Source organism: Stegostoma tigrinum, chromosome 2, assembly GCF_030684315.1.
Source record: "Stegostoma tigrinum isolate sSteTig4 chromosome 2, sSteTig4.hap1, whole genome shotgun sequence".
Classification (NCBI taxonomy): Eukaryota; Metazoa; Chordata; class Chondrichthyes; order Orectolobiformes; family Stegostomatidae; genus Stegostoma; species Stegostoma tigrinum.
In genome coordinates this window covers 9,203,956-9,348,134 of record NC_081355.1, presented here as the reverse complement: position 1 = coordinate 9,348,134, position 144,179 = coordinate 9,203,956, and positions in this window count along the sequence as shown.

Genomic DNA, 144,179 nt, shown 5'->3' with positions numbered 1-144,179 from the left:
AACCTTCCATCACCCCCCTCTGTCTCCTACTGTCAAACCAAATCATTTTACTTGTTTCAGCGTCTTCGTCTTAACTCGGCAGGCTCCCAAGCTTAGTTTGTTTTTTCCTGTCTATTCCATGATAACGTTCACTTAATGTAGCATGATTCATGATGGTGCAATTCTCATAGATTTTATTCATGCTCCCCTCAGACAGCCCAGTGCACTGCAGAACTGCACTTTTGTAAATTTAGTTGGAGTGCGATTTGTAGGTTAGACAAGAAGAGCCTGCTGTCTACCCATCCTGCCCTGAACACCGAAATTAGAACACTTGCGGTCTATTTTTTAATTTATGCACGGCTTATGGGCGTAGCTAGCAGGGCCAACATTTTCCCATTGACAAGTGCATTTGAATTCAACAACCTGCCAGGCCATTTCAGAGGGCAATTCAAACTTAACCTCATTGATCTGGAATGGTGTCACATATAGGTATGACCAAGTAAGGATAGCAGATAACAAGGTTGTGGAGCTGGATGAACACAGCAGGCCTAGCAGCATCTTAGGAGCAGGAAAGCTGATGTTTTGGGCCTAGACCCTTCATCATTATTTGAACTTGAGGTTGGGGTGTAAGGTCACCTGGGCCATCTCCAACACATCCCTCACCTTCCTGGACCTCTCAGTCTCCATCTCAGGTAACTGGCTAGAAACTGATGTCCATTTCAAGCCCACCGACTCCCACAGCTACCTAGAATACACCTCTTCCCACCCGCCCTCCTGCAAAAATTCCATCCCCTATTCCCAATTCCTCCACCTCCGCCGCATCTGCTCCCAGGATGAGGCATTCCACTCCTGCACATCCCGGATGTCCACGTTCTTCAAGGACCGCAACTTTCCCCCCCACAGTGGTAGAGAACGCCCTTGACCGCGTCTCCCGTATTTCCCGCAACATGTCTCTCACACCCCGCCCCCACCACAACCACCCCCAGAGGATCCCCCTCGTTCTCACATGCCACCCCACCAACCTCCGCATACAACGCATCATCCTCCGACACTTCCGCCATTTACTAACCGACCCCACCACCCAAGCTATTTTTCCATCCCCACCCTTGTCTGCCTTCCGGAGAGACCACTCTCTCCGCGACTCCCTTGTCCGCTCCACACTCCCCTCCACCCCACCACACCCGGCACCTTCCCCTGCAACCTCAGGAAGTGCTACACTTGCCCCCACACCTCCTCCCTCACCCCTATCCCAGGCCCCAAGATGACTTTCCATATCAAGCAGATGTTCATCTGCACATCTGCCAATGTGTTATACTGTATCCATTGTACCCGGTGTGGCTTCCCCTACATTGGGGAAACCAAGTGGAGGCTTGGGGACTGCTTTGCAGAACACCTCCGCTCAGTTCGCAACAAACTACTGCACCTCCCAGTTGCGAACCATTTTAACTCCCCCTCCCATTCCTCAGACGACATGCCCATCATGGGCCTCCTGCAGTGCCACAGTGATGCCACCCATTGCAGGTCACAGGAACAGCAACTCATTCCGCTTGGGCACCCTGCAGCCCAATGGTATCAATGTGGATTTCACAAGCTTCAAAATCTCCCCTCCCCCCACTGCATCCCAAAACCAGCCCAGCCCGTCTCCACTTCCCTAACCTGTTCTTCCTCTCACCCATCCCTTCCTCCCACCTCAAGCCGCACCTCCATTTCCTACCTACCACCTCATCCTGCCTCCTTGACCTATCCATCTTCCCTGGACTGACCTATCCCCTCCCTACCTCCTCACCTATACTCGCCTCCCTACCTATCTTGTTTTCTCTCTGTCTTCAGTCCACCTCCACCTCACTCCCTATTTATTCCAGTTTCCTCTCCCCATCCCCCTCTCTGAAGAAGGGTCTCGGCCCGAAACGTCAGCTTTTGTGCTCCTGAGATGCTGCTTGGCCTGCTGTGTTCATCCAGCTCCACACTTTGTTATCTTGAATTCTCCAGCATCTGCAGTTCCCATTATCACTAAAAGAAACAAGGGAGTTGTGTTTTAACACTATCATATGTTTGAGAGTTTCGTACTGCAAGATTAATTGTCCCTGATTTATCTAAATACTAAAACAGAAAACAAAGGGATTTCTTAGGCTGCTTAGCTACAGCACTAACTTACCCAGTTATAAATTAATGTGATATGTGTAATTTTTGTTACATTTGTTCAGGTCAGAGAGGAACAAACAAAATGAAATTTATGTAAGTAGTCTTCCAATCAGCAACATTGAACTTTATACAGATAAAAATTAATGTGATGAAAATACCTCTGGTACATGTGTTGTAGTTAATAGAAGACCACTTTTTTCCCTATCTCTCTCTCTCTCTCTCTCTCTCTCTCTCTGTCACTTCGCAGCCATTAAGGTAACATAATGAAAATTCGAAACAATTTCATTTGTGCACGTATGTGTGAACTATTTAGCTTGGCATTTACCATTTTGCAAATGTCTTACAGCTGAACAATCTCAAGATGATTAGTTTACTAGTATATCAGATGTGTTTACCCTGATTGATCACATTTGTCCAATTGTACCAGCTAAAGTTAATACTTAATATTTAAGCTTTGCATTTTTAATTCTAAATTGAAGAGATCTTTTGGAAGAAGACCTTTGAAGAAAAAGAAAGGCATTATTGAAGACAACAGATCTGTCTAATCCTCCAATAAAGTGATTTTATCCTTTATCATGAAAAAGAAATCAATTTAACTTGCTACTTTGAAGTCCGAGGTAAGTGCTATAATCCGGAAAACTAAACTTTAATATGACAAGACTCCCATAAGTCATCGGCGCCCATCTCATACGATGGTGGATTGTTCCTGGGTGGTCATCTCTGAATTAGGCATCACCTGGTTTATCTCAGGGTCCTCTCAGTGGCTAAAGCACTTAAGAACTTGATAAAGTTTCCACATCGCAGTATTATGACCTCCTTGTAAATCCTGAGAAGCTCAACTGAGATTACTTTCTAAAGGTCTGGAATCAGCTTGATTTCCAACTGAACTGAAGCTTGTTTGGAATGGTCAGTTTATTTCCCTTTTCCAGGTGCTGTAAGCTGTGACTTATAATTGATAATTTCAAGACCTTTACAACTTGGGTACCCTGTGCCTCTGTCAAACAAATTAAGAAGCAATTCACAAAGGAGATAGAATTTTTACTTGTAGAGTTATATGTCGATGGTTTATAATGGATTACCTATAGTCAGACTCGATTTTTTACAGCTCAGAAAGAGGCCTTCCAGCCCATCATGTCCATGCCGATCATCAAACAGCCATCTGTCCCAATCCCATTTTCCAGCGCTCTCCCTGCATCCTTGTATTCAAATGCTCAGCTGAATGGTTCTCTAAATGTCTTGTGTGAGTTCTCACCTCTGATATCCCTCCAGTGAGTTCCAGATACCTCTAACCATCTGGGTAAAAACGTTTTCTTCAAATACTCTCTAAGCTGTCTGTTCCTTGCTTTAACATGTGGCCACTGGTTACGGACCCCTCTCTTAAAGGAAAACATATTCTCTCTGTTCAACCTGTCCATGCCCCTCAGAACTTTATACACCTTCACCAGTTCCCCCTCAGCCTTCTCTGCTCTGAAGAAAACAATCCCAGCCTATCTACTCTCTCTTCATTGCTAAATCATTTCAGCCCAGGCAACATCCTGATGAATCTCTTCTGCACCCTGTCCACGGAATTCACATCCTTCCTGCAGAGTGGTAACCAGAACTACACAGACTACTCCAGCTGTGGCCTAACTAACGTTTTACACAACTCGCCTTAACCTCTTTGCTCTTGGATTCAATGCCTTGACTAATAAAGGCAAGTATCCGATATGCATTGTGAACCACCTTATCTTGCTGCCTTCAAAGGCCTATGGACATGTACTCTAAGGTCTGTCTGATCCCCTGGACTTCATGGGATCTTACAATTCATCATGTGCTCTTCTGTCTTGCTTACCCTCAGAGGATGTTACAGCTTAGTGGTACTATCACTGGACTGTTAATCCAGAGAAGCAGATAATGTTCTGGGGACCCAGGTTTGAATCCTATCACGATAGATGGCAGAATTTGAATTCAGTAAATATCTGGAATGGAGTGTCTAATGATGACTATGAATCAATTGTTGGGGAAAAAACCCATTTAGTTCACTAATATCCTTTCAGGAAGGAGACTGTCATCCTTACCTGGTCTGGCCAACATGGGTCTCCAGATCCACAGCAATGTGGTTGACTCTTAACCACCCTATGGGCAATTAGGGATGGGCTACGAATGCTGCCCGGCCAGCAATGCTCTCATCCTGTGAGTGAATAAAGGAAAGTGCATTACTTCACATTTTTCTAGATTAAATTCCATTTGTCAATGAGCAGCCTGCCTATATTATCTTGTAATCTAAGACATTTCTCCTCAGTATTTTAAACACCAACATGAGTGTATTTATTTTGTAATAAATAGTACTTCTCGTTCAGTTCAAAAAACTAGTCCATGTTTTCTATCAATTTGGTTCTGAATGTCAGGCAATTTGGAGACTTTGTGCACTTTTTTAAATCTTAAAATTTGTTGACGATTCTGGAGAAGCTCAACTGTGATTACTTTCTATAGGTCTGGAATCAGCTTGATTTCCAACTCAACTGCAGTAGTGGAGAAAACAAGGTGTAAAGCTGGATGAACACAGCAGGCCAAGCAGTGTCAGGGGGGCAGGAAAACTGACATTTCTGGTCTAGAAGAAGGGTCTAGGCCCAAAACGTCAGCTTTCCTGCTCCTCTGATGCTGCTTGGCCTGCCGTATTCATCCAGCTTTACGCCTTGTTATCTCAGATTCTCCAGCATCAGCAGTTCCCACTATCTCTGAAGTGGCTGAGCTTGATTACCTGTGCAACACCTCAATGGGTGATGACAATACATGGTGTCAATTTTTTTTTCTGTCATTATTATCCAGAATTTGACCCACATCCCCTTTAAATATCAAATTCAGAAGAGGCATTAGGCTTACTATTTAGGACCATCACTCAGGAGATGTTTGCAGGAGTAAAAAATCAGTAGTTCAGAAGATAACTTACAGGAGGTCACTTATTAGCTTGATATTTGGGGATCTTGATTGGCATATAGAGATGCCAATCTCAGGTCTTCCCATAAGTAATTTGCATTAGAAAGACCCACCAGATAGGTAATCCAAGTTGTGTATCGATTTCTGTTGCCTATATTCAAGAATGTTTAAGGTTCACAGGAGAATTTTGGACTTCTGTATTTGGACTCCGAGCACCTCTAGGCAATGGGGTGTAGGCCGGAATTGAGGCATTTCTCTTTCTGCCTGGCCAAAGCTGTGAGTCGCCCCTGTGGAAAAGTACTTCCTCCACATTGATGGCCTAGCCATGAAGGAAAAGCCTTTAAACCTTCCAGACAGGGTACCTCTCCCCTCACAAGGTCTTTCAGCAATATGCAACAGGTAGTGATGAAACAATGATGTTCACTGTCCTTATAAATAATCTCCATCATACACTCAGGCTCCATTATAGAAGGGACTGGGAGGGTAATCCATATTGTTCACACCAGAAGTACAGAGAGACAGTTGACAATAAGATTAGAGTGGAGTCGAGGGCACATCCTCTAAATTGGGTTTTCAGTCTCATATTCCCCTGAGTTAGCATCCAAGACAATAAAGAATTCCAATCTTTGCTGATAGGGTCTTCATGTTCCGAAGACCTAGGATTGATGCCAAGTTTGAGAGAAAAGACAAATAGGCTCACAGCCTAACTCCCACAACAACATGGCACCTCTCTGCTGGGATGGGAGAACATTTTCTTGATGAGCTAACAAGAGTTAAGGCTGCAATGGGTTGACCTGGATGAGATTAATCATGCAAACTGGGGATCAAGGCATCCCTGCTCTATTTGGTACAGGTCTATGGCACACTTACAAAGTGAAAGATTGCAATTTTGTTAAAGAGTGGAATGTCCAAGTAAGTGCCAGCTCTGTTGGTAGCACTCTCATTTCTGCATCATAATGTTCTGGGTTCACTTCCCAATCCCAGACCCTGGGCACAAAAATTAATGGAATGCAGTACTGTGGACCATTAGATATAGGAGCAGAATTGGCCATTTGGCTCACTTAGTCTGTTCCACCACACGATCATGGCTGATAGGTTTTTCAACCCCATTCTCCTGCCTTCTCCCCATATCCCTCAATCCTCTTACTGATCAAAACCTGTCTACATTTGTCTTAAAAACACCCAATTACTTGTCCTCCACAGCCTTCTGCAGCAATGAGTTCCACAGATACGTCACCCACTGGATGAAAGAAATCCTTCCTCATCTAAAGGGTTGACCCTTCATTCTGAGATTGTGCTCTCAGGTCCTAATCTCTCCTGCTGGTGGAAACATCTTCCCCACGTCCACTCTATCCTGACCTCTCTCTCACATTATTCTGTAAGTTTCAATCAGATCCTCCCTCATCCTTCTAAACTCCATCGAGTACAGATCCAGAGTCCTCAACCACTCCTCATACAACAAACCCTTCATCCATGGGATCATTCCCGTAAACTTTCTCTGGATCTCCCAAATGCCTGCACATTTTCATTAGATACAGGACGAAAACTGTTAACAATATTCCGAATGTTGTATGATCAGAGATTTGCACAACCACAGCAGTGTGTCTCTTGACACCAAGGCAGCATTAACTGTGCGTGGTGTCAATGGACTCCAACAAAAAACGAGAGTAAATAGAAATCGGGGAAAACTCTCCATTGATTGGAGTTATACCCGGGCCAAAGGAAGGTGTTTGCGGTTATTGGAGGTGAGACATGCATGTGAGAATGGGCAGTCATTGCACAATTGCCCTCTGTTTTTAAACGCACATCAACGATGTCAGAGGCCTTAACTTGCTCTGTCCATGCGATGGCAGGAGACACATTGTTTTAGAGCAGATAATCATTTGCTTTTCCAAATTCTTTTGGGGCCACCTGCAGGAGAAAGTGAATGGTGTTTACAGCAGTCATTTTAATGAAGCTCCATCTGGTGGATATCAGCTTTATAACCTTGACGTTATAAATCCCCGAGCGCTTTAAAAGAAAATACAAATACTCTGAAGGGTCTTTCTAAAAATAAAATTACAGCCCTCGAATTTAAAGATTTCAAAAATCATTCTCAATTTCAAACTATCTGTCCGAAAATGTCAGTTAACTTGGCAACAGAAGTACAATGTTGCTCATCACATTGACTGGGCTACGTGGCTTACTTTCTTGGCTAAAGACTTAAATTTTAGGGAGAAACAAACAACAAAAGAAACTGGGGATTTTCCCAGAATCACAGAGTTGTTATATAGTATGTAGCTTAGTGCCAATCTCCTGCCTTTTCCCCGTAACCCTCCACATTGCCTCCATTTAATGAATTATGTCATTTCCTCCTGAATGTCTCGGTTGAATCTGCCTCCACAATACTTCCAGGCAGTGCCCTAACTATGCGCTTTGTGAAAAGTAGCTTTTTCTTATCTCTCATTAATTTCCTTTAGAAAACGCTTTTCCTCCTGTTATGAATGTGAATAGTTTCTCCCTGTGTATTCCAAACATGTCCCCAAAATCTTCTATCAGATCTCCCCTTCAGCTTCTCCTCTCTAAGGAAAACGTCCCCAGCGCATGGAATCATAGAGTCATATGGCATGGAAACACGGGCCCTTTGGTCCAACCAGTCCATGCCAAACATAATCCCAAACTCAATTAGTCCCACCTGCCTGCACTTGGCCCACATCACTCTGAACACTTCTTATTCATGTACTTATCTACTAAAAATGAATCAAAATAAAAATCTTGTACCACTGAAATGTAAGAAATCTGGAAGTAAGCCGAGAAATAAGCCTGGTCCACGCTACTGTCCGCCCACCATTTTAGACATACATACATACAATTCCTCCAATATATCCTCATAAACAGAAATTTCTCAATAGGCTGGGAGCAAATCTCACAAACCTGCACCCCCTCCAATGCCTACCTGGCATTAAGCCATCGAGGAAACACATTGGAGGCCTTATAGAGGTATTTAGCATTATATATGTATATTTAAGTTAAATTTGGGACGGTGTAGTTACGGGGCAATTGTTAGATTTGTGAGTTTATGGTGTTATTATGATTTAGGATTACTATTTTTGGCACTAAGTGTAGCGTGAATGAGAAAGTTGTGTGACCTGCTGACTATAAGCCCCGGAGGCTTAATTGTTGGAAAGTAGAAATACACATAGACACAAAGTTAATGTACTTCCCATTGATATAGAAGAGAAGGTAAAGAAAACTACTTTTAGATCAGCATACAGGTTTCTATATAAACCTCAGGCTAACACAGACAGATAGCAGTTGCAATTTCATTTGATGTGGTCAGCAATCATGTAAGAGGGAGAGGAAGCAAAAAGTTAGAAACGGCTAGGTCTGTGGCTTAAACAGAGAAAATTCTGACTTTATGCCAAGTTGCTATAGTCTTACCAAAGCACAGGGCAGCTCTCTCATTAGAGAGAGAGAGACTACTGGCCGTGGTTTAATCTGGGGGCTGCCATACCTCAGGTGAGGGAAGAGGTTGAGAAGGACAGTCCTTCATGGTAACATCAGCCCGTGTGGGAATTTAACCTGTGCTGTCTGCATCTCATTACTTTGCAAACCAACCATGCAGTGACGTTATGTGTACTGTGGGGAATGCATGTTGGAGCTCCAGTATCTCATTGTCCTATATTGAGCAATGACAAGATGCTGGGCTACACTGGGCGCTGGGGAAAGAACAGAGAGTGTAATGAGATGGGACATGGCTAAGGGCAGGTAAGCTGTGCGGTTCAGTGCTTAAACAGCTGCATGGTTGGAGTTTCCATTTTTGGGGAAGACAAAGGTTGAGGCTGCCGATTTTAGATAATCAACAAGAACTAGAAAAAGGAATTCAGACGAAACCTGTCTTTCCACAGAGAGGGCAAACGTGCAATCACAGCCTGTGGCTGACGCAAATATGCACTGAGGTGAAGCCATGAGAGACAAAGGGACGGAGGGATTTTGCGAATGGAGTTCGATAAGGAAGAATAGAAAATGGATTCAGGAGGGCACAAATAGGGTTACAGACTGACTGGGCCTTTTGTTCTGAACTGAGGGGGCAGCAGAGTGGTTAGCGCTATGACCTCACGGTGCCAGAGACCCGTGTTTGATTCCTGCCAACTTCCTCCCACAGGCCAAGGATGTGCAAGTTAGGAGAATTGGCCATGCTAAATGGCCCATAGTGTTCAGGGATGGGCAGGCTAGGTGGGTTAGACATGAGAAATGCAGGGTTATAGTGTAGGGTGGTGGAGTGGGTCTGGGTGGGATGCTCTTCAAGGGGTCAATGTGGACTCAATGGGCTGAATGGCCTGCTTCCACACAGTTGGGATTCTATGATTCCTCTACTGTACATTCTGTACAGTTTTATATTTCTGGATGGGAGGTTAAACCAAAGTCCTGTCTCATTATACAGGTGGATGGAGAATACCCCATAACAAGTATTTACAAATGAAAACAAGAATGCGGTTATCCCCAGAGTTTCAACCCATCTTGATTCCCCTGTCGACATCACCTTGCTGCTTGTGAGAGGTGGTTGAGTACACATTGGCAGTTGTGTTTTTAATATTACGGCAGTAACTACACTTCAGAAGCATTTCATTGGCTGTAATGCATTTCAGCATATAATAAATTCGCAAAAGGACTAAATTAGAGGCCTGGATCAAGGGATAAAGATTTAAAGAAAGGGCCTTTCCATTTAAGACAGAAATAAAGAAAATATTTTCTCTGAGAGAATCGGTGGCACTTTCTTCTCCAGTTGGGGCTGGGTCACATTTCATATTTTAAAGGTTGGGTTGAATGACATTGCGATTGAAAAATGAGTTAGAATGTCAGAGATACAAGGGAAAGTAGAATTGAGGCCACAGTCAGGCCGGATACTATCCTATCAAATGGTGGAGCAGACTTAAGAAGCCAAAAAGCCTACTCCTATTCCAATGTTTGTGTTTTCAATGAAGATGAACAAGGCAGAAGAGACAAACGGAAATCCTATTGAAGAGAAGAGAAGAATTTCTTCCAGTGGGCATTCCTGGAGGAGAATAACAGTGTTATCTCATGAGAATCAGGAAGTAGAAAGCAGCCATGATTTTCACTTTGTGTCAGACCTCATTTGAGGGGAAATGTGGCTTTATCCCATTCAGTTTCTCCCATATTTATATTTTCAAGGGAAATTCCTGCTTTAAATTCCTGAAACCACCTCCCTTAACCCACAAGCCTTCCTTTAATTCTGCTTTTCATTGTCTGAAACTCCACTCCCACTACTGCTTGTAAAAGGGTTTTAGGACCCTGGAGTGGTTATGAAACAGATCTACTCTTCACTGGGCATAAGTAACGCCATGTGGGCGAAATCAATTAGAGAACAGCTATGAGAAAGAGACAGCATGAGGGTAAGTTAGACAGAAAAAGAGATAGAAACATCTGCTGAGAAGGATGTGGAGCAGAATGATTAATATTAGACAGTGTAGCTAACTGCATTCTATGCCAATATTGTAACAGGGACATTAGAGCGTGTATATCTCTGATTACTGTGTATAATAGCATTTCGTATGGATGTGTAATAAAGACTATTATTAAAAACTCAAGACTGAAGACAGTTCTTGATCTTGCCTTCCCCGTGATTAGTCTGTCTGAAACACAAAGCTGATTTGCATATAAGCACACACACCAAAAGATCACCCTTTAATTCGCTGCTGGGATGTGGGTATTTCTGGCTGGGCCACCCTAGTTGCCCCTTGAGAAGGTGGTGGTGAGCTGCCTTCTTGAACCGCTGTTGTACATGTACTGTAGGTAGACCCAAGGTGCTAATAGGGGGGATTTCCAAGATTTTGACCCAGTGACCATGAAGGAACAGCGATATATTTCCAAATCAGGATGTGAGTGGCTTGGAGATGAGCTTGCAGGGGGTGGTGTTCGCATGCATCTGCCGCCCCTATCCTTCTGGGTGGAAGTGTTTGCGAGTTTAGAAGGTGCTGTCTAAGGATCTTTGGTGAATTTCTGCAGTGCATCTTGTAAGGAGTACACACTGCTGCTACTGAGCATCGGTGTCAATGGGAGTGGATGTTTGTGGATGTGATGCCAATTAAACATTTGCTATGTCCTGGATGGTGTAAAGCTGCTTGAGGTCTGTTGGAGATACACTCATCCAAGTAAGTGGGGAGTATTCCATCACACTCTTGACTTGTGCCTTGTAGATGGTGGGCAGGCTTTGAGGAGTCAGGAGGTGAGTTACTTGCCATAACATTCTGAGTCTCTGAGCTGTTCTTGTAGCCACTGCATGTTCGTGGCGAGTCCATTTGAGTTTCTGGTCAATGGTAATCAACAAGATGCTGACGGTAGGGTATTCAGTAATGGTAATGCCATTGAACGCCAGGAGACGGTGGCTAGATTGTCTAATGTTGGAGATGGTCATTGCCTGACGTTTGTGTAGCATGAATAGCACTTGCCACTAATTAGCCCAAGCCTGGATATCGTCCAGGACTTGTTACATTTAAACATGGACTGCTCCAATATCTGAGTTGTGAATGGTGCTGAACATTGTGCAACATCCGCGAACATCCCCACTTCTGACCTCGTGATGGACAGAAGGTCATGGCTGAAGATAGTTGGGTCTGGGACCCTACCCTGAGGAACTCCTGCAGAGATGTCCTGGAACTGAGATAATTTACTTCCAAAAACCACTCTGTCTTCATCTGCCAGACATTCTTTCAAAAAAAACGTTGCTTCTGCAATGTTGAAATTGTACCACTGTGTGTCAGGATTATACAGTTTTTCATCTAAATTATGGAAGAAAGCACTCTGCCTCGGCATGGAAAGAGGATTCAGTGTATTGGCACATTCAATGTGATGTGAATTATAAGTGAGAACAGAGATCTTAAGTTCGAACCATAGAGATTCTCTTGCAGAGGGTAAGAAATGCTTTAATCAATGGAAAAACATTGTGCAGCCTTTTACTCGCTCCCCACAATTTCTACCCACCCCACAACATTTTGGCACCATGATCCCTTCCCCCCTCCTTCCCTCATTGCCACTTTCCCTGTTCCATCACCAATACCAGAACTTCTCTGGCACCATTCCCAGCGACATGGCACTGCCTTTCCCGATCAGCAATGGGACCATGATAGCACTCGCTAACAAAATCAGGATGAAGTTCTGCGTTTCCAGTGAAGTGATCGGAAATGAGAGTTTGGGGAGATGAAAACTTTGTCTGCTGACTCTCTATCACCAGCTTTGCATCCGGCAACAGGCCAATCAATCTCATTGACTGATGCATGCTGAGTTGCTCCCTGTAGTTCTAAGCAGGCAAACACAAGTTCCTTCTTTTAAGACAACAAAATGTGAGGCTGGATGAACACAGCAGGCCAAGCAGCATCTCAGGAGCACAAAAGCTGACGTTTCGGGCCTAGACCCTTCATCAGAGAGGGGGATGGGGTGAGGGTTCTGGAATAAATAGGGAGAGAGGGGGAGGTGGACCGAGGATGGAGAGAAAAGAGGACAGGTGGAGAGAGTATAGGTGGGGAGGTAGGGAGGGGATAGGTCAGTCCAGGGAAGACGGACAGATCAAGGAGGTGGGATGAGGTTAGTAGGTAGCGGCTTGGGGGTGAGAGGAAGAACAGGTTAGGGAGGCAGAGACAGGTTGGACTGGTTTTGGGATGCAGTGGGTGGAGTGGAAGAGCTGGGCTGGTTGTGTGGTGCAGTGGGGGGAGGGGACGAACTGGGCTGGTTTAGGGATGCAGTTGGGGAAGGGGAGATTTTGAAACTGGTGAAGTCCGCATTGATACCATTAGGCTGCAGGGTTCCCAGGTGGAATATGAGTTGCTGTTCCTGCAACCTTCGGGTGGCATCATTGTGGCACTGCAGGAGGCCCATGATGGACATGTCATCTAAAGAATGGGAGGGGGAGTGGAAATGGTTTGCGACTGGGAGGTGCAGTAGTTTGTTGCGAACTGAGCGGAGGTGTTCTGCAAAGCGGTCTCCAAGCCTCCGCTTGGTTTCCCCAATGTAGAGGAAGCCACACCGGGTACAGTGGATGCAGTATACCACATTGGCAGATGTGCAGGTGAACCTCTGCTTAATGTGGAATGTCATCTTGGGGCCTGGGATGGGGGTGAGGGGGGAGGTATGGGGGCAAGTGTAGCATTTCCTGCGGTTGCAAGGGAAGGTGCCGGGTGTGGTGGGGTTGGAGGGCAGTGTGGAGCGAACAAGGGAGTCACGGAGAGAGTGGTCTCTCCGGAAATCAGACAGGGGTGGTGATGGAAAAATGTCTTGGGTGGTGGGGTCAGATTGTAGATGGCAGAAGTGTCGGAGGATGATACGTTGTATCCGGAGGTTGGTGGGGTGGTGTGTGAGAACGAGGGGGATCCTCTTTGGGCGGTTGTGGCGGGGGCGGGGTGTGAGGGACGTGCTGCGGGAAATACGGGTGACGCGGTCGAGGGCGTTCTCGATCACTGTGGGGGGAAAGTTGCAGTCCTTGAAGAATTTGGACATCTGGGATGTGCGGGAGTGGAATGTCTTGTCGTGGGAGCAGATGCGGCAGAGGCGGAGGAATCCTTCCTGGACCTCTCAGTCTCCATCTCAGGCAACCAACTTGTAACTGATGTCCATTTCAAGCCCACCGACTCCCACAGCTACCTAGAATACACCTCCTCCCACCCACCCTCCTGCAAAAATTCCATCCCCCATTCCCAATTCCTCCGCCTCCGCCACATCTGCCAATGTGGTATACTGCATCCACTGTACCCGGTGTGCAGCCTAATGGTATCAATGTGGACTTCACCAGTTTCAAAATCTCCCCTTCCCCAACTGCATCCCTAAACCAGCCCAGTTCGTCCCCTCCCCCCACTGCACCACACAACCAGCCCAGCTCTTCCACTCCACCCACTGCATCCCAAAACCAGTACAACCTGTCTCCGCCTCCCTAACCTGTTCTTCCTCTCACCCATCCCTTCCTCCCACCCCAAGCCGCACCCCCATCTACCTACTAACCTCATCCCACCTCCTTGACCTGTCCGTCTTCCCTGGACTGACCTATCCCCTCCCTACTTCCTCACCTATACTCTCTCCACCTATCCTCTTTTCTCTCCATCCTCGGTCCACCTCCCCCTCTCTCCCTATTTATTCCAGAACCCTCACGCCATCCCCCTCTCTGATGAAGGGTCTAGGCCCGAAACGTCAGCTTTTGTGCTCCTGAGATGCTGCTTGGCCTGTTGTGTTCATCCATCCTCACGTTTTGTTGTCTTGGATTCTCCAGCATCTGCAGTTCCCATTATCTCTTCCTTCTTTTAACACAGATTTGCATTGTTAGGAAAGTATCATGTTCCCACATTGGCACCAACTCACTGAGAGAATGGAGTTAACCTAACAACACAGGTAGAATGTGTAGCATTCTGGATTCAAACATTAACCCTGTTTCTGTACGAGCATAGACAGCGCTTTGACATTGCAAGGAATTTTCTGGTATTGATCTGGGGGGAGGTGGTGACTTGGTGGCAATATCACTTAACTCTAGTGTGTGGAGAGGTCCAGGGCTGTGAGTGTGTGTGTGTGTGTGTGTGTGTGTGTGTGTGTGTGTGTGTGTGTGTGTGTGTGTGTGTGTGTGTGTGTGTGTGTGTGTGTGTGTGGGCGGGCAAAAGAGGCAGGGAGTGAGGTGGAGGTGGGCAAGGAGATAGAGGGTGAGAGATAGAAAGATAAAGAGGGAAGGAATGGCATGGAGAGAGCTGGGGAGAGAGAAGATGCGAGAAAGAGGTTGAGGAGTGATAGAAACAGGGAGCAGGAGAGATAGAGTCGGAGAGACTGAGAAAGAAAGAGAATTTGTTGTGTTAAAATGATGCACTCTGCATGTTCTAAAGGCAGATGTATCATATTCCTCTATCCAAATTATCTGTGTCACGGCCTGATGGGAGAGTGAACTGGAAATGTTGACTGGAAATCAATTCCCTGAATTGTCATCACTCAATCATTCAGGTAATTAGTGTCTAACTGTGACCACTACCCAAGATAAAAGAAATTCGCGTCAGATTTCATCGGCGAACAAGAAAAGGAAAATGTATTTATAATAATAAATGAATCCCTTAGCATGCAGCAACAATGGATTATTAATGGTTGAAATGAAAATTTAAATTGTACCTTTTTTAAATCCAAATATACATACATTCATTCACATCTAGAATAGAAAGCACAGAAAGCCAGAGAATTTTTCGAGAATATTGTCAGTGTAAGTAGACAAAAAAGATCAGTCAGTAGATCAAAAGTCCAAATCAAAACGGGTGCAGTAAGTTGACTTTCTCACTTTATTTTAGCTTTTGTTAATGGTATCAATTGTTAGTGATTGAAATGATCCTGGCATCAATAGCCAGTTAGTTGGACTTAAGTGTTGCTTGAGTTGGAAGCTCTTCTCTTTGTAGAGTCTTTGAGGACTAATTCTCTTCAATTTGTAGAGGGAGAGAGGAGGATCAGGCTTTTTTTTATTCATTCACAGGATGAGGGTATCGCTGGCTAGTCCAGCATTTACTGCGCATCCTAATTGCCCAGAGGGCAGTTAACAGCACACTGTATTGTTTGCAGGCTTTTGGATCGCTCTTTGACCTCTGTTCTGTGACAACTGCTACTTAGAACCACTTAGAATCCTAAAGTTGATGCTGGTTAGCCTATTTTCTTTCTCAAAGGCCCCTGATACCAGGCAGTCTCTCAAAATGATCAAATCTAGCATCTTCCAAAAGTTATGTGTTCTTGTGCAACCGCACTGTTCTACTTTTGCTTTGAATTATATATATAAAAATAACTGATTCCTTCTCTGCATCGCAGCAATCCAAAGCTAATTTTCCAACTTACATTTCAAACAAAGCCATAGAGCCATACAGCATAGAAACAGACCCTTTGGTCCAACCAGTCCATGCCGACCATATTCCCAAACTAAACTAATCCCACCTGCCTGCTCCTGGCCTGTATCCCTCTAAACATTTCTCATTCAAGTACTTGTGGTTTTAACTGTGTAGCTGTATCCACATCCACCAATTACCCTGGAAGTTCATTCCACACATGAGCACCCTCTGTATAAAAAATAAATTGCCCCTCATGTGTTTTTAAAATCTTTCTCCTCTCATCTTAAAAACATGACCCCTAGTTTTGAAATCTCCCACCCTAGTGAAAAGATACCTGCTACTTACCTTATCTATACGCCTCATGATTTTATAAATCTCGATAAGGTCACCCCTCAACTTCCTACACACCAGTGATAAAAATCCTGGCCTATCCAGTCTCTCCTTCTAACTCAAAACTTACATTGCTGGTAACATCCTGATTAATCTTCCCTGAACCCACTCCAGCTTAATAGTATCCCTCCTGTAACTGGGCGACCGGAACTGGACACAGTATTCCAGAAGACTGTGCTGTACAACCTCAACATGATATCCCCAACTCCTGGACTCAAAGGGCTGAGCAATGAAGGTAAGCGAGCTAAATGCCTTCCTAGCCACCCTGTCTACACGTGACGCAAACTTCCAGGAATTATGTACCTAAACCCCTAGGTCTCTCTGTTCTACAACAATAGGAAGGATCTGCTTGAACTGGAGAGGGTTCAGAAGAGATTTACCAGGATGTTGGCGGGTGTGAACTGTTTCAGCTGTGAAGAAAGGCTGGATAGGCCGGGACTTCTTTCACTGGAGCTTAGCAGGTTAAGAGGTGGCCTTGTAGAAGTTTATAAAATAATGAGGAGTAAAGATAGAATTAATGGTAGTTGTCTTTTCCCCAGGGTGGGGTATTTCGAGACTCATGGTGAATTTTTAAGGGGGAAGAGAGATATTTTTAAAAGGCACGAGAGGCAAATATTTTATGCAGGGAGTGGCTCATGTGTGGGATGAATTTCCTGAGGAAGTGGTGGACGCAGGTATAGTTACAACATTTAAAAGATATTTGGATAAATACTAGAATAGGAAAGGTTTGGAGGGATATGGGCCGGGAGCAGGCAGGTGGGACTGGTTTAGTTTGGGATTATGCTCGGCATGGACTGTTTGGACTGAAGGTTCTGTTTCCATGCTGTATGGCTCAATGTCTGCCAAGGCCTTACTTTTGATTGTATAAGTCTCGCCTTTGTTTGTTTTACCAAAATTTAATACCTCGCATTTATCCAAATTAACCTCGATTTGCCACTCCTCAGCCCATTGTCCCAACTGATCAAGATTTGTTTGTAATCTGAGATTACTTTCTTCACTGTCTACTATACCACCAATTTTGGTTTCATTCACAAACGTACAAGCCATGCCTTCTGTAATTCTCATCTAAATCATTTTCTTAAATGACAAAGAAAAGTCCTTACATCTCATTTTGACACACTGTTAAGAGGTTATACATTTTATTTTAATTTTCAAGTTTCAGTAGCACGTACCTGAATATATCATAAATTCATGTCAGAATGGAAGTATTTGAAATCATTTATACTGACTGGTGGATGAGGGCACATTTACGACATTTAAAAGGCATTTGGATAAGTGCATGAATAGGAGAAGTTTGGCAGGGAAATGGGCCAGGAGCAGGCAGGTGAGACTGTTTTAGTTTGGGATTATGTTTGGTATGGACTGGTTGGACCGAAAGGTCTGTTTCCATGCTGTATAACTCTATGACTGGGATATAAGAAGGATATAAGACACGTGGAATAGGTTTGAGAGAACATGCAAGGTTTGAAAAAATAAGTCAATAGTTTAGTTGAGAAGCTGAAGATTTACAATCACTGCTGTTAAAGAGCTCTGACATTATACCTGCACTACTAAAGACCTTAATGGTGGAAATGAACGCTAGCAAAGATATCACGCTTTTGCTGGAAATCAGGAGATTTTCAAGGACTACCCTCAGAAGAGCATTGGTCTGGGTGATAGAGGAAGTGAATGGACAGTATCTGGCCTCAGGATCCTGGCAGCAATGCCACTAAAGTCTAATGTCCTCACAAGGGTAGTCAAGGTTGGTGAATGTGTGATTTTTCCCAGGCACCACACCAATGTGCCTCACACAATGCAGTGAGGGTGAGGGGAGAACTTACATCTGTGACCAGGAGTGTGAGATGCCAGCATTGTTCCAGTTCTACAGCTTCTACCACATAGAGGAGATGTCAATGTAGTGCACCCTACTCACGGTGGCGTGCTGTATAAGCAGCAGGCCAAAGGAACCAGTGGTGCAGGGGTCAATCCCTCAGTAGGAGGCAGCTTTATGACAGAGGTCATTTCCTGCCAAAATTCCAACATTTTTAATTCAAGTAATTTGATGATTCAAAGCTGTAACACGATTATCCCCATTTTTACTGTGTTATTTACATTGCTTAATTCAAATCATAGGATAATAAATATAAACTACTTGCAAACTACAGGAATAACTTCTGTAGTAACTTCAGGGTAACTCCTGAGTAACTCCCGGTCAAATTGACAGTTTTGAACATGTGTCACAGTCACAAACGAATTAGTATTTCCAATATTACAGATCTCATTAACACTGCCGAGTTAAACCGTTTCACAAAACTTTCACAGAAAGGTCACTGTACTCTTATTGCAATTTGTGTAGATGTGGAATCTGGATTTCAATCCTAAAGGCTTGTTTTAGCCCAAGTATAATTCCAAGTAACTTTGCAATTCTTCAGAGAATAATTATATTTCTGTTGCAGATGCTTATTGAAGGCGACATACTCATTTTTGTCTGATTTGAGAAATGTTGATGACTCCAGAAATGGGATTAGGTTGAATGACCTTCAGCTGTCATTTGGTTACCGATATTTCAAACTAAATTTCTCTGTCACTTTGATTAGAAACTGATCACATTTGACGCCTTATCTTAACCCCTAAGCATCTCATGCAATGCATTTTATTTTAAACAAAAAAAAGTCGCTATGCTTAGCTGATTGTTTTTGACTTGTGCATCAGCATCATTGTGTTTATGTGCCATACTAAACTTATATATGTGGCTCATTAGTGTAATGTTCCGTGTTCAAGTAGATTTTGCATTGGCAAAATTACCTGTAGCAATATTTATAAAGAGAGCAGTAGATTGCTTTTAGTAGTGAATTGTACCTAGGAGAATCAATATTTAGGTAACCAAACAAGTGGCTAATATTGCTTTACTGGTTTCAATTTGTCAAGTAATTAGTCATTTAGTAGACAAATCCCAGTGATGAAGTGATCGGAATGCAGCTAGCACAGGTACTCTCTGATGAAGGGTCTAGGCCCGAAACGTCGGCTTTTGTGCTCCTGAGATGCTGCTGGGCCTGCTGTGTTCATCCAGCCTCACATTTTATTATCTTTACTCAGGTTGTGGCCTGGCTAGTGTTTTGTGGAGTCCAGTATGACTTCGTTGCCATGTTGCCTTGTTTATACCCCATGTGGCTGCTTGGAGCTCTGTGCACTGATCAGTGCACACCGGTGTCCCTCTAAGTTGAGCGACCTCAGAGGTCTGTGCACCGAGGAAAGCAATTTGCTAGAATAACGGGTGTGAATGTGCAGCTCCTGACATCAATGCCGTTCATGGATCTCCAAAATCCACACAGCAGCAGCAAAAATTAACATAACTCCCTGCTTTTGCATTCTGTGCCTCAGCTAAGAAAGGTAAGTACTCCAAGTGCCTTTTTAACCACCCATTCTACTTGTCTAGCTATCTTCAGAGATTTGTTGACCCACATCCATGGCCTAAGGTTCCTCACTTGCTCTGTGGTTCTCAGTAGCCTCCTAGATATTGTGAATCAATTTGACTTGTATGACCTCTCTCAGTTACATCGCCTAGGATTTATCCCTGAGATGCTAACATCCATTGACTGAATTTCATTGAGAAGACTTCGTTGCTGCCAACAACCATGGCTAATGCCAGGTGGAGACAGATAAATGCTTCAGGTACTTGTCCAGGTCAGGCATCACCTGAGGACACGTGTCATTAACCACGTGAGCACAATATAAATCATTGCCACATAGTTCTGGAAGGGTGAAAGAAAATGTGGGCAAATGGGTGAATGTTGCAGAACAGAGGTGTCAAAAGATTTATCCTTAAAAATCTTCTGCAATTTCAGGCCCGCTGATCAATAACTGACTAATATTCTTTCATATTGATGATGGCTGAAGCTTATCTTTTGCTGCTTTAAAAAAAAGAGCATTCTAATCACTTATTTAGAGATGGTATTAGGCACCCTCCAGAGCAGACAGGACTTGAGCGTCCTGCTTCAGAGACATGGACAGAGACACTCCACCGCAACAGCCCTTACCTTTGGATGCTTTGATGGCTGTATGGGTACAATGTAGAAAGCAACAAACATGGGAGGAGCTAACTACTGCTGCGAATCTCTGACCTCTCACACTCTGGGTCTTGGAGGCCATGGGTATTCTGACATATCAGTGACTCCTGGAAAACTGCTCTTTTAGTGATCTGCCACATGCAGCTCCAAACTGGAAGCTGGGAGATGAGAATGATCCCAAACTACTTCAGACTTTGAAAGGCCGAAATAAAAGCAGAAAATGCTGGAAGTACACAGCCAGTGGGGTAGATTCTGCAGACAGGGTTAATGCTTGAGGTCCTGACCCTGCATTAGAAGTGGCAGGCATGAACAATATCTCCTGCAACTACATGGGAGGATTGTGAGCCACTGAACCACAGGGGTAAGGGCGACTCTGATAGAAACCAAATTAACATTGGTTACATTGTCAGCAATCCCTATCACACACTGGGCTGCATAGATTAGTGTCAGCTACAGCGATAGTGAAGCTCAGCTTCCTGGTGCAGCGCTCCTCAGGGCGTTGACTCTTGGACATATGGGGCTGACTGACAAGTATGCATGTGCAATGGGAGATGTTGGCCTGGGGGTACTATCGCTAGCCCTGTCAATCTCAGCAAATGTTCTGGGTCGCGGCTTCGAATCCTGCCATGGCAAACGGTGGAATTTGAATCCCATTATCTGGAATTAAGAATCTATTATGAAACCATTGTAAGAGTGAAACCCAGCTGGCACACCAACATCCTTCAGGGAAGGAAACCTGCCATCCTTATCTCGTCAGGCCTACACGTGAACCAGGCCCACTGCATTGTGGGTGACTCTCAACTGCCCTGTGAAATGGCCCAGCAAGCCACTCAGTTGCACCAATCGCTACAAAGTCTCGACAAAGAGGTAAAACTGGATGGACCACCTGGCATTGACCTAGGCACCGGAAAAGCCAACAGTAGAAACAGCCCTGTCAACCCTGCAAGGACTTCCTCACTAACATCTGGGGGTTAGTACCAAAACTGGGAGAGCTGTCTCACAGACTAGCCAAGCAATAGTCTGACACAGTCATACTTGTGAAATCACATCTGACAGACAATTGCCATCCCAGGATATGCCCTGTCCCACTGAAAGGACAGATCTCGCAGAGGTGGCAGCACAGTCAGGAGGGTGTTACCCTGGGAGTCCCTAATATTGACTCCAGATCCCATGAAATCTTATGGCATCAGGCTAAACTCCTGCTGATTACCACATACCGTCCCCCCTCAGCTGATGAATCGGTACTCCTCCACAGTGAACAACGCTTGGAGGAAGCACTACGGATGACAAGGGCACAAAATGTACTCTGGGTTTCACTGTCTGTCACCAAGAGTCGCTCAGCAGCAACACTAATCAAACTGCTCAGATTCTAAAGGACATAGCTGCCGGACTGGCTCTGTAGCAAATGGTGATGGACCCAAAAAGAAGGAAAAAACACACTTGACCTTATTATTACCAAACTACTAGCTGCAGATGCAACTGTCTGTGACAGTATCGGTAAGATTGATCACCTTTCAGTTCTTGTGGAGACAAAGCCCTGCCTTCACATTGAGAACGCCTTCCATTGCGTTGCATGGCACTACCACTGTGCTAAATGGGACAGATTTTGAACAGGTCTAGCAAATAATGACTGGGCATCCACGAGGCGCTGTGGGACGTCAACAGTTGCAGAATTGCACGCCAGCACAATCTGTAAGCTCATGGCCCAGCATATCCCCCACTCAACCATTACCATCAAGCCAGGGATCAGCCCCTGGTTCAACAGAAAGTACAGGAGGGCATGCAAGGAACAGCATCAGACATGCTTAAAGTTGATGTGTCATCCTGGTGAAGCCACCAAACAGGACTATTTGCACGCCAAACAGCATGCGCAGCAAGTGATAGACAGAGCTAAATGATACCACAACCAACGGATCAGATCTAAACTCTGCAGCCCTACCACATCCAGTTGTGAATGGTGGTAGACCATTAAACAACTCACTGGAGGAGGAAGGTCCCATATATCTCCATCCTCAATGATGGAAGGGCCCAACACATCATTTCAAAAGATAAGGCTTAAACATTCACAACAAAATTCAGCCAAAAGTGCCAGGTGGATGATCCATCCCAGCCTCCACTAGAGCTTCCCAGCATCACAGATGCCAGTCTTCACTCCCCAGCAATAGCACTGAAGAATAATGCTCCTGAACTTGTTGCTCCCTTAACCAAGCTTTTCCAGTACAGCTACCCAGCAATGTGGAAAATTGACCAGGTATGTCCTATCCACAAAAAGCAAGACAAATCCACTTCAGTCAATTACTGCCCAACAATCTACTCTCAATTATCAGTAAAGTGATGGAAGGTGTCAGTAACAGCGCTATCATGCAATAACTGCTCAGCAATAATTGCTCAGTGATGCCCAGTTCGGGTTCTGCCAGGGCCACTCAGCTCCTGACTTCATTACAGCCTTGGTTCAAATATGGTGAGAAGAGCTGAATTCCAAGCGTGAGGTGAGAATAACAGCCCTAGACATCAAGCCTGCATTCAACCAAGTGTGGCATCAAGTAGCCCTAGCAAAACTGGAATCAATGAGTATTGGGGGCACACTCTCCACTGTTTGGAATCAAACCTGGCACATAGAAAGATGGTTGTGGTTGATGGAGGTCAGTCACCTCAGCTCCAGGACATCTCTGCAGGAGTTGCACTGGGTAGTGTTCCAGGCCCAACCATCTTCAGCTGCTTCATCAATGACCTTCCTTCCATCATAAGGTCAGAACTGGGGATGTTCACTGATGATTGCACAGTGTTCAGCATCATTCGTGACTCCTCAGATACTGAAGCAATCCACGTTCAAATGCAATAAGTTCTGGACAATATCCAGGCTTGGGCTGACAAGTGGCAACTAGCCTTCATGCCAGTGCCAGACAATGACCATCATCAATAAGATGGTCACAATCTAATCACCATCGCCATGGTACTACCATCGCTGAATGCCCCTTATGATTTTGAAATCCTCTATCTGATTTCCTCTTGGCCTTCTCCAAGAAAGTGAATCCCAGTTTCTCCAATCTGCCTTGATAACTGAAGCTCCTCATCCCGGCAGTCATTCCCACCAATCTTTGCCATATTCTCTCCAACTGCCTTACATGCCTAATGACAATTTGGCTATTTCATGTTGCCTTCCAATACTCATAGTCATTATTGGTTGGTAATCTTTGAGCAAAGGTCTTAACCAGCTTATTTTGTCAAACTAAAAGCATGCCAAGCAGGATCTATGATGCAGTTCAGTTTCCCGGCTCTGAAAATGCTCCTGTAAACAGCTGGTTTGCAGATGTTTCATTGAATCATGTTTTGAGGAAAGGGAATGGAATGCAAAGACAGAAAATGCATATGAGGAGTATTAAAATGCATCATAAGGGACAAGTACACATATTTTTATTGTTATTTAAATTTGTATTATGTATGGCAATGCAACAGTTTCTGCAAGTGCCTTTGTAGCATCGATGGTATCAGGGGAACATTAATGAAAATGCTTTTGGGTTGTACGAAGGCATAAATAAATTAGAACAGGATTTTGCTGTTAGGATTATGGTTAGCATAATTGTGAGAGAGCTGCCATCCATAACAGTTTAGTGAGAAATGAAGAAAAAACAGCATTTATTATCAAGGGGAAAAGAGATGCATAAATTTTAGATTGACTGCAAATGCTTTGATTTAATGTTGCAAAACTGTCACTGTCCATCGACCACATGCATCACTACACTCACAGGAATCTAGAGTCACCATTTTAGATTTATTATGTCATTCATAATTTATTGTTGCTTTGATTATTGGAAGTTCGCTTCTTGAAAATCCATGTTTCCACAAGTTCTGATAAAGGGTCACCGGACCTGAAGGGTTTTCTCTTCACAAGTCCTGCCTGGCTTTTCCACAGACTTCTGTTTTTGCTTCCACAAGATAACAGTGCCCAGCAAGATACAGAAGTGAGTGCATTGAATTTTTGGCAATACTTGTTAACAAATACCTACCCCACCCCTGAAAGGAATCTTGAGAGGAAATGTAAACACGACAAAAATATATCTTCTGCTAATTTGAGGCTTACATGTGGAAGTTTGACATGACTGTGGGTCAGTTGGGAGTACTGTTCTGTCCAGGTCAGAATGTTGTGTTTTCAAGTCCCACTCCTATCTATACTGCAGTAATCAATATACAACTCACAGTTGCAGTAGGGGTTCTTCTGACTCAAGAGGCCTTGGTAAAAGTCCTGTCTCTTTCTGCAGTGTGCAATAACATTTCTGAGCTGGTTGATTAGAAAATGTTTATTGTATAGAATAGCACGCATATAACAGGACTGATCTTGAAAACCCCACAGTAAGGCCATATCTCCAGTTTTGCTTTACAACTACGTTAATCAATCTTTTGCAAGTTTTCTTTGTTTGCTGTAATAGGTGTAGTATAAAGGGAGTGTACATGTTAATGAAATGACAATGTAACTTTAATGTCAACAGTCATATACTATCTAGACTCAGAAGAGAGAAATGGATGAACTAGAAGCTGGGAATACTGCGGGGATTAACTTACCTCCTGACTCCTCAAAGTCTGTCCACTATCTACAAGGCACAAGTCAGGAGTGTGATTGAATACTCCCCACTTGCCTGGATGGGTGCAGCCCCAACAACACTCAAGAAACTTGGCACCATCCAGGACAAAGCAGCCTGCTTAATTGGTACTACATCCACAAGCATCCACTCCCTCCACCACCAATGCTCAGTAGCAGCAGTGTGTACTATCTACAAGATGCACTGCAGAAATTCACCAACGATCCTCAGGCAGCACCTTCCAAACCCACGACCCCTTCCATCGAGAAGGACAAGGGCAGCAGACATATGGGAACACCACCATCTCCAAGTTCCCCTCCAAGTCACTCACCATCCTGACTTGGAAATATATCGCTCTTCCTTCACTGTCACTTGGTCAAAATCATGCAATTCCCTTAATAGCATTGTGGGTCAACCCACAGCAGGAGGAATGCAGCGGCTCAAATAAGCAGCTCACCATTACCTTCTCAAGGGCAACCAGGGATGGGCAAGAAATGCTGGCCAGCCAGCGATGCCCACATCCCACAAATGAATAAAACAAAACTATACCACAGGTCTGTGACACAAAGGTCAGTATTTTGTACCCTGACAAAGATGTATACCATTTTTTATTATCATTTGGGAGCTTGGATTTTTAAAATAGAGTCAGATAGGTTTTAATTTTATATTGTGAATATGACTTTAATTTTAAAAGGTCAAAACGTCATTTGGAAAAGTGACCTAATTACATCAGTACCAAGAAAGCTTGTGGCTTAATAAATGCCAGACCAGATGGCTTTGCTGTTATTGATGAAGTGTTAGTGCTACTGTGTTCAGGACATGCGGAAAGAAAAGATCAGAATTTGTTGGTACTCCTGAGATTCATACAATAGTTAATCATTCTTCGAGATGGTAAAGATAGAGTTGAGCAGACTCTGAATGGGGAATGTTGTGTCTAGGGGAGCAGCCTCTACAGTGCAGGCACAACACTGACCTTGCAAGTCTATAAGGATTTCAACTATTCACTAAGATTGTGTCCTTGGTGGTAGTGTGATGCATGGAGGCGTCTTAAGCCGGTTGGCATAGATGATGGTGTCCTGGCCAATGATTATCCCTCAATTAATACTACAAAAAACAGATTATATGGTCATCAACTTTTCCTCTAAGTTGCAAGGCCATGCAGGTATTCCAAGCTTCCTCCTGTATTCGGCACACACTGATTAGTGTGTTGAGTTGACACATTAACTTTCAGTTTTGATAGTCAATGCTGTGCACCTTGGAGGTTCTTGCACCAAAAAAAGTAGAGGGTGTATTATTGGTACTTATCACATTACATTTGTGAGAGCTTTCTGCATGTAAATTGACTGCTGGATTCCAATTTTCTGATTGGGATACTTGGGTAATAAAGCTCTGTGAGTCATCCTGATGTCATGGACAGCCACTACTTGGCTTGCTATCTTCTTCCATTCTGTTACAAGAGGAATGCAAAACTTTCTCTATCAAGAGACATATGCAGACTGTAGGATGGTGGCCAGCTATTTATCTATATTTGCCAATGAGCAGGGAGTTCCTTGCATTCCAGATCACATGTACTGCCTTCTCTAGCAGAGCTTGACTTACACTCGAGGAATAGCATCACATCATTGTGTTGCCAAGCTGTGACTTTCAGCTACTGTAGCACAGTCTCCTCCCTTGTATTAACTCCATGTCCTAGCAGCATAGCCATTCAACTAAATCAACCTGGAATTCGGTTCAACCTAAATTAAGTTCTAGTTCCACAACCCATCTGTCACCATGGCTACTTATTTCTACCTCCATGATATTGCCCATCTCTGCCCTTACCTCACTTCCAGTGATCCCTAGCCACATTTCTGTCACCTCTTGTCACAATTCTTCAATGATATCCTTGCCAATCTCAGATTCATAACCCTGCATAAGAACCAAATCAGCTATTGTGTTTTGTCCCAGTTGCCCATTGTGAATATCCTCCCTGTTCACATTGCAAATACCTTCAAACACTGGTCCTCATACACAAACACCTCCAGTGTTATGACTGATGTTATCACTTGGACAAGTCAGATTTCAGTCTAAAAGCTATCTTGACAGATCATATTTCATTTGTTTGTTTTTAACAAGGTGGACTCTCACTGAAACACAAGCCTGCAGTGTTGCAAATTTTGTTTAAATAATAAAACTGAAGTTTATTAAACAGTAGAAATGAAGGTAAAATAGAACAGACCAAGCTATTCCCACACAATACAAGGTTTAACTATTGTGAAACACACAGCAACAATATTATCCTATTGATCCCAATAATTCTTTTACAGATCCGAAAACACCCCTTGATAATACCCAAAAGCACCTTATATACTGCACTCATACCAGAAAATATTTTTTTTCTGACACTTTGATTGCTTATGTTCACTGTGATTTCAGCTCACAGTCTGGAAAGATCTGATGCACTTTCCATACACCTGAATTTAAATGTTCTCATCTTCAAGCAACCTCTTCAGGGTTTTATCCAAACACGTCTAGGCTAGATCTAGCACTAAATTCGTTACTCTAATGTAATCTAGACTTACTAACTTCTCCCTTTCTAAGGGGCACTTTTTAAAACAAAAATCTAGCTTCACACAACAATTTCTGCAGAACTGCCAAAATTGAAAATAAGAATATTTTTCCAAGCTATGGGTGTTTACCTTAAGTTTCACTAAAAGAATTCCAGAATTTTCTAACAATAATCTTGAGGAACAATTATTTACCACCTTCAGTCATGAGCCCACCTAGAGAGGGAGACGGGAAAGGGGAATTTAGCATCTCAGTTAGAGACAGATTTTCAGAAATGAAATAAGGATGAAAAAGGTAGAAATAATTTGAAAAGGACATTTAGGCATAAGGCTGAGGTGGCTGATGGGTCAGTGTGACAAGAAGATGGGGGTGGAACAGGAAATATACAAAGGTCAGAGAATTTATCAGGATGCTACCTGGATTGGAGGGCAGGTCTTATGAGGAAAGGTTGAGGGAGCTAGGGCTTTTTTCATCGGAGCAAAGAAGGTGACTTGATAGAAGTTTACAAGATGATGAGAGTCATAGATAGAGTGGATAGTCAGAGACTTTTTCCCAGGGTGGAAATGACTGTTACAAGGGAACATAATTCACGAGGGGGCATTAGTTCTGAATGTTACTCACTCAAGATGTTTTAAGACAAGCCTCCATGACTGCAGAAGTACCTGTAGTAATAAACATACAACTCACAGTTGGAGCAGGGGTTCTTGTGCTGGAGTGGTCATATTCTTATTTCTGGCTCAGGAAGTCCAGCCTGCTTCTGATGTGTGCAATAACATCCCTGACCAGGTTGATTAGAAAATGTCGTTTGTGTAGAGTAGCGTGCATAGTATAGGACTGATCTTAAAAATCCCACAATACAGCCATATCTATGGTTTTACAGAAATGCCTGCAAGTTAGTTGTTACACTCTTCAGACACGCTGGAAAAAAGAAATTTTATGAATCACACAATCTGCATCACACCCTGTATCCATCATGTCATACCTTTGGAACATTCTCCAGTTTTCTGACATTCTTCAGTCATAGAACATAGCACAGTACAACACAGTACAGGGCCGTCGGCCCATGATGTTGTGCCGACCTATTACCCTACTCTAAGGTCAATCTATCCTGCACACCCTACATTTTACTATCCTCCATGTGCCTATCCAAGAGTCGTTTGAAAGTCTCTAAAGTATCTGACTCCACTCCCACTGCCGGCAGTGCATTCCACACACCCACCACTCTCTGTGTGAAGAACCTACTTCTAACATCTACCCTGTACCTTCCACAATCACCTTAAAATTATGCCCCCTTGTAACAGTCATTTCCGCCCTGGGAAAAAGTCTCTGACTGTCCACTCTATCTGTGACTCTCATCATCTTGTAAACCTCTATCAAGTCATCTATCATCCTTCTTCGCTCCAATGAGAAAAGCCCTAGCTCCCTCATCCTTTCTTCATAAGACCTGCCCTCCAGTCCAGTCAGTATCCTGGTAAATCCTCTGACCTTTGTATATTTCCTGTTCCATCCCCATCGTCTTGTCACACTGACCCCCCAGCCACCTAAGCATTACGCCTAGAGGTCCTTTTCTAATTACTTCCACCTTTATATTTTTATTTCGTGTCTGAAAATCTATCTCTAGATTGAGTTGCTAAATTCCCTTTTCCCATCTCTCTCTCCCCATTTCCATTCATGCCTACTTTACTCCTCTAGTCATATCTCTATGTTAAAGCATGGTATAAATTTAAGGCATTAACTCAAAAATTTTGTGCGATCTTGATGCAACTTCGTTTTTGCCTGCAGGAATTGCTGACCAAAGTAGCATTTTTCATTTCTAAGTTCTCCCTTGTACATTCCAGTGAGTTTCATGCACTCTCCATTTGTCTGACCAGGATCAATTGCTTTTAGGTGCAGCAATCTGGGTTCGCAATGAAAGCTCACAGATGTAAGGCCTGTTTGTCTCAGTTTCAAAAACGAGAAAGTGATTGATGCAGTTTGTACTCCTCAGCTTTCGGTTTCCAAAGCTGTAACAGTCATTTGCAGTATGGATGCAGTAGGGAGGGGAATATTGTGGGGGAAGGAAAACTCTCTTTAATTGGAACCTGCAAATTCTTTGAGTCCCTCAGCAGATCCAGAAATCCTACTTCCCGAGTGTGACAGTCACTGAGAGATAATAGACGGGCCCAAAAGCCAAAATGACAGATGGCATATTCAACGGTTTAAAGCTGCCATTATAATAGTTTTTCTATACTGCTATTTCCAAGAGCAGTTTCAAGCGACTTGCATCCACTTGCAGCTCGGCAAATTGACTCGTTTTTGGAACAGATGCTGCAACAGTACAGAAATGACCCAGGATAATTATTTCCTTCGGATGAGTTTATTTTAATGGTGGATGGATGCTCACAATTACTGGACGTTATTTATTTATTATTCATTCTTGGGATGTGAGTGTCAGTACCTGGGTCAGCATTTATTGTCTATTCCTCCTTCAGTGGATCAATGACCAAAAAGTCTTCATCAGAAAGCTCTGATGAGAGGTCACTGAACTGTAACATTTGCTGGGCAGTTAAGAATCAAACACATTGGACAGCAGATTTCTTTTCCACAGAATGCATTAGGAAACAAAATGGGTTGCTACATAATCACCATTAGATGACTTTCTTACTCCAACTTGTTAAAAAATATTGAATTCAAATCTCACCATCCACCCTCATCTTCACCATCCCCCCAGACCTCCCACTGACTGAGGACGAACGGTCAGTCCTTAGCAAGGGGCTCACCTTTGTCCCCCTACAACCACACATCAACCAATACCAGTCACGTTTGGACTTAGAACAGTTTTTCCGCCGCCTTCGCCTCCACGCCTACTTCTTCAACCGGGAACCTAACCCTCCCTCCACTGACCCCTTCACCCGCTTCCAACACAAGTCCTCCTCCTGGACACCACCCCCAGGCCTCCTACCCTCCCTCGACCTCTTCATCTCCAACTGCCATCGAGACATTAACCGCCTCAACCTCTCCACCCCTCTCACCCACTCCAACCTCTCCCCCGCAGAACGGGCAGCCCCCTGCTCCCTCCGCTCCAACCCCAACCTCACCATCAAACCCGCAGACAAGGGTGGCGCAGTGGTAGTATGGCGCACTGACCTCTACATCGCCGAGGCCAGACGCCAACTCTCCGACACCACCTCCTACCGCCCCCTCGATCATGACCCCACACCCGAGCACCAAACCATCATCTCCAACACCATTCATGACCTCATCACCTCAGGGGACCTCCCACCCACAGCCTCCAACCTCATTGTTCCCCAACCCCGCACGGCCCGTTTCTATCTCCTCCACAAAATCCACAAACCTGCCTGCCCTGGTCTACCAACCGTCTCAGCCTGCTCCTACCCCACCGAACTCATCTCCACCTATCTGGACTCCATCTTCTCCCCTTTGGTCCAGGAACTCACTACCTACGTCCGTGACACCACCGACGCACTCCACCTCCTCCAGAACTTCCAATTCCCTGGCCCCCAACACCTCATCTTCACCATTGACGTCCAGTCCCTATACACCTGCATTCCGCATGCAGATGGCCTCAAGGCCCTCCGCTTCTTCCTGTCCCGCAGGCCCGACCAGTCCCCCTCCACCGACACCCTCATCCGCCTAGCCGAACTCGTCCTCACCCTCAACAACTTCTCTTTTGACTCCTCCCACTTCCTACAGACTAAGGGGGTGGCCATGGGCATCCGCATGGGCCCCAGCTATGCCTGCCTCTTTGTAGGTTACGTGGAACAGTCCCTCTTCCGCACCTACGCAGGCCCCAAACCCCACCTCTTCCTCCGGTACATTGATGACTGTATCGGCGCCGCCTCTTGCCCCCCAGAGGAGCTCGAACAGTTCATCCACTTCACCAACACCTTCCACCCCAACCTTCAGTTCACCTGGGCCATCTCCAGCACATCCCTCACCTTTCTGGACCTCTCAGTCTCCATCTCAGGCAACCAGCTTGTAACTGATGTCCATTTCAAGCCCACCGACTCCCACAGCTACCTAGAGTACACCTCCTCCCACCCACCCTCCTGCAAAAATTCCATCCCCTATTCCCAATTCCTCCGCCTCCGCCGCATCTGCTCCCACGATAAGACATTCCACTCCCGCACATCCCAGATGTCCAAGTTCTTCAAGGACCGCAACTTTCCCCCTACAGTGATCGAGAACGCCCTCGACCGCGTCTCCTGTATTTCCCGCAACATGTCCCTCACACCCCGCCCCCGCCACAACCGCTCAAAGAGGATCCCCCTCATTCTCACACACCACCCCACCAACCTCCGGATACAACGCATCATCCTCCGACACTTCCGCCATCTACAATCCGACCCCACCACCCAAGACATTTTTCCATCCCCACCCCTGTCTGCTTTCCGGAGAGACCACTCTCTTCATGACTACCTTGTTCGCTCCACACTGCCCTCCAACCCCACCATACCCGGCACCTTCCCCTGCAACCGCAGGAAATGCTACACTTGCCCCCACACCTCCCCCCTCACCCCCATCCCAGGCCCCAAGATGACATTCCACTTTAAGCAGAGGTTCACTTGCACATCTGCCAATGTGGTATACTGCATCCACTGTACCCGGTGTGGCTTCCTCTACATTGGGGAAACCAAGCGGAGGCTTGGAGACCGCTTTGCAGAACACCTCCGCTCAGTTCGCAACAAACTACTGCACCTCCCAGTCGCAAACCATTTCCACTCCCCCTCCCATTCTTTAGATGACATGTCCATCATGGGCCTCCTGCAGTGCCACAATGATGCCACCCGAAGGTTGCAGGAACAGCAACTCATATTCCGCCTGGGAACCCTGCAGCCTAATGGTATCAATGTGGACTTCACCAGTTTCAAAATCTCCCCTTCCCCTACTGCATCCCTAAACCAGCCCAGTTCGTCCCCTCCCCCCACTGCACCACACAACCAGCCCAGCTCTTCCCCTCCACCCACTGCATCCCAAAACCAGTCCAACCTGTCTCTGCCTCCCTAACCTGTTCTTCCTCTTACCCATCCCTTCCTCCCACCCCAAGCCGCACCCCCATCTACCTACTAACCTCATCCCACCTCCTTGACCTGTCCGTCTTCCCTGGACTGACCTATCCCCTCCCTACCTCCCCACCTATACTCTCTCCACCTATCTTCTTTTCTCTCCATCTTCGGTCCGCCTCCCCCTCTCTCCCTATTTATTCCAGAACCCTCACCCCATCCCCCTCTCTGATGAAGGGTCTAGGCCCGAAACTTCAGCTTTTGTGCTCCTGAGATGCTGCTTGGCCTGCTGTGTTCATCCAGCCTCACATTTTGTTGTCTTGGATTCTCCAGCATCTGCAGTTCCCATTATCTCTCTCTCTCACCATCCACCCTGGCAGGATTTGAACTCACTTCCCCAGAACATTAGCCTGGAGTTCTAGTTGTGCTAGCCCAGTGAGGTTACCACTACGCCACTGCCTTTCCAGGTCACAGGTACGTGGGATGAGTTTGGGAAGTGGTGGCGTGAGGATTGGGTTGTTTGGGGTTGTGACCATAATGGGAAGCTTAAGAAGACCATAAGATCACAAGAAATATGAACAGGAGAAACTATTCATGCCGATAAACTGACTCGTGAACTACTGCAGTCCATTTTGTGTAAGGACTCCCACAATGCTGTTATGGAGGGAGTTATAGGATTTTGAACCAGCAACAGTGAAGGAATGGCAATACATTTCCAAGTCAGGTTAATGTGTGGCTTGGATGGGAACTGGCCGATGATTGTATTCCCATGCATCTGCTGCCCTCATTCTTCTGGATAGTAGAGGCCACAAGTATGAAGAAACCTTCAAAAGTGCCTTGGTGAATTTCTGCAGTGCACATTGTAAATGGTACATATGGTTGCTAGTGTGGTGGAGAGAGTGAATATTGAGGATGGGAGCTGGGGGTAGCAAGGAAGTGAACTGCTTGTCCTGAATGGTGTTGAGTTTCTGGAGTGCTTTTTGGGGCTGCACCCTTCCAGGCAAGTGGGGAGTATTCCATCACACTCCTGACTTGTGCCGTGTAGATAGTGGACAGACTTTGGGGAGTCAGGAGGTGAATTACTTGCCACAGAATTCTCAGTCTCTGAACCTGCTCTTGTAGCTGCTACAGTTATATGGCTAGCCCAGTTCAGTTTCTGGTTAATGGTAATCATCAGGATGTTGATGATGGGTGATTCAGCAAAGGCAATGCCACTTGATATAAAACATAGAACCTGAAATTTTGGTTGGACTTGATTCTTTCCCAAAAAAGTACATTTGCAACTGTGTCACTTCAACAATCCCAAAAACAAAGTCGTCGAACAATGGTGCACCTGCCGACCCAGTTTTTGAGATAAATGATCAAAAAAAAATTCCCAGTAAACTATTGCGTTAATAATTATTTTGGGGGGATTTGATAATAGTCTGTCATACATTATTACAGGTACTGGCTAACGTTACTGAATTCAGAGGATTTCTGGTTTGGTATGAGACACACAAGATTACTAAGCATCAATATAGAACCAAACATTCTCTAGGTCCGCACAACTTAAAAAAAACATTTAATAGTTTTTCTGAAACAGCCATATTTCAATGTTAATAGGAATACCATATGAAGGTTAAACCCCCACTTCAGCATCTACACAAGCAGGTGGAGACATGTGAAATTATGATTATTTAAACTGAGCTCAACTATTGTGAAAGAGAGAGCTGGTGTACAGGATAAAGCTTGTGTAACCAAAAGGTGTTCTTACTACACATAACAGTTTCAGCATCTTTTTTAGAAGAATCTTTAGCAGTCAGCCCATGAAGCCCCCAAATAATTGGAGATTTGATGGTATTGTCAGATTCAAATGATTGAAAACTCATGTATTGAACTTCATGCTATACGCCTCATCGACAGAGTGGTCTTGTGAGTTATTCTAACTGCAGTTAATTATGAATTCGATAAGATGGAGGAGCATAAACAGGGAGGAAATTACAGCACTGGTTCATGTAGTCTATCCATTTGACGGAATTATTAATAATGCTTGTACCAAGCTTTCTACATTGGACTCTGACCCGGAATATAAATGGGGAGTTTTCAAAAACAAAATAAAACGCAGGGAAGCCGTACATGCTTAGATTCTAAAGAACAAAATATGAGAGGAAAAAAACAAAGTGACTAACTTTTCATGCATTATGACAAGATATAAACACAAATATTTCCAGAAATTATAAACATGTCATACTCAGAAAATAAAAATAGATAAGTATCCAGAAATAGTAAGAAGTTTTCTGATGAAGGGTCTAGGCCTGAAACATCAGCTTCTGTGCTCCTAAGATGCTGCTTGGCCTGCTGTGTTCACCCAGCCCCACACTTTGTTACCTCTGATTCTCCAGCATCTGCAGTTCCCATTATCTCTGATAGTAAGAAGTCTGCTGTTGATTCAAAGGTTAATAGTTCATTGTAGCAGCATTGGGAAAAGACTTCTGACACCTCAGCAAAGATTTGAATGGACAACTGAGAGACTTTGTTAGACTTTTGAAAGATGCTCAAGGACAGAGAAATGCTCAGAGAAAAAAAATGAGTTTCTATAATACTTTTTATGGCCTCAGTACATCACAAAGAACTCGGTGGAATAAAGTGTTTTTAACATGTAGTGACTATCATCATAACACAGAGAACACAGCAACCAATTTGCAGACAGAAAGCTCCTACATAAAGCAACGTGACAATGTCTAGATTATCTCTTCTCGTGACGCTGACTGACGGATGCATATTGGCATGGATATCAAGGATAGTGCCACTATTCACCTTTGTGATAATGCCATAGGATTTTTCAATTTACCTGAAAGAGCAAACTGGGTCTCAGCTTGGTAACTGAAAGACAGAACCTCTGATGATGCAGCATACCTTCAGTTCTGCACTTGATCATCAGGCTAGATTTTTCCAATTGTGTCCATAGAGTGAGACTTAAACCCGTAACTTTCTGAGTCAATGATTATGGCAAGTACCCTAAAAGTTTAGGGTATGGCAAGAAACAGAAAATAATCCTTTTTTAGACCAGTCTTTACCTTTAAACCGTATGCTTAGCTGGCAGAATTGAATGTCAGTTAAAATCAATTCACATACTGTAATAGAAAGAGTAAGGAACATAGACAGGGCTACGAGCCCAAACAATATCTATACAATGGAACCTTTGCCCATTTAAAAAAAATCTGACTGCAGTCAGGGGCTACTCCCTCATACTGGAAGGAAGGGGTGAAAGATTAGCAGAGGTCAGTAGGAATGTAGAATTGAGGTTAAAATCAGATCAGCCGTGATCTTATTGAATGGCGGAGCAGGCTTGAAGGGCTGAATGGTCTCCCCTTATTCCTTGTTGTATGTTTGCATGGGCATACCATTGTACCAACCTCAAAAAAAGAAGTTAAGGCAGAACTGTGAAACTGTAAGCCCATGAGCTAATTAAAGTAAAGACAGTGGGACAGGTTTATAGAGGAGTTGGAAAGCACATGAGATACTTGACTTTATTAGTCAGGGCATAGATTTTAGGAGCAGGGAGTTTGTTTTGGAGCTGTACAATACTTTGGTTAGGCCACAGCTGGAGTACTGTGTGCAGTTCTGGTGGCTACACAATAGGAAGGATGTGATTGCACTGGAGGGGATGCAGATAGGATTCACTGGAACATTGCCTGGAATGGAACAGTTCAGCTATGAAAAGGGAGACAAAAATGTTAATTGCTGGAAAAGCTCAGCAAACCTGGTAGCATCAGCGGAGAGAATCAGAGTTACCCTTCCTCAGAGCTCATGGTAGCTAGGAACATGTTGGTTTATATGCAGAAAATAGGGTAGGGGGAGGGAGTACGGAATAAACAACAGGTGGGGAGAAAGCGAGAAGTAAGTTGGACAAAGGAGTGGATAAATGATTGGCTAGGAGGGTGATTAGCTGTTAATGTGGATGGTTAGTGACTAACAATGGGTGATGTGATGACAGACTGGATTTGCTCAGTTTTTTTTCATCAGGGCCGAGAATACTCAGAGGGGACCTGATTGAGGTGTGTAAGATTGTGAGAGCCATGGATACGCTGGATAGAGATTCAACTTAATGGAAAGGGAAAGTAACAAGGGTGCACAATTTTAAGCTGAAAGGCAGGAGGTTCAGAGGAGATTTGAGGAAAAATGTTTTCACTCAGAGGTTGATGGGAAGCGGGAATGTGCTAGCTGGGAGGTTGGTTCAGGTGGGAAACCCCACAACTTTTCAAAAGAACTTCGATAAACATTTAACATTCAATCCTATGGGCCAAATGCTGGAGCGTATGAATGGCACAGATTTAGAGTTGTTTTTGCTGGTGAAGATTTGATGGGCTGAAAGGCCTCTTCTGTACTGTATGAATCTATTATTCCATGACAAGCCTATTGCGTTTGGTTCTGAGGTCCTTATGAAAGTTCAGCAAATTACTTCAGCATTGAAAGGGAACTCCTTGCTCTAATTATTGGACTACAGTGATTCGACAAGTATTTATTTGACAAGCATACCAACCAAAATCTTTCGAAATTGTCTGTTTAAAGCCACCCACAAGTGCACTTCTGCCACTCCAATTTCTCCTTATGAAGATCCAAGGGTTTGATTTGGAAATATGACACAAAGCAGGATCCCAAATGTCTGCTCCCAGCGCTTAAAGCCAAATTCCAAATCCCTTCAAGAACGAAGAATTTTTTTTAGATCTACGAGTGGATATTATTGGAGTTGATTTAGAAGATATCAGTCTTATGCATTTTGGTCATACCCGAGCAGAGCAGATTCAACAAGCTGTATCAGATAATGACAAGCTGTAACAATTCAGGAAGGTCATTCTCAGTGAGTGGCCCAAACACATCTAGCAGGTCCCCAAGCAAACACATTCTTTCTGGTCATTCACAGATGAACTAAGACGCTCTAGAAACTAATTTTTAAAGGCAAACAAGTGAGAATTCCTTAAGCTCCCCATCAAGATCATCTAGACTATGTGCATATAGGTCACATGGGCACAGATAGAAGCCAATACATCTATTGGAACGGCATCAGTGAGGAGATAAGCACATAATCAACTCGCATGGAACATCCCAATTCTATCAACCTCAACGATTGAAAGACCCTCGCATTCCATACAGAATTCTTCTTAGCCAGATTGCAACTGAGCCAAGACCAGATTACATTCTGGTGATTGACGATTTCACTGTTTCTATCCATTGACTCCATCTGTGCTTCTCATGTCTTGGGAAGGCAGCCGACATCGTCGAAGGCCCCTCCCACCTGGTTAAAACCTCTTCTACCCTCTTCCATCAGGCAGTAGATACAAAAAGCTTAAACACATGTACCAAAATGTTCAAGAACAGCTTCTTCCCCACTGTTATTAGACTTCTGAATGGACCTCTCAAATTCTGTTGATCTTGCTTTTTACGCATCTTCTTTGCAGCCATAATTTTGCATTCTTCGCTCTGTTCAAACATCCTATGATCTGCCTACACTGCATGCAAAACAACACTTTTCACTGTACCTATGTATACGTGACAATAATAAATCAAATCAAATCCAATATTTGTGAGATAAATTGCAGATGCGACGAGTACAATGGTCGTTGACTTATTGACCACTATGTCACTTGGACCAGAATATCACGACAAGTTGTGTATGACAATGGTCCGCAGCATGCTAGGACACTCATCCAAGACATACGTAGGGAATGGGAATTCCAACATAGGATCTCTTCTCCTCACTTCCCCCAGCCTTATAGTCTCCAAAGCATGCACTGTTTGTGCATAAGATTCATAGTAGCAAAGTGAAAAGCACTTTGCCAAGAATTGCAGATAGTGATGCGAAATTTACATGCCATGTGTCAAGGCAATGATCTATTCTCCATGGTCACCCTCACATTTGGAAGACAGATCCACAGTTTTTCCCAACCTACACTCTCACCACATAATCACATGTTTGCAGACGACACGAAGGTTGGAGGTGTCGTTGACAGTATAGAGGGCAGTTGTAGGCTGCAGCGGGACATTGACAGGATGCAGAGATGGGCTGAGAGGTGGCAGATGGAGTTCAACCTGGATAAATGCGAGGTGATGCATTTTGGAAGGTCGAATTTGAAAGCTGAGTACAGGATTAAGGATAGGATTCTTGGCAGTGTGGAGGAACAGAGGGATCTTGGTGTGCAGATACATAGATCCCTTAAAATGGCCACCCAAGTGGACAGGGTTGTTAAGAAAGCATATGGTGTTTTGGCTTTCATTAACAGGGAGTTTGAGTTTAAGAGTCGTGAGATCTTGTTGCAGCTCTATAAAACTTTGGTTAGACCGCACTTGGAATACTGCATCCAGTTCTGGTCGCCCTATTATAGGAAAGATGTGGATGCTTTGGAGAGGGTTCAGAGGAGGTTTACCAGGATGCTGCCTGGACTGGAGGGCTTATCTTATGAAGAGAGGTTGACTGAGCTCGGACTCTTTTCATCGGAGAAAAGGAGGAGGAGAGGGGACCTAATTGAGGTATACAAGATAATGAGAGGCATAGATAGAGTTGATAGCCAGAGACTATTTCCCAGGGCAGAAATGGCTAACACGAGGGGTCATAGTTTTAAGCTGGTTGGAGGAAAGTATAGAGGGGATGTCAGAGGCGGGTTCTTTACACAGAGAGTTGTGAGAGCATGGAATGCGTTGCCAGCAGCAGTTGTGGAAGCAAGGTCATTGGGGACATTTAAGAGACTGCTGGACATGCATATGGTCACAGAAATTTGAGGGTGCATACATGAGGATCAACGGTCGGCACAACATCGTGGGCTGAAGGGACTGTTCTGTGCTGTACTGTTCTATGTTCTATGTTCTCTATGTTCTATGTACATGATGCATTGTTGGGGGGAGGGGAGAAAATAGTAAAAGTACATAGGAATGAACCACATCATATATAACAGTAATCTGATAAATGCAACATCAAATACATAATATAATATTTGGGCGGCAAATTGGCTCAGTGGTTAGCACTGCTGCTTCACGGCGCTAGGGACCTGGGTTTGCTTCCTCCCTCAGGCAACAGCCTGTGTGAAATTTGCACATTCTGCATGGGTTTTCTCTGGGTGCTCCAGTTTCCTGCCACAACCCAAACATGTGCAGGTTAGCTAAATCAGCCACACCAAATTGCCCATAGTGACCAGGGATGTGAAGGATAGGTGGGTAAGCCATGGAAATGTGGGGTGGGTCTGGGTGGGATGTTCATCAGAGGGTTGGTGTGGACTTGATGAGCCAAATGGGCTGCTTCCACAATGTAGGGATTCTATGATATGGATAAATTGACATAGAAGCAATATTCACTGTGACCGATTGTGACTCAAATCACTTCTAAGTCTATGCTTCTCTGAAATACAGTACTCCTTGAACCTATCACGATAACCATTTCTTTTAAGCTGGGCATGAATTTTGTGCATCCCCCCACCCCAACGTTCTCTCTCTATTTATCTCTGCTGTGTGAAAGGTTGAGGTTCACGTCCAGCAGTGGTTTGCAAAATTGGAAACCAATGAGTTGGGGCAACAATTGGCCCGTGTCAAATCTCCAGCAGCAGCACAGTGTGTAGCCCTAGAAGGACCCCACTTTGCACTCTATTACACATGGCAGGGAGGATATAAGTAGGTATGCGGGAGATACTGATTATTATGCTCAAAATTGTATTCTAACGGAGGCTGAAACATTCTTTTGTACTGGACAAAATGGTATCCTTTGCATTTTTGTAAGATATCCTCTAAATTCCCTTTGGTGCTGATAAAAAAAAACAAAGTTGCTGGAAAAGCCCAGCAGTTCTGCGGAAGGGTCACTGGAACCGTAACATTAACTCTATTTTTTTCCTTCCCAGATGCTGAGCATTTCCAGCAACTTTGCTTTCGCTCCTGATTTACAGTATCTGCAGTTCTTTCGATTTCCCTTTGGTGCTGCACTTATTTCAGCTGTAGTGTCACGGCATAGTTTGTGAAGTTAGAGATCGATGCATGAAAACATCCATATTTCTCAGTAGTGACTTTTGTTCTCTCCCGTGACTGGTATGTGTCCGTTCAACAGTTACCCTAGGCGCAGGCATAAGGCAGCATCTTCTAATGTGACAAAGGCCTTTTGCCAGTCACCGATTCAAGCCTCTGCCATGCCAAGAATTCATGCGAACGGGTACAGGACAGCACGGTGGCTCACACTGCTGCCTCACACTGCCAGGGACCCAGATGACTGTCTGTGTGGAGTTTTGCACATTCTCCCCATGTCTGCAAGGGTTTCTTCCTGGTACTCTGGTTTCCTGCCACGGTCAAAAGATGCGCAGTTTAGGTGGATAGGCCATGCTAAATAGCCCCATAGCATCCAGGAATGTGCAGGCTAGTTGCATGAGTGATGGTATATGCAGGGTCACAAGGATAGGTGGGTGGGATGCTCCTCAGTGGTTTGGTCTGCACTTCATGAGTTGAATGGCCCGCTTCCACACTGTAAGGAATTCTCTGAGTAGTTACATCTGGGGAAATGGTCATTTAGGAAACAATTAGGAAATCAGAGGAATGAAAGATCTTCAGAAGAAAAAGGTATTAGTTTTAGGAGAGAAAAGAGAAAGATGCTGAAATAATATAGGAAAAGGCTGGAATATAATAGTGGTATAAAGAAAATAACAAGAATACTAAAGCGTGTTGTTGGACGTTAAATGGAAGGTGTATTGTACAAATAAAAATATCTAAGATATCCTTAGAAAAGGATGTAACACTGAAGGATATCAGTATCAAAACACTAGCAGTTATACAGGTGGAGAGAAAGGAGGAAATGATTCGAGCAGATTCTTCCTCAATGATTGTGAAAGAGAATCAGACTACTGAAGGTTCTGAATATTTTATTTCAAATATTCCAGCATTTAATGCTCCCACATTTAGCAATGACAAAACATGATGCTACACTAGGCATAAGGGAAAGAATTTTCTGAAGAAGGGTCTAGACCTGTAATGTCAGCTTTCCTGCCCCTCTGATGCTCTTGGCTTGCTGTGTTCATCCAGCTGTACACCTTGTTACATAGGGAAAGACTAACACTCCCTTAGACAGGGTTTTGAATTGACGTGGTTCTGAGAACAGGAAGCCTGGGTAGCTTGATTTTTGTAGCTGCAGTTATAATGACTGTTGATCAGACAGGAGATAATATAAAGTTTATATGGCATTTATGAATGTGAATCTTCTTTCCAATGAAGAGCCACCCATGCCAACCATGTGCCCTTAAAAGCATTTCCATTCCATTTCCCTCGCACAATGCTCATCATGAAAGATTATTTGTGGCTGGCAATGTTTGACCTGTTACACTGATAGGCTTTAAATCCATCATCAGTAGTGGCAATCCTGGAAAGTTCCGGCAGTGATGGATAGTTCCAACAGTGAAGAACAGGATTGTAGCTCCATAGAGATGGAATGTATGCATCATGAGGTGAGTGGTAGAGAATTGTGTGAGGAAACACATTAGAGCTCATGGGGAGGAACACCATGAAATTGATGCTTAGCCAATTCTTGATAAAATTCAGCCTTTAGAAACTTCCTGAAATTGACATGTAGCCAATGCTTGATAAGATTCGGCCTTTAGTTCTTGAAGGCAAGAGGGCTAAGACTTGAGAATTTTAGATGACTATTGGTATGATATTCTGGCACGTGCAGCCAGCAGTTACCAAACTTTGGCAGCTGTGTCTGTAATCTTGGCGGATGCAGCTTGCTCAAAAAGCATAATAGGGAGAAGTTGTTCAGTCACACTTCAAGAGCACAATTAAGTTTCACAGTGGTTCCACAACCCAGTTACTTCAGAAACAGGAGACACTGGCTAGCTTCTTCCAAATGCATTCACCTGCATCCATACAAGTTGAGTCAAGTCCACCCAGATTTGGGGATTTATAAGTGGATTCTGTTCAAAGCGTATTGTAATTTGAAATAAAAGCCAATATTGACTTTTTTTTCAATAGTACCCGGATAGCTTAATCGTTACCTTTGCGGTTTGTTTACTTTTCTTGATCTTCCCTTCATCAGTATTATTGATCCTTTATCTTGCATATTCTATGATCATGAAAGATAAATAGGTGGCAATTCTCAAAGCTTTGCTAGTGCTGCCATTCAGTAAAGGCTATGATATGGCATAATTTTTACTCTCTCATTATTGTTTCAATCCTGCTAGGGAATCTTTATTTCTGCATTTTGGCTGCTACAATCAGTTCCCACGTTAGGCTACAGAAGCATTGAATTCTTGCTAGGATCATTACAACTGAAGTTTTGGCTCTGAGGTTACGTTTGGCATTTCCTCTGGTGGTACATGAGACTGTGGGCACAAATCTTCCTGTTCTCTGACATTGTTACCTAAATATATCAGTTGGCATCAATTAGAAAGCTGAACCTTGAACACTCACTTAAATGTTAGCATCAGAGTTGAGCACAACTTCAAATTAGTTCGACATTATTGAGCCAATATTAGCTCTACGTAGCGATAATTCAAGTGAAGTAATGTGAATCAGTTAAAAATCATTATTGGCACCCAATTTTTATTTAGCATTGACTGTTCTTGCCACTTAGGTTCCTGTTGAATGACTCCATTCCAATATCTGGATGGCTGGTATATTCAATACTGGTAGTATTATTAGCATGGTCAAGACTTTTGCAACAATACAGCCATTATCAAAAAATGTTCCAACTACATGTGCACAATTCCAGATGGTTGAGAGTTTAATCTCAATTTGCAAATGACAGTGAGAAGAACAGCCCAAATTATCTTGAATGTGGAGTCCCAAGTAAACAGAATAGATAAGAAGGCAGTTGGTATTCTTGCCTTTATTGAGTTTAGGAGTTGGGAGGTTATGTCGGTTGGGCATTGGTTAGCCCAGCTTTTGGAATATTGTGTGCAATTCTGATCTCCCTGCTGTAGGCAGGATGTTGTGAAACTTGAAAGGATTCAGAAAAGATTAACAAGAATGTTGCCAGAGTTGGACAGTTTGAGCTAAAGCAAGAGGCTGAATAAACTGGGGCTATATTCCCTGTAGCGTCAGAGGCTGAGGGGTTACTTTACAGAAGTTTACCAAATGATGAAGGGTATTGGTTAGGGTGAATAGCTGAGGTCTTTTGCCCAGGGTGGGGGAGTCCAAAACTAGACGACATAGACTTAAGAGGAGAGGGGAAGGATTTAAAAGGGACCTGAGGGGCAAAGTTTTCATGCAGAGGGTGGTGCGTGTATGGAAAGAGCAACATTTAAAAGGCATCTGGAAGTGTTTATGAATAGGAAGGATTTAGAGGGATATGGGCCAAATACGGCAAATGGGACTAGATTAATTTAGAATATCTGGTCGGCATGGGCGGGTTGAACCAAAGGGTCTGTTTCCATGCTATACAGCTCTGTGACTCTATTACAATCCAGCAAGGGACTTCACTAAGTTCAAATGCAGAGCACATATAAGGTCAATATTTAGGTGTAGGGTTTTTGAGGTGCAGTGGTAATGTCCATTCCTCTGGGTTAAAAGCCCTGGGTTAAAATCCCACCTGCTCCTGAGGTATGTGTTATAATATATCCATACGGACTCCTTTTGTATAAAATAATATAGCTCAACTATTACTGTTCAAAACCCGGTTCTAATTTTATTGCTAGTAAAACTAACTCAAAGCCTTAAGTGGATCTCTGCTTTGCTTTGAGTATAACTAAGCAAGTTGCAGATTCTGAGTCCAACATTTACCTCATTCAGTGATCGCTGGACCCAAAAAGTTAACTCTGATTTTTTTCTTCACAGATGCTGCCAGACTTGCTGAGCTATTCCAGCAACTTCTGTTTTTGTATCTGAAATTAGGGATTAAGCCTGTTGGTCACTGAAAGGAACATTTTGGTTCATGCAGCCATTGGTTTCAAATACATTAAGACAACTTGTAAACTGATTTCTCTCAAACTTAATCCAAAATGAAATTCAGAAGGGAATTATATGTTAAGCAAATATGGCAATTGTAGTAGGTATCGTTATGCTCCAGTTAGTGACAATTAACATTTAAATAAAATCCAAATGCCTTGTTTGGAATGGATGGACCTACACCACTTTATTTTGAAAAGATTAAACTTTATTATATAAAATAATTAAATAAAACAAGTGCTACTAACTTAACCATATGGCTTTGAATTTGGTACAAAAAGTTTACGCTTCACTTCCCCTATGAATTCTCTCATATGGCACCTAAATCCTAAAATTATTTTCATTTAAAGGGAACACACTCACATGTGTCTCACTCCCCTGGAGAGTTTTCCTCAGCTCCAGCTATTCTCAGATGTAAAACCTCTATTGAACATTTCCTAACTGCGGTGGCCTAAATCTTTTATTCTGGTTACTTGTTAATACTTCCAAAATAGTCTTCTGGTTACCTTCCTTGCATTAAGGCACTGTGGAGCCCACTATAGATCCTCCCACTAACTTCAAACGAGGCAAACTTCCAGATTTTGTTTCTTTACAAGATTTACCAACTTTCCTCACCGTCAACAATGAAGTTTGTGTTTTACTATGCTTGCAGTATAGGCCCTTTTGACTGTAACTCAAGTTAGTTAACTTCTCCCAATGTGCTGTATACTGTACATGAGCTCAAAACTGCAATTGTAAATTTCCACCAACAAACACATTGATAAATTGAAACCAGAGGCCCTACTTATGTTCCACCCATCTCCATGATGACATGGACTGTTCTGGACTATCCTGAAACCTAACCTTTAAGGTAATTATCTCTGTTTTGCAATTTATTCTTTGATCAAATAAAGAAAATGGTTTTTCCAACTCTTTGGGGTTGAATGACTATTTTGTGAACGAATTTAGCCCTAATTCCCAGCACAAAAACATCTTTCTGGTTTGCGCTTCTTTGCGAACAGTATAGACATCATACCTTCAGTCCTCCAGCTAAGCAAGCCCACCTGCTGTTTTCATAGTTCGGTCTTTTCTCCTCTGACTGAAGGGTAACCTTCTGTGCTGTTAGTTCTATTGGTGTTATGGCAATCACGTACATCTGACATTTTAATGACCTTATATGCACAACAATAATTTTCCCAGAACAAACACAACCTCTAAAATATTATCATGTACTATGAACCTGATATTTGCAACAATACTTTTTACTGTAAGTAAAGCCCCACTGCAAGATAATAACAGGCACCATCTGTGCCTAGAAATTATGAAAACATCAATGTGTTGAAATAAAGAAGTTAAAATCACTTTCAGAATGTAGGGGAAACAGGTATAATTTGTCCCATTGCTCTCAACAAGGTCACGTCATGCATCTTTTTTCTGGTTCACTTCAGTCAAGTTTGTGGCACAAATGTTGAAAGGAATTACCGTTTTTAGTTGCTCTGATGAGAAGGAAGTTTCAAACTGCTTTGGGATTTAAAGCAGTTTGCTGCTATTACGTGCCTTCTGTCAAAGACAGGTTTTGCTGCTGTGATATTGTCACTGCATGAGTAATCTGCAGACTCAGGATAATGCTCTGGGCCATGAGGTCAAATTCCACCACTGGTAGGCAGAGAAATTTGAATCAATGAAAATCTGGAATTCAAAGCTAATCTAATAACAAGCATGCAACCATGCTAGTTGTTGTAAACACTCATCCGGTTCATTAATGTCCTTCAGGGAAGGAAATCTGTCATCCTGACCCAGCCTGGCCTATATGTGACTCCAGACCCACAACAATGTAGCTGACTCTTAACTGCCCTCTGAAATAGCACTGGCAAGCCATTCTGTTCCAAGTGACAACTAGGGATAAGCAATAGAGATAACAGTCTAGGCCCAAAACGTCAGCTTTTGTACTCCTAAGATGCTGCTTGGCCTGTTGTGTTCATCCAGCTCCACACTTTGTTACCAGGGATAAGCAATAGATGCTGGTCCAGCCATGGATTCCCATTTCCCATGAAATTTTCTTTTTTAAAATGCCCTGGAGATACTAACTGATCCAGAGGAGACTGCAGTAGTTGTGACGTGAATAAATATTATTGTGGAGAGATGACAACTGTAACTGTTTTGGTTTAGTTGGCCCTTGGTTAATATTAAATAAACATACTATTAAATATATTTTTGTAAATGGTGGCTTAAATTCAAAGACATGTATCTTTATTAAGCCTGTACTCCCAAGATCTTTAGATTCAACAAGATGATCTCATCGTAACATATAACATTCTTCATGGACTTGATGAGACTCATGGTTGGAGACTGTTTCCTGTGGCTGGGGAGCCTCAAACAAAGGGAGTCACAGTTTCAGAATAGAGTTGGGTGACATTTAAGACTGAGATAATAAGAAATCTCTTCACTTGCTGTGGACAAGACAATAATCTGTTTTTGGGTCAGCTGAGAATTTATTAAATCTTCAAAATTCTACACCACAGAGAGCTGTAGATGGTGAATAAGTGAGTATATTCAAGACACAGCACTATAGATTTTGGATACTGAGGAAGGAGGCAACATGGTTAAATAGGACTGAGATGGGAGTTCAGCCATTATCTTATTAAATAATACAGGAAGGGTACCATGGCCTACCCCAGCTTCTCTGACTAATGGTCTTTAACGTCATGTTTCTATGCACCCACATCAGTTCCACATCCACCGTTCATTGTAACAGTCAGGAAATAGGTTGTAAAAAATAATTTTAAAAATTGGTAAGAGACTTTGGGGAAAACTGGAAACATCAGGGCATCTCAATGAACCGTTGTTCAACTGTACTACACATGTTACTTCAAGTTGATCATCAGATTTCTTTTCTCTATTCTTTCATGAGGTGTGAGTGACAATGCTAAGGCCAGTATTTGTTGTCCATCCCAAACTACCAGTGAATTGAGTGGCTTTCTTGACCATTTCAGAAGACAGTTAAGCATCAATCATATTGCTGTCAGTCTGAAGTGAGACATAGGCCAGACCGGGTGAGGGCGCCAGATTTGCAACCCTAACGAAATTTGTGAAGCGGATGAACTTTTTTTTATATAACAGCCGTTGATGGTTGTTTACATTATCAAGGTTAATATAACTGAGACTAGTTTTATATTCTAGATTTTATTAACTAAATTTATTTTTCATTTTTGTGTTGGGATTTGAACCCATATCCACAAGTATTAGCCTGGATGTCTACACTGCTTACATAAAACAAAGAACAGTGGACACTGTAGATCTGAAACATAAACTGAAAGTGCTGGAGAAACTCTGCAGTTCTGACAAGCATGTTGCTGTTGAGTATTTAAGTTGTTGAAAAAGTAGAAGAAAGGATTGCCTGTGATGATTATATGAATGACTTTCCTCATTTGTAATAGTGCTGAACATCTTGCGATAATCGAGTTATTTCCCAACACCTAAAAACATCCCTCATATTAAAGACTGAATTTGCTGCATGAAGGCTTTGAATTTATCGGTGGTTGCCAAGTTCCCTCCTGTAACTTATTCAACGCGGTTGAGTTCTCCATCTGAAACTGCCTGAGTGATCTCTGACATAGTTTCTGTGGAATGTCTGAACGACTTTCCACTGTAGCTGTGAGGGAGATCAGGACACATCCTGTGCAATTTCTGATCCCAGCGTCAAACATGTTGATATTGTTACGAAAAACGCTCAATATCACTGGTTGGTTGCATAGAAAAAAATTGTTTGGTAAAGAAGAAGAAATTTGATTCACCTGTCATCCATGATCAGTGTGAAGGTGAATTCACCATAGTCCTACTGTCCCATTGGAGAGATGACTACTGATGGTTTAATCTCATGGTCACTGTGCTCAGGTGAGGGGAGAGATGGAGATAGAGAGTCCTCCAGGGTGAACTAACTAATCACCTTCATTTCCCCTTATAGCTCTCTCTGAGTCAGAAAGGTGTGGACGCAAGTGCCACTCCAGAGACTTGTGCATGTAACCAAGGCTAACACTTTAACCCAGTACTGAGGGACAGCTGTACTACCAAACCTGCCTTCTTTTTGATGAACTGTTAAAAACATGTCTCTTTTATACTGTCCAAAGGTTATAAGAAACTCCATGGCACTATTTGCAAGAGATGAATTGCTCTCCCTGGTATTCTGACCAATATTTAACCTTCAACCCACATCTTTAAACAACACATTATTTGTCATTGCTGGTGTGTGGGATATTGGTTCTGGAAGGGTTAATGTTAGAGCTGCATAAACTTCATTCAATCTGATGAAGTCAAAGGCACTTGGATGGGGAAAAGACTTAGAACATCTTAGAATCTCACAGAATGGAGATCCTTTCTCTCCTCATTGTCTCAGTAGTATAGTCGAAGACTTACAAATGTAAAAATAATGTAATATAACCTACTAATGTAATGTAATATCTATTTTACTAATGTAACTTATATTTGTTTACTAAAATGCACTAAACTACAATGTATTTATAATAAAAGCCTCTTCTCATTAAGACTCACTTAGTAGCAACAAACCAGCCCACCTACAAGCTGATAATGGTTGGCATCTCAACATTATCACATTGCTGTTTGCAGGAACTTGTGTAGGCAGTCACATTTACTACATTACAATAATTACTGTAAATTACTGAATTAAATATGAGTGCTTTGTGTAGCCCTGAGCTAATGAAATATACTGGATAAACACAATCAGTATTTTTTTGCCAATATGTTTGTATACAGAAAGGTTTTTCAAAGTGTTTTCCACAAAAGTGATGGTTCTTTAATAAGTTGGACTCTGAAGTATGTTGCGCTGTTTGGACATCTATATATAAAAAGCATGTAAGCCTACAAGAAGGCATTTCCATTAACGATAATAACAGTTATTCACAATGGACTTTAAGTTCAGACTCTCTAATCTTCTCTGACTATGCGTCTTATTGAGACTGATGGATTGGATTTATATGGCAACATCTCCATCCCCTCTTGACAGCTTTGGACCTGTGAGTGCAGCTGTCAAGGCCACCAAGTATAAGAACTGCAAAACTAGAAATGTTTGACAGCGCCTGAAATGCTAAGTTAATACTTTGGCTGTAACTTGCTGTCAAAGATTTATTAGCTCAACAGACTTAGGATCATTTCTTTGCAAAAGATTTCTCCACTAGTTCAATTCCACACTGCGTTAAATCTTGTATTCCTTATGAAATAACTCCACAAAGGCTGGGATCCCATCACCTAGTCACCCTTTATTTACATGTGGATAGTACGTGGAATCTGACCAGCTAGTTCAGAGCCAGGCCCTGTTTCTATCTGTCAGCCAGGGCTCCCTGATTGGCCCAGGTTTACAGCCCCAATCAGGGAACTCATACTTAATGAGATCTACCTGGCCAACCTTGTTCTAAACACTACACTTTAGCTACAATTAATTTTGGTCAAATTCATTCCAGTGTTTTGCCTTCTGTATGGAATCTCTAGAAAAGAATAACCCATGCCTTGCATGCCAAGCATCTAGACGGAGGACAATATGACGTATGTGGCAGGATGGTGTATCCTCTTTTATTGATGTCAGTACATTTTCTGAGGTCAGGGGACAAGTTCCAGAATTTGTCTGCCAAAGGTGGGTCCTTGTGTTATTGGGATTTCATTCATGGCAGCACATTCTGAAGAGACCAGAAATGACCAAAGCCATTTCTTTTCTCATCTTTACCAAAACTGAGCTCAACGCTAGCATCACCAGTATAACAAAGGAGTTGCAAGAAATTCAGTGCATGGAGAAGAAATAAAAATAACTTGCATTTCTACAGTTATATTCTTGATCAGCAATTGTCTCAAAATGCTTTAAGAAAAGTGCATTATTGTGGATGCGAGAAGTCATCTTTCCTGGCTGCATCCAAACTGGATAGAGCTATCTCCTCATTGTCAATTCGTCCCCACGTTCAGTTTCTGTCCTATTCTGCTACATTACAAATATGACAACTCACTCCAAAAACAAAATGCTTTCTAGTGCACAAAGTACTCTCTGCAGTGCAGTCCAGGGCAATTTCCGATATCAGCCCAGGGCCATGCCAAGCAAACATCCGGAGTGCTCATAGTTAGTATTGTCTCCTCATACAGGGGACGGAAGCCCAATCCATCTTGACTCTCTCTGTCCCCAGTGAATGCTGCTTCACCTGGAATGACAGAGCGAGAGATATTAAGGAAATCTGAAGTGGATGGCACAGCTTTTGCCTTTCATACTGGATGGGTGCTGGCCTGACAGAGTGAGTAGGCAGCATAGGGGACGCACATGGTTCGTGGTGCCAAGGGTTGGGAGGAAAAGTGAGGGAAGATGCTGCAGACAACAGTGAGAGTGGTAGAGCACAAGCCTTGGTTGGAGGTGGGCACAGTTGCGAAGATGGAGTGAGTCATTGACCTTCTTCCTGCAGTGCTGGGCATTGTTCCAGACGCCTGAGTCTGCTTCATCCCAGGTGGCGACATCAGATCAGGCTGGCAAGGTCTGGTATTGAGATGTCCATTGCTGGTCCTGGGGCAAGAGGCCTGTGTACCACCCTGTCCAGCAGGACATGCCCGAAAAGTAGAACACCAATTTTCTCCTGTCTGCTATATCTGAGGCAAAAGTCAGGAACTGTGCAAAGCAGCTCAGGACTGATGGTGCTTGCCCAGGTATACAATGGACTTTCAAAGATGGTAGAGGAGAGAAGGTATGCCAGTAAATTACGGGATACCTGCTGAGTGACAAGTTGTTCTGTGAGCAATGTGTGGTCAGATGGGCCCAGGATCAGATGTGAGGGATGCCACAGGGAGTGTTTGGTAAGATTCAGTGACAGAACCTGCTAGGCTTCACAGCAAATAAACCTTAAAAATGAAACTCAATGCAACAAACTGTAAGATTCAGCCCATGAACTCCAAAAATGCAATGCTCTTTTCTTCACTGGATTATCAGCCTTCATATTAGCACTGCAACCCTGGAGAGACACTTAAACATAGGATCTTGTGATTCAAAGGCAAGTGTGCACCCAACAGAGCCACAGCTGACACACACAATGTGCCTCTTGTGAACTGACTTCAAGTAGCTTCCTGATGTGAGTAAGTGAGGTGAAGTGATTGCACTTCAAAGTCCTTCCTTGGATTGCTTTGCACTTCATTGACAGAAGATTCTAGAAGTTGGCTCCAAACATAAAATGGTATGCATAACTTGGGGGGAAAGGCAGGAAAATGTCACAGTCATAATTTGGAGACCTGGCGCTGATACGATGGGCTGAATGGCCACCTCCTGCACTGTAAGCCCCCTGTCATCAGGGGCCAGGTGCCTGGGATTCCCCTCCTCCCACTAAGTCCCCAGAAGCCTCCAGGTCCACCAGGCATGTCCCCTAACTGTCATTGGTTTAAAAGCACAGGCAAGGGTGCTCTGGTGTCCTCCCACAGCCCAAAGATGTGCAGGCTAGGTGGATCGGCCATGATAGATTACCCGTAGTGTTCAGGGATGTTTAGGTTAGGGGGATGAATCTGGGTGGGATGTTCCAAGGGTCGTTCTGAATTTGTCAGACTGAAGGGCCTGTTTCCACACTGTAGGGATTCTATGAACAAGTTGTGTCTCATAGGGCATTAATTACCCTCTCAGGGCCCTCGATTGGCAGAAAAACGTCAAGTCAGGATTTAATGGGGGCTAACATGAGAACCATCCTACCTGATTAAATACCACCACCACTCCCCCATCCTGACTGACCCAAAGGAACGGCATTGAATTTTACCCTCGGCCTGCACAGCTGGTGTCTGGTTTATCAAGATTTCCCAGATTTTTCTTTTACACAAGACCTGATTTGCAGCATCTGCAGCATTTGGCTTTTGTTTTCTTTTTGCCCTTGAAATCTCTCAATCGCAGTATAATCCTTGGCTACAAAAATGTACACTAATGCTTGTGGGAGCAAACTGCCTGTTTGCCAGGAATCACAATTAGATGAGGTAGAAGAGAAATCTGTTTTCTTTCACCCTCTTTTCAAACAGCTGGAAAGGATAACAGCAGAAATCACCTTCCTGTTGAACCCTGAGTCAGGTATGATCAATGGGATCCTGATCAACAGGACTGCATCTCAAATACTGGTCTATGGGTCAAGGGTCTCCTTGGCCACGTTTTCAAAAACAACACCACCCTAATATCACTTTCCCCCCACAGTGGCTGAGAACGCCCTCGACCGTGTCTCCCGTATTTCCCGCAACACGTCCCTCACACCCCGCCCCCGCCACAACCGCCCTAAGAGGATCCCCCTCATTCTCACACACCATCCCACCAACCTCCGGATACAACGCATCATCCTCCGACACTTCCGCCATCTACAATCCGACCCCACCACCCAAGACATTTTTCCATCCCCACCCTTGTCTGCTTTCCAGAGAGACCACTCTCTCCGTGACTCCCTTGTTCGCTCCCACTGCCCTCCAACCCCACCACACCCGGCGCCTTCCCCTGCAACCGCAGGAAATGCTACACCTGCCCCCACACGTCCTCCCTCACCCCTCTCCCGGGCCCCTAGAAGACTTTCCATTTTAAGCAGAGGTTCACTTGCACATCTGCCAATGTGGTATACTGCATCCATTGTACCCGGTGTGGCTTCCTCTACATTGGGGAAACCAAGCGGAGGCTTGGGGACCACTTTGCAGAACACCTCCGCTCGGTTCGCAATAAACTACTGCACCTCCCAGTCGCAAACCATTTCCACTCCCCCTCCCATTCTTTAGATGACATGTCCATTATGGGCCTCCTGCAGTGCCACAATGATGCCACCCGAAGGTTGCAGGAACAGCAACTCATATTCCGCTTGGGAACCCTGCAGCCCAATGGTATCAATGTGGACTTCACCAGCTTCAAAATCTCCCCTCCCCCACCGCATCCCAAAACCAGCCCAGTTCGTCCCCTCCCCCCACTGCACCACACAACCAGTCCAGCTCTTCCCCTCCACCCACTGCATCCCAAAACCAGTCCAACCTGTCTCTGCCTCCCTAACCGGTTCTTCCTCTCACCCATCCCTTCCTCCCACCCCAAGCCGCACCTCCATCTCCTACCTACTAACCTCATTGCACCTCCTTGACCTGTCCGTCTTCCCTGGACTGACCTATCCCCTCCCCACCTCCCCACCTATACTCTCCTCTCCACCTATCTTCTTTTCTCTCCATCTTTGGTCCGCCTCCCCCTCTCTCCTTATTTATTCCAGAACCCTCTCCCCATCCCCCTCTCTGATGAAGGGTCTAGGCCCGAAACATCAGCTTTTGTGCTCCTGAGATGCTGCTGGGCCTGCTGTGTTCATCCAGCTCCACACTTTATTTCCACCCTAATATCTAGCATCTCTGCACATGATTAATGCCAACTGTTTTACATTTCATATTCCTTCCCACTCACAGACCCTTCAGTCTAACCTGTCCATGCTGACCATGGTCCCAAACTAAACAGAAGTGTCTAGACCCGAAACGTCAGCTTTTGTGCTCCTGAGATGCTGCTTGGCCTGCTGTGTTCATCCAGCTCCACACTTTGTTATCTTGGATTCTCCAGCATCTGCAGTTCCCGTTATCTCTAATCCCACCTACCCACACTTGGCCCACATCCCCTCAAACATTTCCTCTACATGTACTTATCTAAATGTCTTTTAAACATTGTAACTGTACATGCATCTGCCATTTCCTCTGGAAGTTCATTCCAGACGTGAGCCACTGAACAAATTGTCCCTCATGTCTTTATATTAAATCTCTCTCCTATCTCTCCTATGTGCCACCTAATCTTGAAATCCCCCACCCTAGGGAAAAGGCAACTGCCATTCACTTCATTTATACTCCTCATGATTTTATAAAATTCTATACTGACATCCCTCAACCTCCTACACTCCAGTCATAAAAGTCCCAGCCTTTCCAACCTCTCCTGACAGCTCAATTCTTTGCAATACCCTGGTAGATCTTTTCTGAACCATCTCCAGCTTAATAATATACTTCCTATAACAGGGCGACCTGAATGGGACACAGCACTCTGGAACAGGCCTCACCAACGTCCTGCACAACCTCAACACCATGCCCCAACTCCTATATCAAAGACCTGAGCAATGAAGGCAAGCATACTAAACACTTTCTTCACCATCCTGCCCACATATGACACAAACTTCAAAGAATTGTGTACCTAAACCCCTAGGTCTCGCTGTTCTGATTTGATAGAGGTATACGAAATGATCAGAGGTATAGATAGAGTGGAAAGCCAGAGGCTTTTTCCTGGGGTGCAGGTAGCTATTACGAGGGAGCATAGTTTTCAAGTTAGTGGAGATAGATATAGGGGAGATGTCAGAGGTAGGCTGTTTACTCAGAGAGTGGTAGGGGCGTAGAATGCATTGTCAGAGAGGGTAGTGGCATCGGCCTCATTAGGGGCATTTAAGCAGCTATTAGATAGGCATATGGATGATAGTATAAGGAAGAGGTGAGAGTTAGGTAGACCTTAGGTTTAGGGTAAAAGTTCAGCACAACACCGCGGGCTGAACGGACTGTACTGTGCTGTACTGTTCTATGTTCTATGTTCTACTACCCAAGCCTTACTTTTAATTGTAGAAGTCCTGCCCTTGTTTGTTTTATCAAAATGCAATACCAGGCAGTTATCCAAATTAAATTCCATCTGTCACTCTTTGGCCCATTGACTCAATTGATCAAAATCTCTTTGTAATCTAACTTAACCTTCTTCACTGTCCACTATGCTGCCAAATTTGGTGTCATCTGCAAATGTACTAACCATGCCTTCTATATTTTCATCTAAATCATGCGTACAAATGACAAATAAACAGCGACCCAGCATCAGCCCTATGGACCACCACTGGTAACAGGCCTCCAGTCCAAAAAACAACTCTCCATCAACACCTTCTGTCTCCTGCTGTAAAGCCCTGCAGGCAAGCTCACCCTGAATCCCATTTGATTCTACTTTAATAATTAGTCTACCATGCAGAACCTTGTCAAAGGCTTTACTAAAGCCCCTGTAAACAGTGAACTGGAATGCAGCTGATAGCTTTGGGACTGAAGGCGATGGTAGTTGATTCATTATGCTTTCACAATCCTTCAAGTGGAACAGATTTAATTTAGGAATACAGCAACTTCAGTTCCTGAGAGACTGGTCAGAAAATCAACCATTTTGAAGAGTGTGGATATTCTCAAGTTAAAAGGAAGTGGAGAGGATGAGGAGCAGATATGAGTGATTGCATTGAAGGCTTTTTGATTTGTTTTTGGTGTGTTTCCTTTCATTAATTTAGTCAAATATCCAGCAATAATGATTCCTGCCACTGCTTTCATCACCACCTCGCCCTTCCCCTCTCATGTGAACCTTGACCGTGAACTTCAACTGTAACTGGCTGTTGTCAGCCTACGTCTGTACTTCAGATACCACACATTGTCTATCACCCAGACAACCTGTTTCCTCAGAATTCCTTGCATCTACTGCATCCAACCCAACGCCACTAAAATCGTAGTTTTCAACCTTTTATCTCCTCGAAACTCAATGTCCTGGGTATTCTTTGCAGGAATAGAACAACTGGCGTCCAACCCTCCATATCTCCCCCTACCCTGGCCCTTTGCAAACTTGGGAAGGAGATTGTCAAAGCCAGTGAGGAAATTCCAAAGGGAAGCTTATCGCTGTGGCAGAATTTCCACCGAGTGGCCGAAAGGGGCAGCAACCACTCTGGAAGATTGAAAGACCTGCTGTGGCTGTGGCCCTTTCGGGTTCCTTGAAAATGGAGTCGCAGGTAGACAGGATGGTGAAGAAGGAATTTGGTACGCTTGCCTTTATTGCTCAGTGCATTGAGTGAAGGAGTTGGGAGGTCATATTGTGGTTGTACAGGGCATTGGTTAGGCCATTATTGGAATATTGCATTCAGTTCTGGTTTCCCTGCTATAGGAAAGATGTAATGAAACTTGAAAGGGTTCAGAAAAGATTTACAAGGATGTTGCCAGAGTTACAGGGTTTGAGCTATAGGGAGAGACCAAATAGGCTGGCGCTATTTTCCCTGTGGCTTCGGAGACCGAGGAGTGGCTTTATAGAGGTTTATAAAATCATGAGGGTCATGGGTAGGATGAACAGTCAAGGTCTTTTCCCCAGGGTGGGTGTGTCCAAAACTAAAGGATATAGGTTTAAGGTGAGAGGGGAAAGATTTAAAAGGGACCGGAGGAACAACTTTTTCATGTGGGGAATGCCAAAGGAAGTGGTGGAGGCTGGTACAATTATAACATTCAAAAGGTGTCTGAAAGGGAACATGGATAGGAAGGATTTAGAGAGATATGGGCCAAGTGCTGGCAAATGGGACTAGATTATGATATTCAGTCAGCATGGACAAGTTGGATCAAAGTCTCTGTGCTGTACATCTCCATGACTCTATGGCACATTTCCCAGGATCCCTACAGGGAAAGAAGACTGTTCCAAGGGCCTCTACTTTAATCTTTGTTCAGTGGATTCCATGATCATCTCTGTGAGTAATATGGAATTAAGATGAAGACTAAAATCAGATTCCATCTATTTATTGTCTTTACCATCCTACTGCATCCTTGTTTTTATTAATTCATGCGAATTCGGTATCATTGTCTAGGCCAGCATTTATTGCTGATATCTAATTGCCCAGAAGATAGTTCAGAGTCAATCTCATCAACCACATTACTGTGGGTCTGGACTCACATGTAGGCCAGACCTGGTGAGGATGGCAGATTTCCTGCTTTATAGGACATTAACAAATCAGAAAAGTTTTTGCAACAAAAGACAATGGATACATTATTACATTAGATTCCTAATTCCAGACCTTCCTGTGCCTGCTACAGTGTCACATCGATACTCCAGAATGCTTCGATCATTATAATTCGATGGCAGGACAAAATAACGAGGACCTCCATCATACTTGTCCTTAAGACTCTGGCCATATAGTGGACTCAGCAGCAGGGAGATTGGTAGTCCTCGTATGAATGGTTGCCAAATCGCAAAATGGATCATACATGAGGAGCTCTCTCAAAGTCAGCTGCCTCAAGATGGTCAACACAAACGATACAAGGACACCCGGAACAAAGAGCCTGACCCAACTTCACTCTCTTCTCCCAGGAAAACACTGATGCCCAATTCTCTCTGTAACCATTTAAAATAAAGGTTTTCCTCAATGGAGGATTCACAATGCTGACAATGAAAATAAGGGATATTTAACTGATCTGCCCATTACACTCAGATTTTATAATGGATTAAAGAGCAATCTATTCAATACTAAACCAGCCCAGGCACATATACACTCTCTTTCTCACCCAGGATTAATTTCCAGTCAATCCTGCTGCAGACAAAAGATGTCAACATAAGTAGATTCCAGAAATAAATGTGCACGACTTTGAAAAACATAAATTTCATCCGTACCACTGCAGCCAGTGGAATTTTTCAGATTATCCAAAGCAGGGAGCTGAGGTTGTTGAGCCACTGTGTATATACAAAATGAAGATCAAGACATTTTTAGAAGATAAGGAATATGGGGGATACTGCACATAGGTGGGCTCGAGGTGGAAGATTAGATATGGGCCTGGATTTAATGGGATGATGATGGGAGACCCTCCACTGAATGACACTGGCTCTTCCCCCTTGGGATATGATGCTGATATAATATATATTTGAGGAGACTCAATTGGCTTAAAGTGGACTATCATCCCCATCTTGCCTCAGAGAGATACCATCCAATCAATTGCCTGGCAGCCCCATGGCCACAGCAGCGCCACTAGAAATAGTGGCCACTGCTGGGATTACATTAATCCCGATCACTGAGGAGCTGAAAGCAAAACTGAGTGTGAGAAGTGTGCGGGGTGCAAGTGTATTGACATTGTCAAGGTAGAAGGACCTGGTGAGAGGTGGTGAATTGTGCAGGTTGAGGGGACTGATACTCCTTGAGATGACCTTCAGAAAGGCCAAGGATCTTGTTAAGCATCTTCACTAGCTTTACTTGTATGTTGAAATCTGCTGAACAAGGGGCTTAGTATCTTTTTTTTAATTGTTATGAGTGTCGCTGGCTATGCTGGCATTTATTGCCCATCCCTATTTGTCCAGAGGCAGTTAAGACTCAAACATGTAGCTGTAGGTCTGAAGTCACATGTAGGCCCGACCAGGTAAGTATGGGAGTTTCCCTTGCTAAAGGACCAGGTGGGTGTTTCCAACAGTTGACAATGGTTCCATTGTCATCATTAATTACTTAATTCAAGACTTTTATTGAATTCAAACTTCAACATTGGCCATGGTGAGATTTGAACCCAGATCTCTGGGACATTAGCTGGCTCTCTGGATTAATAGCCTAGTGATAATACCACTAGGTCAGTGCCTCTCCCCAGTGAAGCCCTGAAGTGGTCTTGACATGGTCACTCAAGGGCAACAATTAGCCCTTGGCTGTCCAGGCCGTCTGATCACTCCACTGATGCTGGTAAAGTCGTGGCAGAGTCAGGGATGGGATAGACAAGTAGGTGGTAGGCACAGCCCCCGTGGTACATTACAATTCACCCCACCTCCTGTTTGCAAACCTGCCACCAAGCCTGAGTCATAAAAATCCAAACCATACCCTTGTTGGATTATACAGCAGGCTCAAAGAGCCAAAGGCTGGCTCCACCCCCCCGGGTTTTACGTTCTAAGTGTTGACAGGGATCAATACAGAACAGTATGGCAGCAAGATCTCTCATCTCTCCAATAGGAAACCAAACACCATTGAAGGATTTGTAAATTTACTTTTATAGACTGCCCCAGCAGCAGGAAAGGAGTGCTGAGTGATTGGTTCAGACTATCAAATTGATTAAATCCTCCAAGCAAATCATGTCACACAAGCTATTGGAACATAAGGAGTAATTTTTTTTGATTTAAGAACTTGTTGATATGTGCCTCCATATCCACACTAATTGAAAGACCAACACTCTGTCCAACTCACTCCAACGTTCAATTTCTAATCCTCTTCTGACAAGACGTTGACATCAATGTAGACAACCTGACATGGATGAAATTAGATCTGTAATTGGTGCAACATAGGGGATAATTAGATCTTCCCCAACCTTGTTGACAAAGGTCTGCTTGACAGTCAAAGTCTTTAGAAACATGTCAAGGATTAGACTCCAAATACACAGAACATTTTGAACTAATTTTCTTTCTGCCCACCATCACTCTTTAACAATGGCTTAAACTGTTGTTGTAAACTTTTATGGCAACAAGAGTCTTCAGACCAAGCTTTCCAATCAACTACATCTCAGAGGGAGATCTTGACATATATCCTCTGTGCTCAGGTTTGAAGAACCCATTCAAGAATTTAGTTATGAGCAATTCTGACGTCCCATTCAAAATCACATTCCAAACCTGACTGTTACATTTAGGTTGTCACATTTCTGAAGAAGGGTCTAGGACCAAAACGCCATCTTTCCTTCTCCTCTGATGCTGCTTGGCCTGCTGTGTTCATCCAGCTCTACACCTTGTTATCTCCAATAATCCCAGTCCTTGGCTGCTGTCAATAGCAGTGAATGACCATTGATACACTTAATATATCTTATGCTCTATGTAAACTACACAAAGGCAAATATCCTTCAGTGAAGAAAATTAATTGTTGCAAGTGCTGATGTAAAAACGAACGTGTTTTCTCTTTGCTGAGGTTATCCCAGTGGAGAGATTTGGAATTTCCATTGGTAGGAGCGATCAGGAGGCCTGGGTTCAGGAACATGCCTCCATAGCTTGATGCAGGTGGTCCCCAGGGTGCGAATTGCTCCCAGCCTTGAGTATGCTGGTCAATTAATTTGTACACAAGTTTGACCACAATACTGGAAAATACAAAGTAGCCATCTGTAAGTAACAGGAAAATTTTCACATGTCAGTTTCTTAAGAATAATATTAATACGTATCTGTATGGCGTCTCATTCACAAGTATGAGTGTTGGTAAGCTGGATGTTCGTAAACTGGGAACACCCTGTAAAGGAAGTGCCTAGCCAGTGGTAAGTTCCACATAAGTAGCATCAGTTTTATCATACATGTGTCAACTGTGGATGAGGAGATGACATTACCAAAAGATACACTTTCCCCATATTTGCACCTTGACAAGCAAAGGAGTGTCAGTGTGTTCTAGGAGGATGTAAATGTTCTGGCTCTTTACTCCTGATGCAGGAGAAAGGGCTAGCCATTAAAAATGGCTACCATGGTCAGCCTGGCTTGTGCATAGCTATACCCCGTCTCTCAAAAGCTTTAATCTCAATAATTTGCTGTAAGGTTAGATTTCAACACAACTAAAAATAGCCTTCAGACAGAAAAGTAAAAGGAAAGTGTTGAGATGAGGCAAATGGCTCCTCCCAAACATTTGTTTCTTTAGAACTAGGGTGAACTTAATTTATATTTAGTCATAATCTCAGTGAGTTGTTGCGAGGAGTGGGTTTAAAAGCCACACTCTGATTTTGCACACACCTGCATCTGCTGATGGTGTTGTCCACAAACACAGCCTTCAACCGTACGCCACTGAATGAGAGCATCCCTGCTCCTGCCTATTCTGGGATAGAATTCTGTTGGTGTGAAACCACTATGGAGGTCAGCAAGTGTATGATCAACTCAGAAGCAGCTCTGGGCCATTACGGCTGTTCTTTCCACACCCCTGTTGAGATCTCCATCTTAGGAGTGGGCAGCTTCTTCCACCATAGAATGCACAAAGCTGTAGCAAATGAGCTGGGCTTTGCGGTAATGTGAGGCCTACACTCCTGTGAACGCACAGCACCAAGTTCAAAGGATAGTAACAAATATATAGAGGATGGTAAAACAGGACATCTTCTTCAGCCTAACAGACTCAGACTTCAGTTGCAATGGATCTGCTGTCACTAAGATAGGTTCATTCACACAGCTATCTTAGAATCCCCACAGTGAAGAAAGAGGCCATTCAGCCCATCAAGTCTGCACCAATGCTGTAAAGGGCATCTTACCCAAACCCAGCTCTTTCACTTATTCCTGTAACCCTGCATTTCCCATGGCTAATCCACCTAATCTGCACATCCCTAGATACTGTGGGCGATTTCCCATGGCCAATCCACCCTAACTTGCACATCTTTGGACTGTGGCAAAAAACCAAAGCACCCAGATGAAACCCACGCAGATACAGGGCAAATGTGCAAACTCCACACAGACAGTCAACCAAGGCTGGTAATTGAACCTAGGCCCCTGGTGCTGTGAGGCAGCAGTGCTAACCACTGAGCCACCGTCCCTTAAAGATATCCTCAGAAATACAATTCCTTTACTCCCCAGAGTCAGGAGCGCATACCTGTGCTGGTCAAATTTCAGCTCTTGCTAGGAATCAGCCCAAGTGGAAATCTCAGTCAAAATTGTGACAAACCTGAGAAAACTTAGTATACTTTTCAAAATTACGTCAAATAACTTCTCCAAAAATTTAAAAACAAATCAATTATGGGATGTGGATGTCTGGAGCTAGGCCAGCAATTATTGCCTGTCCCTAAGTGCCCTGGAGCAAGTGGTGGCAGTGAGCTGGAAGCACTGCAGTCCCATCTATGGGGCTGTGAGAGAGGGAAGGCCAGGATTCTGACCGAGCAACACTGAAGGAACGATTTTCTAAATCTTTCTAAGTCAGGATGGTGAGTGGCTTGGTGGGGGATCTTGCAGGGGATGGTGTTCCCATGTATCTACTGCTCTCATCCTTCTGGATGGAATGGGGCTATGAGTTTGGTAGGTGCTGTCTGAGGAGCCTGAGTGAGTCAAAAAAAAGGCATTGATACCAACAATTCTACGCCGACTGCATGTGCTCATGTTTAATTTTTTTGCAGACTGCGCGTGCGCGGTATAAAACTGATTTTAACAACTAAAAGAAAACTTACATTGTTTAACCCGTTTTCTGTCTTGGCTGACATACTCTTTCAATACTTGTCTTTGTTTCTAACTGTTTGTTTGATAGCTATCACTCTTTAGGATATACATTTCAGAGATTTCACTGCTAGAGAGCATGTTTCTGGCTGTGAGCTGTACAATTGACAATATTCCCAACATGTGTCCCTTGCCCTACACACCTGCCAGCAGCCCCTCGCATCAATGTTAGAGGTGAATTCAGGCAAAAGGTGCAATTGGAAAGAGCAAGCTCTGGAGAATTAATCCTTCGTGATGTTTACATCTTCTCCATGTTGAATGGTGGTCATGTTGATTCCAATTCATCTGCACTTCCTTAATTTGCTTCCATCATGTTGAGCCTTTATTATAGTTGCAAGCCTGATTTGGCAGCTCCAATGAATAAATGCTCCAGCTCCTAATTAGTTCAGAATTAGCGTAGTCAACTCTCCAGCAGTCAGTAACTGGAGGTTGGTCTTTCCAACAGAGGATTGTCTGAGATAATGGTGTCTGTCAATTCATGGCATGAGGTACGGGGCCTATCGCTCCCATTAGGCTGCTGTAGGCAGTTCAGGTAATTGTTCCTGTCTTTTTACTGCATGCCTAATATTTCCTTTTGTTCAGCAATTTTTTTTTTCTGTGTTCAAGTGCTGATCCTCAGAAGCACAGTCATCATTCATAAACCGAGAGTGCTGGGAATACATGGTCGGTCTGTAAGCAATTTAAAAAGGGATGATAATTATAAACCATTCATTAGGTATTGACATTTCGAAAGAAAAACCACTTGAATTGACACTATGCCCTGCGGAAACGCATCTCGAGACAACTCACAAAGGCAAAACTGGACAGAAACTTTGATGCAAGGACGTTAAAGCATCCAATAATGATTGTTAGGATGATGACTCCACTGCCTTGAGAGTTTGATTTTTGTTTGTGCTGATTCCACAAAGTTTGCTTCTCGAGGTGCCCTGCGAAATGGGAATTTGTTAATGGTATATGGTCAGGTATAGACATTGGCGTTTCACTATCGGGCTACATTGCTACTGAGAGACCAGTCACAGAGTCACAGAACTGCTGCAGTGCAGAAGGAAGCCATTCATCCCACTCTGTCATCTGGTGCCTATCTCCTGCTTTCTCCCCATATGCTTGCACACTATTCCTACCCAAAATAATCCTCTGTACTAGCTTAACTGATCCTGCCTCTAGCACACCAACCAGGGTGTCTCCTCCAGGGAAGACTCTGTGAATCAGAAGCCGATTGGGCAGTGGCAAGGCCTTCCCATGGAATTAGGACCTCACCCAGCAAGAGTTGCCAGCCAATTAGAAGCCAGTAGCTCTTGTGATTGGCAGTGTCTGGAGGAACTATGGTTGCTGCTGGAAGGACAACTTTCCAAAGTCCCAGAATCACTGAAGGTGCAAGGAGAAAGCAAGTGAATTGAGGCCAAGGAGATCTGATGTTGGTGGTCATTAGGTGGGGTTCAGTGGCATTGGAAGCAAGATTGGGGGGTGACTCTTAGCAGGAACCCCCAACACTGATACTGGTTGTGTCTTTGATCAAGGGAACCAAGCCCCCCTTCCACCTGCAGTGAGAAGCTATCTGCAGGGTCACAGGCATCAGGAACACCACGTGTTGACAGAGTCGCTTGGAGCTGGGTCAATCCAATCTGCTTCAAGTGGGATCAACCTGATGGCATTCTGGACCAGTCTTGGGATGCTCTCGGAAATAAAGGCACATTATACAGGGTTAGGAATATAGCCTCGCTTCCACAGAGCTGTTAGCTCTTGGTTTGCTGAGCAAGGAAGCAATGAATACAACTGCAGCTCCAGCATGGGCTCGGAGAGGACCTTCGGGTTTGAAAGATTGATCAGCCCTGTGTTATTTTCCTAGACCATCACTCCTGGTGCCTTGCGGTATTTGTCACTTATGTGGTACTGGGAAAAGGTTGTTTGACATAGTTTATTGCCTCTATTGACCTTTCTTTGTTTTGGGCCCATCTAGTGATTAATCATAAAGGATGCACATTCGTAGAGTATCTAAAAAAGTTACTATTCTTTGATAATAAGAGGCAATAAATACAATGACATTTGGACAGTTATAATAACTAGGACATTAAGGAGCTGGTATGATACATCTGCTCCATCTGAAAGTAAGATAGAACTCGTTGCCTCCACCCACAGACTCTGTGAGACATTTGTAGAATAGATGGAGCCAATGTAGCAAGAACATTAACCCACTTTACAACCATTACCTTAAACAACAGGACCTGTTATTATACTCCACCCTCTGTCCTTACACTAACCCACTTAATTTCAGTGAGACAGACAGAAATTCAGCAGCTAAAACCCTGTGAGAAGGAACAGGACTGTGAGAAGTTACTGGGCTGTGTAGAGTAACAATCTTGTGCAGAGTAACATCTTGTGTAGACTAACAGGGTACGTGCGGAGTTTCAGGCCATGCGCAATAATAGGCCTGAGTGCAGTTACAGAGCCCATGCAGAGTAATAGGCCGTGCGCAGTAATAGGCCTGCGTGCAGTTACAGAGCCCATGCAGAGTAATAGGTCATGCGCAGTAATAGACCTGTGTGCAGTTACAGAGCCATGCAGAGTAATAGGCTGTGCGCAGTAATAGGCCTGTGTGCAGTTACAGAGCCATGCAGAGTAACAGGCCATGCGCGGAAACAGGCCTATGTGGAGCAACAGGCTGTGTGCAGTAATAGGGCCCACACAGGATAACAGGCCCATGCACGGTAACAGGGCCTGTGTAGAGTAACAGGCCATGTACAGTAATAGGACTGTGTAGAGTAACAGGCTGTGCGCAGTAATAGGCCCATGTGCAGTAACAAGGCCCATGCACAGTAACAGGCCCAGCTGCTTCATTATCTATTGCTATTGGATTTTTGACACACTGTCACGGTGAGTTAGTACTTTCCACAACCTCATCCACAGAAAATTTGGAACATTTTAAATGGGCCATAAATGATCGATCAGATAATGGTCATCAAACAGAAAAATTAAGAGCATTCTATTTCAATTGGAAAGCCACACGTCATTTGGGGCAATTAGAGTACACCAGGTGATTTATTCGAACCTGCTTGAGATGGGGATGTTGATGCCATCGACAATGTTTTATAATCTTTCAGTGGCTTCAAGGATAGTAATACAAAATAACGATCGATCAGATTGACTGAACTGAGTGGATCATTGCAAACTTCTCACCGCAGGCCATGATTTATTCTGATGAGCCAATGTCTCAGCATTATAAATTGATTGACAAAAAGAGGCAATCTGCAAGTCAGCTCAAGTTTGTAATGACCCTATTCTTTCACCACCCAGAGACAGTTCTGCACAGGAAATATATGTGCAAAGAGCAATCTTTCAGAGATGATTGATCGAATGAAAAAGTTGAAATGGTGCCCATAGCCTTCTTAGATTGACAAAAAACCCTCTTGATTGACAGACCTGACCTTTAGCGCTATGGCTAGGTTAACCAGCAATTCCTAAATGTAGCACAGCAGCACTTTATTTTATTGCTTAAATATTGTTTGATCTCCTGCAAAGAGGTTTACTGAACTATATAGGTCAGACTTTCTATTATTCAGTCTTTAAAAACTGTATTGGTAGTTTTCCTGTTGCAAATTGATACATATGGCAACCATGGCAACACAGCCATTGCAATTTAGGCTCATGGGAATGTAAATGAAAGGATTTAGCATCAAGCTGGATATATATTGTCACAGATTCACCATGCTAGAACAGCCTAGAGGGATTGAACGACCTCCTGTTGTTCCAAAGTTCTTGAGTAAATAAATTTTGCAATGTGCAACAATTGCTGGCCTTACAAAGTCAAATGTTGTCACCTTAGTGGTATACAATATAAATGTGGAAAATATTACTGACCAGCTAGCTTTACAACTCCAACAACTATGATTCCTGAGGTTTTAGATGTTTGGTATGATTTACCTCTTGCAAAAAATACAAAGTTAAAGTGTTCATGCTCTGAATATTCCAGTGTGAAGAACATTGAATTGAACATTGGTACAGGTCAGCACCTTGTCCCAGTGATTTTGCTCAGTGGTGATAGCGACCTTGTGTTACTTTTGGCTGAACAGGATCTCTCTACAGGTTGGACTTAGTTTTTGGCCGAGAGGTGATAGACATTCCTGTGTTATTTAAGCGTTAAAGTCCTGGAAAGGGCAATTCATAACATTTGCAAATTGAAATAGGGCAGCATTGTGGCTCAGGGGTTAGTACTGCTGTCTCACAGCCCCAGCAACCCAGGTTTGATTCCACCCTTGGGTATTTGTCAGTGTGGAGTTTGCATGTTCCCCCCCACCCCGTGTCTGGATGGGTTTCCTCCAGGCGCTCTGGTTTCATCCCACAGTCCAAAAACGTGCAGGTAGGGTGGATTGGCCAGGCTAAATTGCCCATAGTATCCAGGGATGTGTAAGCTAGCTGATTACCCCTGGGAAATGCTGGGTTACAGGGGTCGGTCTGGGTGGAATGCTGACCGGAGGGTCAGCGTGAACCTGATGATCCAAATGGCCTGCTTCCACACTGTGCAGATTTTATAATTCAGTGGATGCTGGAAGTCTGAAAGGAAGAACAGAACATCCTTGAAATATTCAGCAGGTCAGCGGATCTCTGTGGAGAGAGAAGCCCAATTAACATTGCAGGTTGATTTCATTTCTAAATATTTTCCCAGTTCTGGGGGAAGGAAATCTGCCATCCTTACCTGGTCTGGCCTACAGGTAACGCCAGATCCACAGTGATGCGGACACTCCTGGCCTAACCAGTAACTCAGAAAGGGTTAAAGAGGCTGGCAGGCATGGGCCATGTAGGGACATTATTGTGTGTTTACATGATTAGCAGGACACACACTCAGTGAGCTGAAGCAATGGTTTACATGTCAAAAATTTGTACTGTCTTGTTTCTCAGGGAAGGGTAGGAGAGTTGGAAGTGATGCTGAGATAAGGCGAGGAATGAAAACAGAAATTGCTGGAAAAGCTCAGTAGGTCTGGCAGCATTTGTGAAGAGAAAATCAGAGTTAAAGTTTCAGGTCTGGTGACCCTCCCTCAGAAGAGCACCCACAGTTCTTTTGGCCTTTACCAAAGTGCCAGTATCTCTGATGGTCATCCTTTTACTATGTCAGCCAGGGCTCCCTGGCTGTTAATCTGATCCTATCAGGGAACTCATAGCCAATGAACTACAGCCAGCTGACTGACACTCTGTACCTGACTATGAAAGAGGCAGTACTTAAGTCAGGGATTGTTTATGTGTAAATAAAGGGTGACTCGGTGATGGGATACTGGCTTCTGTAGAGTTATTTCACAAATATGTAATTTCGGATAAAAATAATGTGTGAGAAAGCAGGAGTTTGGCACTAAGTAATGATGCTCATCTGATGAGCTGGTACAGGCATGATGGGCTGATTGGCCTCCTTCCATGCCTTGACACTTCTGTGATTTCACTTGATCAAAATCTATAATATTGAAATGAAAAGGAAACTCATGAATGATCAACAGACAAAACACCAAGCTAACTTTTTAATTTGTCGACCAAGAACCTGATGAATCTTTTCAGCTTTTCCTCCTTTCAATCCCCGAATTGTCATAATGAAGGGTTAACTGCTCCAAGTATATTTTGCAAAATCACTCCTTGTCTACTATTTTGTGAAATAGCGACTATTGATTTTGTTTCGCTCTGTTCAGTGGTACTGAGTATCATAAACTTTATCAGCTCTAACTAAAGGCTACAATCAACTCAATATCTACCTTTTAACTGATGAATAGATCAGTCATTTTACAGTTCATTCAGCCATGTTTACTTCTTGTGAACAGGAAAACCGAAGAATCTATGGAAGAAGAAAATACACCGCAGTCAAATAAATTAGTACTGCATTACACTGTTGTAACACAATTGTTCGCATTTGTTGTTTGTGAATCACAGATAAAAGTGGCCGATCGATATGTCGTGATTGTCTGTGATGTCTCAATAAACTGACAGTTGTTAAAACACACTCGTAGTTCTCCAACTTTGGCATCAAAACCAAGAAGGCAGATTATTATCTAAATGGCTACACACTGAGAGGGGGGAATTTGCAATGAAACATGGGTGACCTTGTACACCAGTCACTGGAAGTAAGCATGCAGGTCCAGCAGGTGGTAAAGAAGGCAAATGATATGTTGGCCTTTCATAGCGAGAGGATTTGAACACAGAAACAAGGATGTCTTGCTGCAATTACACAGGGCCTTGGTGAGACTGCACCTGGAATATTGTGTGCAATTTTGGTCTCATTATTTAAGGAAGGGTGCTCTTGCTATAGAGGGAGGGCAGCAAAAGTTTACCAGTCTGATTCATAGAGTTATAGAGTCATACAATGTAGAAACAGGGCCTTCAGCACACCATGCCTATGGTGACAAATGCCAAACTACATTAATCCCATTTACCTGCCTTTGATCCATAGTCTGCAGTGGCCTGCCATTTTCACAAGTCATCCTGATGCTTCTTAAGTGTACCTGCTTCCATCACCCTCTCAGGCATATTTCTATATTTCTAACACCCTCTGGGTTAAACAAAAACTTTCCTTGAATCCTCTCTAAACTATTTAATTCTCATTTTAAACTTATGCCTTCTGGTCACAGATATGTCTGCCTTAGGGAAGAGATTCTCACGGTCTACTCTGTCTATACGTTTCATAATTTTGTGTATCTCATTCAGATTCCCCCTCAGCCTCCTCTGCTCCAAGGAAAACAAACACAGCCTATCCAGTTTCTCTTCATAACTGAGACTTTCCATCCCCAGGAACATACTGCTGAATTTCCTCTGCACTCTCTCCAGTTCAATAACATCCTTCTGATAGTGTGACAACCAGAACTGCCCACAGTATTTCATCTGTGGCCTAACCAATGTTTCATAAAGTTGTAAAAAGTCTTCCTTACTCCCATATTCTATTCCCTGGCTAATAAAAGCAAGGAACCCATATGCTTTCTTCCCACCCTGTCTACCTGTGCTGACACCCTTAGGGATCTATGCACCTGTACACCAAAGTCCCTTTATTCCTCTGTATTCCATAGGGACCTACCATTCATTGTGTACATCCTTCCATTATTAGGCCTCCCAAAATGCATTACCTCACACTGATGAAGATTACCTTCCATCTGCTATCGCTCTGCCCAATTTACCAGCTGTTCAATATCACACTGTAGTCTGTGATCATCCTCCTCGCTATCGGCAACACCACCACTTTTTGCAAAATCTGCAAACTTATGACTTATACCTTCAACATTCTCATCTAAGATGTTATTGTAAATAACAAACAAGGGTTCCGACACTGATTCCTGTGGTACAGCACTGGTCACAAGCTTCCAATCAGAAAATCAACCCTCCACTATCACCCTTTGCCTCTTATTTGTAAGTTGATTTGGATCCAGTTTGCCAACTTCCTTTGGATCCTGTGGGCTGTTACCTTTTGGACCAGCTTTCTACGTGGAAACTTGTCAAAGGCCAATCTGAAGTCCATGTGAAGCACATCAACTACATAGCCCTCATCAATACGTTTAGTCACCACTACAAAAAAATTGACTAAGTTAGTCAGACTGGATCTCCATCCAGCAAACCCATGCTGACTGCTGCTGATCAATCACCACTTTCCAAGTGTTGATTATTCCTGTCCTTAAGAATTTTTTCCACTGATGCCAACTGACTGGTCTGAAATTACCTAGCTTATCCCTGCTGTTCTTCTTGAAGAAAGGAACCACATTAGCTATCATCTGATCATCCAGCACTTCCCCTGTGGCCAGTGAATTCTTAAGTAGCTCTGCCAGGCCCTGCAATCTCCTTCATTGCCTCTCATGGCAGTTTGGGATATTTGTCATCAGGCCCTGGGGATTTATGCAACTTTATGCCCACTAAAACATTTAATACCTTCTCTTCATCAATCTCAACTTGCACTAGAATCTCAACATCCCAAATGATATCTCAATCGACAATGTCTTTGTGAATACATATTCATTTCAGATCTCCCCCACAACCTCTGGCTCACAGACTGTCTCTTTTGGTCTCCAAAGACCCTACTCTTTCCTGGGAATCTTGGAATGGCGGGACTGATGTAGGAGAGAAGAGATTTGCTGGAGTTTGGAAGAATGAGGGGGTTCCTATGGAAATCTTTAAAATTTGAACGGGATTAGTCAGGGTGGATTCAGGGAGGATGTTACTGGGAGTCTGGAACCAAGGGTTACAGCCTAAGGATATGGGGTGAACCATTTAGGTCTGAGATGAGATGAAATTTCTTCACCCAATGAGTTCACTTCCACAGAATTCACTTCCACAGAAAGTAGGTGAGGTCAACTTTACATGATTTCAAGAAGGAGTTAGATATAGCACATGGACATAAAGGGATTGAAGGATATGGGGAAAAGCAGGTACAGGTTTTTGAGTTAGATGATCATCCATGAACATTTTACATGGTGGAGCAGGCTCGAAGGGCCGAATAGCCTACTCCTGCTCCTATTTTCTACGTTTTTATAATGCTGGAAACCAAAAGTAGTATATGACAAATACCTAACTTATGATTTAGTCTTTAACGTTTCCAATGAACTATGTTGATTATATCTGCTTAAACATTAATTTTTGTCTTCATGGCTAATTGCTTTGCACGCATTTGCTTTTAGACACTCACATAGATTAGTTGGACTGAATTGACCCTTTTTGGTGCTATGCATTCAACAAATAATTCATTTTCCTGGACTTGGGATGCTAAAGAACCAAGTAGAGGTCTAGTTTTGTGCATTAAGAAAGGATTAATTGATAAACTTGGACTATAGGCACGCTTATGAAAAAACACTTGTAACGTGACAAAGTTTATTTTAGCATTGAGAGTGATTTAATTAAATCCAATGAAGGAAAAACATGCAGATGCTGGAATGCTGAAACAAACGCCAGGAATGCTGGAGAAACTCTGCAGGTCTGTAAGTGTCTGTGGAGACAGAAAGAAAGTTTATGTTTCAAGTCTGGTCTGCCTCTTCCTCAGAGCACAAATCCAAATGAGAGTCTTAAGTCTGAAGGATGCAAACTGCATAGGGATGAGTTGGTTAAATTAGATTAAGCAATAAAATTAAACAATGGCAGATTAGCAATACCGAATATTTTGTCAATCCACAACGTATGCACATTTCCTTAAGGAATAAATCGTATTAGCTGGAATAGTATGGAGGTGACAGGGGTCTTGGTCGGTAGCTGGAACCCTGCATTATCTTTTCAGAAAGGTTCAGTGCACCATGTGCCACTCAAGGACTTGACAGGGCAGTGACAGACCTTCCCCTAGACACAAAGACCACAGTGGGGACTTAGGGGGCAAAGTCTCTGGCAAAGCCTATTGAACGACAGCACCCTCAGGTTGCTGCTGTTGTGATGGCCCCTTGATTCCTATATGTCACTGGATCTAAGGCCAGGGTAGCGTGATGGTGGGAGGGAGGTGGCACTCATGAGGGAGGGGTGTTGGCAGCAAAGTAGTGGAGGAGGGAGACCATCTTCTTTCAACCGGAGACACCTTTCCTGCCCCCGAGAGCCTGCAAACAACCCCAGCTTGATTTTATCGTCATACTCCCCACATGGAGGTGCCTTCCACCATCACTGTGTTCATACCAGCAGCAGTGGTTAGAGACCTTCAACTGCCTTTTTAAGATTGGGAGCCGGGTGAGACAACAGCCCATGGGCCTTCTTCCCGCAGATGCAATCGGGGAGAGAGAAGGGCAAGAAACAGGGTACCTACTTGCCACTCTTCTGTCCTGATTAAATGCCTCCCTTCCACAAAATATGGGAATGGGCAAGGTCAAAAACTTTCAGCCCCATTGAGTCTCAAGAGCTGAAGAGATGGCTTGAAGGTTTAATTTGCGTACTTGAGGGAGGAATGCATGATATAGCTCCAAACTTTCCCCAGAGTCTGACTGTTCTCTGTGATTTCTATTTGTTCATGTCGGATGCTATGTTTTAGCATTCACTGCTGAAATTGCCATGAAATTTAGTCCCCAGTTGATATCATTAAATGTTTACACGAAAGGGTACAGGAACTCCAATGAAGAGTCATATTGGACTCGAAGTGTTAACTCTGTTCCTCTCTCCACAATTGCTGCCAGACCTGCTGAGTTTCTCTAGCACTTTCTGTTTTAGTTTAGTGCCCAACACTAGTTGCCCTGAAGAAGGTGGTGGTGAGCTGTCTTCTTGAACTGCCATCATTCATGAGGTTTAGGGGTGTCCATACTGCTGTTTGGGAGGGAGATTCAGCATTTTGACTTAACGACACTGAAAGAGCAATAACTGAGTTCCAATTCGGAATGGTCAGTGCATACTATAGATAATGAGGGAGTTATGGGGCAGGTTGCTTATTGAAGAGAGGACAGTGGCTGGAGACATGAGAGCAGACTTTGTTGTTTTGGACCTTCTCCTGTCTTAAGAGAGACAGCACTCCATTAATCTTCATGCCTGACCAGCTCCGAGCTCAACATAGGAAGGCAGGTTGGTGACAGGTCATATGCCTAATGAATGTACGATCACGCAAACCAAATCAGGCGAAGAAACAGAATGAGCTGCCCACTGCCCCATGTTTTGGAAAAGGCCGAGAGAGAGAACTCATCGTAGAATCACAAATAAAACCATCCATGGAACATTTCCCCATCTAGAAAGGGGTGTTTGATGCAGTTAGTGAATAGTCCATGTTACACCATGTGGAAACTGTCTTATTTTTAGAAGTGGAGCAACGATTTATCAGCTGACAGCAGCTTTTAACTTATCCCCTTGACATTTGCACTCAACCTTGCTTTCTAAATAGAATGATGAGCTGACCTTGCCTAGTAGATGAGGTTAGCTTTCTTAGAAACCTCGAATCCCTACAATATACAAGCAGGCCAATCTGCCCATCAAGTTCATGCCAACATTCTGAAGAACATGCCACACAGAACAACCCCATCACTATATTTCCTATGCCTAATCCACCCAGCCTACACACTATGGAGCAATTTAGCATAGCCAATCCAACTAACCTGTACATCTTTAGAACTGTGGGAGGAAACCCACAAGGACGCAGGGAGAATAAGCAAACTCCACACAGTCACCCAAGGGTAGAATCAAACTTGGGTTCCTGGAGCTCTAAGGCAACAGAGCTAACGACTGAGCCACTGTGCCGCCCCACTTTCTGAGGTGCTGACACTCCCCACCAGAACAACAGGAATTCCAAAACATTGTGGCCATAGCCACAAAAACGCATGAAGGGTGTTCAGCAGAGCATTCATCATTAATACACTCCAAGTTGATGAAGTGAAAGTGAAACAGCAGCTCTTAGAAAATGGCTGTTGATGGTAGTCTAAATTGCCTGACAATTGGTGACTGTCAAAATTTTCAGTCAAGTTGAGGCTCATACTTCAAAATGCTCATGCCTCCAGGCACTTAATGGACAATTTATTGATGCTGCAACTGCCGTTGATGGTGTTTTTATTTTCTTTTTGCTTTTTATTTTTATTGAAGGCATGTCGATAAATTTAGAAATATTGTCAAAGCCACCAATTTACTATACTGGCTCCCAGTCTATTTCTGACTAAGGGCAAAATTCTGTTGCAGCAGCACTTAGATTGAGAAATTAATGTCTGCTCCTGGATGCCTTCCGAAGAGAAAAATGATGCTCGCCATCATTCAGGCACGCACTTACTCACCATGATTCTGCTGACCAAGTCCACTGACCAGACGCTGTGCTTTTGCTGGGCACACATTGCCCTGCTTTCAGGAGTATAGGTGCTGAGAAAGATGTCCCTGAGAGTGATACGAGGCTTGTGTGGAGCATAATTGTCGGTATAGACCCTTTAGGTTGAAAGATTTCGCTGCAGCAAATTCAATGCAACAACAGTAGTGTATTTGTCTAGGTGCCAGCTATGGCTCAATATGTACAATAGAACCATCATCACAAGTATTGTATCCTGTGGGACTTCATGCCAAATGCTGGAAATTGGGACTGGGCGGCCCTTTTATTTTCAGCTAGTGCAGGTGTAATGGGCTGAGAAACCTCTTCCGGTGCTGTATGTCGTCTGCATTTTTCTTTTCTCAAAATCCCAAAGGTCAGGGTTCAAGGTTGATACAGGATTGTTGGGGCATGAGAGGCAACAATCGCTAAGCAATTCAGCTGCAAATGGAACAGAGGTGGACGTGGGGTCGGTGCAAAGTCAAGCTCAGATGGAAGCAGCTGATGGTTCAACAGAAATTCATCACCGAATCAAATCTAACAATTTGAGTGTGAACACATTGGCTTATTCACAGGGATAGGGATGGAATCTGTAGCTGGAGAACAGAATTGAGAGTAGGGGGTCAAAAACAATCCTTTAATCTTCCTAATATTTAATGGGAAGAAATTTCTGCTGATTGAGCACTGGGCATGAAATAAACAGGCTGATAATTTAGCAACGTTGAAGAAGTTGAAAGAGGTAAAGCTGGGTGTCTTCAGCGCATTTGTGCAAACTAACGCAGAGTTTTTGGGTGACATTGCCAAGAAATAGGAAGGAGAGCCGTAAGGATTGATGTTTGGGGCATAGCTGATATAGCTACAGGAGTAGGAAGTGAAGTGATTGCAAATGACCTTCTGGTTACAATCAGATAAGAATGGAGCAAGGTGAGAGCTGGATGACTTCAGAGAAATTTTGCTGGAGGATGAAATGGTTAACTTTTCCAACAGATGCAATCAGGTTGAGGGGGATAAGGTTAGATGACATCACCATCACGGAGGTGCCATTTGTGACCTTGACATGGATCGTTTCTGTACCGTGAAAGAGCTGGAAACCTTATTAAAGGGATTCAAGAATTGAGTTTTAGGAAAAAAGATGGTTTGGGTTCAAGACATGACTTAGGAGAGGAAAGGCAGGTTGAAGATGGAGTGTCACACTGGGCAAGTCAATGATTAGTATTTGAGGAAAGAAACCGAATTGAAAGAGGCAGGACCAAGACCTGAGAGAAGAGAGCCGTTGACAAATTTGGTTAACATGGGAACTTGTGAAAGGTGGTCACAATGTAGTGGGAATAGGATCAAGATAGTAGATGGGTCTCATGGGCAAGGCATGAGGGGAGATAGGAGAGAAGCTATATAAAGGTATGTGTTCAGCGGTATGCCAGGAGGGGAGAACTAAAGGCCCAGCTGGGTGGTGGAAGAGAGGAACAAAGCAGATGCAGCTGACCAAACAATCTCATTTTCAGTGACTAAGTCTGTGTGAGCCCTTGCTCTTGTTATTGGAGGATAGGGAGAGCACAGTAGTAACTCTGAATAGCTGATGGAAGCTATAATGGCAGCCACATACATAAACAGTTACTGCATTTCTTTTGCATTACAATTTATCAACTAAAAGGTATAAAATTAACAATGAGCTTGTGAATGTCAACTTGGAAGTTATGTACCAGGAATAGAAGGTGCAGAATTCACTCCATTAGGAAATGCTTGCATAGACGGGAGAACATAAAAGCAAGAAGTCGGACAACTAGGATAACTATGTATATGACTGCTGATGTGTCTGCCTCTAGACATTCTAATTCCTTTTATTAATTTTAATCACAGCTTAAAGGAATCACTAGCTAGGCCTGTGTTTATTGCCCATTCCCGAGCGCGGTTTAGAGCAAACCACTGTGGGTCTGGAGTCACACGTGAAGCCCGGGCCAGGTTTCTGTAATGATTGTGCACAAGATGCCTTGCTGGCAAATAAATGTGTGTGGCAGTTTGGAGGTTAATTTTAATATGATAAACAGCTTGGGTCACTGAAATATTAAAATGTTAAGAAGACTGAAATGGGAGTCCAAATCATTAGGACTCCTACATGTTTGATTTTAACAGAGGTGCATTCGTGCTGGTTGTTCAATGTTGATTAGTTGGTGAAACCTCTTAAAGCAGTCTCCTGGCTTCAGTTTAAGAGAGTTTCCATCTTTCACTGCTATTGACCAGGTTCTGATGGGATACCTGGTAGCTCAAAGGAATTAAGGATGGGAACATTCATCGGATAAATGTCTTTACAGCACTGCCTGTGGGCCAAGAGAAACATGAAGCCTTCCTCTGGGCAAGACAAGCTCAACCTTCTCAACAATCATTGACAACAATCTCTTCAGCCCTAAAATAGACACCGTCCCAACTACTGACCTCCTGCCTGTAGTTACTAACCACAGTCTCCTGCCACATCACTGCCAATAGGTGTTTGGTGACCTTGGATCTGAATGGTTGCACTATTTCAATTTAACCAAGCTTACCTCAGTCAGCTTTACTGTTCTTCTCTTTGTTGTCGTTCATGATTTGCATACTGTTGCCAGACAGCATCCTCAGGTGAGCTGTGATTAGTGCGCGTCTATTGCAGTATTGACATTTCTACTTCCACAAATGGAGCTACAGACATAATGAATACATTAGGCAGGGCAGTCAGTAAACATTAAACAACATTAAATTGCAGGGCTTTCATTCTGTCCAGCACTCATTGGCACAAAGAGAGTGCATTTCCTTCTTATCCTGTCATCTTTTATTGACTCCACTTGTTGACAGAGCTTTCTCAGATAACGTGGAAAACAATTTATGCTCAAAGTTCATCTTTTTGGTTGTTATTGTCACCAGTGAGGATTGTGGTCCATCCCTAATTGCCTCTGAATATAGTGGCCTACCTGGGACTTTCAGAGGACAGTGCAGAGTCTACCACATTGCAGTGGGTATGGAGTCACACATGGCCAGAGGAGAGTAGATAACCTTCCCTCAGGAGAATTGGTGAATCAGAACCAAAAACAATTATAAAATCATCCAATAAAATTTTCGTTAGCAACTCCTTTGTCCGTCCAACTGTCTTTCTCTCTCTTTGGGCCCTATCATATCATTTACTCTCTACCCCTCCTGCCTCCCTATTTTCTGCAAATAAACTGACGTTTTCCCAGCCACCATCAGTTCTGGGGAAGGGTCACTGGACCCGAAAGGTTAACTCTGTTTTCTCCTTCACAGATGCTGCCAGACCTGCTGAGCTTTTCCAGCAACTTCGGTTTTTGCTCGTAAAATCATACAGCATGGAAACAGGCCCCGCAGCCTGCCATGTCTATGCTAAGCAACAAACACCAAAGTACACTCATCCCACATACCTGCACTTGGTCTATAGCCATTAAGTGCACGTTACATGCTCATCCAGATGCTTCTTAAATATTATAAGAAATACTTACCTCTACAACCATGTCAGGTAGCACATTCCGCATTTCTACCACCCCGCAGGGTGAAAGAAATTTTCCTCAGTCCCCCTCTAATTCACTCATTCCTCATCTTAAGCATGTGCCCTCTGGTCTTAGACACATCTGCCCATCAATTAAAGTTTTGTGATCACCAATACCAGATTTCAGTTTTGTTCAAAAACTACATTTGTTAGTTGAATTTAAACTCTGCCCAGATGCCGTGGTGGGGCTTGAACCCACATCCTCAGAGGATTAGCCTGGGTCTCTATCTTGGTGACATTTACACTGTAGTGTGCCATCTTTCTGCTTGTATTACTATAGCTTGCCAAACTAACACAGCCAGTGAAAATAATCTATGCTGATAGAAGAGGATTTTACTCATTGTCCAACACCACAGAAAACCTAAAAGAAACATAATGGTGGCATAATACATGGCATGCAGGGATATGGGGAAAAGACAGGAGATTGGCACTCAGTAGCAGAACCAGTGCGGGCACAATGGGCTGAATGGCCTGCTTCTGCACTATTACAGTTTTGTGGTCATCCTAGGCATCTGGCTGACTGCAATACTTTAGCCTGACATTGATGCAATATAGCATTCATTCCAACGCAGCTCCAATTTTGCAATGACCGTCAAATTGAGGCACACATTCTTACAGGGAAAACCAACATTTTGACTGCGAGAGGAGAATGCTGATTGGTTGGCAAGTGGATTCTGATTGGTGGAAGAGATGCCACGGAGAAAATATCAATTATTGATGATTGGTAGCTAAACTCTAGCCCTTCAGCTCTATACTTTCAACTCTTCTAGTCATCTTCCTGAAGCCCATCTGTTCCATTTAACATTCTCTGTTTTTTTGACTCCGCATCCATTTTCCTTATGCCTGTTTGTGAAGAACTTTGTGATTTAATTTTATGTAAAAGATTATGCAAACTATTGTGCAAATTGAAGTGAGAAGTTGACAAGATAAAATTCAAGAAAGGTAGATGACAGCCATCTTGATATGGCAGCATTGTCACCTTTCAGCTTCAAGAGATCCAACTGTAAAAGAGCAACAATAAAAAAAATTCCCAGGCAACCCAACGTTTTAAATTTCAGTCATAAACATTTTTATTGACAGCAATTAAACCCAATTGAGCCATCTGTTTCACTTGAAAATTCAAAACTTTAATCATATATTGGCTTGATGCCTAGGTATGAGCATTCAGTTACGCATTGGGAAGAGTTGGAAGTGGAGTATGTAGGTGTTTGTTAGCTTTGTCATACTCGAAGGTCACAATCATTGCGCATTATTGCAACAACAGCTTGTACTATTTTGGTCCACAAGATGACTGTTCACAGGGAAACACATGGCCTCACATTTTCATGGGATGCTAAATGCATTGACGGTGGGTGACAATCTGGTACACAGGAGCAATGCCAATCTCACGGCAACCAGCAGGGGGTGTTTGGGGTCAGTGGTTGGAGAAGGGAGTGCTGTGAATAGGAAACTGATAGCTCCCTCTGAAATAGCTTCACAGAGGCCAGTATCCCATCACCAAATCACTCTTTATTTACACGTCAAGAGCCATTGACACTGATCCAGCTCTCTCAGAGTCAGCAGAGCCTCTGAGTCTTGTGCTCTTATCTGTCAACCAAGACTTCCTGATTGGAGCTGTTAGCCTGGTCCAATCAAGGAACTCATATTCTGTGATATCCACCTGGCTGACTTGTTACAATCACTACATCCCTCCCACGCTGAGCCCAAGGTCATAGGCCCGTTCTTTTTGTTGTAGCTCCTCCTGGGGCATTTTAGCACCATGTCAGGCTCCTCCAACTCTGTCTCTGGTACAGACGGTGTGTAACACACAGGAGATTTCATCTTGTGCCTGGTGCATCTTGGAAGAAAATCGCCCTCTTCTTCAGTCGTCTCCCCATTAAAAACTTTGCTGGAGCTATCTCTGTAATTGCATTTGGGGTGGTCCTACAATCAAACAGGAACTGGGGAAGTTTGGTATCTAGTGAAGCTGTAGGCTATTTGTTTAAGCCCACCTTCAAAGTTTGGACTGTTCTTTCTGCCAGACCATTAGTTGATGGATGATACTGAGCTGTCCATATACATCGAATATCATTCCACTTTAGGAAATAATCAAGTTACCTGCTGGTAAATGATGGCCCGTTGTCTGTGGCCAACGCTCTGGGAGCCCATGTATTGCAAAGAATGTACACAGTTTTTCTATTGTTGTTCCCATGTTTGATAAATGAACTCTATGCATGTCCAGGGTACAAAGAATAAAAAACAGGATAGATCCTTTGCAGGTCTGGGAGCTTGACACTCCCCTCCAGTCCCACCACCCCCAGCACTTTTCCCTGCAACCACAGGAAGTGCTACACCTGCCCCCACACCTCACCCCTCACCCCTATTCCAGGCCCCAAGAAGACATCAAGCAGATGTTCACCTGCACATCTACTACTGTGATATACTCCATCCGCTGTACCCAGTGTGACCTCCTCTACATCGGGGAAGCCAAGTGGAGTCTTGGGGATTGCTTTGCAGAACACCTACACTCGGTTCACAATAGACAAGTGCACCTCCCAGTCGTGAACCATTTCAACTCCCCCTCCCATTCCTTAGATGATATGTTCATCCTGGATCTCCTGCAGTGCCACAATGATGCCACCTAAAGGTTGCAGGAACAGCAACTCATATTCAGCATGGGAATCCTGCAGCCCAATGGTATCAATGTGGACTTCACCAGCTTCAAAATCTCCCCTTCCCCCAACGCATCCCAAAACCAGCCCAGCTCATCCCCGCTTCCCTAACCTGCCCTTCCTCCACCTATCTCCTCCTCCCACCTCAAGCGCCACCTCCATCTCCTACCTACTAACTTCATCCCGCCTCCTTGATCTGTCCATCCTCCCTGGACTGCCCTATCTTCTCCCTACCTTTCCATCTATACTCACCTTTACTGGCTCCATCCCTGCCTCCTTGACCGAGCTGTCTCCTCTCCACCTATCTTCTCCTTTATCCATCTTCTATCCACCTCCCTCTCTCTCCCTTTTTATTTTAGAATCCTCCTCCCCTTCCCCATTTCTGAAGAAGGGTCTAGGCCTGAAACGTCAAGCTTTCCTGCTCCTCTGATGCTGCTTGGCCTGCTGTGTTCATCCAGCTCTACACTTTGTTATCTATGCATCTCCTGTCACTTTGAGCGTGCATCTACAATGACTAAGAACATTGAGTTCATGAAAGAATCTGCACAATCAATGTGTAACCAAGTCTAGTGTTCACGATGCCATTCCCGTAATGTAGGGGAGCTACGGGCGGTAATGTCTGCTTAGGGTATCCACTTCCACCAGAATACCCTGCAACTTACAGTCACCACTTGCCACATTTTCCAATGATAAAGCCAGATGTAGTGCCTGTTGGAAGTCCAGTTGGGCTTCAGCTCATAGGTGCTTTTGCATGTTTACATCATTAATCTTACTCTCATTCCCTCTGAAATAACTCCACAGAGACTGGTATCCTGGCACCGTTTATTTACACGTGGAGAGTCTTTGGCACTGATCCAGCTTCCTCAGAGCCAGCTCTCAAAATGAACAGCACCTCTGACAAATCTGTCAGCTAGGGCTCCCTGATTGGATCAGATTAACAGCCCCAATCAAGGAACTCTTATTATATGAGGTCCACTTGGCTGACCTCATTATAATCACTAGACCCTCAAACCTCAGCTTTGGGCCTTGGTTTAAAATTGCGGATTAGGCCCGATTGCCAGCCTCAGTTGCGATTTAATATCTAAAGTTAAGCCCTGTTTCATTCCTGAACGTGCCCTATTAGTAGGCAGTCCATGAACTTGAATAGCTGGTTTGTAATGCAGTGATACTAACAGTACAGGTTTAATTCCCACACCAGTTGAGGCTACCCTGAAGGACCCTTCATCTTAACCTCCCCCTTGCCTGAGGCATGATGACCCTCAGGTTAAACCGCCACCAGTCATTTCTCTGTCATAATCGAGCAGGACTGTGCTGGCTTTACTTACCTGCATTAATAGGATGGCAATCGGATCAGAGGGGGGAAATGGCTGCTTTATTTCAACTGTTTCCTTGTTCAATATCTGCCAGGTGATGGTAGTCAAAATTAGGTTGAGGCTGCAGAGTTAATAATATCCGTGAACCTGAAGGAGTTATTGTTCTGGAGAATGATTAGGTATCCCTTCTACTGCTAATGTGTACATAGGCGAGGGCAGAACTACAGGGAAACATTAATGGTGATACTTGCCAATATTGCCCTTTACCCTGCCCTGGAGAGCTGTGGATGTTCTGTGAATGATTATCTGCATGGCAGAAGTTGATAGTTTGTTTTAATATGAACAGAATCAAAGGACGCAGGGCATGACTGTGAAGGTGAAGTTGAAGCTGTCCAGCCATGATTTATTGAATCGCGGAGTAGTCTCAAAGCGATAAATGGCCTAACCCTGTTCCTACTGTGTTCTACGCAACTGACTAATGCAAGTTCCAAACTAGAACAACTTTATTCATGCAGCACTTCTTAAAGAACAAAATCTCCCAAAGCTCTTAATTCACAGGAGCATTAGAAAGTAAGATATGACATTGAGTAATATTAGACCAATGGCTGAGTGGATAAGAGTGAGGTAGAGGGGTGGAGAGGTTTAGGAAGAGCATTCATAACTAGGCAACTGAAAGCATTGCCACAAATGGTAAGCATAAAAATCAGGATGCTCAAGAAGCCAGGATTAGAAGAGTGCAGAGTGCTGATATCTCGGAGATTTGTGGGGCTGGAGGAGTTAACACAAATGAGTGATAAACGAAACTTTTCTGGTGTGTGCACATCTGAGCTCCAGAATTATTTCTGCACTTTAGCAAGCTAAATTAGATAAACTCCAAGATGAACACTCACAATACCTGAATTCTGAAGAAGGGTCACAGGGCTCAAAATGTTAACTGCTTTCTCTCTCCACAGATGCTACCAGATCTGCTACGTTTCTGCATCAATTTTTGTTTTTGGCTCATAAGCTCATAAGACACTTGTTGTTGACGGAAAATTGTTCTTACTGTTCTGGTGGTATCTCAATCCACAAATGTTGTGATTCTGAAGTAACATGGCTGGGAGCCTGGGATGATGTGCAAACCTGCGACATATTTTCACTCACATTGGAATGCAGTGGAATTTCTATCCACCAAAAAAGTCATCTCATTGCTCTGTTGTACAGTCAACTGGTATACTATAGTAGCCATTAACAAAAACAAGAGATGCAAATAGTATTTATGTGGTGTGTTTCCAGATTGAAAGGCACCCTAAAGAGCTTTACAGCCAATGAAGTGTTGGACCCAGAGCAGCCAGGTTGCGCACAGAATGTTTCCACAAATGACAAAGTGATAATGATCTGATATTCTGATTTTTGTTGGTGCTGTTGTTTGATGGATAATTGGTGGCCAGGCCACCAGCTGTTCTTGCTCTTCTTCGAAATAATGCTGTGCAACCTCAGAGGGCAGGATGAGTCTTATTTCACTATCATATTCCAAGTTTGAAACAGCCAGCAGCTCCTTCAGTACTCCACCCACACTGTGCTATTTTTTGTGCTCAAGTCCTCAAGTGAAATGTAAACCCAAAAATAAAACCATCAAATGCTGTCCAATGTGCTGGAGCAGAGGCACAGCAAATTTCGCAGTTTTGCTGCTGAGACACTGTGCGTTCCACAGCTGAGTTCGAGAAATTAGCAAGGTTTTATAATTGTAGCTGTCTCCTTTGGCTCATCGCACGTGTTAAATGACTAATGCAGCATGTAGATTCTGAAATGGTATTGCACAATGAATAAAATTCATTTCCATCAGCTGTTTAATTGTGGATCATAAATGTCATTGGAAAAATAGTTAATTAATCTTTCTGTGGGAAATGAGGTAAATATAATATTTAATATTCTTTTTGGGGTCTAACTATGTGGAAACTGGTTGTCTCGTTTCCAATTCAGAAACAGAAAGTGCACATTGAAAAGATTTGGGATTCCCTGAGATCCTGTAAACTTTGGCATAAATGTGGGATTATTCCAGAGATTCAGAGGAGGAACAGACATAATAAAGTGGCCAGCTGTTCTATTCAAAGTCTGACATTCTTCCTGTGTCAAGACAAGGACACATAATGTTCCCATCAACTCTGGATCTCACTCATAAAAATTAAAATGAAACCTTTGATAGTTTTGTTTTTTGAAGTTGACAAAGGAAAATGCCAATTCTGTTTTGATGGGCTGTCAAATCAGTATCATGATTTTTCTCATTAGTGGTAGCATATATAAATTAAACATTCAGGGCGGATAATGGGAAATAGTCAATTAAATATTGAGTAAGGTTTCATTTTAATCTGAAGTTCTGAGCAAATAAAATCGTAAAATATTAAACAGAGAATTTGAGGAACATTTGTCACAACAAAGAATAAAACTCAGCTTGTTCTTTACTGGTTGTATTTCACTCAAATTTTATGTGACAAGACAAATGACTTTGGTGACAGTTTTACAGCTAGATTAAACAAAAGTTCAATAACAGCTTGCCAAATAAAACAACATCATGTTGCTATTGGAAAAATCCTATTTTGCACAGGTATTTCAGAGAAGGATTATGAGTTCTGCACTTACTGTAATTGCTGCAATGTATAGGGTGAGTAAATAAGGTTTATATTCTCTGGAGTTCAGTGGAATGAGAGGCAACTTCTTTGAAAAATATAAGGTTCAGAAGGGGCATGCTAATGTAGGTACTGTGGGATCGAGTCCATTGTAAGGAAAATGTAAAACACAGAGGCACAGAGCCAGAATAAGACTGAGATGAGGGAAAAAAAATATTCAGTGAAAAGTTTGTGAATCTTTGGAGTTCCCTGTTCCTGAGAGTTGTGAACATTCCATCATTGAAAGCATTTACTGTTAGGTAAGGCAGTTTTGTCTTTCAGGGAATCAGTGCATATGGGGGTTGGGCAGCAAAGTGGAATGGAAACTCAAGATCAGCTGCAATAGTATTGAATGGCTGGTAAGCCTTGACAGAACATAATGTCTGCTCTTTATGCCCGAGTCCTTGTATTGTATGTTTTTTGATTCTGCACCAGGCTACACAAGGAATGAAGAAGGGACTCCATAAGACCATAAGACATAGTAGTGGAAGTAAGGCCATTCGGCCCATCAAGTCCACTCCGCCATTTAAATCACGGCTGATGGGCATTTCAACTTCACTTCCCTGCGCTCCCCCCCGTAGCCCTCGATTCCTTCTGAAATCAAAATTTGTCGATCTCTGCCTTGAAGGAATCTAACGTCCCGGCCTCCACTGCACTCCGTGGCAATGAATTTCACAAGCCCACCATTCTCTGGCTGAAGAAATGTCGTCTCATTTCCGTTTTAAATTTACCCCCTCTAATTTTAAGGCTGTGCCCACGGGTCCTAGTCTCCCCACCTAACGGACTTAACTTCCTAGCGTCCACCCCTTCTAAACTATACATTATCTTGTAAGTTTCTATTAGATCTCCCGTCAACCGTCTAAACTCTAATGAGTACAATCCCAGGATCCTTAGCCGTTCATCGTACATTAAACCTATCATTCCAGGGATCATCTGTGTGAATCTCCGCTGGACATGCTCCAGGACTAGTATGTCCTTCCTGAGGTGTGGGGCCCAAAATTGGACACAGTATTCCAAACGCGGCCTAACTAGAGCTTTTGTAAATCATGTTATAACACTGCTACTACCTCTTTGATCTTTGATGCTCTTGAAACATTTGGCATCTAGACTGAAAATATTAGATGATTATTTCCTTTCCCAAAGAGATTATTTAAATGGTGAGATTAATCCTGTATAGCAGACAATGTTATGCCTTTTGTGATTGTTAAAGACAATTTATGTAACACCTTTCAGCACCTCAGGGTGTCTCAATTAACTACCACAGAGCGAATTGACTAATTACTGGAATTATGTTTGTGAACCCTTCGGTCGGACAAGCAGCAATGAGATAAATGAGGAGACAACTAGTTTCCCTCAAGTTCAAAGAGTTGCTATTCATTGAAGAATTTATTGGGTTTTTTTTAACTTGAGAGGGCCTCAATCATAGTATCCAATGGATGGCAACCAAAATGGTACAGCACTTCCTCAGTGACACTCACCAGTAGGTCAATATGAATTATGTTCCTAAATCACTGGAAAAAATCTTAGAGTCAATGGCCAACTAATAAAAGAAACAGTGTGCCTGCTGAGCCAGAAAAACGTTACCTTTGTTACAGTGACAAATGGATGAACTACTTTTGTTTTAATAGCAGGGAAAATAATAGTTGCATGGCCATATATTTCCATAACCTCTTTTAATTTTTTAAAATCTTGACATACATAAGCTCTCACATGAAACTGTGAGACTGTCTAATGAAAACCAGAAGGAATTGTAACTGTGATCTAAGGAGATAGTCAGAGCGACAAATATTTATTGCAAAATGGATATTACCAACATGAGATGAATTTCTCACCATTTCTTTGTGCGTCTACCTTGTGAAAAATAACTATCTTACAGAAATCAATACTTTCCAAAACAAATAATCGCCTATGAAATGGTATGGTCGATTTTGAAGAGCTGAATAATGCGCAATATATTTGAGAGCTGTATTTTTCTGTCGAACATATCCCATTTCTAATAGATGTTCCAGAAATCTTTGCAAATGGACACCCCAAGTGAAGCACATTGTGTTACACATTGTCAATACTTTTGTAAGTTGAAGCCATTCAGGGTGCTTTGAAATACCAGTGTGCCATCCATTAAGCCAACAGAAAAGTAAATATTCATTCCATTACTAATCACCTTCCTGCGACAGCTTTAGATACTTAGATTATGACCATAGACATGTACAGTTACTTGGACTCATTTATTTGTATTTCTCAACAAATAGGTTATTTCAATATTTATAGAGTATGCCAAGTCCCAGAGGGTTATCTGTGACCATGACATAGTGTCATTGATGTAGCTATTAACACTACAGGAAGCAGAGAACATGATCACCAATGATGAGATAGTACCAATTTAATGCAGAAAGGACACCAATTTGGAATTTTTCTTGTAGGTTATGCTGCTGGTTGTAATGGCAACATCCATTCTGTGCCCAAAAGTGCATTTGATGGAATTTCTAACCTCTGTGACTGGTTATTGAACTGTTTATGTACAAGTGTGTTCTTCTACGGGCAGCTTCCACTCAACTAATATTGTTCTACATGGATCAGTGATTAATGCCACTTGCATTAGAAGATTTTTAGAAGAATTAGAAGAATTTGAAGAATTGAATTGCTGAATTAGAAGAGTCAGAAGCTTGTGGATTGAAGTTCCACTCTAGATTGAAACACAAAAGGCTGAGCCAATGTTCCAGTGAAGCAGCCCTGCACTGCTGGAAATCGTGCTTTATTTTGGATGAGGTGTTAATAAAGGCCTCGTCTGCCTTTCAGGTAGCTGTAAAAGATACCGTGGCACTATTTGAAAGAACAGCAGTGAATTATCCAGGTGTCCTGATCAATATTTATCGCCATCAACCAACATCACTGAGAAAACAGATTATCAAGTAATCATCACTTCTCATTCATGGGAACTTACTATGCACAATTTTCTTACATTATGTAATTGGGATGATATGTGTTGTGAAAATTGCAATATTTATGCACATGCTTCTTTCTTCTTTTTCATATCACGTTGCCTGAGGAACATTCACAGTAGCACAATAGACAAAAGTGGTTAATATTTGATGTCAGTGATAATCATCAATGAAGGAATGCACTGGCTATCTTTGCCTAAAAGACACCTGGCCTCCACAGCCCTATGTGGCAATGAATTTCTCAGATTCACTCCCTTTGGCTGATAAAAATATTCTTCATCTTGGCTCTAAAGGGTTGTCTCTTCACTCTGATGCTGTGCCCTTGAGTCCTAGTCTCCCTTCCTAATGGAAACATCTTTTCCACATCCATTCTACCCAGGCCTCCCAGTATTCTGTAAGTTTCAGTAAGATCTCCTTTTAACCTTTTAACTCCATTAAGTAGAGACCCAGAGTCCTCAACCACACATCATAAGATAGGCCTTTCATCCCTGGGATCACTCTTATTAACCTCTCTGGACCTGTTCCAATGCATGTAATGTTTTCCTTTGATACAGGGCCGAAAACCACTCTCAGTATTCCAAATGCAGCCTGAACAGAGCTTTATATAGTCTCAGCATTGCATCCCTGCTGTAGCCTTCCGGAAATGAATGTTAACATTTCATATGTCTTCTGTGACAATATGTGCCTTTAAGAGGGGTTTGCTCTGTCCTGTTTCTCTTGAAGACGGGAGTTGCAAAACCCAATGCTGAGGTGTCTTCTCCATGGATAAGCAGAGTAAATAGCTTTAGGATTTTTAAAAAAAATTAGGCAAAAGCAGCGTGATGAGTGGTTGGAGTCAACCTCCCACAGACCCAGGCTTTTAGTTTTTGCGTTCAATTGTTGAAGTCGAGGTTTTTAGAGTTAAAACTGCTAATACAGCTCTTTCTCAGCTGCTGCAAAAGTTTGAGCTCTCTCTCACCTGCTAAAGTCATTCTGTTGGTGTTCGTTCTCCTGGGTTAGAGAAGATGGCAAGTGATGGAAATCTGTTATGCTGAATTTGCCTTTACTAAGTGTATGTTTGTGGGAAGCTGCTATATTGGAATATTTAATGAGTAATAGTTAAATAATATTTATTTTGTTAAGTATTTTGATAGAGATATAGTTATGCCATTTTTTCTCAATTTGTTTGTATTTTAGCTGTGGTTTAGGAATAAATTGTGTGTTGCTTAAAGCCTAATAGTTTGACCAATCGTATCACATTTGGAATGCAAACAGGGTTTGGTCTGGTCTATAACACTTTCCAACTGCCAACTGAAATAGCATGTTAATCCAAAGAGAATTCCAAATTAAGACTCCCTAATCCCTTTGTGTGTCAGATTTCTGCAGCCTTTCCCCATTTAGAAAATAGTTACACCTCGATTCTTCCAACATATGTGCATAGCTTCACACTTTTCCACATTGTTTTCCAAATGCAACTTCCTTGCCCACACTCCACACCAGTCCAAATCCTTCTGCAGCCTCCCCCTTCCTGAATGCTACCTGGCCCTCCATCTACTTCTGTATCATCTGCAAACTTAACAACAACGCCAATATCCACTCGCCTCTGCTCCCTGACTCTCTTGAAATTCTGGTATGCTACTACTGTCTTCCACTGTGAAAGCTGATACAAAGTACCTATTCAATTCCTCCACCATTTCTTTGTTCCCTACCACTACTTCTCCAGCCTCAACTTGCAGCGGCCCAACGTCCACCCTTGCCTCTCTCATCATTTAGATCTCTATTAAAAAAAACTTTGGCAATCTTCTTTTATATTACTAGCTACTAATTAGCTTCACGTGTCCATCTTCTCCCCTCTTAATGCTTTTTAAATTATTCTCTGCTGGTTTTTCCCAATCCTCTGGCTTCCCACTAATCTTCATCACATTGTATGCTTTTTCTTTTGTTTTTATACTAAATCTGGCTTCTCTCAGCCAACTAATCTTCATCACATTGTATGCTTTTTCTTTTGTTTTTATACTAAATCTGGCTTCTCTCAGCCAACGTGATTACCTCAGAGAACTGTGTCTATTCCCCTGAATATACCAACCCCAATTACAACTAATTTCACTTTAGAGATAGCAAGATGTTGAGCTGGATGAACACAGCAGGCCAAGCAGCATCAGAGGAGCAGAAAAGCTGACATTTCGGGCCAAGACCCTTCTCTTTTACCTATTTTCAATGTCTCCCTGTATCACAGTGCTATGGTCAGCTTGTTTATCTTCCCTGTGGCCCATCTCTCATCCACACAGGGAAAAAGAATCTTAATTGTGTTAGACAAGGTGAAGGACTGAGGGTCCTCCAGCACTTCCTCCTGGATCACTTGACCTGCCTCACTTATAGTCACTCTCCCCTGTCCCTGGCTGTAGATTAAATTTGAGATAGCTAGTCTAAGGGGTGTGACTGCTCCTGAAACACAGCGTCCAAATATTTCTCTCCCTGCCTGTTCAAAGCTCAGGCTCCAGATTATCAACTCTGAGCCAGAGTTCTTCAAGCAACCAACAGTTGCTACAGAGGAGGTCACTGGGAACCACATTGGGGTCCACCAGCTCCCACATTGCCCGGCCCAGCAATCTCTATTTTAATTCATTTGTTCTTAATTTGATTTTTAAAAATTTTGTACTGGCCTTTTAGCTTGTAACCTGTAAGTACTTCCTCTGTTTACCTTCAACCTGAAAGTAAACTATGATAGATAGTCAAGTTAATAGTTAGCACCAACAAATGAACTTATGGTTTACCCAAGATATCACTCTTTTGTGTGGGATCCTGATTCCAGACTTCAATTTATCCTGCTTTTAAAAAAACACTACAAACCAAACAAAAAAGCAAACTAAAAGTATCTGTTCCTTCTGCCCCAAACTCCCACGCTGCCTCCTAATTCCCTGGGCTATAAACTCAGTTGCACTGTGTCTCACTGTGGATGTGATCTCTCCTTCCTGAACATGCGAGGCTTGCTGAGGTGGGTGGAGGCTGGGCAAGAGAGAGAAGCTGCCAGAAGAAGGAGCAATGGCAAAACAGGGGAGTGAGGGGCTATAACTGACAACAAGTGCCATGAAATACTGGAGAAGAAACATTCTTAAGGCAGCTATACTCTGAGAGTGAGTGGAGAGAGGAAGAGTCCGAAAGAGGGGAAGGAGAATGTCTGAAAAAGGTGGAAAATGCCTGAAAGGGGATAAGGGGGTTTTAAAAAAAATTAAAAATTAATTCAAAGGTTGTGGCTGGACAGTCCAGCATTTATTACCCAGCCCTGCTTTGCTGTTGGTCTTTCTCTGAGCAACTCTTCACTCGCTTCCCACCCAACCTCTCGGTGACTTTGCTCCTTGGTTTTACTTCTTTGCCCGACTGCCTTCCTTCCTTTTCCTGCCCTCAGTTCCTCCAGTCCTCCCCTGCCTCTTGCCTTGCTCCTTCAGTCACAGATTGATTCTCTCCTGTGTTCCCAGGCCAGTGGGAATTTCTGGGATGGATCCATCTGCTGCTCCCATGTATTTTGAATGGTGGTCACCACATTGTTACAAACCATGGCATGCTAATGTTATTGAAAATGCGTGAAAAATATAGCCTTCATTAAATATAAGCTTTAGCTTGGAACCTCTTGAGTTGATTGCTGGAAAATAAATAGCTGCAAGGGGGCAGTTCAGAGTCAACCACATCACTGTGGGTCTGGAGTCACCCATCAGTCAGATCAGGGGACAGCAGTTTCTGTCTCTCAAGGGCATAGTGAACAGGTAAGTTTTTCCCACAATCGACAACACTTCCACAGCAATTGTTAGATTCTTAAATTCCAAAATTTATTGAAGTGAACTTCCACTATCTGCCATAGTTGGATTTAAACTTGGATCCCCAGAACATTGTCTGAGTCTCTGGATTAATAGCCTAGAGATAATACACTCGTCATCACCATCCCATGTTGCAAAGCTGAGGAAACAGTTTTAAACTTTCATCTAACTGTGAGCAGGAAAACTGAAGTAATTAATTTCCTGCAAATCAATGTATCGTATCCAGATTAAAGATGTATGAGTTCAGGAGCTACTTGAGGGAAGGAAGTGCAATGGATGTTATTGTAACGAACAATTTGCTAACTGAAACAACACAATATTTTACATTACTATTTCACAAAGATTTGCATTTATATTTTGTCAAATCTCAAAGAGTCAAACATACAATGAATTACTTGAGCTGCAGTGTTTGTGTTAGAGACAAGCATGCAACAGTTTAACTGATCTGACCAGTTCACAGAAAAGGTCTTGGTGTGATGACACTTTGTATGCAGAAGTGTGGGAGTTATTTTTTTAAAAAAGCACCATTTGTTTTTATAACTGATGCCTGGTGTCTAACATTGATTTCAATACTGTGATGTCTAAGAATTGAATGTGATCGTTCTGTGTTGTGACATTACTTTTAATGGAAGAGTGATGATCTTTGGGTATGTTGATGAGTTCTTCTCATTCTGCATCTGTGTCCAAATGCTCCACACATCAACCCAAATGCAGGAGGTGATGTTATTTAGTGACTGCATCACCTAATGAAGGAGCTAATGAAACTGAAGAAGGAACCTCTGGAAATTGAAAAGTAGCACTGGAGAAATCTTGAGAAGAGCCCTCAGCAAAGCATGTACTTGAGCCCTGGTAGTGATACACATTACAAACCAATGTAATGGCTTAAGCTTTGAGCTAGAGAATAATGTTGAGAACTGAAGCTGCTGGGAGGGTTTGCAGACTTGATCACAGTCTATGTTTTCCTTACTTGAGAGTCCCACATGAACCGTATGTTGTAGTATTTCATATTTTCATTTTAAATTTATGCCTGCAAGTTTCCTGCCCCGTTCTTTCTATTTCTTCCTTTTTTATTACCTTTGTCCTCTGATGGATGTTTCCCCATTTTTGTTTTCTTTTAAATTCTTGCTCTATTCCATATTCTGGCAAACGCTCAGGTTGAAAATTCTCATCCTTATTTCTGAGTTCCTGCATGGTTTTGCCCCTTCCCTAACTCTGTGACATCATCCAGCCTGACAATCCCACAAGATCCCTTAGCTCTGCATTATGGCCTCCTGTGCAGTCCCAGGTTTTAACACACCACCTTTTTCGGCCGTGCCTTTAGCTCCGAAGCACTTCAGTCTGGAATCCTCACCTCCATTAAGGAACTCGTCACAACCTATCTATTCTACCAGGCTTTGTTCACTTGACCTTTACCTCTTCATCTCTAAATCTCACTGAGAAGCAGTGAACTCAGAAGGGAGAGATTTTGAACACTTCAAAAAGATATACTTTTAACCTCATATTGGTGTTACTTATGAAAACTATCTGTTCAACATCAGGGCTCACGGGCAGAGGGAAATTCTTGATCAGTTTGCGTTGGCACTGATACAACTAACAAAATCCTGTGAGTTTGTCGTAATCATACTTAAAACACACTCAAAACGAAATGAAAGGGTGTGTTGTCCAAGGTGGTACTGCTTTTTGCAGAGATATGAAGCTGTTTCCTCAATCGAGTTGGTCTGCAACTGTTTGTAGAACAGTAGCCTATAAAAGCACCGACAGTTTCCTGATAGCTGTGGATTATTATTGTGTTCATATGCCTGCCTGCTAATAATTATTGTGCATAGGTAACTCATCAACTGACTGAGTGCTGTTACAGTGACTTGATTCCAACTTCTTCAGAATTTGCCATCATTCCAGGTGAAACAACTAGAGCTACAGATTCCAGGGTTTTATACATTCATTGATTCGTGGTCACTGAAGGTGGCCATTTGCTCCATCATGCCTGGTCTGTCTCTTTGAAAGAGTATTCCCATTTGTCCCATTCCTTCTCAATTGCCCGTTAAAAGTTTCTGCTTTAAGTATGGATCTATAATAATCTTTTTGAGAGTTAATATTAACTCTGCTTTCACAAATATTCCACATGTGCTAGAACTTTATGAAGATTAATTGAATATATAAACATACTATCGACATTTGACATTTCAGGTTTGATTATGCCTTTGCAACTGATTTAGAGAGAGAGAACATTACAGCACAGTACAGGCCCTTCGGCCTTCGATGTTGTGCCAACCTGTCATACCAACCTGAAGCCCATCTAACCTACACTATTCCATGTACGTCCATATGCTTGTCCAATGACAACTTAAATGTACTTAAAGTTGGAGAATCTACTACCGTTGCAGGCAAAGTACTCCATTCCCTTACTACTCTCTGATTTGAGGGAGTGTTATTCTGTCTCAGTCTGTGATAAAGCCAAGCACAAAACATGATTTTTTAATAATCAATCTATTCAATCTGTTGACTCAACTCTGAAGAGGGTGGGTGTTAAAGCCCAGTCATTTGGTTCAGAGTAGGGATACTACCACTACACTGTCAGCGTTGTTTTAACAGAGCATATTATTAGCAAGTACAACAACGCAATAGAATCTTTAATTCCTCAACTTTCATTAATCAATAATTATTAATTAGTTAGAGTCAAGAAGTTACAGCAGACATGATCAAATAAGTTTTCATGGCTGATCATCGGTCTCAATAGCCTGTTCCTCCCTTCCCCCATTTCCTTTGATTACTATAGCCCCAAGGCTATATCTAACTCCTTCCTGAAATCATACAATCTTTTGTCCTCAACTGCTTTCTGTTGCAGTGAATTCCCCAGGTTCACCTCTCTCTGGGTGAATATATTTCTCCACATCTCGGTCTTAATTGGTTACCACCATATTCTTAGACTGTGACTCCCTCATCATTGGAAACATCTTTCCTGCATCTAGCCTTGGTAGAAATTTGTAGATTTCTATGAGACGCTCTCCTTGTGGATAGGTGAGCTTTGGTGGTATTTGGGTGACCACCAAGAGAGGAGTATGGGTGAATCGATCCTGGCAGTGCTAAACTCATGATCAAGTGTTTCATTTGGAGAGGTTGAACGAGGCAGAAAGACAAATGAAATTGATCAAAAGTAGACAAGGATGCTGTTGACTGTGAGGTGGGATTGGAAACTCGGTCTAGAGCTGTACATAAATGACACAACATATTAGTATCAGCATGAGTGAGCAGGAAATTGATTGGACAAAAGAGTCGTCTCTGGCAAGAGTGGTGTGAGAAAAAAAGCGAATAGTTAGGGTTTGAAATGCACAGCCTGAAATGTGGTGGAGGCAGGTTCCATTGAGGTATTTGAGATGGGCATTGGATGATTACTTGGATAGAAATGGTGTGCAGGGATATGGAGAAAAAGCAGGAGATTGCGCTTGCTAATAGAACTGGTGCAGGACTGCTGGGTCAAATGGTTTTCTTCGGTGTGTAACAACTGTGTGATTCTGAGGTGATCTGTTAAAATGTAGAAGACCGAATGGGTTGGAATTTCCATCTGGGAACCTGAAGTTGGGACCAGTTTTGTTTTCCAACCCCATACAACATATTCCAGTCACACCTCTCAGTTTATCAAAGGGCATTAATGGTGGGGAGTGATTTACCATTAAATTAAAGACGAAAGGTGCTCTCATCCTTTTTCCAACAGCAGAAAGTCCATCATATCTCTACTTTTCTTCAGTTCTGAAGAAGGGTCAAATTGGACTTGGGTCAATTCTGTTTCTCTATTACCAGACCTGCTGAGTTTCTCCAGAACTTTCTGTATTACTCCTGGCATTACACACAGATGAGGAAGGACACCACTTTGATTGGGACAACACATCCATCCTAGGACAAGCCAAACAGAGACACGCACGAGAATTCCTAGAAGCATGGCATTCCAACCGGAACTCCATCAACAAACACATTGATTTGGAGCCAATCTACCATCCCCTGAGAAAAAAAACAGGAAATGACATCACCAACCCAAGGAAACCTAACCAGATAAACAGAAAGCGGGACATAACACCAGTGCTTCGTCAGAGGCTCACTGATGATGTTACCTAAAATGGTGACGAAACATCTGAAAATGAACCTTCCAGCTCAGCGAGCAAACTCACATCCAGAACTCCTGGCATTCACTGTTTTGCTTTACTAACATAAGATGATCAGTCATCAATAAAAAGGAAACAGTAGGACGACGAAGTTGCAATCACAGAGGAGGGGGAAGCCACAGACAGAACATGCACACTATTCTTGTGATGCCTACAGGAGGACTCATGTGACTCCTGGCTCTAAAAAAAGTAATTTTGAAGCTTACCTTTTCTATCACGCTCTGCTGAGCTCCCAGATTTTATGTTGATGTCCATGGTCCTCCACCCGGGGTGAGATTGATGGTCCTATGTAAGTAATGCTGGGGAAGCGATGTACCTAGTGGAATTATTGCTGGACTGTTAACCCAGAGACCCAGATAACATTCTGGGGCCCGGGTTCAAATCCTGCCACAGCAGCTGGTAGAATTTAAATTCAATAAATATGTGGAATTAAGAATCTAATGATGACCACGAATCCATTGCCAATTGTTTGAAAAACCCATCTGGTTCACTAATGTCCTTTAGGGAAGGAAACTGACATCCTTACATGTGACTCCAGACCCACTGGAATGTGGTTGACTCTCATCTGCCATTTGGGCAATTAGGAATGGACAATTAATACTGTCTAGCCAGCAGAGCCCTCATCCTGTAAATGAATAAAGGAAAAAAAAACCTATATCTATCCATCTGAATATTTTCACGGAGACCACGCTGATAAATTTCACTGTTGTGAGACTTTGTGGTGGACGGGAGTGTAAATCTACAATCTCCATTCTAATCCTGCTATTGAGTTTGGGCTTTATCTTTCTATTCATTCACAAGTTGTGGGTGTCCCCGGTTGGGCCAGCCATTCATTGTCCATTCCTAATTGCTCTGGAAAAGATGGCAGTGGTACAGCCTGGTTTGAACTGTTGCAGTCCATGTGCTTTAGGTAGGCCTACAATGCTGTTAAGAAGAGAGTTCCCATTAATTTGATACAGTGACCCCTAAGTAATGGTGATATATTTTCAAATCAGAATGGTGTGCGGCTCAAACAACGGTGCCCCATTTATCTGTTGCCCATGTCCTTTGAGTTAGCAGTGGGTTTGGAAGGTGCTATCCAAGGAAAGTTAGAACGAAAACCCTAAAATTTCTGACATTACCCATTTAACACAACCCCTTTCTCCTGCCTCAGTTTTCTAGTCGCCATAGTCTGAAAATGTCTACAACATATCCTTCACGTTGCGACCCCTGGTTTTGGACTCAGGAACATTCTTTCATGGAATCACTCTGTTCCTTTACATCCTGGAATATCGGTGTACAGTTCTGGGTGCCACATTATAGGAAAGATGTGAATGTGTTGGAGTGAGCGCAGAAGCAATTTACAAGGATGCTTCCAGGAATGAGAAATTTCAGTGATGAAGAACAGACTGAAGACCTGATAGATTGGACCCACTCTCCTCAGAACGAAGAAGGCTGAGAGGAAATTTGAGCAGAGTTTTCAAAACCACGAGCAGGCTGGATTGAGTAGATGGGAACTAGCTGTCCCTGCTCATAAAAGGAACAAGAATGAGAGGGGATGGATTTAAAGTGACATATGAAAGAAATAACTTCTTCACTCAGGAATAGTTGAGTATGTACTGCCGAGAAATGTGGTAGAGGCAGGTTCAATTGAGGCATTCAAGAGATTATTATCTGAAAAGAAATAGCATGCAAAAGCATGGGGAGAAAGCAAGAGATAGGTACTGGCTAATGATGCTCGTTTGAAGAGCTAGTGCAGACACAATGGGCAGAATAGCCTCCTTCTGTGCGGTAACAATTCTGTGGATTTTGCACAACTTACTTCCACCATCAATTGTTCTCAAAGAGTTGACCAAGAGCAGTCTCTGACACCAGAGGAGATGGTGGTGTTTATTGGTAATGTCACTGAGTTAGTAAGTTGGTGCTAATCCTCTGGGAGTTTGGGTTTAAATCAATCAATCAATTAAACTCAATTAATAAAACCAGTCACTTTAATGGTGACCACGACAACCAACATGTGTTGTTGTACAAATTAACTCCTTTTAGTGAAGGAAATTTACTGACATTGCCTTTTCTTGCTGTAACTCCAGACTGATTCTAATGTGGATGACTTTTAAATGCCCTCCAAAATTTCAAGATACTCAGTCCAATGAAAGAATGAAAGAACGAAAAAATATAACCCTAGAGTCTAGCTCTATACAGTTATTTGCAGTGAAACAACCATGGCTTTTGACTCATTGTATATAATCTATAAATGCTAATAAACCTCAATTTTTGCTTTCTTCCTATTTGAAATCCTCATAAAAAGTTTATCCCAATACGGCCCTTAAAGAGTTAAGTAGAATCTCAGTGAAAGAGCAGCCTCTCAGAATGTAACAAGTTTAAATTCTAATTTTCCCTGTGTTGCACTTAATCTTTGATAAATGGGCAATTTTAAACTTACTCCTTGCAACATAAATGAGTGGTTCTATTTGTGACTTGACTATCTGTATTGCCTTCAGCCATATACTTACATTTCAAATAAAAATAGATCTCCCATCTTTTGAATCAGAAAGTACTATCAACTTCTTCTTGCTTTATTTTTGTCAACATTTTAGATGAATGACATCTTCTTAGATATACCAATCTACTTTTTTTTAAGCTGTAACTTAAATTGGTGACTGCATCATTTTAATATTTAGTGCCTAGCAATTTTAAGCAAAAACTATCTACGGGTTGGATTCTCTCGATCCAAACTGGACAAAGAAAAACTGGCAATAAATACTGGCCATGACAATGAGGCTCATATTTCACAAAGGAATTAAATAAAAATGGGCATTTTAAACAATAAGGAAGAAAAGACTCCCCAGAAAATGCATGAATATTATGATGAATGAATGAATAAGTCATATGTGCCAGGACATTATAGCTAGGCACAATTTGCAACTTAATGACTGCCAAAATTTAGGAGGACCAACCACTTGTAAGATTTTCCTCAGCATAGAACTTTGGGTCTGAGACATGACAGTCATATGCAGACCTTGACGTTAGTTCCAGTTTTAAATGGTAAATTCTACCAAAACCCACACTTTTAACTAAACCCCCATTAGCAGCATTGTTTTTAGAAAAAGCTTTATTGATAAACATAGCCCAATCCGAGTGACACTCAGTCATGATCCTATTGAATGTGTAGCAGGCTTGAGGGGCCCAGTTCTGTAGCTATTTCTTCTGGTCTAAGACTGACTGACAGTTAGTTAGAGCAGTTAGCTGGGTGGGCTGGTTTGGGGTGCAGTTTGATATCAACAGCACAATTCCTATGTTGGCTGAGGTCACTACAAAGACTCCACTTTCTCAATCTCACCTCTTGCCCATGACATGTGACCTTCAGCTTAAATTCACACCAAGTATTTACAAAGGTAATAAGAAAATGACCTACAATGACCTTCACTTCCCTGTTTATGTCAAAATATTTTCTATTTCTAATACAAGAATCATTGTCATGTGAACACTTTCAAGTCACCCTCACTCTGACTGGAACATATTTCACTATTCACTCTATGTTACTGCATTAATATCCCACAATTCACAACCTCACACCTTTGATCTAGCACCTCCAACACAATGACTGCAACAGTTCAAGAGGGCCCATCTTCACATGACAAATTTGGAGGGACAATAAATGTGGCCATGCCTATGACACTCACACCCTGAAAGCTTATTTGAATAAATGTGCCTTTTATTGCTATTCACCATGTGTAGAACATTACATCCCTCATTTGTAAGCATTTTGGAGGATATGAGCCAATCATTTACAATTTTTATGCTGTTTACATGCTCCATTTCCTGAGGACAGCATTGGAGGGGTGTTTAATGACTATGTAGATGAGTCTCTGAGGTAAGCTGTGGTCATGTGAGAGGATCCTGAGAAGTTAGAACTAGAATTGTTCAGCACACCTTGGTCTGTAAAGTTACTATCCTGCACTTACTGTTAGTAAACTTTGTCCAAAAGAAACCCAGCAATCTTGCCTGAACTTGCACAAAGAGCACAACAACCCATATTAAAACAGGGATTCTGTAGTCCACCTTTTAGGGAAACAGCAGCTTACATTTATGTAGTGTCTTTAAATTAGGAAAACATACTAAAGTACTTCATATGTACATAAACAGACAAGATTTGACATGAAGACTATGGACAAGACCCGATGTGGAATGACTAGCAAAGAGTAGGTTTTACAGAGGATCTTAAAGGAACATGGGGATGGTATTGCTGAGAAATACCAATCGGTAGGGCCTTGATGATTGAAGGTACAGCCATCGATGGTTGGGCAAAAAGAAAGGGAAACATAGCTTATGGCCAAAGTTGGAACAATGCAGAGGTCTTGGAAGGAGGTAGAGCCAGGCGAGTTTATAGGGATAGCAGGGGAACTGGGCTATGAAGAATGAGTTGAAGTGTGAAGAATGTGCTGAGAGGTAATATAGGTCAACGTAGTGTATAAGACTCAGGGTAGAGTAGAATATGAGCAGCTTTTCTAACAATGATTTTAAATACACAAGACACAGGGCTCCTAAGGGCCATAAAATTCAACTTATAGCTCTGCAATATCCACTTCATTATAAATGATTTTACTGATATTTTAATAAGAGAAAAAGAGTCTAATACACAATTCTCCTAATAATTTATGAATAATTTATGTTATAATTTATAACATGATTAAGATGGCACATAACTGCATTTAGATGGAACATTTTCTCTGAAATGTAAATACCAAGCGATGGGGTAGAATGACTCAATGAATCACTCAACACCAAGGTTCGATGCAAGCATGAGAGAGTTTATGATTTTTAAGCAGTGGGGAGAGTCCAGGGATTTCTCCAGCAAACAAAGGAATACATTTTAAATACAGTTACTCAGCCCATTTTGTCTGCTATCATCTACTGATTCATCCAATTACCTGGGATCTTAACATCATAGATGTGCAGGAAATGGCACAGATATTTGAAAGAGGTGGGGTCACAGACTGCTATAATGGCATATAGATATCCTAAAGTAACTGATACCATTATTTTGACTTCAGCAGAGTGGAGAAAACTTTCCAGGAAATTGTATTCTCTAGCAAGTGGGCTTTTGTTTTATTCATTCAAAGGACGTGGGCATCATTGACCAGACCAGTTTTTATTGTCCATCCCTAATTGCTTGGAGGGCAGTGAAGAGTAATTGATATTGCTGCAGGTGTAAAGTCATATGTAGACCAGCAGTTTTCTTCCCTGAAGGCCACTAGGGAACCAGGATTGGTTTTTTCCAACAATGTTTTCATGGTCATCATTCCAGATTTTTATTGAATGCAAATTCCACCATCTGCTGTAACAGGATTTGAACCCAGGTCCTCAGAACTTTACCTGGATCTATGGTTAAATCATCTATTAATAATATCACTAGGGCATCACCTAGTGTTGAAGGGAGTGGGAAAGTGTTACTTTAGCATATGGATTAAGTAAGAATTTTAGGGAATAAGACCAGCAGCAGCCTCAAAGAGTACACACATAAGCACCAAATGTCCAGGGATCCAAGAGTCTAAAAAAGGAAGTGGTGAGTGAAAAAGGCTCCATTAGAGATTTTAACTTCCTTGATTTTTGTTTTTGGCCTTTACCCTCTCTTTTAATAGTAACATTTCCTGAATGATCCTTGATAATTAGCTTTCAAGTCAATGTCTTTTGATTGATGCACTGCCCACCCGCAAGTTGAAAGGACCATATCCCACACCCATGTTATTCCTGTTGCTATTACAGGGATATAAATATTGAATTTCTGACATGAGTATTCTGCCATAATGTTTTAAGTCTCAATCAATCATTTGGCCCAGCATGAAATATGATTGAAAATGACCAGATACTTTGAGTGCATTAAATCAGATCATTTACTATCACTTAACAAGTTCATTTTATTGTGAATTATTTCTTAAATTACCTTCAAAATAAGCAATGAAAAATTGATTTTTTTTACATTACCACATGCTGCCAGCGAACTGTGTGCTCCATAACAAGTGACAAATTATGATTATCTGAAGCCTTTAAAAGAGTAAAATGCCTCCAAACATTTCACAGGGGTGCTGTCTGATGTAGAACCATTTCAAGGAGATCTGGGCCACTCTTGGCTGATTTACCAAGTTGTTTTGAACACCTCCATGACAAAGTTTAGGTCAGTTCACATTGTGATAAACAACAATTAATTGATGGGACAAATCAAGCCTTTTCGAACTACTACTTTTCATTGGGTTTTCTACCTGGCATCTGTGAGGCACCCCAAGCTCCATGAGTAAACTTTGTTATTTTAAGACCCAGAAAACTTTTGATAACCTACATGTGCATTTTATTTGTGGGGTGCAGCCGCTTGGTACACATGTTCGTGCCATATTGGGAGCTGTTGTAATGCTTTGGAAGGAACAAGAGAGGACGATTTTAACTCTGCCTTGTTCCAATCAGATCCTAGCTGAAATGCATCTCGATTGCATCGACTCACATTGTGAATATTTCCTAATAACCCTGTTCAGAGATGCTATTTACACATCTCTGGAAGAGGTGGGACTTGAACTCAGGCCACGTAGCTCAGAGGTAGGACCATCACCACTGTGCCGGGAGAGCCCTCTGACTCACCTTTGTAGCTCAGTATTAAACAGCAGAGTTAATGGACAGGCTGGTCATTAGTCATTGGGTGCCCTGTTATGTGATAATTTTGGTAAAGTCACTTCTGTTCAGACGATGTATGCATGACTATGTTCTGGTGACCATGTGCTCTCTCACGCTTTCATACCTTGGGGCAGAAACACTGATTCAGTGCCTGCCCTCTCTGCACCTCAAGTGGGTTGACTCTGAAGTGCACACAACAAGAGTGATGATGCCTGAAGTAAAAGGGACTACAATTGTTTGGTCATTGTCATCCTTCTTACCTGATATTTTCCACTTCGGTCTGGAAGAAAATATAGCCCCTGGAAACTGGAGCAGGTTTGGGAAGTACACAATGTCCTGAGGCTATGTGAAGCAGGTAGGTAGACTGAGAAAGATGTGGAAACATTGGGTAGAATCTTCCAGTCCTGGGAGCAGGGGTTGCCTGCTGATAATAAAAAATGTGACTTACATACACAGGCATCCCAGAGTCTTGCCTCAATCTAAACTCCACTGGAAATACATTCTAGGTGGGAAGAAATATGCCTGATCTTCCCAGCCCACTGCCAACTGAGGGGCTTGTAGCATGGTGTCTCAGTGCTCAGTACTGCTGCTTCACAGCGCCAGGGACCCAGGTTCGATTCCAGTCTCGGGCGACTGTCTGTGTGGAGTTTGCACACTCTCGCTGTGTCTGCATGTGCTTCCTCTGGGTGCTCCGGTTTCCTCCCACAGCCCAAAGATGAGCAGGCTGGATGGATTGGCCATGGGGAATGCGGGGTTACAGGAATAGTGTGTAGGGGGGTGCGAGGTAGGGGTCTGGGTAGGATGCTCTTCTGAAGGTCAATGGGTTGAATGGCCTGCTTGCACAATGTAGGGAATCTATGATTCTAAAGCAATCAATTGCTGGCTACTTAGAGGGCTTTCCCTCCTCTCTGGGTGGAACAACAAAGAGTCATGTTACCTGACTGATAAACGAGTGTGGGTAGGCTGCCAGTCGAGGGGAGGCAGAGTGGGGAAGGGGGGTGCCCTACATTCTGCATTAAGCTGGGCACAATCAAGGGACCGGATACAGGCTGTTCACTTTGAACCACCACTCTTCCCTTAAATCCAAACCCCCATGGAACCTGTTCCCCGTCACCTCCACTGGGAGGGGACCCTCTACCAAGTAATATTCAAGCTCACCCATCACCTGCCCACTGTGCCCTCCTCCACCATGGGAGTCTGGGGGGTGTTGCTGCAGCCAACATGGTGCTGATGAATGCACCCTCTGGGCAGGACTTCTACAATTGTTGTCTAGATATTATTAATCAATACATTCAGAGATATTACTACATACGTCTGGAGCAGGTGTGACCTGAACCTGGACCTCCTGGCTCAGACGTAAGGATACTACCACTGCCCCACAACTGCTGTTGGGTCTGCTTTATAGACATTTTCTAATCAACCTGATCAAATATGTTATTGCACACCTCTGAAGCTGGTGGGACTTGAACCTGGACCTCCTGGCTCAGAGTTAAATGCACTACCACTGCACCAGAAGAGCCTAGTGATTGGGATCTAATGCTGGTTGAAAGCTTAATGTTCACCAGTTAGGTGGTTAATTGTTGGAAGCTCTGGCACACGTTCAGTGCTTAACAAGAAGTGGTCTTCTCCCTGTTCATTTCCTTCACTATCAAGCCTAGTCCAAAAACAGCGTGTTTCCACCCAGCAATAATGGGAGGAAAGGTTTACATGCTCTGACTCACACTGACAACTGACTGAATCCCAAACCTCCTTTTCTAATCATTGGGTGAAAAGTTAAGTCCGATGCAACCTCCTCACCCTCAAGTTGGACATGGGCATCATTGGCATGTATTGCCAATCACCATTTGCCAGTGAGATGGGGGCAGTGAGCTACCCTGTGCTGAAACTACAGTCAGTTCCCAGGCTGGGGATACATCCACAGCACTGTCAGGGAAGGAATAGACTGGGTCTGTGGATGGCATTCCCTACCATCTACTGCAGCATTGTTTTTTCAATGTGACATAGAAAATGTAGTTATCTGATCATCTTGGTAACCGGGAGCATTTTATTAAAATGCTATGCGGTGACTATGGAGTTGTAGGACCAGAACAAATGCACGCTCATCTAGACTTGGTCATAACAATAGCTATCTCACTAAGCCACAATTAGTGATGCCAAGTGTGAAACCGCACACGCTGGAAATAAAACAAGAACAAAAAATACTGGAAATACTCAACAGAAAAACGTGGTTACAGATCAATGACATTTTGTCAGACTGACCAAAGATCATCAATGTGGATTGATGGCTCTGTTTTTCTCTCTATAGATGTTACTCAACCTGCTGAGCAAATTCAACATTTTCAGCTTCAAATTGGCAAACTGCCTTTTCTGTGATGTATTTTCTAGACACCACCAGTATTTATTGTGTAACAGCCATTCATCGGCTTGCCAGCAATAGTAATTGGCTAGCTCATTTTGGAGTGATTTGTCAGCTTGATGAATGCACAGGAGGCATTTCTTATCCAGGTCCAATTTGATTAGAGGTTCACACTCAAGGCTTTGCTGGTATTTCAAAAAATCAGCATGTTTTTCTTCCTACACACCTGCGCACTTTGGACTAAGAGATAATTTCTTGCTGCTCTGACAAAGCACGGGTTAGCTGGTTTTCAAATCACTATCTGTCAAATTCTCAGAATCCCAAAGGCCAATCAAAACATTCACAATCAGGCTAATAGCAAAAGCAACAAATCACAGAACTGTTACGAGGTTGCACGAGGCCATTCGGTCCATAATGCTTGCCCCAGCTCTTCAAACGATCATTATTACTTAGTGTCAATGTAAAGCTTTTGCCCAAAATTCTTTTAAATTCTGTTAATTCTTTCTTAAGGGAAGCAATACATAAATTATTATTTATTCTACTACCTTTGTATTAATTTATTAGAAAAGAAGCAAGTGCTTGCAGCATAGAAACAGACTATTTGACCCGTGCACACTGGTCTTTACCCTTCACACAACCTGTAATAGGTAATACCCACCAATCATGTGGAACTGTCAGCATCTGTCTCTGAGAAGGACTTCATACCTTAACAGGTCCCACTCCACATCAACCATGGAGGAAGGCAAGCCCCAACTCTACCTCAAGTGGATCAGAAACTGGACCCACACTGTTAGTATCATCCTGAACAATGTGTCAGTCATCTGAATTCAGCAACTCAGTACATCCAGCACTGTAAGGCATATACTCATTTCAGTATTAATTGATGCAGCTTAAAAGTAGCAAAAATTAATTACAATACAGCTCCTCATAGACAAGATAGATCACTGCAGATGAGCAGACCCACCTTCAAATCTGTAGCGAGGGCATCTAACCACTGCAGGCCTGTGCAGGAAGCCATGGGTATATCAACTATTCATCTTTTCTGATAAATGGGCACAGGGCTTATTGTCTCAGCCAATAAAACAGTGGGATGTGAGAGCTTAATTGCCTCGGAGCCTGTTCTTGCCTGCTGTACAGTGGGAGTGGTGGAAGGAAGCTTTAAACCGAGACCAAGACCAGAGTTTTTGTCACTTGGAGAGAGGCCTTCGACTTAATTCAAATGTTTTCAGAGGCTTGGATCCTGATATCTCTCCCCAGATACAACACCCAGCATTTACAGTTGGAGTTCATACTATGGACATGTATATTTCTCAAATGTAGCCCCACGCATAAAACTATCGCTTCCTTCAATTGGATCTGACTTTCAAAATGAACAAGTGAGAAATATGATCTGTACGTTTTAGATTTATCAGGAGAAGATGTAAAGCTATGGAAGTTCTTCGGAGAATTTGGGCACTCTTTTTGAAAATGTCCAGGGACATCTGTTTGAGAGGTAGGATTCTAGCGAGTTTTGAGAAGATTTGTAGCTCAGGTTGAGGTTCTGGATGTGAGTTTGCTCACTGAGCTGGAAGGTAGGATTCTCTTTAGAAAGGGTCTGGTGACAATCCATGGCATCCTGCGCAAGCCTGCAATTGAGATGTTTAAAAGTAAACATGAATGTGCAAAAATCTGGAGGAACCCATTAGAACTATCAAGCTCATTGGGAAGTATCAAGATGTCACGGCAAATTTAAAGCTGTCAAGACACTAAACTTCTTGGCATTTAGATTTTTTCAAAATTCTGGTGGCAATGTTAACACTTCAACCATAAACCTAAGGATTATCATGGTAGAATTTGTGCTTTATTACTGATTTCACAACTTATTAATTGTCACAGTGGGTTGCCTGTCAGCTCACAATTTGAATGATTGCTCCAAGTGTTTATAAAGTCTTTGAAGTAGTATAAAAAACACAAATGCTTGTTTTCATAAGGGATTAAATAATTGAAAGAAGTTAAACAAAGTGAGTGTTTTAACAATGAGGTTACTTCTTTTTGGTTTTAGTATTGTTTTGGACCAGACAAAACCCCCTCAAAATATTCAGAAGATAGTCTAGACCCTAATGTTTTCTTATTTTATGGATAAATGTAAGGTGTTGCATTCCAGATGCAATTTGTTTGGTCAAACTATGGGATTTAAAGCAAAACACACTTTATCCATCCATTATGGCTAAAATATAACAAAAGAAAGAAGGAATTGGAATGACTTGACTCTACTAGAAATCTTAACAGAGTAATAGACACAGCTCACCCAGGGATGAATAACTTCAGTTCCATGAATAGGTTGGAGAAGCTGGGCTTATTCTTCTTAGGGCAGAGACGCTTGAGGATGGATTTGGTAAAGGTGTTCAAAATCATGAGAGGTCTACGCAGAGCAGATGGGGAGAAATTGTTCCCATGGGCAGGAGGATGTATATTTAACATGATCAACAAAGGAACAAAGGATGATAAGGAGGAAAAACTATTTAAGGGTAAGTGTTTGGAAGGCACTGTCTGAGAATGTGCAAAAAGCAGATTAAACCAGAGCTTTTAAAAGGGATTATTTCAAGGGAACAGATTAGCAAGGCCAGCATTTATGCTTTGGATGTGGGACTAATGAGATGCCATTTGTAAACAGCCAGCATGGAATCAAAAGGCTGAATGGCCTGTCTCTGTGTGGTTACCACACAAAGATTCTATGGTGCTGTGATGATGAGGAACTCCAGCAGTCCCTCACAGAATTTCACCAGATTGACAGATGGTATAAAATTCAATTACTCTAACTGTACAATAATTCAGAGTGCAACTGTGAATAAAAATGGCTGTGAATTATTTTGCTATTAGATAATGTGTGACTGTAGTGCCCTTCTCTGAAAATGATCTAACATTACACCTTTCAACAATTGCTGGTATTCTACGTAAAATACCGTCTCCATGGCAGTAAATCTGGACGTTTGACTCCTTTTAAGGTTTGCAATTAGTATATAACTAATACAATGTAATGAGATGCAGATTCATAATAATAAATGAAAAGAAATAAATTACAACAGCAGCACCTGTTATCTCGGGGGAGTCTGATATTGCTGATTAAGTGCAGCTTGTGTTGCCCATTCATTTTCTCTCAAAGCACATTGCACAGCAGAAGCTGCTGTATGTGGTTTGTTCTCAGGTCAGGATGAAAGTTTTATCCTTTTGTAATTAGATTGTTGGAACTGCTGTGAGAACAATAACCAACTGTCAACCACAGAATGGAGCTTAGTGCTGAGTTAATCAGTTCACTTACGAATATTGAATAAGGTAAGAGATAGTAGGAACTGCCGATGCTAGAGTCTGAGATAACGAGGTGTGGAGCTGGATGAACACAGCAGGCCAAGCAGCATCAGAGGAGCAGGAAAGTTTAGGATCAGAACCCTTCTTCAGAAATGGGGGAGGGGAAGGGGGCCCTGAAATAAATAGAGAGAGGGGGAGGCAGCGATAGAAGATGGATAGAGGAGCAGGTAAGTGGGAGAGAAGACAGACAGGTCAACGAGGCTGCAATAAAGCCAATGAAGAAATTATCCTGAGATTTTAGTCTTCTGGTAGGGTTTTTAATAGGGTGAAGACTCTACACATTGTGATGCTCTGCTACTCTACAGGCATGGGAAAGGCTGGATGGATAAGACTGTCTTTTCCTATCTGCCACTGTTCATCTATTTGTAATCCCAAATCCATATAGATAAATCCCAACCAAGCAGATGGTGGAATGTGAATTCAGTAAAAAGAAAAATAAATGAATCTGATTTAAGAGTCCAGTAAATCCCTTGTTGATTGTTGTGAAAAACATATCTGGTTCACTAATGTCCTTCAGGGAAGGAAACTGCCATCCTAATTGGTCTGCATGTGACTCCAGACCCACAGCAATGGGGTTTACTCTTATCTGCCCCTTGGGATGGGCAATAAATGCTGGCAGAGCCATGATGCCCTCATCCTGTGAATGAATAAATTTGAAAACATAGTTGCTTCCTGCTTTCCACAGCTTGCTATTTAGTTAATATTATTGTTGTTCCAATTTCCAATGAAATAAATCTTAAGTTCATAATTAATCGGAACAGGAGTAGACCATTCAGCCCATTAAGACTCCTTCATCTACCAATAAGGATGATTAGATTGGCTTTTAACTTCATGTTTCTGTTTGATGTCCATAACTTTCGATCCCCTTGTCCTCCAAAACCTTGTCTAAGTTAGCCTTGAATGTATCTAATGACCCAAACTCTACTGTTCTCTCTGAAAGAGACTTCTAAACACTAATGATCCTTTTAAAGAAGAGACTCGTCATCATCTCTGTCATGTATGGGAATCACCTTATTTTGGAACTGTGTCCCCTTCGGTCTAGGGCTCCCCCAGAGGGGAAGCGTCACCCCCAGCATCTATCTTATCAAGCACCCAACCCCCCCTTAAAAACCTTATTGTTTCAGTAAGAAACCCAGTTGTTTGTTTTATTCCCTGGACGATACAGTTTTTACTATTAATGAGTGGCTAGTGAGAGATGTCAGTGATAATGAAATTATTTTTGTGCATTAGTGAACGGGCTGCCAGGTTCACATGAGTTAATTATATTTCCAATAAGTTTGATTGTCAAACAATAAGTTTGATTGACAAGACAACCACGTGGGGTTTAAAATGGGTTGGTCATTTGCTGTCACCTATCCTGTGCTACTAAGATCAACATCACCCCTTTGACCTTACATGGTTAGCATCTCAACCCTAGTCTTGCATTGCTAAGTGAATGCTGGACCACAGACATCTTCTGGTCTAGAATTTTTTCTTTTGTCTATCAGTTTTTGATTTTTTTTTGCTTGTTTGTCGTCTTCCTGTTTAAAGTTCTTATTTTAGGTGTGTGGAGTTAAATTATGTTAAAATCCCACTCTTTGCATAATATGAGCAGCATTCAAGCTGCAATGTATTCGCTCAGTGTCAGGAAATTGCAATTCCTCCTTTGCAACCTGGTGCACTATTTATGATGCAAATTTATAACAGCCTATCAGTTCTGTGAGTGGTAAAGTGGCTGGCACGCAGCAGTAAATTGTTTCCCGCAATCCACTTTCACCCTGCAATTTGCTCGATTCCCTTAGTAATATGATAAAGTAACAGAGAATGCAAAATAAACCAAATTCTGGAACCCAGACGGAAATGCTACCAAGTGAGAAGAAGAGGAAATAAGGAACTCTGACACAGTGCTTCATACGAGAGGGACATGGAACATGGAACAATGTATTTAGGATGGACATTTTCAGAAAATAAACTTTCAGGTCTATGAGGATGGAGTTGGTGATGGGACTGATTACTCTGCTCTACAATGAGCCAGCAGGGATTCAATGGGCCAAATGATCATTTTTTTGTGACATGATGGACCTATTGGTGGACCCCTGTCTTTAGTGATGGCAAGGGTAAGGGTGATTTCATCAGACAGGTTAAGACCCCACCACCTTCTTACCTTAATCTAACTAAGTCTGTTATAGCAATGAGAATAAGGCCTAGCACACAGGAATAAGAATAAACCGTTCAACATATTGAGACTACCATGCCATACTAGATCATGGCTGATCATTTCCACAATGACATTTACTCACCACAATCTTCATGCACCTTACTGTCATTTGTCTCCAAAACCCAGTCGATTTTTGCCTTGAACCTGCTCAATGATTAACTCGATCTCATATACATTTCACTATAAAGGAAAACCGGAAGTGAGGCAATCCATCTCAATGGACACCAGGGTTTAAAAACCAGGCAGGAACACACACTGACGCTTCATTCAAGGCTGCACTGAGGATGTTAACAAGCATGGTAAAGAAACGTCTGCGAAACAACCAACCGGCTCAGCGAGCAACCAACCTCAAATATTAAGTTTCCACAGCCCCTGGGGGTAAGAATTCCAAAGTCTGAGTGAAGAAATTCCTCCTCATCTCAGTTATAGATTGGCCTACCTCTTTTTCTGAGTCATTATCACGTGATTCTTGAATCACCAGCCAGAGAAAGCACCGTACCAACATCCATTATGTCACACCTTGCAAGGAATTTATAAGTTTCAAGGAGTTTATTTCTCATTCTTTGAAACTTTAGAGAAAACCAGATGCAATTTCTTCAATTTCTCCTGATAAATCAACCCTGTCTTCCCAGGAATTAATCTGGTGAACCTTCATTGTACTTAACAGTAAGGTCCTGGGGAATGTTGCTGAACAAAGGGATCTTGGAGCGTAGGTTCATAGTTCTTTGAAAATGGAGTCACAGGTAGGCAGGATAGTAAAGAAGGTGTTTGGTGCACTTGCCTTCATTGGTCAGTGCATAGTTAGGAGTTGGGAGGTGATGTTGCAGCTGTACAGCACATTGGCTAGGCCACTTGTGGAATACTGCATTCAATTCTGGTCTCCTTGCTACAAGAAAGATGCTGTTAAACTTGAAAAGGTTCAGAAAAGATTTACAAGGATGTTGCCAGGGTTGGAAGGGTTGAACTATAGGACAAGGTTGAATAGGCTGGGGTTATTCTCTCTGGAGAGTCAGAGGCTGAGGGGTGACCTTATAGAAGTTTATAAAATCATAAAGGGGAATGGATGGGCTGAATGGTCAAGGTCTTTTCCTTGGGGTATAGGAGTCCAATACCAGAGGCCATAGGTTTAAGGTGAGAGGAGAAAGATTTAAAAGGGACCTAAGAGACAATCTTTTCAAGCAGAGGGTGGTGCATTTATGGACTGGACTTTCAGAGGAAGTGGTGGAGATTGGTACAATTACAGCAGTTAAAAGGCAAGTGGAGGAGAATATGAATAGGAAGGGTTTACAGGCATATGGACCAAATACTGGCAAATGGGACTAGATTAATTTAGGATATCTGGTCAGCATGGATGAGTGGGACTGAAGGGTCTGTTTCCATGCTGCATGTATCTTTATGTATCTTTATGTATTGTATGCTTCGTTGATCGCAGAGGCCAAAAGTGCACACAATACTCCAGGTACTTCAACACTCCATAAAATTGCAGCAAGGCATTTTTACTTCTGTGCTCAATTCCTCTTGAAAAGAATGTCAACAAATATTTTGACTTCTTAATTTCTTGATGCACAAAACTATCATTGTTTGTTGTAAGAACCAATCTGGTTTGCTAATGTCTTTTAGAGATTGAAATCTGCCATCCTTGCCTGGTCTGACCTACATGTGATTTTAGACTCAGATGGACTCAATTACAGATGGATTGAAAAGTGCTGGTCATGTCCATAACACCCACATCCCATGAACAAATGAAAGAAATTGCACACAGAGCCAAAGCACAAAAAGTTGGAGGAAGACAACAAGAAAAATTTCCAGCAGCCCCTACAAGACCCCAATCCTATTTGAAGGCCAAATATGGATACAATCAACACATTTTCACAAACCAGAATTAGAGCGCAGATGTCAAAGAGTGTTTGACAGGATATTTGACAACTGCCAGGAGACTAAAGAGGAAGCTGTACCTGCAGAAGGAACATATTGTCCACCAGGGTCTTATGGGATGAGCTATCTACCCTGGAGGATGTTCAAGTCAGTGAATTTTCATTGAATAGGCAAGTGAAGCAGGAAAATACAGATATTTACAGCGTTAATGAAATATGACATTATTTCCTCAAGTGAGTGATTGTTTACACTGGTTTTGAAGGTAAATTGAGATGAAAAGTATAGATACTTTTTACAGAAAGTTAGATAAATGTACAAGGCAGAAAAGACTGGACTGACATACTGATAGGATGACATGAAATAAAGTGGCAGGAGGCTCATGTCAAAAACTGGCATTGACCTGTTGGACCAGCAATGAGAAAAGATTTTTTTCTCCATTTGAGTGGTGAGGGATGCACTGCAGGGTTAGAAACAGATATCAAATGGAACTTAAATAAATACTTGAAGCTAAAATTGGAAGGATATGGGGTAGAGCTAATTTGTAATTGGATTGATCTGCAAAAGAGCCAGTTCAGACCCAAAGAACTGAATGGCCTGGGAGTCTTCTGTGTGATACGGTTCTACAGTTCAATCAAAAAATTCAGAAGTCTGTAGCATAGACAAAGAGTCAAAATAAAGAAGCCCATGGGAAAAATAGGAAAATGCATTGTGTTACTGTTCTCATTGCTGGATAGTACAAGTACATAATCACAGAATTATTTTAGGACAGCAGAAGACCATTTGGCTTATCTTTTCTATATCATTTAAAACTGAGATAGATCATTTTTTATTAACCAAAATTATTAAAGAATATGGGCCAAAAATAGGTACATGAAGTTAGGCCACGGATCAGCAATGATCTCATTGAATGGTGGAACAGGCTTGGGTGGGGGTGAATGAATGGCCTACTCCTGTTCCAATGATTCTCTATGTAAGCAATGCATCTTTGTCATTCCCTTCTCTCCACAACCCTTCACATTCTTTCTGTTCAGATAACAATCCAATTTCTTCTTGAATGCCTTGATTGGACTACAGTGTTATGCAGGACATTCCAAACCTTAGCCAATCTGAACATGGAGAGGTCTATGTTGCCTCTGTCCATGTTTGACTAGGGCGACACTGAAGATGCCACAACTTGATACAGTGTTTCTGAGTTACAGACAGTGATTCACATTTAAAGGGCTAAAGTGAGTCACTGTGGTGAGGGCCCCGTCACCAGGGATTGATGGGTGCATGAATGGCTGCTGTTGGATTGTTGTCCCTAGTGAGGAAGACCAACTGTCCCCTGGAGGTACTGACCAACTAGAGTGTCAGCAGATCAGTAGCCAGCAGTATGGATGGTGGGGGGACAGATTGGTGACTACAGGGACTGCAACAGGATGAAGATGATGCCATCGTTGAAGGATTGATATTGGTGAAGAGGGACTGTGCCATTGGCACCGGGATGGAAGGGGTCACAGAGTGCAAACATTGGAGAACCCCACTCCCACCCCCGATCTTACTGTGAGGGATTCCTGACGTTTCCCCTAACTCATCCCACCACTGGTATGATGCCAGCACTGGCAGGAAGAAGGACATAAGTGGACACTCAAGCGGCTCACTTCATCTTTAGATTGAAAGGTCATCCACCATTCTCTGGCACAACAGGATAGACACTCAACAATTCCCACCCCTGCCATCATTCTCCTTGCCCCAACTACTGAGGCATCCCCAGAGAGTTAGTAAAATCCAGCTCAGTAGGTCTGTTTCAGATGGTTGTTTAATGACCCTGTTCCTTGTGTGGAATATTGCATTAGGGAGCACAATCAGCTTTGATCAATCGAACAGCCTGTGAACATGTAGTTTAACACAGAGGGGTCATTTTCTACCTTGACTCTACTCCTGACCTCACTGTAGCTCATGACAGAAATGTGGATGAAATGTGGTCAGAAAATCCCTGTATCTTGATCCCTGAAATTCCAAAATTACAGAGGCTACTACTAAATGTGGGAGGAAGGAAAGGAGAAAGAGGAGGAAGATGGCAAAAGATAAAGACGCTTATCAGAGTGCCTACTGGGTTTAAAATCCCAAACAGCAGTGCAGTAAAACATTCGTTTCTGACACGGTGTGCGATAAAGCAATCTCAGCTGTATTGACTTTTGTCTAATGATGTAAATTAAACCCTGGTTTAATGGAGGCTTCTAAAACTGCAATCATTTGGAATGTGAACAATCATTTAAGTTAATTAGATCTTCACTGATTTAAAGTCGAATTGTAATTTTTGCAAACTGGTGCAAACATTAGCAAAATCGACGTAACTCTTAGACTGCCACGTTCTCATTGGAGGAGATTTGGACATGAATATTGTGGCTCATGAAAAGGAAACCTCAAGGAGGGTCATAGCTGTCACATTAATATTGAAGTTCCATAGAAATTTGAAAATTCCATGACCGAGATCAGCCAAAATGTTGGAAGACTTTTCTCAAGGACGTGTTAAAAACGGTTAATAAAGTTGTACTCTTATTGGGCTAGAATTTTTATTTTCTGTTCTTCCGAATTTTTGCTAAATAATTTATTATGAGCACAGTCAAATTTAAAAAAAAAACTCCAATTCCATCACAGACCGATCTTTTCTTGTCTACAGTAATTTACACTGCTGTTTCCTCCATGGACACCATGTCATTCAGTTAGCATTAAACAAGATAAATTACTTTTCTGCTGTACTCCTGTAGTTATAAGCAATATTGTATGATTGATGACTCCTGACAATAGACATTTGAGACGACATATATTATGTCTGAGCCAGGATCTAGCTGCAGATTATTCTGTCCACCATGATTCTCTGAGTACCTGATGCTCAGAACAAATTGAGATTTACCTAAATTCCTCAAATGATACAGTGATTCCATTTGCCTCCCCAAAGGACAGTCTGGAATCATCTCATACTGAATTGCGGAAGGCCCAGATGTGTTTGTAGAAACTGGACTGGAGAAGTTGGGGTTGCTCTGCTTACAGCAAGGATTATTAACGGGGGAATCGAAAGAAATGTTTGAAACGTCAGTGAGTTTTGATGGAGTAAGTCACAGAAAGAAAAGGTTCTCTCTGTCGCAAGGATCCATGACCAGAGGACACAGACTTAAAGTTATTTAGGAAATGAACCAGAGACGGCATAGGTTACACAATGAGCTGTCAAGATCTAGGACACACTGCGTGAAAGGCTTATGGGAACAAATTCAGTGTTCGCTGTCAAAAAGGAATTATAACAGGAAAAGCCAACAGGGTTCTGAGGAAAGAAATCAGTGGCGGAGAAGTGGTTCGGTCTTTCAAAGAGTTGGGATACATATGATGAATTGAATGGCCTCCTTCTGCCCTGTACCTTTCAATTCCTCTAATAATAGCTGATCAATGCACCCATGATTGATCATTCCTGGTACGATTCATAATGAAGAAGGAATTATGCTTCAGTATTATGGGACACCTGGGCAAATTAATTCATATTGCTCCGGTTAGAGATGCCTAACTTTTTAACGAGGGACTAGACAACATTTGGCTCGTTCCACCTTCTCCTTCCCAGGGCCCAGTCCCTCAATCAGGTTATCTCTGGTCAAGGAATCCTACTCCCAACCCAAGGTAACAAGTGGCCCATACATTGTGATATGTCACTGTGTGCCGTTTGCAAGTGGGTTAACCCCAGCAAAGGTCAGATGAGGCCTTTAAGTGGTCATTAATCGGCCTCCAATGGGTGGGAAAGGCCATGAAGGTTGACCAAGAGGCCACCCACCTATAATATAACTGGTGCAAGGAAGAAGGTGATGGCGTTAACCTCACTGCTAGCAATAACGGGGCATTTTACTCTTTGTGCCCAATCTTGGCTTCATTCCCTCTTAATCTCCCTCTCCAGTAAAGTCAATAAATAATATTGTTAGTGTGCAAAATCAGTGTTCCCCATGACACACTGTGTTTCTCACCTGGAGAGTTAGATCAAACGTCCCGCTAAGGTGATGAATGTGTTATTGCATGGGAAGAAAATATTTGCAACCCCAGAGGCTCCTATCAATGCCAAGGATGAAAGAGAGCCGCAAGAGAGACTGAGACTCCTGCAAAGCACATAAAAGAAATAAAGACAGCAATGGTTACAAGTTTGTTCAGCATTCAGCAAGCTATTGTGAGGAGTTTCCACTTAAATAGAAGAGAGATTAAATGACATAATAAATCTAAAGTTTCAACATGCTTTTATACTTGGTCTAAATTATTTACCAATTAGTTTGAGTAATGTAGCTATTTTTAACCAAGAGCAAGTATTCCAACATTACACTTCATATATTACAATATTGACTACGTCCAATAGTCCTGTGTTTGTAATAAAGCACTTTGCAACATCCTCAACTCATGGGACAACCAATATAAATTAAGTCTTTCTTTCAAATGTTAACTTGGACAAAATATCCTTTTCCCTGAGGAAACAAATTCTGGAAATGAATGCTTTGGCCATCAGTTGATTCATTCATTTCACTGCCCATTTTGGGAACGTTAGAAATAGGATCAGGAGTAGGCCAATCAACCCATTGAGCCCATTTTGACATGTTGCTGAATGGAATGTGGGAAATTGTGGACATACCATGTGTCCCAGATGAACACACCTGCAGGTAGAGTCACCATCTACAAAATCTTAACGTTTTAGAGCTATAAGAATTCAGCCTTTTGTCCCATTTCAGTCTATTCCACTATTCAATCATGGGTGATATGTTTCTCAACTCCATTTTCCTGCCTTCTCCATGTAACCTGTGATCCCTTTACTAACTAAGAGCTATCTATCTCTATCTTAAATACCCTCAATGATTTGACCTCGACAGCCTTCTGCAGTAATAAGTTCCACAAATTGACAACCCTCTGGCTGAGGAAATTCCTCCTCATCTCATTTCTAAGGGTCATTCTTCACTCTGATTCTATGCTGTCAGGTCCTAGCCTCTCCTACTTGTGGAAACATTATTTCCATGCCCACTCTATCCATTTCTCTCTCTAGGTTTCAATGATACTTCCCCCAATCCTTCTAAAATCCATCGAGTACAGACCCAGAGGCCTGAACCGCTCCTCATACAAGTCCTTCTTCCCCATGATCACGCTTGCAACCATCCACCGGATCCCTCCAGTGCCAGTACATCCTTCCTTAGATATAGGCCCCAAAACTGCTCACAATATTCCAAATGCAGTCTGATCAGAGCAGCCTTAGCAATATAACTCTGATCTTGCATTCTAGTTCTCTTGAGATGAATGCTAACATTACATTTGCCTTTTTAACTGCAAACTGAACCTGCATACTAACCTGAAGAGAATCTTGAACCAGGACTCCAAAGTCCCTTTGTGCTTCAGATATCTCAAACATTTCCCCAATTAAAAAATAGTCTATGCCTGTAGTCTTCCTAACAAGATGCTTTATCTCACACTTTCCCACATTGCATTTCATTTGCCACTTCCCCACTCTCTGAGACTGTCCAAGTCCTTCTGCAGCCTCCCCTGCTTCCTCAACATTATCTATTCCTTCATCCACCTTTGTGTCATTTGCAAACTTAGCTCTGTAGTGATTGTAATGATGCCAGCCAGGTAGATCTCATAGAATATGAGTTCCCTGATTGGGGCTGTTAACCTGGCCTAATCAGGGAGACCTGACTGACAGATATAAACAGGAGTGTCAGGGGTTAAGTTCACTTTGAGAGCTGGCTCTCAAGGAGCCGGACCAGTCTCAAGGATGCTCCACATGTAAATTAAGGGTGAATTGGTGATGGGGTACTGGCTTCTGTGGAGCTTTACCAAGTTTCTTCTTCCAAGTCATTAATGTAAAATGTGAGTAGCTGTGGTTCCACCACTGAACTGTGCGAAACTCCAGTTATCACTGGCTGCCATCCTGAAAAACCCTTTTTCCCCACTCCCTGTTTTCTGCTAGACAGCCAATCATCTATCCATGCCAGTACCTTGCCTCTAATGCATGGACTCTCAACTTATTTAGCAGCATGCTGTGTGACAGTTTTGTGTTTGGAACTCAAGTAGCAGCTGGGGAGTCACTGTGTTGTCTCTGTGAAGCAGTGGACTACATGGATAGCATGCCAATAAATGCAGCAATTCAGAACTGTTCTGAAGAAGACTCATGCTGGACCCAAAACATTAACTTTTTTTGTCACTCCCCAGATGCTGCTGGACCTGCTGAGTTTCTCCAGCATTCTTTGTATTTGCTTCAGATTGCCAGCATCGGCCATTTTTACATTGAGTTTCATTGGAGCAGTGTAGGAAAGAGAGAACCGTGAGGTGAGAGTGGGAGTGGGGAAGAGAGTTAAAATAGTGCCATGCATGTGGGCTGAATGAAGGTTCGCAAAACGGTCGCTTCAACTGTGTTTCGCTTCCCCACTATGGAGCTAGGTGCATTGTCTACAGCAGAGTGCTCTGAATTGAAATAAACTCAGGCGAATTGCAATCTAATGTGGGAGAATGGATTCGGGTCCAGAAAAGAATGGAGATAAAAGGGAAACAGTTTCAGCCTTATGCTCGTACCAAAAAGCGCTGTGGGAAAGGCAAGGCTGGTAGCTCCATAAGGGGACCCAATAGGAGACACAGAAACTACAGTTCCTTTAAACTGCAGAATTGGAGAAGGAGAAAGGGTAAGTTTGGGGGTGTGGGGAGGGAGGATAGTTGCGTTCGATAGAGTTGTTGGAATTGTAGAGGATGGTCTGTTAAAGGTTGGTGAGTTGGAAGGTGAGGACAATGAGAACTCTACACCGATCGGGTAAAAAAGGGAAAGTATATGAGTTGAATTGTGAGAATGGATCGGACACAGTACGTAGGGAATACTTGGTTGAGGAGGAAGGATGACACATTAAAAGCACTGGTTTAGAAGTTTACATCATAACAGATGTGGCAGAATTGGAGAAAATGGGAGAATAGAATAAATCCCTCTTGCATGGGAGGAGGCATAGTGAATAAAACGAGTGAGTTTCTGGGCTTTTTGCGAATATTGGTTAGTAGCGTTCCCCAGAATGGACACAGAGAAGTCAGAGAAAGGAAGGGAAAAGTCAGACATGAATTGCATGGAAACAAGGGAGACTTGAAAATGGGAAATAAAGTCAGTCACCAATGTTCCAGAAGAAGAGGTGAGGGAGTGTATTGTTAGGCTAAATTCCTAATTCCTAAAAGGTTCTTTAAGGTCTAATCAAAATGATTACAAGAAGATACACACATACCAATTTAAATCTCATTTAGTGGTTTAAAATATGTAGTACATGAATGAATGAATAAATATTAATTTATACTGTATATGCAAAAACTAGATGGTTAAGTTACACTACTGAGATAGATTTAAACAAGTGAGTCTCATACCACCTTTCTGCTCAGACAGCAGTAGCACATGGAGCTCTATCTCCGATTCCATGATACAGGCCTCACAAACCCCGGCCCGACGATGAAAGTCTAACAAATGGGACAAAGTTCCTGATGTTAACGCTATTCCAAACCTAATGTTATGTGCTGTATCATCATTTCCGAGCACTTTTAGTACTTTTCCAGACATTTCATTGTGCAGAAAACAAGTTGAAAACATCTCAGGTGGTTCCATGTGAACAGTATGAGAGAATGGTTTCCTCAGACAGTCAAGGTAATGCAGTACTCTCCCAGCCCAACACTGTTGTGTTTTTTTCACAGCAGGCCTACTTATCATGTAAGATAACAAAGTGTGGAGTTGGATGAACACAGCAGGCCAAGCAGCATCTTAGAAACACAAAAGCTGACGTTTCAGGCCTAGACCCTTTTAGACCAGCATCTGCAGTTCCCATTATCTCTATTTATCATGTGCTTTCCACTTTGCTTCAATTGCTTTTTGTCATGTCCGATTAACCTTTCATGATTAATTCTTAATGGTCTGGTTTGGAGATATCATTTTAAGGTCAACACTACAGGAAGATGACCAATTGGAAGAAGGAATGTTCCATATGTTCTAAAAATGGTAGTGATTACAGGGTCTATGCAGGTGTCCATAATGACATGTTGTATTTGAAAGAAGCAAGTGAAGTCAAAGGAGAATTTGTTCAATATGAGAATCAGATGAGCGAGGTGGAGGATTGTGATGGTAGATATGGACAAGTCGAACCTCCATCTTACATTCTCAAGCTGCCTTAGTCTACATCCTTTCAATGTTCATTGGAAATAGGTGATGGCTACAGTGAGGAAACTGAAACCTGTCAATGTGAAAGAAGGCACCAGACGATTTCTAGATGTGGGTGGCAAGAGACTGGTCACAAAGAGAAAAGTTGACGTGCAATAGGAAGAATTCACATCTGTTAGGCAAGAACAGGCTAATAAAAACAAAAGGTCTTCTGCATGAGGCAATTTGCGGATCTTGGGTGGGAGGTAGTAGCAGGCTGAATGGAATTGGGATCTCTGAGGTTGGGGGCCAGGCAGGGAAGATTTTCAGAGGAGATAAGGACAGGGATCATATGGAAAACAAGAGGTAAATCATGATATGAGGGGGTTGGGTAAGAGACAGTGTCAGACAGTTGCCTGCCTCAGTACAGTCAAAGTCAGCTTGCCAAATTACTGTTCCTCCTTGTCAGCAGATTAAATGACAAATTGAGATGGGAGGCTGCTTCAGTCAATTTACAAGAACCTGCACTCAAACAGAAAGCTGTCAGTGTGGACATTTGTTTTGCCCAATCCCCCTGGCGTTTTAGTTGACATGACTTGTAGACCTCCTCCTCTTGAATGCTCTGCTAAAAGCTTCCAAAGCTTCTGTCTGCTTCCAGCTTGCGATGCTGGGAAAAGCCCAATCAGTGCACAAATCTGCCTCTTTTAACATTAGCTAAACTGTGCAGGCCTTTGAAACTCTCAAGCCATCTCAACATGAAGTATTTACTTGAGTGTAAGTTGCACGTCTACAGGCATCAGGTTGATAATCAGCTGCAACTTTGATTAGTATATCCTTCCTTTAGAGGTTTCTGCTCCAATTAACTTTGTCAAAACAAGGATCAACATCAAGTATTTGTGGAAGAGCTAAAGAGTCAAAGGTGTAAATAGCTGGGAGCCAAAAAGTAGTCAGTATCACAGTTGACTCAGACTGCTGCTAGCATCTTTGGCCACGGGAATTGAATTCAATCTCCTTATTTTACTTCCCAGGTACACTCCACCAACAATGGGAATAGGGAGAGGGGTTAGGGAAGACAGAGGCTGAGGTATGGGCGAGAGGGCAATAGTAGCCCACCCTGACTATACCAGCAATTCCTTATGAATAAAGCAGGACCTGCAAGCCTAAAATGAATATTGTTCTGACAGCTACAATTCATGGCTTTCCAATTAAGGACAATCCCACTTGATTGACACCCCTTTCAGCTTCACTCCCTCCATCAGTTATGCACATTGGCAGCAGTGTGTGCCAACAATACAGTACACTGCAGCAACCGGCCAAGACTCCTATGACAGCACCTTTCAAACCCACAACCTCCACGTAGTAAAAGAACGGCAGCAGACACATGGGTAAACCATCACCTGTGAATACCCCCAAAGCCACACAGCACCCCGACTGGTGAATGGTGCATTCCTTCACTGTTGCTGAGTCAAAATTCTGAAGCCCCATCTAACCACGCTGTCAGTGTACCCACTCAAAATGAACAGCCTCACCTCTATTAAGTGGATCATTACCACTTTCTCACAAGCAACTAGATATGTGTGAGTGAGTTCACATTCTATGAAAGAATTTTTAAAAAGACTCGAGATTTCACTTTGGGTTTTGTATTGGAAAGTTCTGAAGGTGAGAAAGTGACATGTGATAGGTGTAATAGTGATGCAAAGTGCTCAAGTTGATTTAGTAATACAACATTAAACCATTTGGATCTCTCTCTCTGGGCACAATTACCAATTTAAGAAGATCATGCAGTATGTTACTACAATATGTTTGCTCCCATCAGGGGACTTTAAAGTGCACAATTATCAGAATGCAAATCATATTGCGTACCACTGGGCTCATTCAGAATTTAATGGTGACAATAACAATCGCAACCTTAAGCCTGATTTTCAGGCAAATAAATGATGAGTAAAGAAATTTAGCAGTTACTTAGTTAGAATAGTTTAATAATAGTGCACTCATTCTCAAAGTCTTCTGGTGTTCCAAACTACCCTGAAAGCTCATCACTCTACTACTTAAAACCTAAGTTGGCATAGGGAGATGTTCCAGGCATAATCAAGTAGGTACTAGAAATAACAGGCCACAATAAAAACCTTAAATAGATTTTTCTTTCAACCACTGGCCAAATTTTGCAATTATTATGATGGCAAGATAGTTGGTGTTTAATAAGACCATAAGACCTTAAGGAGTAGAAGCAGAAGTAGATTATAGACATACAATCTATTTACACGTCCATCCCCAGACGGGATGGTCTCATGTCTTTCCATTTCTTCCTGGAAAAAAAGCCTGAACTGTCTCCATCAACTATCATCACCCTCGTCTCCCTGGCCGAACTTGTCCTCACACTGAGCAACTCCTCTTTAACTCCCCTCACTTTCTTTATGTCAAAGAGTTGGCCATGGGTATCTACACAGACCCTAGTAATCTCTGTCTCTTTGTGGGGTATGTGGAACATTCCTTGTTCCAGTCCTACTCCAGCCTCCACCCACAACCAATTCACAAGTCCATCATCAGTGATTCATCCCTCTCTCACCCAGAATTGGACATGTTTATCTATTGCACTTCTAATTTCCACCTTGCTCTAACCTTCACCTGGTCCATCTCTGACTCCTCTCTTTCCTTTTTCTGTTTCCTTTTCTGTGGATAGGCTGGCCACCAGTAGCCAATATAAACCCACCAACTCCCACAGTTACCTGAACAATATATCGTCTCCTGTAAAGATTCCATTCCATTCTCCCAGTACCTCCAACTCTGTAGCATCTGTTCTTATGATACCAATTTCAATAGGGGGCCCTCCAAAATTTCCACCTTCTTCCTCAACTGAGGACTTCCCAGCACTGTAGTCAACAGTGCCCTCAGCCGGTTCCAACCCATTTCCCGCACTCTCTCCTGACCATCTCTCTTCCCTCCCACAATAGCAATAGGGTCCCCCTTGCCCTCACCTACCATCCCACCAGCGTCCACATCCAGAGGATCATTAGCTGCCATTTCTGCCACCTCCAGCGAGATGCCACCACCAGATGCATAGCCCCCTCCCCTCCTTTGTCAGTCTTCCACAAGGACAGTTGCCTCTGGTTCACTGTGGTCCACCCCTCAATCACTGTGAATTTGTTCCCACAACCCCAAAACACTTTCTACCACAACCACTGAAGGTGTAACACTTGCCCATTTACTTCCTCCCTCCTCAGTATCCAAGGTTCCAAATACACCTTCCAGGTGAAGCCATGCTTTACTTGCACTACACTGAATCAAGTCTATAGTATTACCTGCTCCAAATGCGGCCTCATCTACATTGGGGAATCAAAGCGTAGACTGGGTGACCACTTCAGACAACAGCCTCAGTCTGTCCACAAAATAGGCCTTGAGCTTCCAGTTGCCTGTCACTTCAAAACACTGCCTTGTTCCCTGGCCAACATCTCTATCTTTGGCTTGTTGCAGTGTTCCTGCAAAGGTCAGCACAAGCTGGAAGAACAGCACCTCATTTTCCACTTGGGAACTCTATAGCTTTCTGTACTCAGTATCAAGTTCAACCATTTTAGAGTTTGAGGCATATTCTCCCATGCTTTCCTCCACCCCGACACACCAGGCCTTGTCATCACATGGGCTGCTACCGCACACTACTCATTGTCAGTCACTAATCATCACCTTTAACAGCTAATCATTTCCCCAGTCTGACCTTTAACCACTTCTTTGCCTGTCCAACTGTTCTACTCTCTCTTTGGGCTCTACCTCCACATATAATTTACTCTAGCTCCTCCTCCACCCCATCATGTGTATAAAAACCATCCTTTTCCTAGCTACCATCAATTCAGACATTAACTCTGATTTCTCTCTACAGATGTCACCAGAGCTGCTGAGATTTTCCAGCAATTTCTGTTTTCATTTCAGCATCCACAGATCTTTCGGTTGTTTTGTCTAGTGATTTTTAAATTCCTGGATTCCTGTCCATAAGATTTCTTCATTATGATTGGCAGCTTATCCTCCATGATAACACCTCCCCTCCTGTGACATTCTTCAATGTTGACTACAAAATCTAGGCTAAATTATTATGACACAGCAGTCATTTCCAATGTCCATAAGGATACGTTTTCTTTCGGGATTCTCTGATGAATGCCTCAGAAACTCCTTCTGACCTATGAGTATCAGTGACACTGGACATAATAATCTTTCCTATATTTGCTATTTCCAGTGAAGTTCCAAAAATGCCCTGGAAAGAAAACAAATTGAAGTCTTGATGTTACCTTTGGCAAGGGAAACTAAAGGGTGCAACTTGAAAGGGGACACAGGAGAAGAGGGAGCTGGGTGTGCATTGAAAATAATTGAAGGAGATAGAGCAAGTTGAGAAAGAATTCAAGAATGTTAATAGTATCATGAGCTATATATGAGGGGACGTAGATTACAGATTGAAGGAATTTGTAAAAACACCTGTGTGTGAAAATGTACCTGTATCTGAAATGGACCACTGTATCCAATTCTGAGTGCCAGTGAAGACACTCGAGAGAGTTCAGAAATAATTCATGAGACTAGCAGGGATGAAGAACTTTGGCTGTGAAAATAAATTGGAGACGCTGGGGCTAGCCCACTTCGAGATGAGAGGATTAAAAGGAGATTTGGATGAGGTGTTCAAAATCTCAAAGGTATATAGGAAAAACTGTGCCAACTGGTAAAAGGATTGTGCAGCAGAAGGCATCAATTTAAGGTCATTGGCAAGAGTAACATTAGGAAAATCCCATTTCACTTATTGAATGGTCACAACCTGGAATGCACTGCCCGATTGAGTAGTGGAGGTGGATTCCACTCTCAAAGGAGTTTTAGATAATTATCATGAATGAGAAAAAGTTTCCAGATTATGGGTAAGAGGTGAAGGAATGGACATAGTGAGCTACTCTTGCAGTGAGAGTTGCGTGGCCTCATTCTGATTTGTAACTATTCTGATATAATAACTCAATAATTACTGGAAACATCAGTCAAAAAAAATCAGCTATATTTCTGGTACACAAGTGCACATTAACAAGCCAAAATCTTCTCATTAGAAATTGGAACAAAGCTGGAAAATAGGAAAAAATTCCTTTGATACTTTCCTTTATATGCAATTCCACCTCTTTTAGACACAGCAATTTGATTTTCTGAGATAACAAAGTGTGGAACTGGATGAACACAGCAGGCCAAGCAGCATCTCAGGAGCACAAAAGCTGACGTTTCAGGCCTAGACCCTTCATCAGAGACCCTTCATCCAGCCCCACACTTTGTTATCTTGGATTCTCCAGCATCTGCAGCTCCCATTATCATTGATACAATTTCAACCCCACTGCAAAGCCTCTTCCAGGGATGCCTAACCTGAAGAAGTTACTCTCCTCCCTCCGGACTTTGTGCTTCTGAGATGCTGCTTAGCCTGCTGTGTTCATCCAGCTCCACACTTTGTTATCTTGGTTTCTCCAGCATCTGCAGTTCCCATTATCACTGACACAATTTGATTTTCTATTGGGATTTGATAGTTCCTGTACTTTCAAGGCCTTTGTACATGAACTGAGAGTCCTAGTATTAAAAGTTAAGCCACAGAACTGCGGAAATATTCTGCATTCTGTCTAACTGGACTCCCAGGAAAGCAGAGTTAGACTTTGATCAGGTTTTGGTGTTTGAAGCAGTAAATCATAGACAGAAAGAACTCTCCAACAATAATCCTCACTTGCCCTGATATTCGCTTTGAAGAAAATGCTTCAGACATATAACCAGGTTAAAACTGAAGAAAGCTCCAAGTGGAAATTTCAGTCTTGTGAATTTCATGCTGTGAAGGAAGATTGCTTTCTAAAATAAAATCAATGCTTTCATCTCACATGCTTAATCCAATATTTCTGAAAGTGAAGGTGTTTTTATTCTGAGGCAAAAAAATGACTGAATGAGTTTTTGAGCATGAAATAATTCACATTGAATAATTCACTTCTATTTGTGTGCCTTACTTTGTAAAACAGCCTTTGTGTTCGGTTGGACTATTGATCAGTGAAATTTAGCATTTATGGACAATGAGTTTATCCAACATTTATTGTGACATGTAGGGTAATACTCCTTCAGGGTGTGAGAACCTTTGTTCTTCCTGAACCAAGGTGCTTAGAGTAGGAGGGATGTGATCTGTTGATAGGATGCAGTCACACATTAGAGGCTAAAGAGATTTCTGAGCATGTTGCTGGGACTGGACAACTTTTGCTCCAAGATGCTGTCATCTTTGAAACAGAGGCACCTGAAGGGAGATTTGATTGATGTCTAGAAAATTATGAGGGGCCCAAAATGAGTAAACATGAAATACCTGTATGCCCCGAAAATGTTTTGAAATGGTTAGTGGAAGATTCTCAGGGGTGAAAACAAAATAGTGGGAGGACCAGAAATCTGAAACTAGCACAGTGAATGCTTCACAGGCTCAGAGAAATAGAGTTCTTCTTCAGAAGGGAGGAGTCATACCAGACTCAAAATATTAACACCATTTCTTTCCACAGATATTGCTAGATTTGCTGAGATTCTCCAGCAATTTCAAGGACTGTAGGAGGGATAATGCTGCTCACCTGATTCTTTGGTAAAGAATGTGTAAATGTTCAAGCCATCACGTCTAAGAAGCTCAAATTTCCTCACTGATTTCCTATCAGGTTTTGACTACCTCTCCAGACCTGAGAAGAGTCCCTCCATTTGCCTTTATTTCTTTGTCTTTCTTTGCTCCCCTCCTGTCATCCAGACTTGTAATCTGTCATTTCTCATACTTTGCCTCTTTGCTCCAATGTCTCTCCCATCTTTCTACCCGATTGCCATTATCTCTGGGACAGAATCTGCTTTGAATGGTTACCTTCTCAGTTACCCCTTCACCCTAAAGGGCACATCGAGATTCCACTCACTGGCCCTTTTGCTGTAGCAACCCAAGTGAGAGATGTAACATTCTGTCTCACTCACGTTTCCGAAACAGATTCAAAAGGTGAAGAGGCATATGCTGAGATGGGAGGGTGAAAGGCCAAGATCCCACCATCTTCACACCTCCATGATCAATTCCAGGGCAAGACAGCTTGCCCAAGCAGAAGTAAATTGAGGCTGCTAATTAGCCACTGAAGGCACAAGATAAATCTTCATTCTGCTTCAAACAGTATTGAGAGTGACTCTCCATCTATTGTGGTCCCCAGCAAACTTACAGCTGGGTCCCTCACTCCAGGGCATCCTCTTCCCATTGAGGGAAAGGGGGTGTAACTTCACAGGAGGCCTCTACCTTTGGCCTTTCTTCCAACATCCTACCTGACCCCATCTCCAGTTGCCCCCTCCACAAGGCCCTCATTGTGTTTACATTCATCTCTATCTGGAGCATTGTTGGTAGGCACTACTGCAATACAGCACAGTGATCAGTCTCCTTACTGAGGCCACCATGCTGGGGCTCAAAGCAGAATGTGACCCCAAAACATCATGGGTAATTGTCTGGCTGGAATCCAGCCTGAGTCTTGGTGAAGGAAAACACTGCGGATCCCCAGCCAGTTCTTCCCCATCAGTGGGCAAGGCGTCTAAATTGCAACCTAAATTGCCACCAGCAAAGCATATGGAAGACCCTTTACTTGTTCCAGTAAAGGGCCCTGAGCCTGAAATGAACTCTGTTCTGTAAATGCTGCCAAGCCTGCTGGCTCATTCCAGCATTTGTCTGCATTTATTTCAGATTTCCAACATCTGCAATATTTTGCCTTTGTAAGGGTCATGCTAACTGAGTCTGCCTCTGACTTACTTGACTTGATCTTCTCGCATCATCCAAGCATTCACATTGCAATGAATTTCAGAGGCTGATTTGTTTTTCTTTGGTTTCCCTTTCAGTAACTAAGGGAAATAGTAGCATTTGGAAAAACCAGACAAGGAAAAAGTATCAACAATCAACAGGCAGGACATTAAAATCGATTTGATTGTGAAAGCAATTGACAGCAGAAGCATTTTATTTATTATTTCACTTTATGAGAAGTGGTACACTGATTTTTGCCTGCATGGATGACTGGTTGATTAACATTTTTGGTGCAGGATAGCTTTGGCTGTAAAGAAAGGGATTTTAATTGCTTCTGACAGACTTTGTTAGATCACAAGGAGGCAGAAGTGTGAAAGTAAAGGATCTGTGCTCATCACTGACAGATCAGGTTGCTACATGATACTCTGACAAATCAAGTTTTATTTTCAATATCAGTTAGAAGAGAACAGCAGAGTGTGTGAATTATAAACTTTTGCAAATGACTATAAACTGTCAACATATAACTCTACTAATTAAAACTCTAGAACCCTTTGAAATATCCTGTCCCAGTCACACATACAGAGACAGAGAAAACAACATCGGTACACTGGGTATGGAGAAAAACATGCCAGGCTTGCAAATTTGTCTAATTCGTTAGCACAAGTTCTCAGGTTTTGATGGATTATTCCCTCTGTTTCACAAATCCTCCAGTTTTTTGATCTTTTCCATGAGGTTCATTTGTTTCTTCACAGGAAGCCAGAGCAGCTAGTTTACAAATTATAACGTCTCGAACTTATTGATTAAAATCTTACATCAATTGTTGGAAGGGAATATTAGGCTATCTTGCAACATGGCAGAAAATGAAATTTCTTATGGTCTTATCATGATCAGTAAAGGGATCAAAGGTTACAGGAAGAAGGCAGGAGAAAGGGGTTGAAAAATATATCAGCTATGATCGAATAGCAAAACAGACTTGATGGGCTGAATGGCCTAATTCTGCTCCTGTATTGTATGGTGTAATGCTCTATGATCTTATGGTCTTATCTTAAGATATCTTCTCTGGAGGAGGGGGAGGGCAACATCACCTCACCTTCCAATGATCTGAAGGCTTCTGCCAGTATTGCTCACACCCACAAGCTGTTTAACATCTATGCAATGAATTGTGGAAAAAATGATGATCAGGGCAGATAGTTGTGTCAAGGTGGACTTTCCAGTTCAACTAGGAAGCAACATACAGCCTTGCAGCAAGCTCAATGCAAAGACATTCGCACTTTGATATCACTTACACCATGATACATATTGAAGACTGTGAAGGATATCAATATACAAATGAATCCTTCTGCACTTAAGTCAGAGAGTCATATAACACAGAAGCAGACCCTTTGGTACAACCAGTTCATGCTGAACATGATCCTAAACTAACTTGTGCCTCCTGCCTGGTCCTGGCCCATTTCCCTCCAAACCTTTCATATTCATACATCAATCTAAACTTTGTAATTGTTCCCATATCAGCCACTTCATCAGGAAACTCATCCCACATGCAAACCACCCTCAGAGTAAAAAATTTGACTCATGTCTTTTCTAAATCTCTCTCCTCTCAGCTTAAAAATGTGCCCCCTAGTCTTGAAATTCCCCATCCTAGGAAAAAAGACAACTGCCTTCAACTCTATGTACACCTTTCATTATTTTAAAAGCTTCTATCGGGCCACCTCTCAACTTCCTATGCTCCAGTGGAAAAAAGTCCCAGGCTATCCAGCTTTTCTTTATAACTTAAACTTTCCATACCTGGCAACATCCTGGTAAATCTCTTCTGAATCCTCACCAGCTTGATAATATCCTTCCTATGATTGGGTGAACAGAACTGGACACAATATTCCAGAAGAGGCCTCACCAATGTCCTGTACAACCTCAACATAACGTCCCAACTCCTACACTCAAAGGGCTGAGCAATGAAAGTGAGTGGGCCAAACACCTTTTTAAACAACCTGTCTATCTGTGAAGCAAACCTTAAAGAATAATGTACCTGCATCCCTATGTCTCCCTGTTCTACAACACACCCCGAGGGTCTACCATTAATTGTATAAGCCCTACCCTTGTTTGTTGTACCAAAATGCAATACCTCACATTTATCCAGATTGAACTCCACCTGCCATTGACCCATTTGATCAAGATCCTGTCGTAATCCTAGAAAACCTCCTTCACTGTCTACAATGTCACCAATTTTGCTGTCATCCACAAACTTACTATCCATGCCTTCTATATTCTTATCCAAATCATTTATATAAATGACAAACGAAAGAGGACTCAGAACCAGTCCCTGTGGAACACCAGGTCGATACAGTGCGGAGCTGGAGGAACACAGCAGGACAGGCAGCATCAGAGGACCAGGAAAGTTGATGGCTCGGGTTGGGACCCTTCATCAAGACTGCGACCTCCAGCTCCACACTGTATCGATTCTGGCTTCCAAAATCTGCAGTTTGTGCTCTGTCCTGTGGAACACCACAGGCCACAGGCCTCCAGTCCAAAATGCAACCCTCCACCATTAATCTCTGTCTCATAGAAACGTCAAAGATGGGAGCAGGAGGAGGCCATTCGGCCCTTTGAGCCAGCTCTGCCATTCTTCATGATCATGGCTGATTGTCCAACTCAATAGCCTAATCCTGCTTTCTCCCCATAACCTTTGATCCCATTTGCCCAAAGTGCTATATTTAGCCACCTCTTGAATACATTCAATGTTTTGGCATCAACTACTTCCCGTGGTAATGAATTTCACAGCTCACCACTCATTGGGTGAAAAAAATGTCTCCTCATCTCCAGCCTAGATGGTCTACCCCGAGTTGTCAGACTGTGACTTCTGGTTCTGGACACACCCACCATCAGGATCATCCTCCCTGCATCTACTTTTGTCTAGTCCTGTTAGAATTTCATGAGTCTCTATGGGATCCACCTCATTTGTCCTACCAATCCCAACCTAGTCATTCTGTCCTTATATGTCAGTCCTGCCATGGCTAGAATCAGCCTGGTAAACATTTGCTGCTCTCCCTCGAGAGCAAGAGCATCCTTCCTCAGAAAAGGAGACTGAAACTGTGCATAATACAGGAGGAATGGTCTCACCAAGGCCCTGTACAACTGCAACAAAACATCCCTGCTCCTGTGCTCAAAACCTCTCACAAAGAAGACCACAATACCATTTGCCCTCTTTACCACCTGCTGCACTTGCATGCTTACATTTAACTGAATGACCACTACATCCTCAGCGCAGTTCACCCTCCCACCAATTTTGTATCATCTGCAAACTTGGAGACGGTACATTTTGTTCCCTCATCCAAATCATTAATATATATTGTGAATAGCTGGGGTCCCAGCACCGATCCCTGTGGCACCCCACTAGTTACCGCCTGCAGGTGTGAAAAGGGACCATGATTCCTACTTTTTGTTTCCTTTCTGCCAACCAGTTTCCTTTCTATCTGAATACACTTCCCCCAATCCCATGCGCTTTAATCTTGCACAGTAATCTCTTGTGTGGGACTTTGTCAAATGCTTTCTGAAAGTCCAAATATACTACATCGACTGGCTCCCCCTTGTCAACTCTACTAGTTAAATCTTCATCGAATTCCAATAGATTTGCCAAGCATGACTTCCCCTTCATAAATCCATGCTGACTCTGTCTCCTGTGTAAGTTGAAGATAAGATATATAGCCTGTCAGCTGCAGCGTTGCTGATTATAACAGACACCCTGACCGTCCTTTTGAAGAACTGTGATAGTTTAATGTGCCCATGTCATGTAGCTTTTTACATAAATCGTCCACATTGTCTCCTGTGGTACTGACAGCAAGTCCCTGGAGTATTCACCATTATAGCAAGCTGACAAAAGCTGATAACCAGCCTCGGGAAAAGTGGTGCAGCCCACCTCCCGCACCCCAGTGCAACAAAAAAAAAGTTGACAGCAAAAGTCGTCCCGACAACAATGCCTTGCAACACATGACAACTAAATGCTCAACTCAAGAAGGACATTATCCAGGCTCTCTTCATAATGTGAACTGCAGTTATTTAAAATATTGCATCATTCCCATTGCAAGGAATGAAAAGAAAAACTAGAATTGTCAAGGGTGTGGTTTGCAGTAATGGCAGGTTTCAAACTTTTCGAATGAAGATGTAAGTGTTGTAGGTTGGAGATTTATCGTGATTGCTGCTGATAGCCAGAAGGCATTCCTTGGACAAGCAAGTCGATCTCAAGCGTCCTCCACCAGCTCAGATACTGACACCTCAGACAGTACATGAGCTAGATTAGTGTTGGGAACACATTCTGGTGAGCACGTCACTACCACATCTCTGCAACTGGCAGAGTAAGAAATGTGCCAGGTCTCTGGCACTCAGAGCACGGCTGACGGCCAGCCCCCTGCTCAGCCCCAGGCAGGTGAGGGTCCTGTGACACAGTTATCCATTACTACATTAAAATGAGCAAATGAGAACAGAAACAGCGGGCAAGTTATTGGAGACACTTGGAGTGAAAGTTGGAGGAGCCCACCAATACCATCTGTACCATGTTGGCTTAACATGCGTGCATCTGGCTGTCTCCATGGGCAGGTTTTCAGCCGCCATGAAGAGCCAGGTCTGGCAGATGACTCATTGACCTGTGTTCCCAAGTTTTAGCCATTGGTGGCCAACGCCAAGTAACTCCAGCAGGCAGTGCTCCCATGTTATCCGCTCCCTTTGTCTTTCTGGATGGAAGTGGCCATGAGTTTGGAAGGTGCTGTCTAGGGAGCCTTGGTAAATTTCTGCATCTTTGTCCATAGTACACACTGCTATGACTGAGCTCTGGTGGTGGATGGAACAAATGTTTGTGGATGTAGCAATCAGTGGGCTGTTTTTTCCTGCGCTGTGTTGAGCATCTTGAGCGTTGTTGGAGCTGCACTGATCCAGGCAAGTGGGGAGTATTCCATCACATTCCTGACCTGTGCCTTGTAAATAGTGGACAGGCTTTGGGGAGTCAGGAGATGAGTTACTCGCTGTAGTTAATGTTCCATGTCGGTCCAAACGTAGACAAACATCAGTGACCATGTTATTGCAGAACAAGTGCTGCTGATAGCATTGTCAATGATGTCTTCCATCATTTTACTGGTGTTGAAGGCAGACTCCTGGGGCAGTAATTGGCTGGGTTGGAATTGTCGTGCTTTTTGTGTGTAAGGCATCCCTAGAGAATCATCCATATTGTTGGGTAGCTGCCAATGTTGTAACTGTACTGGAACAGTTTAACGAGCAGTTTGCCAAATTCTGGAGCACAAGACCTCAGTACTATAATTGTCAATATTTAGCCAGGCCCTTCAGCTCTGGCAATATCCAGTGCTGAATGAATCGAATGGCTGAAGACTGTATCTATGATGCTAGTGATCTCAGGAGGAGGACAAGATGGATCATTTCTCGATCTCATTTGTCCATTCTTGCTGTAGTGTTGTAAACATTTTGCTATTGCCCACGTTGTTCCCAGTGTGGGAAAATTCCACCTGTGTCTTTGAAATGAAAAACAACACATTCTCCTGGAAGCAAAACCAGTTTTTAAAAATAGGAATCGTTAGAGAGACTTACACCCAACGTTATAGCGTGCAATAAACCCAAGCTCAGAAGGTATTAACTTGTGGATTGAAGTCTTGGTTACACACCGAGAACAATTCCAAGCAGCAATATGTTTGACTTTAACATTTTCTCAATGTTACACTAATCCCTGTTTCTGATCCCATCTTAAACCAGGGAGCTTTAAAGGACACAAATGTGAAATGGCCTAAATAGAAACCATGCTAAACTAACCAGTTAAAATAAGTAACTTTTATTCTTTCAGTAGCCTCACGAGAAGCTTGTGCTGGTCTGTTACAGTTCACTCGGGGAGTCTGGGTTACTTTTGTACCTGCAATAACAAGGCGTAGAGCTGGATGAACACAGCAGGCCAAGCAGCATCAGAGGAGCAGGAAAGCTGACATTTTGGTCCTAGACCCTTCTTCAGAAATGTCAGTCTAGGCCTGAAATGTCAGCCTTCCTGCTCCTCTGATGCTGCTTGGCCTGCTGTGTTCGTCCAGCTCTACGCCTTGTTATCTCAGATTCTCCAGCATCTGCAGTTCCTACTATCTCTGAACCTACTTTGTACCTAATGTTTTTACAAACATGTTGTAGCCTGGAGCAATGTGTGGTGAGAGTGGAGCCTCGGACTTTCTATCCATCTCATAACTGACTAGAAATCACTTTCTTGCTTAACTCCTGATGAGTATTTGAAGGATTTGCAGGTCAGTGGTCAACATGTTTGACAGATTGAACACACCCTCCTTGATTGTCCAGCTCTGGGCAGGGATTTCAACTCAGCTTTTGGCTCAGAGGCAGAGACAGAGCCCACTGTACAATAAGATTAAAAGAAAAGGTACCAAGCTCTGAAGAACAGTCAGGTGCAACATTAACCTGATTTGTTCTCCCTTTTGATAACAAATGCTATACTGCTTGTTACAGCAAGATTAATAATTACATCTGGTGGTAATTCGCCTATCCTCTATCTTAAATAAATTTAAAGTAATTAAATTGATGCTGTTCTTTAGAATAGCAGAAAAAAGCTGAACAAAAGTTATAAATATTGGTCGGCCACTATTGCATTTTTTGGGCCTTTATTTCTGTTTAGGTTTCTGACTGCACACTGCAACAATATAAGAAAATACACCAAAGTGTGACAGGCAGGGGTAGATGCTGGACTTTGAGCTCTGGACCTGACTGACTGACTTGTATCCTGGAGCCTGCAATCTATTTTCCCATTCTTAATCTATCTATTTCTCCATGGATCTTGATCAGTCAAACACGGATGGTGCAGGCTCCCTTCCCAATTGCTATAGGGTAATAAATGGAACTTTATCACAAGCCTATCACCAAACTGACATTTGTTTTCAAAGCTGCAGAGCCCACTAAGACATGACAACTCACTCATTAGCAGCTATCGTGGGCTAAACAGTGCAGCAAAATCTGAACAACATGAATCCTGGTGTAATTATTTAAGTAAAGCATTTCCACTCTTCCAATCGCATTTCTTTTAGTCTCAAACCATGTTGATTCACCAAACCCAGAGACCAGAATGCTAAATTAAATCAATTCAATGAGTTCCTAATGCATACAGTCAAGTTCAGCTTTAACCCTTAACTGATGACAAAGGTCTGAGAGAGAGGGCTAGTTTCGGGAAATCTGATGACAGCTCAACTGCATTGCCATATTCTTTGAACTTTCATATTCAGAAATTAGCCCACAAAATGTTGCCGAATATTAGTTAAAAAACCAGATTTTTGGGCATGATCAGTGCCAAGGCAAAAATTTAATGAGACGTAGCCCTTGACAACTGATCCAAAGCAGGAGTTGCCTGTAACCCACTAAGGCAAAAGGATTTTTCTAGGAATTCTTGTGGGCCTGGAGGAGCACAAGTACTCTTTCCAGAACCCTCAACCATGCCTTTGGCTTCTCCGGATATGGTGGCCTCCAGCCTGGTACCAGCACGCTCCCCCAGCATCCCAGGAATTGATGGCCGAGAAAGGTGTGTTCATAACATGGTCGAACAGGTTGAGGGTAAAATTGCAAATCTGACCAATGCATGCCAATGAAAGGCAGTAAGACCTGAGATATTACTACCCATAGTTCCAGCCTACAAGAGACATGTCAAAGTGCATGTTGCCATAGCAGCTCAACTTCCTGGGTGACCTGTAGCACACACCATCATTGCCATGCTTTGAAATCATTCGCTCATCTGAAAACACTTGTGCCTCAATTTTCTGAGCAACTGACAACAAGAATAATTTTATTCTTTCAGAGGCGGGAGAGAAAAAGGCTGATAAGGGATTGGAAGTTCACGTTCACCTCATCTTTAGTGAAGTTTGAGGTGTAAAACCTCCTGCCCATCCACTATCACTTGCTGATGAAAGCTTCACTTCTCCCCAGTGAGAGACAGTCATGTCTGATTGATCAGCACTAATAGCCTTCTCCCACCACTCTAGCTCATGATTGCTTGGTTCTGACAACCTCCAGGCCCTTTTCTTGTAAAACAGTGACAAGCTGACAGTCCAGTTAAGATGCTAACAGCCCACAATAAAGCTGGCATTTGGCAGGACATCCTTATCCTCCCTGCGGTTAGAGATTAAAACTATTTTCTCTTAGAGGGTGGTGCATCTATGGAATCTTTTATCACAACGGACTGTCAAGGCTGGGTCATGAAGTATATTCAAGGCTGAGATAGAGAAATTTTTAGTTAGCAATGGAAGCCAGGGTTATGGGAATAAAGCTGGAAATTGAAATTGAGAATTATCAGATCTGCTGTGATGTTATTGAATAGGAGATGAGATTTGATGGGCTGAATGGTCTATTTCTGCTCCTATTTCTTATGATCTTACAGTATGTTTGGGGCATCACGTATATCTTATGTGTCTTCCAAAATGACGTTTTCACATTTATTGGGAGCTTTATGATCAACTTTATTTCCCAACCAACTACAGTGGTCCTCTGTACAATTTGCTGTGAACACTAAACATTTCAAATGATCCTCACAACTTCGTGTTTCAGAATGAACCTACTGTCCTGGCTGTGACTACAACACTGTACATGACCTGGGGAGAAATCTAACCTGTACCACACACCCCAGCAGCTTCAAACAATTCCCATGCAATGTGGGTATCTAGGATCGCTAGACAGCAGGAGGTAAATGCTAAAAGAAATGTACAACACATACTGCTGAGATAAATATACTCTGCTGATCTCTTTAACGTGCTCTGGTTTTCATTATTTTCTTCAGCATGTTTAGCGATGGTGTTGAGAATCTCAGTGGGAAGTTGTTGTATTCTGTTCTTTATGTAATGTGGGCATCTCTGGTACTTTGTTCCCCATGCCCTTAGACTGAGTGCCTTCCTCATGATACTTCTGAGGACCGTAAAATTCAACTATATTGCAGTGGGTCTGGAACCAAATGGAAGGCTAGCACTGCAGATTGCCTACTCTAAAGGGCATTAGTGAATCAGATTATTTCTAAATAATTGATGACAGTTTCAAACTTTGTATTCCAGGCTTATGAATTGAATTTGAAATTCACCAGCTGCCATTTGACGCCGTGTCACCAGAGCATTAATCTGGACCCTCCTGTTTATTTGACCCAGTGACATTATTGCTGTGTCACCACGTCCCTCTGGTGTTTTGAAGAAAAGGGCACAGTGTAGGGTACAAGGGAAATCATGTTGCCAAAGTCATGCTCTGCCCTCATCTGCTGGTAACCTTGTGCCCACAAGTGCAGACAGAGGCCATTTTGCTGAGGTTTGTTGGGTTACAGCAGACAGAGATTCCTATTCATAACCGAAGCTGAGAGAACAGACCCATTGTCACAACAAAAATATAAGAAGGTCTGAAGAATACCCTCACATGCTCTGCAGGTACCCAACCTCTATGAAATGCACCGCATTAAAGTGGGAAAGAACAAAGAATACTAATTTTACCATGAACATCAATTTAATTGTAATGCTGAAGGTGCACTAGTTAAAAAGCAGCTACTTGATCAGTTCTTTGCAATTACAATTTCTACATTTTGTGTAGAACTTTGAAATAGGGAACACCGACAGTATTATCACCAGCAGCACATTATCACCAGTCAAAAAGCTTTCTGGAAATTTGCATTGATTTTTCTTTCCTTTTATGCATTGACATGGCTTCCATTTTATTTTACATTGTCAGCAAACTTGCAACTGAGGAGTGAGCCCACTCTCTTTTGTAGACATTCAGCCCTCTAGTCCTGAGCTACCAAGATCCTCCAAAGCCAGTCTGTAAATATTTCATGATGACACTCTCAAAAAGACTGTCAGTTTCAACTCTACTTAAATGTCATTTATCAGTCTTTTTAAGTGACTGTTTAACAAAGATTTATCCAACTTTTTAACTGATTTATCCAGTTTTTTAAAAAATGTTTTCGACTATATGGCTTTTAAACTAGATTTACCTGACATTATAAATGCTTACATATGTTTTTACAAAATTATTTCTGTAACATTTCAAATGGTGCGGTGCATGGCTGCAATTCGGATCAAATTTCTCAGGCATTTAAATAAATGTGTCAATGTATGATGCTTTAAAATTATTCCGAGTAAATTCATCCAGATTCATCTTTTGATTCAGTGACTTCTTAAACATAAATCTATTATGACAGAAACTACAACGGTTTAGTTGTGACAGATTGTGCGGCCATCACTTCTATTCTGTGCAATTTGCCCCTTTTGCTCACACTGAAGTATGCTGCAAAACCGCAAACCAAGATCCATGTTACGCATTGAGTTTTGAGTGTGAAAAGGGAGAAGGCAAATGTTTTTCCAGTGGATAAGTGGGAAATCTCAATGTTGCCCACGGAAGTCAGGAAACATTCATTTTTAACTGCAAATACATGGTGAATCTCCAGTAAACAGTAAACAAAAAGCATAGTAAATCCCCAGCAATCCCCAGTTATGCAGCATTACTATTTAATAGAATTAAAAGCATTAGAAGAAGAGAAATAGCATAGCATTGTTATGCTGTTCATTTTAGATGTTTTCAGATAAGGAAAATAGAGCAGCATTACCGCCCAAAGAAGTAAGGAAAGAGAATACAGCAACATTCAGACACCACAGAATATGTACACTTTAAATTAATAAAATGATCCTAGTAGGGAGACATGGCAGGAGGTGTAATACTACCTACAAGATTTAAGATCAAAGAAGAACCAAATAGAAGACTGGACAAGGCACAAAGAAATAAGAATGTTGACAATATGTGTAAGATTTATAATCAATGCTTCTCATTTTGAGCCTGACCACATGTCTTGACCATAACCCCCTTGAGGTAGCAGCACATGTTCAACTGGTTCCAAGATACAGTGAGGAGGTCAAGTGAAATAAAGTCATGCCAAGTCTATTCAAAGAGAAGATAGAGAAAAACTGGTCCAAACACAAACTGTTCTCCAACCTGTGAAGTGGAAGCTGGTCAAACATTTCTGAAGAAGGGTCCAGACCCAAAACGTCAGCTTTCCTGCTCCTCTGATGCTGCTTGGCCTGCTGTGTTCATCCAGCTCTACACCTTGTTATCTCAGATTCTCCAGCATCGGCAGTTCCTCAGGTTTTTGTTATTTTTTTTCCTCAGGTCTTTGTTATCTTTCCGGGTGGTCACCCAGACGCCAAATCCTCTGGGAGCGGGTTCGAAGGCAAAGCCCGAGTCTATTTGAGAATTCAACGGAGTAAACTTACTGGTACAGAGAACACTGCGAAACTGAAAGAAAAGCTAATTAATTTTAAATAATTAACTAAGCAGAGATGGGAAGCCAGGTGATATGATGTGGGAGCTGGCTGATCCCATTGAGAACGGCAGTGATCACATCTGCCGCAAGTGTTGGCTGCTTGAGGACCTCTGGCTCAAAATTGATGAGCTGGAATCCGAACTTCAAACACTGCGGCACATCCGGGAGGGGGAGAGATACCCAGATGCTGTGTTCCAGGGGGCAGTCACACCTGGTAGATTAACTAATGTTAATTCGATTGGCAGGCAGGAACACCAATGTGTGACTGCGAGTGAGGCACGTAGAGGGACCCTGCAGACGGGAACACAGGAGCCGCAGCCCTTGACACAGTCCCACAGGAATGAGGCACTTGCTCCCTGCGTGGATGAGGAACAGGGCTGCAGGAAGGATGAGCCAACTGACCATGGTACCATGGCCCAGGAGGCCATTCAAGAGGGAGGAGCAAAAAGACAGATTGTAATTGTAGGGGTTTCCATCATCAGGGGGATAGACTGTATCCTTTGCGAGCAGGATAGAGAATTCCGCATGGTTTGCGCCTGCCCGGTGCCAGGGTGCGAGACATCTCTGAACAGCTTGAGAGGATACTAGAGAGGGAGGGGGAGGATCCAGTTGTTGCGGTCCACAGAAGTACCAACAACATAGGCAGGACTAGGATTAGCCCTGTTTCAGGATTATGAAAAGCTAGCAACAAAATTAAGAAACAGGTCTTCAATGGTCATAATCTCTGGATCGCTGCCCAAGCCACGTGCAAATTGGCATAGGGAGGCGAGGATTGGGGAAGTAAACATGTGGCTAAAATGGTGGTGTGGGAAAGAGGATTTCCTTTTCATGGGGCACTGGCATCAGGTCTGGGACATGAGGGATCTATACCACTGGGATGGACTCCACCTGAACAGGTCCAGGTGCAGTGTTCTGAGAAAAGGGTAAATCGGGTGGTTAATAGGACTTTAAACTAGTAAGTCGGGGGAAGGGAGAATTAGCATAGAGGGAGAATAACAATTAATGTAAGGCAAAGCAGCAGGTTAGCAGGTGACAAGGAAGCTTCAACTCCATTGAAAATTAGGAAAAAAGTTAAAGGGAAGGAGAACTCAAGAGCTGTCAGTAATGGAGGTAATAGGACCCAAAAAGAAGTTGCGAAAACTGGCATAAGGGCACTTTATCTGAATGCTCAGAGCATTTGAAACAAGGTGGATGAGTTGATGGTGCAAACCATCGCAAATGGGTCTGATTTAGTGGTCATTACAGAGACATGGTTACAGGATGGTCGTGACTGGGAGTTAAATATCCAGGGGTATCAAACTGTTCGGAAGGACAGGCAGGAAGGTAAGGGCAATGGTGTTGCTCTGATTTTTAAGAATGACGTCAGGGCGGTGGTGAGACATGATACAGGCTCTACTGAACAAAATGTTGAATCCATTTGGGTGGAAATTAGGAATAGCAGAGAGAAGAAGTCACTGCTAGGTGTGGTCTATAGGCCACAAAATAATGACATTGTGGTGGGGCGGGCAATAAACATAGAAATAGCTAATGCATGAAAAAATGGTACAGAAATTACCATGGGGGGATTTTAATCTGCATATCGATTGGTCAAACCAGGTCAGTCATGGCAGCTTTGAGGAGGGGTTCATTGAATGTGTCCATGATAATTTCCTTGAACAAAATGTAATGGAACCTATGAGGGAGCAAGCTATCCTAGATCTAGTCCTGTGTAATGAGACAGGAATAGTTAATGATTTCACAGTTAGGGATCCTCTCGGGAGAACAGATCACAGTATGATTGAATTTAAAATACAGATGGAGCATGAGAAGGTTAAATCCAGTACCTATGTCCTGTGCTTAAGCAAAAGAGACGATGACGGAATGAGGGAGTTAGCTAAGGCAGAATGGGAGCAAAAACTTTATGGTGGGTCAATTGAGGAAACATGGAGGACTTTCAAAACAATTTTTCACAGTGCTCAGCAGAAGTATATTCCAGTGATAAGGAAGAGCTGTAGGAAAAGAGCCAACCAGCCAGGGATGTCTAAGGAAATAAAGGAAAGTATCAGATTGAAAAAAAACACATAGAAAAAGCAAAGCGTATTGGGAAACTGGTAGACGGGGAAATCTTTAAAGACCAACAGACAGCCACAAAAAATGTTGTAAAGAAAAGTAAGGTAGATTATGAGAGTAAACTAGCTCAGAATATAAAAACAGGCAGCAAAAGTTTCTATAAATATGTAAGTCGTAAAAGAGTGGCAAAGATAAACATTGGTCCTTAGAGGATGAGAAGGCCAATGTAATAGCTGGGATTGAGGAAATAGCCGAGACATTAAACAGTTGTTTTGTGTTGGTCTTCACAGTAAATTACACAAATAACATGCCGAAAACTAACGGCAAAAAACTAATGGCCCAGTGCTGGGCAAGCTAATGTGGCCAAAGGTAGACAAGTCTCCTGGCCTGCTGAAATGCATCCCAGGGTACTAAAAGAGGTGACGGGGGAAATAGCAAATGCACTAGTAATTATTTACCAAAATTCACTGGACTCTGGGGTGGTTCCTGCAGATTGGAAAACAGCCAATGTGACGCCACTGTTTAAAAAAGGAAGTAGACAAAAAGCAGGTCACTACAGGCCAGTTAGCGTAACTTCGGTCGTGGGGAAAGTGCTTGAATCTACCATTAAAGAAGAAATAGCAAGACATCTGGATATAAATTGTCCCACTGGGACACCCAGCATGGGTTCATGAAGTATAGGTCATGTTTAACTAATTTGGTGGAATTCTTTGAGGACATTACTTGCACAGTGGACAATGGGAAACCTGTGGATGTGGTGTATTTGGATTTCCAGAAGGCATTTGACAAGGTGCCACACCAAAGGCTGCCACATAAGATGAAGTTGCACGGTATTACAGGTAATGTATTGGCACGGATAGGGGATTGGTTGATCAGTAGAAGGCAAAGAGTAGGTGTAAATGGGTGTTTTTCTGGTTGGCGGTCAGTGGCTAGTGGTGTGCCTCAGGGATCAATGTTGAGACTGTAATTGGTTATAATTTACATAGACGATTTGGAGTTTGGGGCTAAGTGTGGTGTGTCAAAATTTGCAGATGACACTAAGGTGAGTTTTAGAGCAAAGTGTGCAGAAGACGCTGAAAGTCTGCAGAGGGATATAGATAGTCTAAGTGAGTGGGCAAAGGTCTGGCAGATGGAGTACAATGTTGATAAGTGTGAGGTCATCCATTTTGGTTGGAATAACAGTAAAAGGGACTATGTTTTAAATGGTAAAAAATTGCAGCACGCTGCTGTGCAGAGGGACTTGGGTATCCTTGTTCCTGAATCGCTGAAGGTGGGATTGCAGGTGCAACAGGTGATTAAAAAGGCAAATGGAATTTTGTCTGCCATTGCTCGAGGGATGGAGTTTAACTACGCTGCAGCTGTATAGGGTCCTGGTGAGGCCACACTTGGAGTACTGCGTGCAGTTTTGGTCTACTTATGTGAGAAGTGATATACTAGCACTGGAGGGGGTGCAGAGGAGATTCACTCGGTTGATTTCAGAGTTGAGAGGGTTGGATTATGAGGAGAGACTGAGTAGACTGGGATTATACTCACTGGAATTCAGAAGAATGAGGGGAGATCTTATAGAAACATAGAAGATTATGAAGGGAATAGATAAAGTGGAGCCAGGGAGGTTGTTTCTGCTAACAGGTGAAATTAGGGCTAGGGGCATCGCCTCAAAATAAAGGGAAGCAGATGTAGGCATGAGGTCAGGAGGAACTTCATCACCCAAAGGGTTGTGAATCTGTGGAATTCCCTGCCCAGTGAAGCAGTTGAAGCTACCTCGCTGAATGTATTTAAGGCAAGGCTAGATAAATTTTTGAACAAGTGAAGGGATTAACGGTTATGGTGAGTGGGCGGGTAAGTGAAGCTGAGTCTCAAAAAAATCTGCCATGATCTTATTAGATGGCAGGGCAGGCTCGAGGGGCCGGGCGGCCTACTCCTGTTATGTTCTTATGTTATAATCTCAGAATTAAGGGGCAGCAGAAAAGCTGTCTGCAGATTTGAGTTGGATGTCAAATGGTGAGGTGTCACAAGCTCATGAGGAACATTTCAATTCTTCACCATCCAAAGCAGAATTAGCAGTACCAGTGACAGAGATTTTGAAAAGTTAACAACAATCCTCCAATACCACGACTGGGGATGGGAAAATAACTGGTGCACCAGCACATAAACTATTTGGAATTTTTATGAACTAACTTTGAACTTTCTGTTCTGAACTTATTACCTGTCACAAAACTAACAGTATAAAAATCTTCTATTAAAACCATAGCGGTCTATGAGGCAATTGGCTGAAGTCATGTGCTTTCTTCGAACCGGTATATTTAAGTCAGTTCCAAATTGAATTATTGACCTTTTGAAAAATACCTTCACAGCACTGACCAAAATCCATCTATGTCTGTTTAAAATAAAATCCAAGTTCCACAACTATGTGCCTTTTATTAGACAAACAAATGCCTTAAACAATGAACTCTATGTACCGCTGCATAAGTGCTAACTTTATTCAGTCTGTTGTCTCATTTGCATCCATTACTTCAGTTTTCCTCTTATTGCTTTTGTTTTCGACCAAGAGTATATAATCAAAATTGTGAATGCACAACGTGCGTGCGAGGCACAGTGGCCAGCACAGCTGCCTCACAGTACCAGGGGGCTGGGTTCGATTCCACCCTTGGGCGACTGTGTGGAGTTTGCTTGTTCTATGTGAGGCTGGATGAACACAGCAGGCCAAGCAGCACCTCAGGAGCACAAAAGCTGACGTTTCGGGCCTAGACCCTTCATCAGAGAGGGGGATGGGGAGAGGGAACTGGAATAAATAGGGAGAGAGGGGGAGGCGGACAGAAGATGGAGAGTAAAGAAGATAGGTGGAGAGAGTATAGGTGGGGAGGTAGGGAGGGGATAGGTCAGTCCAGGGAAGACGGACAGGTCAAGGAGGTGGGATGAGGTTAGTAGGTAGCTGGGGGTGCGGCTTGGGGTGGGAGGAAGGGATGGGTGAGAGGAAGAGCCAGTTAGGGAGGCAGAGACAGGTTGGACTGGTTTTGGGATGCAGTGGGTGGGGGGGGAAGAGCTGGGCTGGTTGTGTGGTGCAGTGGGGGGAGGGGACGAACTAGGCTGGTTTAGGGATGCAGTAGGGGAAGGGGAGATTTTGAAACTGGTGAAGTCCACATTGATACCATGTGGCTGCAGGGTTCCCAGGCGGAATATGAGTTGCTGTTCCTGCAACCTTCAGGTGGCATCATTGTAGCAGTGCAGGAGGCCCATGATGGACATGTCATCTAGAGAATGGGAGGGGGAGTGGGAATGGTTTGCAACTGGGAGGTGCAGTTGTCTGTTGCGAACTGAGCGGAGGTGTTCTGCAAAGCGGTCCCCAAGTCTCCGCTTGGTTTCCCCAATGTAGAGGAAGCCGCACCGGGTACAGTGGATGCAGTATACCACATTGGCAGATGTGCAGGTGAACCTCTGCTTAATGTGGAATGTCATCCTGGGGCCTGGGATAGGGGTGAGGGGGGAGGTGTGGGGACAAGTGTAGCATTTCCTGCGGTTGCAGGGGAAGGTGCCGGGTGTGGTGGGGTTGGAGGGCAGTGTGGAGCGAGCAAGGGAGTCACGGAGA